We start from the raw sequence: 144,179 nt of genomic DNA, 5'->3' as shown, positions 1-144,179 counted from the left end.
AAATTCGGCAGATCCCACGTACCATGGGAGTTCATATTATGCGAAGCATGCGGCGGTAAGGTGACTGTGGCGTAATTTTTTTACTGAGCGACACGTTAGAAAATGAAGCTAAAGATATATATAAATTTTATACGCACACATATATGTTGAAGAGCCGCATGCGTGTTATATAACCAGTTTACGGTTGGGTAACGCTTCCAAAGACAACGTAGGTGTTACCAACACCAGAAGCGGTAAGCTGATGTGTAGTACTTATACTGGTTTCTTATGATGAAGAACGCACGCACGTTTCACGAACCCGTGCGCGTGTGTGGAAGAAGTTCTTGACAGTTCTTGAACGAGGTCATCATCACCGCGATCAGTGAGCACCAGTAGCTGGTCATGACTTGTTATATGATCCGGTCGTGATCGTGGTGACGAGGGGTCCATGTGTAGTGAAGTATGTTGTATAGTAGAGGTGTTGGAATTTGTGAATGCCTCGGCCATTTCGTCGACAAGTTATCTGTCGATATAGCCGGCGACATGTCGGAACCTGAAGCTACCCTTCGCGTTGTTGAGGTATGGGCCTGGATCAGTACCAACATCAGTAGATGACGCTTGTCGTATCCCTAGACTACCTGGGCGTATGTGGCCTACGTTGCTTAGTCTACAAAGCGGCTGTCTATCAATGAGGCATCATCCTCGGTCAGCATGAGGCCATCCCCTGCCTCGTAAGAAATGAAGAAAACACTGAGTCATTCTGGCGGACGAAGTGCATTTTACGGTGCGGTGATGTGGATATCATACGTAACTTTCGTTATTGTATTCCTCCGGGGTCGAGCAATGCTTCAATACAGCTTGCTGAATCATAGGAATACAAATGTAATGTTTATTAGGCTGCTATAAAAGCGGAGCCAACACTGGAACCACAGACGTTAATCTGATATGACGCCTGTATCGTAGTAGTACACCTCGTAGGAGTGTCATGTAGTGTTGATTGCTTTCTTGTCAGATTAGATAGCGAGCACTACAACCATAATTGACGTTGCACCGTATTACGCCTGCATAGCCTGTTTTTCCAAACCAGTATATAAACCTGGCGTGGCTCAGTGGTAGAATACCTGACTGCCACGAAGAATGCTTGGGTTCGATTCCTGTTGGGATCCTCATTTTTATTCTTCCCATTCGTCAAGTCAACATACCGATGTTGGTTTTTCTTAACGCTTTCGCATTTAAGTTACCAATGTCTGTTCTCGCCTTCCTGGGTAGATATAGACTGTCAATCACCTGTGGCGCATACCCGTACACCGCGGCCCGTGGTAAACGGGTATGAGCCACACATGTCTAGTGGAAAGGGTTTGACGACGTACACGACAGGATTTTCACGTTATTCATGTCATGACCCGACAATCAGATTCGTCAAATCCTCTTACCCTCCCATGCCAATTTTGGTCTACACCAAGTTAAGGAGGCGATGATGAGAGTACCCAGACGTAGGCGGCTAGATAGATAGATAGATAGATAGATAGATACGTAGATAGAAACGCTCAAAGTGCAAGAGGTTCGCTAAGAAATGCTTCGCATTTAAAACTCTGCAGTATCATAACATTGCAGTAAGAATATTATGTGTAGATATTCCAGAGGTAATCACGACAGATATTAGTGAGGCAGCTCACACCAGCAATGCGTCGTGGATATGTGAATGATTTGTATTCCATTTGAGTCACCACTAATAGTTGAAGTTTCAGAGGACACTGGGAGCGCAGCTGATTAAAATACCTTTGCATATTCATCAAGCAGGTCGGTTGACTTTCTACAAAAGTTGTCGTCCTTTCATAATCTATGCCATTCATTGCACCGAAGCTTCATGAAGCAAGATGAATTATACGTGCCGCAGTGTAACATTCAAAGCGCTGAAAGGCAGGCTCATATGACCACGTCGGCTGTTCTCAAGAGGTATACTTTCTGAGGAAAACGAGTAACAGCTTCGTGTTGTTCTCTCATTGGAACAAGTTTGCCTCAGCGTTAGAAACTTTAGCGAATATAATTTATTTCAAAACATACACGGAAGTGTACCATGCTAGTTTTTGTTTGTTCGGACTTGGAAAATCGCAAAAAGTAAACGAAGTGACGCGACAGGAAGATATGTATATATAGATGTGTATCTACCCTCAATTGGCAAGCGTAACGTGGAAGCACCTTTTCGCAGCTATGTTTTTCCCGCATGTAATTTGTTTAGAGAGGAAACATCGTTAAAATTACATTTTGCTCTGTAGTATGAGAATTTTAATCCACATTCGCAGCGCGACGAGTCAGTTTGAAATTGTATACACCGATCGTTGCAGCAAGAACTCACCTCTAGAAGTGGAATTACCAATGGAGAAGTCAGTGACCCTGTAGTGATCGCCATATGCATGTACGTCGGGACTGTGTGTTAAAAACTAAGACACCATGTTAAGGGCTGCCTTCTTAGTAAAATGTAGCATCAAAACGTAACCGCCGCACTAAACGTTGTTTCTTTGCATATGCTTTGGGTCTGTAGCTTTGCATTTTTTTCTGTGCTGAAAGATAAGCTTTTAAAATGTTTTGCGACGTTCTTAAATATTTAAATTCACAGGAAGTAATCCACACACTCAAATTCACGAGCGAATATGAATTTAGGTTAGGGCCCTTTCCGTAGCAGTGTAAGTTGGTGGCTGTTTAGATGATGCAAAGTCTAATTACATGATGCGTTTCACTTGTGTACGATAGAGCCGCGTTCTTGGTGTAGACGAAAACGATGCGGAATTTTGAAGAGGCGAAGCGATGAAAAGGACACTAATCGATTACCGCAGTTGCGTTTCACTGTAGAGCCTTGTACCAGTAGCGAGAAAAGTGGTCCTGATGAAAGACTCTCGGTTGCTCTGGGACTATCTATCACTTAGACCCCCTTTTTTGCAGCTCAATGCGGCATATTTTGTCTTCCCATCGCAGGGAGTTTGTCTTGCATTGAAAGAGATAAAAGCTGCCAACCAAAAAAGCTTATTGTGCGATGTGCACGTACAGGACAAATATACTCGGAAACGTCCCACGGGTGGGTTTTTTTCACATTTACTAGACGGAAGAAAATCTTTGCTTGGAGAGTCGTTGATGAAGCGCCTACTTCGATCGTAACTGTCCACAACCAACCATTGCAACTTGTTAGCATTTTTGTGGATTAATATAAAAATAGAGTCAAAGTTCTTTGGGTTTTGTGACTTTCTGGACTGAGTTTAGATGGGTCCATTGTTTAGGAATTGGGCGCAACTTTCTTTTTATTACCCCTCAAAGAATTACAATTCGAGCCTTCCTAACAGGTCTTTGTAAGCGTAATCCCGCTTTTACCGACAGATTATAAGTGTTCGCTTAAATAGAGCTAAGTCCTCGTGGCCGCTATTATTGAGAACAATTGCTGCATACATCACAACGGTGGCAACTGCCGTAGGGGGAGGTTTGGTGTTCTAAATGTGGGCGAGAAGGTGTCTTTAGGTAATTCACATAGCTAACTTGAGCTATAGGTAAACAGCAATGTTTGAGGGTGGCCTCAAATGAACAGAAACCAAGAATCTTTCAAGGGAGTCCCCTTATTATAGAACTTTCTTCTTGTCGCGCAACCATTTAATTTGATGAAGTGGTCATTTCCGTGACCAATACGGTGTAGTTTGCAATGTAATTTCGGAATTACTGCATGCATTTGCAGTGGAAGGTAAAAAAAACCCAGGCAGTCAAATGTAAGCCGGAGTCACCATCTACAGCGTGCTTCATAATCAATTTGTTCTTTTGACAAGAAAAATACCGGTATTATATAAATGATGTCTGATCTTGCGTGTACTTACGTATACAGCCAAGAACCTTAAGTACAGCTCCTTAGATGGACAAAACAAAATCACGGGATCCCTTGTACATTCACCTAAGAAGACTCGAAGGCGAAAGCCATCTTTTGCTTCTCATTCGATGTATTAGGGAGCCAGCATGAACGGCCAGTCATGCAGGCTCCCTAGATGTATTCATCCTGCCCCACCATCCTTCGAAAGCGTTGTGCACCTAGCTTGGTTTAGCACTGCCTCCAGGATTGGAGGTACCTCACCTGGTTTTGCAGTGCCTCCGTGATCAGCCTACCTTTGGCCAAGCTACGATGTCATGTAATGAAGGTGTAGGCTTATGCCACAGGAGCGAAGTAACGAGACTGCTGAACCAGAATCGACGCCAGCAGGGAACACGAGCCGTCGCTTCACATGCCTCTGCGAAGCGCCGTCTCTATTTTCTCCTCTTGAGGTCCCGTGCTCTCCGGTTTTGTTTGACGCCCAAAGGAGGGCTCTACAACGGCATTATGTGTCGTTACGTCACATTACGTCACGCCAGAATTTGTGACGTCGTGATGACGTCACAAATATTTGCTGTGTGTGACGTCATGATGACGTCATATGTCGACGTCATCACGCGATGATGATTTTTTGCACCACTCGTCCCCGACGCCGATTTCGCTTGTAGAGAGCATGTGGCGGATGGACTGAATGCCAGACGAGACGTCCGTGTGGTGTGGTTGTTTATTCTCCGTCTGCCAAGCTGCGGCCGCAAGCGAGCGAGGGCCGCCACCGCGAGAAGGGGAAGGAAAGAGAGGAGAGAGAAACCGTACACCAGCGATTGTTTTACGCATACACAAAAGCACAGTGTAAGAAATCATACACAAAATAAGGTTCACAGCAGAGAGTTTATGTTACGTGTTGGCGCGGAGGCCTGAGAAAGTAAACACAACTTGGGCTTGCGAGTTCCGACTCTCACCACACGCAAATAACTCCACGAATCGACCCAACCATCTCGTTAAAAACTGGTTCGCGTTAAGGACTTCCACCGAGAGTAATCTTCATAACGGTTCTGCAAAGTGTCAAGAGAAGTAACTTTCGTTAATGGCGCTAATTGACACCTCAGTGTGCCTCCGTGTTCTGCGGCTTTTCCTTCTCGTTTGTCGCGCGCAATGTTGTTTATCGTAATTTTTGCCTGTACCGCCTGAATCACTAAGCGCACCATTTCCTACGCGCGCCCTCTGCTAAATAATCAATACACATACGCGCTCAAGAAATTCTTGTACCGACTGAGGCGCGGTGTTGTTCGCACACGGTATGCCTTCTTAGTTTTACGTACGTTTTTTTTTTGTCTTTTCTTTACATGATATGCTTATATTGTACTCCTGTATGTTCATGGCAAGATGTATTGTTCAATTGTGTTGATGCACTACTACTACTTTGTCACTGCTGTAATCATCACCAATGAAGGGGTCTGCGCCCTCGTCAAACTACCTAAATGACATCTTTTTCGCCCGCCCATTTGTTGTATTGAGGGGGAAATAATCGTCGTGATCTCTCTCTCTCTCTCTCTATATATATATATATATATATATATATATATATATATATATATATATATATATAATAGGCCGGTTGTCGATCAGACGGGCCACGACACTGCACGTATTTTACGACATTACACAGCCACTTTCTCGACGCTCAAGGCATGCGCGTGCCAGGAGAAAAGTTGTGCATGATCCCTGCTCAGCATTACAGGCACACACACACACACACACACACACACACACACACAAACATATATATATATATATATATATATATATATATATATATATATATATATATATATATATATATATATATATATATATATATATATATATATATATATATATATATATATATATATATATACCGCAGACGACGTGGAGGGCGTAGCAACTGCTGGGGCGCGTAATTTGACTGTATCTTTCGTCAATATATATATATATATATATATATATATATATATATATATATATATATATATATATGTACCGCGTACAGGTTTCAAGACACCGAACAAACGTGCTTGGAAGGACATCATACACAGTTTACACAGTTTCCTTACTAAATTCACATAGAGCCCGTAGGTTTTCCATATAGTTGCCATATGTTTCCGTATAAATTTTACGGGCAATATTAAATTGATGATATACTGACCGTTTCAATAGGGACTGTGCTGCATTACTAAATGAGTGTCCACGAATGACTCCACCACTAGCGAACAGTTGACGCTGGGAGAAGAAAAACTGAATGTAATGTGTTACTGAGCGTCAGGTCGAGAATGTCGCGACACACATTTTTTTCCTTTTGTATCTCAAAAGGTAGTACAGTTGTAGGCGGAAGATTGCATTCCAACGTAAATTCCACGCACTGGATTGTTTAATCACACACCAGAAATATACGAATTCGTATGCTTTTACAGTACTGTACATTATTTTTCCTTCTGGACTATGATATGCTTCAGTGATCCTCTCTATGCAATTTCTCGTCTGCAAAACTGGATCTGTTAGAGCAAATGACAGCGACTACCAGCGAATATCCCTCCGTTAATGTGTTCACACTGACTGCTACCGCGTTATTCTTTCATATAAACATACAAGCATCCATTCACTGCACAGTAGTTCCCACAAGAGCACCGTAGGAATTTATTCAGTGGCTTTAGGGTTTTCGACGTCCTTGTGTATTTCATGCAAGAAAAAATAATGTCGCGACATATACGCTAGTTTAACATTAATGCAGTTATGGGCGCCTTCTCAGCAGACTGAATACAAAGCTGTATAAATCAAAGCGAAGCTGCACCTTTGCACTGTGAAAGGCGGAAAAATTTCTGTGGACCGTGTGGGAAATACGGAATATGTAGAAATATAGTGGTGCAGGCATTACAAACTTCGAGTACAAAAAGTTTCCCTCTCTAATTACACAGATTTCTCAATTTCGAAAACGGATCACTCGAAGAGGTTTCCAAATACAGGCTGACGACCTTCGAAAGCGTTAAGGCTAGCGTACATAGCAATCAAAGCCAGAAAAACGCTGATGAGCCATGTGTGCCCATAATGAATCGTAAATTGGAGGCAAGGTCCCATTAAGACCAGCTCGTTTGGAATTCCCGAACAATAAACAAGCTTAAAAGGGCGGAAAACGGTTCTTCAACAATAGCAGGTCATCTTTGCACGCATACCACTGGCATTGCATCGCTTGTCAGGATAAACAAAGGGGGGAGAAAAAAGAACGTCATAATCTTTTAACAGAAAATGTAAGCTGCTTCTTTTTTTTAAGGAAAGAAAAATATTATTTATGTCCAGTTGTGCTAGCTATCGTTCATGCAATAGAAAAAAATCACTGATTCGCCGCAAGGGCGAAGCAATAATGCGATAGCAACAAATTGCAATGTTTTACGAAAGAAGGCCCGCAGATAACTATTTTGGATTCGATCTCGCGTAACTCTACAGTTTATGCATGGCATCAGCTTACTTAACGTCGTGAAAGCCAATGTACAGCAGAGTTAAGGGAAAGTCTCAGCGATGAAATGCGAAGTGACGCAAAGCTATGCGAACATGGGCATGGTTTAGCACTAAAGGAACCTCCTCTCCGTTTGACCATTTGCATGTTTCCAACCCCGAATTCGCCTTCCCCCTCCAATGGCCTCCTCTATACAATGCTGTACTCTCCGTCCTCCTTTCCTTCCTCCAATACTATACCTATGCTATACAATACTATACGATACTATACCATACATGGCTATGCTATGTATCGTACAGTGCGTGTTTTCATGTTCGTACATGTCGTCTTCTTCGCGCAGTTTAAATTTGTCTGCAGAATCAGTCCCCTTCAGTCACGAATTAAAATGAAGTGCAGGAAAATTCTTCCGTATGCTTTTTCACAAAAGTATGTTCCATAAACAAGAATTATACAAAAAAAAATGTTTCACTTCTTAATAAATTCATGTACACATAAGTGTACATTGTGGCTCGGTCAGAGCAAATGATACAAGGTTGAATTTCGTGCTTCAGGCAAGGCATTTCTTTATTTCGCACAGAAATCGCCTTCTAAATCGAAAACTCAGAGCTTGCCTATTGTAAAATGAATGCCTACAAACAGTCATTTGTCGCAATAAGACAAAGGAACAGACTGAATTTCCAGCATCGGACTCGCGTTCTTGGATCGCAGCCTGCTAGCCAATGAGCCAGTTACACTCGTTGCTTCCGACAAACTTGAAATTTGTGTTGCAAAACTCTAGTACCTTCCTATGCATTCCCAGAATTTGGGGACATTTGTGCATGGCGCCAACTCTCGGCGATAGCAACGGCGTCCTGCCATAACTGAATAGTGAATGGGCGAAAAAAAAATCATATCTGTTGAAAAAAGCAAGCTATCAAAAACGACTCGGGGTTCTATACAGTAGAGACCTACTGCAACGTTTTGGTAGAATTGCAGTATCGCACTACAAAGCATGTGGCTTCCCAAGACCATTGAACACCGCCCATTAGAAACACATTGGGCCCCATTGTAAAATTTTAAACACTCTGGGAAGCCACGCGGTTTGTAGTGCGACACTGTAATTTTAGGAGAACGTTCAAATAGGTCTCTACTGTACAGAACCGGGAGTTCTTTTTGATAACTAACTTTTTTCGTCAGATATGATTTTTTTCACCTATTTCCCATTCAGTTACGGCAGGCTACCGCAGTCACCGACGAGAGATGGCGATACATTCATATGTCCCCATATCATGGCCATGCGTGCAAATTACGTCTTCGTCTTTAGCGCTGCATCAACCATACATGCATTCCAACTAGCCCAACTTTCCATTCTACTTCTTCCTCCTCGTCGTTAGAATGACCAATATCCGATACGTTCCCATTGCCGATTCACCGCAGCGGTGGCTACATGGTTGAGCGTCCGCTTCCAATGCAGGAGGTACCAGGTTCGATTCCCAGTGCCGACCGGAAACCTACCGGTTTTTTCTAAGGGGTAGAGGAGTACACCTACTTAGCGCTCGGTTGTTCATGGGTACTCATCGCGAAAGGCGGCCCCTTAAGGTTCTGTAAAGGCCCCCTGGGCGCACCTTAACTCACCACAGCCTTGGTGAACTAGTTGAGCATCAGCCGCTGCTGTGGGAGGCAGAGAGTTGCTGCCGCCGGTTACCTGCCGGTAAAATAGGTACAAGTGCACTTCCGGCCTGGTGCTCGGCAGAACGAAGTTCATAGTCGCTTGGGAGGGCACCCACCCTGTGGGAAATTGGCGGCATCGGACCGCCAGACCTAATTTTTTTTTTCATTATCAAGTCTTCTTTGATGTATCGCATGATACGTCAAGTCTGAAACGCGAAAACACCGACAGTTTTATGAGTAAAAGACAGAACTACCAGAGAGACCATCGTTCAGCTTGTGCCGATAGCGGCACGTTGTACAACTTGTGTACGCGCTCATTCGCGCCTAATTTTCTATCGCGGAATGGTAGCTATAATAGATTTCACGCCTTCTACATGTTCCTTATGTCTTTACGAGCATAGAAAAACCGTGCACTTGCATCTGAAAAATAATAACATTGCACAAAGATAAGCTTCAATTGAGCACTTCCCAGCGTTGTCGCAGAATGTGGCAGCGTCCATCTTGAAAGTGGCTGTCTATGGTTCCATTTTCAGATGACAACGACAGATGGTGCTAGTAGTCGTCTTCCCAAGGCCCACACAAAGGTACGCAACCATTGCCGAGCGGAAAATTTCGATTCCAAGGGAGGAAAAAAAGTGCCCAAATTCGATGCAAGAATGTCTGACAGGGCGTGTCGGTTCGGCATCGATGTAAGAATGGCAGACGGGCGCTCCATGTGTGTGCACTCTTCCTTTTGTCCACTGTCGTTGTCACGCATTACACTTTAAATATGCCCAAATTCACGAACGTAAATGTGCACGCTGTGACCGCAGAGGCTATGAACCAACTGGCCCGACAATATGCCATACTTCTGGACTTCTTGTCTGTGTTTTTATCTTCTCGCAAGTTGTCTTCTTCGCGCAGTTTAAACTTGTCTGCTGCACGATACTTCGCCCGTTTGAGCTCGGGTTTAGCAGCTCGGCTGCGAAACGCTGGTGTAAGGAAATACGGCCACTCCAGAGAGAGAAGCGGTTTTCGTGCCGTCTGTTGTCTGAACGCGAAGCGGAGACAGCACAGCTCGTAAGAGGGCATTCGAGCCGCGTGATGATGCCTGCCGAAATAGCACGCGCTCTAGCACTGGGACCGCGCCCCCGCTGCTCGAGTGACGCAGCCTCCCACCCTCCCCCGGCGTCCATGCTCCTTCGGCCGAGGAACGACGGGCGGGGCGTTACCTCTCTGCTTGAGAGTAATCGACGGCTGTCCTCTCATGCGGGGTGATATTATCGCAGACGCTCTCCGTGCGACGGAAATGGCCAGATCGTTTCATCTCTGTTTCAGCCGCGTTCGCCGCCCAAGCTCGCGCGCTATTGCCCGCGGGTAGAATGTGCGATGCACGGGGCGATGTTAGCAATTTGGACTGTATACGGAACATGACGGCGATGGCGGCGGTAAAAACCCGTCAAGGGGTCTATATAGCTGATATCGCAATAAATATGTATTTTATTTTACGTGTTGCTAATACCAAGGGATTGTTGTGATGTTAAATCATGATTCTGTAGGTGATAATGCGTTCGCTATATTTAGAGTGACGTCATATGGGAGCCTCAACACCAGGGCACGTTTCACGAACACGTCTGGCACTCGAATAATTCGCTGGATTGAATTCCAGCAAACCTTGTTATTTGACATATCTTTAGCCAACCCAGCTTGCCATTGAAAAAAATCTACTTACCAAAAGGAGCTTTGCGATGAGGCCTTAGCTCACTAAGACCCCGGACTTCTTGTTAACGCAGGCTATCTTTGACAGTCTTAACGAAACAGGCTATCCACATTACGGTGCATATTAAGCCAAGAACATGGAAAAATGTGCTGTAAATCACAATTCCTTAATTGCACGATATAGAACTTGCGATTATGATTTATTTCTTTAAAGTTTGCTTTTTTTTAAACCTGCAAACATATTGTCGGACTTCTTTGACACCTGTCACTTATTTTTCGTGTGTATAGCAGTGCGCTGAGTAGCGGACTTCATGATATATTTAAGATACACAGAATTCGCAGTTTCGCACGCATTTTTCTGCCTACAATTAAGCTAGTTCACTCTTAGAAAGAAGGTTATTGCTTAGTTATTCTATGACAGTACCTTCGGTTACAGCACATGTGGTACGTGACATTGAATTAATAGTGCCAGCACGCGGCCAGTGCCGTCTCATGGCACTGAAAAATGGGCGTATATAATTGCTGTTGACATGTGACTACGACATTTTGATAAGCAATTTTGACTGGCACAACGTCATGGCTCACGGTTGATCACAAATTTACCAACATTGTACTAGCGCCACTCTCAGATACCAAGTCTTGCATTTGGGTCGCTTTACATTTTTTTTTGGCTGTTGAGGTTCTCACACATGCATATGCCCATTCTGGGTAATCGGCGAAGGGCGTTCATATACCCGGGGTCAAATGCCCAGTTGCACACATCTGATGGCAGAGCTTGTCAATTTGAACACGCATCCTTAGGCACCGAAAACTTAAGTTAGCCAATACTAAAGATAGTAGAATAGCAACCATTCTTTTTCTCGACAAGAAAGCGACCAAGAACAAGCACGAAACTCGAAACGCCAGAAAAGAGGACACTGAAACTTTCTTTTCACAGTGGTTCTTGTGCTGTGAGAACAAGTAGCTGTCGCAATTTTAGTATAAGTTGTTGCATCACTGCGTGACTCCCAAATAAGGAAGAAAGGCAGACACGAACACTCCTGTAGGTATCGTAATCGGAGTGCTGTGTGTCGGCTAGTGTGATGCTATTTAGCAGGAAAGCAGCAGCATCCGAAAGAACAGCAGCAGAAGAGTCAAAGGAGGAGGCAATGAAAACAAAATCTTTGTCTTCATGGACAAAGCTGTATTGCTGTAAAGTTTAGATCTATCTCCTTTCTAGGAATCATTAATGAATATATACTCAATTTCTTGTTCACGCTATGTTGTATATGTTCAACAGCGCTTGCCGAATAAACTTCCTTTACCGAGGCCACGTGCACGTTTTTTTTTTTCGACAATGGCATCGGAATCTTTGAATAAGTACACAGCGAGCAAATTAGGCGCACTTAGGCCGCCCAAACATCTGTGTGTCTAAATTATGCAAGACTGCGACTGGATTTAATTACTCTAGTGTACGTATCTGTTATTCCTGTTTTTCCTTTTAACTTGTAAGGCTGTTTTACTGCTGGTTAGGGACGTATTTGGTGCTGCTGGTTGCGGCAGGATGTCGTTCCTCACAGGCATGGTAACATTAAGGCTGTCTTTCGCAAGGTACCATTCGGTTAGGTTTCCAATATTGCAAGGCTTCTGTACAGGTAGAGTTTCAGTTATAGTTCGAAAGAGTCATGTAATATATGACGCATATTAGCGATAATTGTTCACGCGTACATTTGAATCACATTATAGACAAATATAACGATGAGGGCAAAGTAGCAAAAGAAGACGTCATTATTTACGCTCATACATACATACATACATACATACATACATACATACATACATACATACATACATACATACACGGAGCAGATTGCCGTAGGGATGAAATCAACAGGACCTCGAAAAATCAGTTTTGTGAGCAGTCGTTTTAACAGAACCGAACTACAGGTTTCACGGATTTTCAGAAGATAACGTACTACTCTTCATAGTGTGCTCCTGCCTAAGCATTTGTGGAAGTGATTATTTGCTGACGCTGGAAGAAAACTGTAAGCGGCGGCAAATACTTTCACGCCATCTATCTCACTGTAGTCACCTATAGTCACCTATCTCAAATAGTTTCACGCCACCTATCTCACTGTAGTCACCTATAGTCACCTATCTCAAATAGTTTCACGTCACCTATCTCAATATAGCAGCATGTTCCTGTAGTAACAACATGACTTTGTCATACGTACCGTGCAACACCGTCTGTGCGCAATAAATCGGGTCTCAGAGTTGCAGTTTTTTTTTATTGCGATAGCAATTATATGGACAGTCTCGGCTGGATTTTGCCGTCGCCGTCGCCGTCATGCACCGTATATGTATAAGTATGTATATATATATAAAAGCCCCAAAGAAAAATAATTCAGAAAAATGCTTCCGAAGCCCGGAATCGAACCAGGGACCTCTTGTTCCGCAGCGAGTGGCGCTATCCACTACACCACGAAACGCAGATCCTCCACGTAGCTAACGGCGAGCGTTATATACATACCATTTACCGCTGGATGGACTCACAGACGGCAGGCGATAATAAGCTTTCTTCATTACCAGCGAGATGGCTCTAGCAGCGCGACGGGCGCGTTTAAAAGTCGTCGTCGAGCTCGCTCGCTTCTTATATTTGCGCAGCGAGAACATTGCCCTTCCGTTGTCTGCTCGCGCGGTTTTCTCGCGGTGAGGGGAAGAGGAATGTTTCACGCTTTCACCGTGATGTCCGCGCTCATGTTACCGAGCGTACGAAAGTCACTCGAGCTGAAGGGACGCCGCTAAACGAACAAACAGAAGATGAGCGTGAACTATCAAGTGTCACAGCTCGACAGTTGAAGCACGCTAGTTTCCTTCGCTGCTTCGGCCGCCTTTGCAACAGGAACGCTGTTCAAACTGAGAGTATCCATTGGCGAGCCTCACTTCGTATAATTCATTAATTTCTTGCTATCGCATTCATTGCTTCGCCCTTGCGACGAAACTGTGACTTTTTTTACTGCCGGTTAGGTGTACTATATCGTGCGCTGATACGAATGCACGCACGTGATCAGGTCAGAAATGGCTTCAACGAGGTAACACCCATCTCTCATAGTTCATCGTGCTGGCCATTTCCGTCAGCTGTTTGATATAATACTGACTGCCCAATACCAATTCATGTTGGAACTATTCAGGGCACTCTCTCTCTCTCTCTCTGTACATCTGAGTATATGTTTCAATAACTTGTGCTATGGAGTTAACATATATAAATATGCAAGAAAACTGGCGAAGCAGTAAACTTTCGTCAACTGAAGAATGGAACTGCAGCAGGGGAACGCTTCCAGCTCGTCGAACGTGCGAAAGCGAAAGAAGCCAAGCTATAAAGTGAAAGCGTTCATCGTAGGGCTCAAAGCCGACTGACGTGAGACAACACAGGACGCGTCTGCTGATCTAATCTTCGCGTAGAGAGGCGTCGCCACGAAAGGCGGCGAAATGCGGAGTGCTAGTTGAAAGTGAAGGGGAGGGCATTAAAAGGGTGGCAAATTAGAGCGAACAGTGCGGGCGCCCGCTTTCTAGCGGCAGCGCTTACTTTCAGAACGAGTTTTAATTGGGGACGTATGGGAGTAATCTCGATAATGGCTCCGACTACTCTGACGGCACGCAGCGTGCGAGTCTGGCGAGTTTCGACACTTTTCGCGCACACGGTTCGTGTTTGTGGAAGCCGGAACTTTCGCGAGCAGTTTCTCGCACTGATGGGTTCGATTTCAAAGAGGCTCCTTCAGCGCATACGCATCCATCTTGGATGGCTCTAACTCCTTACCTGGTGAACCGGGCCCTTTGATGCGTTTACGCATGATGTCCGTTGGCCGCAGGCGGTGGTTTCGAAACAAATCGCGCCTACCTTCGGTTCGGGGCTCATAATTGAAAGGCATGACTGGACTTGCCCTAACACGAGAAAATAGTGTTTCGCCTTGGCATGTACTTTAACATGGTTTTGTAGCGCGAACGTATCTCCGGAGAAATTTAATCAGTACGCCAACTATCTGATCTGCAACGCCTCGCTGTATCAAGAAAGCCTGGTGGGTGGGGATAAATGCATGTGGGGCCATCCAGATTTCTGATGCTATTGACACGACCACGTCGACAACTTCAAAGTGTCGTCACAGGTATAGCTATGCGAATGTCTGCCTCACTTTAGGATATCCAGAACCAACCACAGCGCATAACATGGCACTCACGCGTGACACCTGCACTGTGGATTGATAAAGATTGTCATAGTGGTGCCCTCTTCGCCTACCCACTTAAGAGAAAAGGCGTTATTTCGGCTCCCTTCATGACATAAAACTTCAGCACTCGCGATCTATCTCGCGCGCCTTTCCTTGCGTTACCGCCGCTTTCTGTAGTTCAGGGTACAGAACAGCTCACACGCTATCAGCGTGGCATGGCATCGTTGGTGCGAGTGTAGCTAAATCAAATATTTTGATAAACGAAGCACAAGCAAGCAGGCTATTGATGATAATTCTGTGGCAGAAACGCGCCCCAAATGCGCACCTTCTTTTTAAATTCTAGCTCCCTTATCACTAACAAAACGCGAAGAAAGACAATATACACCTGGACTTTCAATTTTTTTTAAGTGAGCTTCCCAGAGGATTCTAAGACTGAATGTATATTTTGAGTAAGAAGCTCTGGTAACTGCGTCGTACGTCTTGTTGGAATACAGAGGCTGTAGTATAAACGACTATAATTTGGAGTGAGCTGGCATGAAATACTAAGAAGTTCTCTGAAGCTTCGTAGTATCAGAAAATATCTCGCAATGTGCCCTCTTTTTTCTCCTTGAGGTAAGACAAAATATAGCCAAATTTCACCCAGCTCTGTCTTGGCAATACGTGTTTCTTCTGTCAAATTGCCGTGGTTAGTAGCAAGGTCCCCTCTAACGGTTTCGTGGAACCGGAGAAAAGACAGCTGTGTTCTGTCTCTTATTACGGGGACCTAAGAAATTGTGCAGTGAGGTTATGCCCTACTTATTCTTACCACTGCGCCTATCCCTTGGCTTTTTTTGAAACTGCTGATGTTCGTAGCAAACATGTGTCGCTCCTGGAACCAATGAATGGTCGCTGTCAGACGAACTGAAGCAATACGTATGCCTATCAATGCTTACCATAACGCTGAATATTTATACTTTTTTGTTTTATGCAGCAGCATTTGAATCGTGCCCAGAAACCCGTCTAAGCGGACCGTCCTTCATTCGAAAGTAAGCGAATTCGGATGCCTACCATTTATTGTCAAAAAAAGGAATGCAGTGAAGGAGGAACACATGGGGACATTCAAAATTGAAGACAACATTCGCGACGCGAAGCTTTTCCGAGGCCTGGTTAAAGTAAAGTGAGAACGTGAAATTTCGGGTTAGAACGCCCCGTTTGTTTGTACTGCGTCGGGGGCTGAATCAACAGCGTGGAAAAGTATATCCGAGAATGCACTCTCCATTCTTAACTACGCGAAAACTGTCTCAAAGAAAACAGCTGCTTTGAAACGAAAGCTGAGCTCGCTTGTTTATACGTTCGTCTCATTTTGAGTTTTCCACTGCAGCGGCTATAGACCCTGATAAATAAAAAGAACGCTGATCGAGAACTTTGTTATCGTCTCCAAGTTTCCGAGCCTCACCGGGTCTGTGTATGAGCAGGCGCCGCATCGAAGAAACAGTGGGCGCAAAGACCGAGAATCGGTCGTACACGGAAAACTATCCGCCGTGTTGTGTGTTCGCCAACGCCGCCTATTTTCTCCTTCCATTCGGCCACCTGCGCCTCGCAGAAGCCTTGGCGTGAAGACAGCTTTACGAGCGGAGGCTTTAGCTCGGCTAACGAAGCGTGTACGTGCCGGCACATCGGCGTGCACCGTGATGCGAGAGCATTTCTCGCCCTGACGTCGGTTTCGATCCGCGCGCCGTGCACTTTGCCGCGCCTAAACACTTAACCCGGCCGCCCTGCTTTTAGCGCGCTCGCTTATGAGCGGTCTGAAAGAACGCGAGAAACGGCTTAGGGCTCGAGAATTTATAGCCTGATATGTGAATGGTAACGCACGGCGAGGATAAAACTATAGGCAGCCTGGGAGTATGGTATATTTTCCCGCTGGCTTTAGGGCGGTAACGTTGTGCGGAGTTGATGGGTGATTGCTGAGGAAGTGGGAAGTTGGACCATTGGTGATGCATAAACTGGCGCGCGTATAGCGAGGTCATACGTACGACCGGCCTCATGCTGTCGTCGCTGTTTCATTATCGTCATTTCAATGGTATTACGTGTAGGTTTTGAGGTCCATGCTGAGCTCCAGTTGGCCTAGTAGAAGGGGTGTGCGCATAGTCGAGTTCAAATTCGAATCAAATAATTCGGTTCGAAATTTCGAATAGCTAGTATTCCCAGTTTCGAATAAGTCGGCAGGACGAATATGTAAAACGCGACAAAGGCCAATGGTGTAACTTGGTTAGTGTGAGGTGGCTAAAAGTAACGGTAACATCTTACAGTAGAACTCTCGTTAAAGCTTTTGCCGATATCCTGGTTCATAAGCGAGCGCATGTTTATTTAAAAGGAGATTATATCATCTCCAGTTTCGAAAATACTTCAATGAGGCACTGATACCAAAAAAAGGATGATCCGTCGATACACTGGAAAGAGCATGCACTTTAACCAGGTATCCACAACATTGCTTTGCGATACCTTCCCAGCCCTGCTACTGAGGTGCCCAGTGAGTGCATGTTTTCAACTGCAGGAAACACCGTAACATCACGGCGAGAGAGCCTGAAGCCAGGTCATTTGGAACAGCTTGTGTCTCTGCATGACAATTAGTAGTCTTTCGGTAGCAGTCACTCACTGCGTTAGGTACTCGAGGACATGAGCAGATTTCATTTCTTTGTTTTTTATTTCAATTAAAAAAAATGTTCGATATTTTTTGCCTCTTTTCGGCATTAGTCGATTTGAATTCGATTCGAGATGAAATTTTACTATTCGCACACCCCTGCTTAGTACCGTTCAGACTGAACGGGAGAGCACGTTATATACGACACATGGGTGCAGCCACCTTGAGCTGTTCAACTAATGTTTTGCTGTTTTTGTGCATGGCAACGTGCATTCATAAGGTCATGAAACGTCGAATATACCAACTCAACCAATTTACTTCGCATGCGTCTATCGTAGTAGTGTTCGTTTAGTTGTTAAAGACACAAAACCGCAAGCCTACAGCCCAATATGACGGCACCGCGATGCATCCGCAAAATAATCTGCAGCAAGTTACATATAAGAGTGGGATGGTATAATTTCTTATTCGCTCAAGTGCATATCTGTAACGGTGGTTTGTTGGGAGTCCATTATCATGTTGCAAACAAGGGTTGCCAGGTTTGGCTACCTTGCGCCAATTTTGTTACTTTTTTGGGCTGGTGGCCTCAGAAAAGAAGCCGTGGCTACTTGGCTACTTCTTGGCTACTTTCTTGTTTTCTCGATTTTAACCAAATTACCGCTATCTGGTGACCAAAGAAAAATCCAAAAATTCAGCTGAAGACGGAAGCTTGAAAAGGTGAAAAATTTGTGAACGCGGGGTGTCGTTTCCACAAATGGACTTTTCTCCTTCAAAGCTTCGAAGCAGTTGAAGAACTGAAGAAGGCAGGTCCGCATGTCAAAACGCCCGGCTCCAGCAAGTCCCCGCGTTCACAAATTTTTCCTCAATATCTGGTGCTGTCGTAGCCCCCGCCGTTCGAATATGCAGTGTTAAAAGGAACGCGACCAAGGCCTGTTTACAGCTCCCGAAATTGAATTTGCCACTTCCATTACACAAATGTAAATACTTTTAGATACCTGGCGGAGGCTCGGGAAAAAGTGTTGCATGGAGCCTCAATTTGCAGAGCACCTATATTTCTGAACGCGACATCAAACCTGTTTTCGGTGTGAACCGGATAATAGAAAGCGACCCGCATCCAGGGCGTTCTGCACTCACTGACATTAGAAATCGCATATCCGCCGAACTAACTGCTTGTGTCATTTCTTAATATTAGGCGCAGACTGTTCCTCGGGAATCTAAACTGCTCGCACTTCGGCATCACGCAAAAAAATGATTGCGGAAATAACTACAAAATGACTACAAACCCCGCAACTGTGATTTTGATCACACTCATGCCGTACTCGTTTGTACTGTAGCTCCATGGCTCTTACTTCTAGTCCATTTAAGAAAAGTCACGCACGACGCAAGTGTCCCTTTGAGAGTGACATTAGACAATTATACTTTAGCGTTAGGGTGATAGCGGGGGTTAAGGAATAGCGTTTTTTAGTCTGTCCAGTACACCGCTGTACGCAAGATGCTTTGCGTTTACCGAATACTGATTGTGAAATGGCGCAAGCGCGTGTCCAGGAAACATGTCCGCGCCGTCGAAAGTGGTTACCGTCTACCTCGAATCTATCAAGTGGCCGTCGTGCACTCTGCAGCTCCTTAGCTCCGAATTGATGGTCTTGTTTGCTTTAGAATCACGTCATTAAGCTTCGACAGCAAGGTGTTCGTGTCGATTCGGCACCGTTTTCGAGAGTTGTGCTGAAACAATCGATGATGTAGGCTTAGCGAGTGTCGATCGGCGCTCCCGGAGTCTTGGAGGACATAGATTGCGTGTTTGTTATTTGTTTTTTATCCTCCATAGCTGGCGCCAGCTGACTGGGCGACAGCTTTGGCACACGCTATCCGGTATTACGATACGTGCTTTACGGTGACGGAATACTTGACGGACTAAAAACCTCTAATAGCGCTACCGTGCCGCAAACACTCGTTGCGGACAGCGCGTTTTAGTTTAGTGGAATAGCGTTTAGGTACCCAAGCTGTGACGGTGGCGTCACCTAGCAGAGGGTGAATGAGTTAAAAAAAAAGGGAAGAAAACTAAGAATGCTCGCCTAAATCCGCACACGCAGTAATATTACAACTTTTCGTAGTAACAATAAAAGTAAATAGATATGAACTACTCGACTTCACTAATCCGGCAGTTGTTTAACGGCGCTCGTATTGTCAAGGCTTTCTGTGTCCTACGACTTTTACACTGTTTTGATATGAACGCAATCCAACTAGCCCAGCTCTCCCTTTTGCTGCAGATATGAACTACGCACCAAAAGCGAAACCATTTTGCGTTGCACAATGGTTTACACCGATATTGTAGTTAGGCCTAGGGACGTTCGATATGGGAAGTGATCTCAAAACTACGCTGAGTTATCCGTAATACTCCGACGTCGAAGCTACCTCAAGGCAAGCGGAGCGATTTTGCACAGTCGTTTGCTACGGAACAAGCGGATCCGTCCACATTAACGTTAAATTCAGTTCGAAGCGGGCGTCCAAAACCGCCGCCATGTTTTACGTACATTACGTTAACCACGCAAACACGGTAACGCTGAGTCTGAAAAATTACGTGCGTACGGTAAACGCTAAGGGTCGTTTAGCGAACTGCGCAGGCGCATTTTGACCCGCTATTCCGCTAAGCCCGCTAAACTATTACTGTTTATTTTTGCAACAGCGCAAAAAAGTTCGTCATCCTACAGGAAATGATAGCTGAAGTAAACAACTGAGGCTTGAATCTCCGCAATTCTATTGTGAAAGGCTCAGGCATTACTTATTTACATTTTCACCGAAGGGATTTTGCATTTATTCACTTCAATAAAACGTCGCAGTCGTTTTCACACACGCGTGGCTACTTTTGGCTACTTTTTGCTGCTGTTTGGTAATGTTGGCTCTTTTCTGGCTCGATTTTCTAAATTTTTACGTATTTTTTGTCGTTTTGACCTGGACACCTTGGAGTGCTTAACAAGCAAAACACGCGTACGGGAGATAGGAAGACGAAACTTGCCGCTGATACTAACAAGTGAACATTTCATAGGAATCTTCATTTGTTATATTGGAATGTTAACTTCAATATATATATATGTGTAGCTAGAATCTCATTACCTGCACCTGAATATTCTCTCGAAGCAACAGTTGCACGGCTTTCTCTTACGAGCAAAGCAAGCTTGACTTGTGATGGCATTCTGACCTGATGGCATCGCGATACTCAGTGGTGACTTCTTTTCTTCTATACTTTAAGCATTTAAATAATAGTTTATCTCGAAGTTTGCCGTAGCTCTTACTGACATTTTAAACCAAAAATTTCTTCGTACCACTGCTTGTGTACACTTTCAGTGAGTATGCCAATATATCTCAACATAGTGCTTTATATTGTTCCACACCAAGTTTTTCAAAAGGGTTGGAACAGTATTGTTGTCGTTCCCAAGTACAGCGCAGCGTATATAGATTTAGCTTTTCTCTTCATGACGTCGAGCTATGTTTGGTTTTCCTTTTTTCCCTCTCAGCAAAAGAATGTTTCGGAAAGCTGTTCCTGGCACATTGTCACAGTCTGCGGAACACCGCAAGGTGTCGGTAGTTTTAATTTTCTGTTTCGTAGCCCTTGCGGTATTACGCTGAACTCATTTGCGATATTCAGCGTCCATGCATGTGCTTCGATTCGTCGAATTATTAGCCATCGCACTGACAGTTCCTAGCATACCGTTTAGCTCACTTGGTAGAGCGTCCAATCGGGTTCCATCCGCCGACATGAACGAGTCTTTGTTAAACGAAGAAACATTATTTTTGAGAAATTCGTATGGATCTCTTTGTATCTCTGTGTCACAAACGGGTGTTTGTCATTTTTTTTAATTTTATTATCGCAGTTAATCGACACAGGTACGATTAACGCGATGTGTCACTTCACGGAACAATAACAAATTCACATTAAAGAGAGATAGAGAAGCGATGAGAGAGAAGTGAGAGGTTAACCGTACTCGCGTTAGCGTGTCCAACAGAAGACGTTGCGAACTTTCCGGCCATAACTAAAATAGTAATTAATTTTCCGGAGCGACACCCGTTTCCTAAACTTTCCCGTGAAGTCTGCTGCCAAGAAAATTCCTAAAATGAACAGTAAAGTTGCGTTTCTTGAGCAAAAGAAGCAAATGTGTCGAGTCACAGGGCTGAGTTTGGTGCACTTTTTTCACATTTATAATTTTTTAACTGTATTGTATTCACGCCGATCAGTGCGCGGTCACCACGTGGGAATATCCGGGTGGCGCGGCTCAACCTCAGCGTCTGCACTGGACTCTAATGAAGTAGATCTCTCTCTCTCTCTCATGTGATGCAGAAGGATATAGTTACCTTCAGATGATGCTAATTTGTTGCGAGTTTACTGTAAGCAATATATCAATTTCTCCGGTTTTACGTACCAAAACCACTATATGATTACGAGGTACGCCGAGGTGGACGGCTCGTGAAATTTCGACCATACGGTATTCTTTAGCATACACTGACGTCGCACAGTGCACAATCCTCTGGCACTTCGCCTCCATCGAAATGCGATCGCCGCGGCCGGGATCGAATCTACGTCCTTCGGGTCAGCAGCCAAACACCATTACCATTGTAAAACCGTTACGGACTCGCTCTTAGCAAGCAGATGAAAAAGAGGACAAAGTATGACCTTATGACATTTAAAAAACGTTCGTGCCTGCGTAGATATGGCGCAAGTTGTGTAGTCGTCAACGTTGCGTATAATCCAGTTACAGAGATGCAGTCACGCGGCTAAATAGGTTTCTGACAGGGTCGTTTACGCAGGCGACTTGGACATTGAAGGATGCGCAGTTTTATATTTCGTGGAGCGAATGGCAGATGGTTAAAAGATTTGCAGCGCGCACACTTTCAAAGGGTTCGATTAAATGAGTCCGAACTAAAAAAAAAAGGAATGGTCTAGAAAACGTTCGTTTAAAGAGTTGCTGGCGAAATAGGAGGCTTCAAAGTTCACTGAGGCGCTTGCATCAATACGAAAGTCCGAGCCTGTAAACGAGTAGCTCATAGAGAAGGGTTGTTGGAGCTGATCATGCTTGAGACTTCGTCTTGCGTTGACCTGAAACTTCACGATATCGAGGAACGAGCAATGCAGACTTCACCCAGTTGGCTGGCTTCGCCTAAACTCGAGAAAATCGTAGGGTGCCAGCGAGCGCGAAGTGAACACTGAAAAAGAAGTTTCCATTTCGACAGAGAGCTCATCCCTGTATACCGCATCACTCTCTGCACACGCGTCTAGGCAGGTACCTTGTTGTGACAGCATTGCAGAACGCTCTTTTCGAAGCCAGAGCGCGCGCGTGCGTGCACTCTGAATAACAATAAAAGAACTCTACCAAAAGCGTACATTATAAGAATAATAAAATTTTGGGACTCGAATGAAGTTCACTTTCTTGAAAAGTTCCACGCTGGTTTACGAACGGCGTTTAGCATGACGAAGTTGGCGAGAGGTAAAATTGCGATAAAAGTGTGTTTCTGACATGCCAACTTAAGATTAATATGTTTTTCTAGTTTCTTTGACGCACACAAGGAAATTTTTATATGAATTACCTGCCCTGTTTTGTTGGGACATAAAAGAGTGCGTGATCATGTCGCTGTAAAAAACTGCATCGTCTTTTTGCCTTCCGTAGTCTTGTTTCATTCTTCGTTTACGCTCCACTCGTGCATAAATCAGGTTTGAACGAACTTGTTGCAAGCATGGTTACAACCTGAAGAGTTTCAAACTTTTCAGGTCGCAGCCACAAGCTCCATTGGTGATGTGGGCACGGTTGGTGCGGTATCGCCTGCCGTTGACATGCTTGCAGTAGTGGCTTCGCGGCCGCTCCGGATCGTCGTCTTACGTTAGTACAACCTAGACATCTAACAGTATGTTAAATTCACCAATTTTGAATCACATATTAGTTCAGCCAAACAATATCCCTATGTTACTTGTTAAAAATAGGGGCTGCAATATTGTTGTGTGGTCAGTATGCCATCGTCCTTGAGCCGTTGTTTGAGTATGCTCGCCAGTGCTGTGAAGATGTTCTCATATGTTAGGGGCGAAGCACCTTAGGGTCTTTGCTTGTCAGCTGTGTCATGTCGTCATCACGGTCCATCATAAACGGGTATGCGCCACAAAAATGGGGTGAATCCCACTATTCGCCACCAGTGCACTAAAAGTAAAGAAGGCAGCAGTTAGCCCAACAAATGGCCGACGACGTATCAGCATTTAATTCGATTATTAACGAAAATGGTTAAATTGCGTCTCAAAATTACTTTCAAGGACCAAGTGTTCTCCTGTAAAGCATACTTCGTAGCCTGTTGCGGTGCGTAGAACGAAGACAACTTACGGCAATATCTCTGCTAATGGGCAATGAGAGACAGAAGACGAAGAAGAAGGAGGAGGAGAAGAAGAAGATGGAGCACTTTAGGGTAAGGTGCATTCCGACGCAGTTTTCGAACGACGTTAGGGGAGCTGAACACCCTTTCCTACATGCCTGGTTTCAGGCTTTGCACCAATTGTGCCTCATCAAAGAAATCTCTCAAAACTATGTGGTGAATTACCTCGACCAGGCCCTTCTTCTTCTTATACATGTTCTTCTTTCTCTCACTGCTTATTACCAGCAATTTTGCTATGGGAAACACCGGCGCACACTGCTCATTTCACCCCTCCCTAGGCTTCACGTTAGTGGAGCTGAAACACCCTGCCCTGCATGCTTCGCCCCTCCCCAGTTTTATTGTGATAGAAATTAAATGGACACTCTCGTCCTGTTTTTGCCGTCACCGCTGACGTTGCTGTCATGTCCCGTATATGTATATGTGCGCATGTATATACCGGCTGTCCCAAGTATCACACAGCACGATTTCAAAAAAAAAAGCCAGGCCTGTGCTGAAACCGCAGCACAGTCACAGCGAAAGCTGTAAAAGCGGCGTTTCTAGAGCCCGTTGTAAGCTCTCTTGGGGCTACTAATACAAGTACACTAGGAAGGTACCCACTACGCCATAAATCACAATTTTTGTGAAGTTGGGAAGCACCTACTAAGCCATTATTCGTCATTCTGCGGAGAAGCGAGGCACCAGCTACACGTCTGTAAGGCATTATGTGCACTTTGTTGACGCGACGACTGATGACGATGAATAATTATGGCGGAGCCCTTTGTAATGGGTTGGAAGCATTCAACAACCTACTCGTTGCGCAATTCGCATTGTGTGACGCCTGGTTACAGAATTCGCGTTGTGCGACGCTTGGTGCTTATTTTACTCTTCTACCACGCTATATTGCACATGTTAATGTGGTTCCTTCCCGACATGAAACCTGTATAGGGCCTTTTTGCAAAGCAGTTTCAAGCACCGGCATGGCTCGGAGGTTGAATACTGGGCTCCCACGCAGAGGGCCTAGGTTCGAGCCTCGTACTATCCTGGAATTTCTTTCTTATTTCGTTTTTTTTTCTTATTTCGAGCAATAGTCAGTACGGACACTGGCGGCGGCGGACAACTACGGCGCCAAAAACGGCCGCTGAAATGATGTCATAACAGCTTTCGCTGTAAAAATAGGAACGTTGTTACACAAAGGAAACATAGTTCATATTGTTCCTAGTACAGTGTAGCAGCCACCACTATTTTTTCGTTAATGATGTTTAATTAATTAGTCAAAGTTATATTGTAACAAGACATGTCTCTCCTAATTATAAAAATGTCAATGACGCATATGTACACTCTAAGAAAAAAAGAGCATGCGTGACTCTTTTCGGAGAGTTCTGACTTGCCACGTATAGGACTCTCTTTAAATAGTCACGGTGACTCTCTTGGTGGGTCAGGGTCGGCTCGCTCTAGGAGAGTCCCCGGACCCTCTAAGAAGAGTGGAAAGACTCTCATCCGAAGGATCACGTTACCACTTATAGGGAGTCGGACGACTCTTGCCGATAACACTCCTACGGGGGTCAAGCGACCCACACCGAAGCGTCAAGCGACTCCACGAGCATTTTAAGCCACACATTTGACCTTTGCCCTACTTTTGCGCGACTACTGTTGAAAATAGTGGAGTATTCATTAAGGCAAGTCCAATAATACTTGCCGTTCTGCCCAGCGACTGCAAAAAAATAATAGTTCGGTTTTAACAATATTTTAATAAAACTCGTCAAAACAACACATATTTTCCAGCAAAGTTATATAGAAAGCGTGAAAAGATGGTCTTTGATTTCCAATTAAGAGGTTTGGGTATTCCTCATTTTTTTTTATTGATATGATATATAAGGAGATGTTGGCGCACAATTATGGCGCCGGCTACTCATTAGACCTTGAGTGAAACTTGAACACATATCTTAAAGTAAAACATACAAGGCAGTTCATGTAAAATAGAACACTCGGGCACTCATATGCAAAAACACACTTATAGGCACATATCACAACAAAATGATAAAGAAATGTTCCAAAGACAGCTATACTCATAGAAGCATTTACATGCTTCTATGAGTATAGCCAACTAAAATGTGTGACTGGTGTGCATAGCGCCATATAGTGCAAAATAAACTGCAGAAATAGGCATCATGTTTCAATCTTTATTCCGTATGATTAAGAATAAATAAAAAATCACAGCATATCCACGGGGTGAATGATGATGAGTGGGGCGAAGCTACGGAGGGAATCATCTGTAAACCGTGAAACTCTTCCGTGAAATGCGCCCAGTACATAATATAAAGAGTGTGAAACATCGTGTATATATTAAACATCAAACTTTTATTGTACTGTTGGTTTACGTGGTCCCTTCATTATCACTTGTGATGGGTGAAATGCAAGGAAGAAGTCCGCTCCCGAGCGAAAGAGCGCCAAGAGCGACCGCATTCCCCGCTCGCCCTGTGCGAATTAAAGGCAAGGCTAGAGGGAAGACAGGACGCGCGTTCCACGACGCGAGGTCGGTAGCATGCCCAACGAAAGCCAACGGAACGCGATCGTGCAAGTGCTCCGGCTTCGCATCGCCTCATGGTTCCATTTAGCGTCCCAAATCCAAACATATCGCTCAAGGTGTGCCTTGCGTTTTTCGTAGAAATAATTTCTTTATCATGTACATTAAGACGAAAAGTTGAAAGCTCACTAGAGTGTATCGCCCGCAAAGTATGTCTTTTAGTGTGATTTAACTCTCGTACGGCAGGGTCCTCGCGCCGTTGCCGGTCCACCTCGCCCGTTGACGATCGGGCGAGGTGGCTAAATACAACTACTACTACTACACTTTAAGAAAAACATCTGGCGTTCTTTCGTTCTGCTTTTACAAAACATCTGGCGTCTTTCGTTGGTTTATTTCATCAATCAACGGCGTTTTGAACAAAATTTTTATTGTTTATTCACGCACAGGAGAAATCTCACCAGGCACTACCTTGGAGGTAAACAATGGCTGCTAATGGCAATGAGAGACAGAAGAAGTCGGCTTTTAGCTAACACTTACACTTCTACTTCTACTAACGTTTCCTACTGGAACATGCCAATGGCTGCTAATGGGGAATGAGAGACAGAAGAATTCGGCTTTTAGTTAACGCGCACGCTGCGAATTTTTATTGTTCAACAACGCACAGGAGAAATCTCCCACCGGCACCACCTTGGAGGTCAAAGCGTAAGACTTGTTACTCACTACTACGACCACGACGACTACGAGGGACGAACGGGTGCCGCCTTAAGGAGCTTCGCCCCTAAAACATCTGGCGTTCTTTCGTTCTGCTTTTACAAAACATCTGGCGTCTTTCGTTGGTTTATTTCATCAATCAACGGCGTTTTGAACAAAATTTTTATTGTTTAATCACGCACAGGAGAAATCTCACCAGGCACTACCTTGGAGGTAAACAATGGCTGCTAATGGCAATGAGAGACAGAAGAAGTCGGCTTTTAGCTAACACTTACACTTCTACTTCTACTAACGTTTCCTACTGGAACATGCCAATGGCTGCTAATGGGGAATGAGAGACAGAAGAATTCGGCTTTTAGTTAACGCGCACGCTGCGAATTTTTTATTGTTCAACAACGCACAGGAGAAATCTCCCACCGGCACCACCTTGGAGGTCAAAGCGTAAGACTTGTTACTCACTACTACGACCACGACGACTACGAGGGACGAACGGGTGCCGCCTTAAGGAGCTTCGCCCCTAAAAAATGGTGACACTTGTGGCTTGCTAGGTTGTCGCTCCTGTTCAGCGTGAGAACCATGAAAAACGGTATCTGAAAAGCAGAACGTGATATTATGGTGAGAAAATGAAATTGCAGTAAAGGTTTGCGAAACCTACAAAATAAGTGATTCACATAGACACAATGAAGGCTCACAACAAAACAACAAATGCAAATACGTATGGTAAGGAACCAAGTTTTTTGCCGTTATCGTGTAAAACACAACTTGCAAATAGTACCTTTTGTAACACGTCACTTGGCGACAAACTTGCAGCACAAGTTGTTGTGAGCCTCTTTTAAACAACAAACGAAATTGGTTTAGGCTCCTTTGCGTGGGTGCCACTCACCTCTTTTCCTACGTCGTCTTGTCCATCCAAAGGATATGTAGGACCGACTGCCTCGTTGACAGGGCGAACGCCGCTGTTTATTTTCCCATCACGTGCGGTGAGGCACCAGACCAGAGCGGCACCTTCGTTTCCCCGAGTGTGTCTGTCAACTGCTGTGAAGAGGCGGGAGAAGTGATCCGGGATTCTGGGAATAACCAAAACACACACATTATTTGTATTTAAAACCACCCTTTGTTCAACACACCGTTATTGTACACACATCTGCCACGAGTGTTTAGTTCAAATTTCGCAACGAAAACAAATTTTCACGTACAAGGCAGCGGGAACCTCGTCTCGCAATAGGCAATGGCTACACACGAATGAAAGCAATTCTTTTCTGAGAAATCGCTTCAACATTTGGTTTCAGAATAAACACGGTTTTGCGCCGGCTTACCCCGACACCCAAGCACATCCTCCGGCAGTCAGGGGCATGCCGTGAGCGGTTATTGACCGCATGTTTTACAAACGTAACCCATCCTTATGTACTCAGATAAACAGATGCGAGTACGAGGGCCCGAACGACACCCAGCGCGTGCGGACGCCGTCTACGTCGAGATCAGACACGTCATATGCTAGAATTAGCACACATAACTCCCACAATCACGTACACTCACTTGATTCTGTTATAGCGTCATCGCAGATGTTGGCAAACCATGAAAACAACAAACAGTAACGAAGGAAAAAAGTGCACGGCGGCGGCCGCAACAACGGGTGCCGTCGAAAGTCTCTAGCTTTTTCGCCTTACCGGCGAGGCGTGTCCAACTTGAATGACTACACCGTACGTTCTGGAAGCCACCGTACTATATCTGCACCTCAAACTATCGTCTTTAAGCCAACAAAAACCATTATATATAGTGCGTGTGAGCGTTCTGTACACAGGCTTTCTTTTTTTTTCACGTTCCCACGCGCGGAAGCACGCAGCACACTCAAGGTCGATGGAAATGTTATTATGAAGTAGACTAAAGTGCATCTCACAACGGCATCTTGTACCTTCAGTAGTGCAGACACAACGTGCGATCAGCAAGAAATGACTCTTGATGATTGTCTGCTTTGCTCACTTTATGGGAGCTTGTAGAGCAACGCGCATAACGGTGGCACCTCGTTAACTGACAGCTTTAGTTGGGCATCCGCAACAGCCCCGCCGATACAGGCTGCTGTTGGAAATGGCGGGCAGATAACTTCCGCAGAGCTGCTGCAGACGCCCAGCTAAAGCTGTATAATGAGTACCTACGAAAGCAGTACACTCACCGTTAACTGGCGCCCGTTGTCCGTATCCGCAGCTCCATGAATATTCCACCCTCCAAGCGTCACTTCGTGCATGGAAGCGGCGTCGAAACCACCGAAGACGCGCATGAACATGAAACTGACGAAACTTCCAAGACACGCAACCCGCGCTATCAACGCAACCACGCAACGCATTCCAATGGACGAGGAGACAGAGGCTGACTGAGACGACTGAGAGAGAAGCCAGAAGCGGCGCGTCACCCCGGCGCCAGTCCCGTCTCCGTCGGCGAGCAACGCGCCACAACGGCGCCAAAGGGCAAGCGCGCGATATGCATGGCGTATACGGCGGCTCTTTCATGACGGAAGCCAATCGAAGCGCGCTTCAGGAGCGTCCAGTGACTCCTTCGGAACTGCTAACTCTTTTTCTCTGCCTGTACCTTCCAAAACGGGTCACATGGACGCCCGAAGAGAGTCACGGTTCCATGACCCTCTTTTGACTCTTTTTTTTTCTTCGAGTGTAGGCATGTACAAGCGACATCTAACTGCACCATTTTCAAGAACGCAGTAATTGCGCGCTCATTTTGCGGGTTGATAAATAAAGCCCGCGAAATCTGAAAAAAATGACACGTGACTAGACTGTTGCGCTAATCAGGAAGCTGCACCCTCATACAGTCATCCTGTGCGGTATCCAGTATAAAGAAAAAAAATGTGGAAAGAAAAAATTATGGATCACCCTATCTGCTATTCCCCGGCCAAAGAAACGCGCCGCTTTCATCTTACAGAGTCAGGCCGGAAACAGAAAGGAGCTCTTGCCGCGTTATCAATGAGAACCAGGGGCGTAGCCAGGGGGGGGCTGGGGGGGTTCAAACCCCCCCCCCCGAAATTTTTCAGTTTTGCTTGCGCATATATACACGCGCACATACAAAAGCACGCACGAACATACATAAAGTATGGTTGAACCCCCCCCCCCCCCCCCCGAAAAAAATTTCTGGCTACGCCCCTGATGAGAACATTCTGTCGTAAGATCTGGATAATGGTAGTGCCGTGACAATCAAGTGGAATGAATTCCTGTAAGATTGCTACGCATGTTGGCACCTGACCTGTACCCTTGCCAAAGTGCGAAACCTTGTCTCTGGCAACGGACAACAAGCAAAGCGCTTGTGTTTGCTTCTTTGTATGAGTACGTATTTGTTGCCCTTTTGTGCGCTGCCTATTCAAAAAAAGCAAAGCGGTTGCTCCCAGCAACCTCATTCCAGGGCGCTGCCTTCTTTAGCGGGTGGGAGCGTAGTCACGTGTTATTTTTTTATATTTCGCCGGCTTCATCACCCGCAAAAATTGAGCACGCAATTATTATGTTGTTGAAATAGCGCAGTTAGATGTCATTTGAACATGCCTTAATATGACTCATTCGCAATCTGATAATTACGTGAGCACTTGTGGAGTTACCTATATAATTATTACTAATTAATTATACCTCATTAGCGAAACTGTTAGTGGTGGCTTTTCCAGTCTACTGGGAAGAACATGCAGTAGATTTGCTTTGCGTAACGCCGTTCTGCTTTTTTTTTTTTCAAATCATGCTGCGTGATAGTTGGGTCACCCTGTATAAAAGCCACAAAAAAAGAAATTCAGACACTTCTTTCTGAGGCGCCGATTGTAACGGGCGACCCTTCGCTCCGCAGCGCCCGGCGTTAGACGACTCGGCCACGGAGAGTACTTGCTTCAGCATAGTAACGGCGAGGTATTCATGTACATAATTTACCGCTGGCGGTACGCCGAGCTCGGAAGCGCTTGAGCGTGTTATATTGACCACAAGCGAGATGGCGCGAAAGGTGCGCTTTAAAGGTCGTCGCCCCGCTCATTGAGTTGCTCGCGCCTGCTACCTCTACCATTTGTACTCTGCCCTACATTATGTTTTTTTTTGTCGCCCGCGCGCGCTTATCTCGCGATGGGGGCGGTTTGTACGTCTTGTGCTTTCAACGCAAAGCTGAAGTTGGAGAGCGCACGAAGGCAACTTCGCTCGCTGCAGCGGCCGCGTTTGGGAATGGAGCGCGCTGCTCAAACACAAAGAAGTAACAACTGTGACGGTTCTTAGTTCGTGCTTGTTCTATGTATACCTGTGCGTTAGTTTCGTGTGTATTTCTTAGTGTTTCATCAGCGCGCTTTAAGTGTCAAGCTGTGACAGTTTTAGCGCTCGGCTTGTCTGTGTTATTTTCGTGCGTCCTTTGTGCTTAGGCAGCGCGCTGGAAGTTTCGAGCTTCTTGCCGTTCTGCAATATTGCTGAGTTCAGTATCACTAAGATCAATATCGCTAAGCTTCTCGGACGTCAAAAAAAAAACAAATGCTTCGCATCTTCACAGTCTGATAGTGCGCGCATACTTTTCGAAAGTTGCAGGGAGCAATGTCAACTGCCAACGTATGGAAAATTTGCGTCCTGTTGAGCGCCTATGCGTCTCAAACTTGTGAGGACTATAATTTCTATGATGTTCTTTTGCTTATTTTGTCAACTATTTTTATTTTTAGAGCGCAGCTCATAGGCGCCCATACCTGTGTTGAGCGGCGTCGCAGTTGGCGTTGGCGTAACCGATAGCGCGAACGAGGACGAAAGAGAGCGAACACGGAGTCTGTCGATATCACGAGCCACTGGCCTCTAACCTCTCTTTCTTTCTCCGTCACACGCGCTGGCCCGTTGGTCAGAGCTTATGCGCATGCAGGGCTGGCACGTACAATGCGGCTGGCTTCGTCGGCCGTAACGGGGCTATTGGCGTTTCGCTTGGTTCGCGACGCCTGAAGTGCACAGAGTATTGTGCGTAGTACTCGAACGCTAGCAGTTTCTGAGCCAATATGTAACAAGTTTTACATTGCTACAACTGCGCATAGCCAAAACTTCAAACACAGTTGGCGTTGCCCCAGCATGAAACATGGTCGGAGCTTGTGCGCATGCAAGGCTGGCACGTGCGTTACGGCTGGCTTCGCTTGTCGTAACGGCGTTGTCCCTTGGTTCGCGACGCTTGCAATGCACAGAGCTGTGTGCCTAAAACTCTAGCGCTGGCAGTTTCGGGGGCCATATGTAACGAATTTTACATTGCTACAACTGAGGAGAGCCAAAATTTTAAACACAGTTCGCAGTGCCCCATCATGAAGCTGCGCTCATAATTCGCATTAGGCAGTATCGTAATCGTCGGTGAAGTTTTTATCTCGGACTTCTTTTTACCAGAATCACCACTACAAGCAATAACTGGAGTCATTGTATCCCTGAATATTACCATTTATAAACAGCACCTCGCACTTCATAAGCGAGCTGATCGGGGCCTCCATCATTGCCTGAGCAAACGCGTATGAGGCAGGAAACAGGGTCACAAATGTACTGGCAGAATGCTAAGGCTAAAGTTAACAATAGGCGTGTAGCGGTGAAAGAGCGAGGCATTCACCAGTGGGATCATCTCTTGGTGCAAAGGCGCGAGCGCTGATCGCGAGCTGTGGTTGCGGATCCTGCTTGTTTTCTCGCTGAACCTGCGGTCTGCCTGCTACCAGACGTCGTCAATATACCCCCTTGCAAAGTGGTGGAGGTGCGGGGTAGTTAAATCTGGAACTTCGAAGCCGGAAGCTGCCCACTGCGCCGACAATCCCTGATCAGACCACCGAGCAAGGCACCGCCCAACAGGGCACGGCCCAGTCGCCGCTGGTCATCGTGCCTACCACCCTGCGCCAACGCGATCCTCCCTTCTTCAACGGCACCGAGGACCAAGATGTGGAAGATTGGCTGCTGTTATTTGAAAAGGTGAGCGCCGCCAACAAGTGGGACGACCCCTCGAAATTGGAGTATGTCCCATTCTACCTCAAAGACGTCGCCAGCCTGTGGTTCCACAATCACAATTCGGAATTTTCCACGTGGGTCGCTTTCGAGACCATCTTGGCAGCTGTGTTTGGTCGCCCCGCAGTACGCAAGCTCCGCGCCGAGCAGCGCCTACGCGGGCGTGCGCAAAAGCAGGGTGAGAACTTCACCAGCTACATCGAAGATGTCATCGATCTATGCAAGCGCCTGAACCCTGAGATGACTGAACAAGACAAGATCCGACATATATTGAAAGGCATCGACGATGATGCTTTTCAAATGTTGCTGGCGAAGGACCCACGTACCGTGTCCGAGCTTGTGACCTTGTGCCAGAGCTTCGAAGAACTTCGTAAGCAACGCGTCTCAGTTCGGAGGTCTATGACAGCAGACGACTCCCTCGCCGCCTTGACCGTCGGTGGTGATAACACCCTGTTGGCGCAGATAAAATAATATGTACGCGAAGAAGTGGCTCGACAGCTCTCGTGCCTGTCGTATTTGCCGACCACCGAAGTGCGCACGAACTGCCTATCGCCGACTATCAGACAGGCTATTCAAGAGCAAGTCTCCGAGGCGTTGCTGTTGCCGTCCGCCTCTCCACCGACATCTGTCGCCGCACCACTGACTTATGCAGCTGCCGCAGCAAGGCCGCCGCGTCGTCTGCCGGTATCGCCCCCACAACCTGTGCGACCGTCCACCATGCCATTTTCTGCTACACCGCAGCACTACGGAAATCCCTGGCGCACTGCTGACAACCGGCCCATCTGCTACGCTTGCGGGATTCCAGGTCACGTTGCACGCCTATGTCGTCGGCGCTTCGCGGTGAACCCGGAGGCACCAAGATATCACGACTACTCGTTTCGGCCGCCATACCGCGCGCCTCACACGCCACCTGACGTTTACGAACGCGACGCGCAAGCTGCTCCCGATACCCAAACCTTCGCTTCTCGACGGTCTGCTTCCCCTTCACCTCGTCGTCATTCTGTGTCACCTATGCGTCGACGACCCACCCCCACTGAGACGGAAAACTGACTGCCGCAGCTCCGGAGGCACGAGCTGCGTCATCGTCTAATCGTGTAAGTCCTCGCCTGTCCCCCGCCAATCTTATTGATGTAACTGTCGAAGGTGTACGAGCACTTGCGGTCATCGATACTGGTGCCGCAATATCCGTGATCAGTCAAAGACTCTGCCGCTCTATTCGTAAAGTAACGACGCTTTCTCCCGTGGTTTCCCTCAGCACTGCGAGCGCACAAAAAATTGAGCCCGTTGCGGCGTGTACAGCCAAAGTGGTAATTCGGGACGTGTTGTACACCATTGAATTTCTCGTGCTGGCTTCATGTTCCCACGATATCATTCTAGGATGGGATTCCCTATCACGCCATCATGTCGTTGTCGACTGCGCTCGGGCCGAAGTGGAACTATCTGCGTTTCGCGAAGCGCCTTCTGTCGATGTGACCGTATCTGCTGTGACCAACCTTGTTGTCGCGACGGACATTGACCTCCCTCCTTTCAGCGCCGTATTTGTTCATGCCTACTGCGCTTCCCTTTCTGACGTTACTGTTTTGTTCACGCCATCTGACATCTTCGGTAGCCGCCACCACACGTCGCTGCCATTCGCCGTTCTGGCGCTTCGTCAAGACACCACCGGGATATTTATTTCTAATACCAATTCATGTCCTCTCAATTTGCGCCGCAACGAGACGCTCGGCCACATTCAGCCTATCGATGAAGGCGTTATCGTGCCTCTTGATCTCTACGACACCAAGTTGAATCCGGAACTGAACGCGTTGGTTCCTCACCTTGCGTCGCACAGCGTGTCCTCAGATGCATTTCACCGTTCCATCGACAGCCATCTCGCTCCGGCTCAACGAGAGCAGCTTCTTGCCCTGCTGCATGAGTTCAGACGTTCGTTTGACTTCCCCCAAGCGGCGCTAGGTCGAACAAACACCGTTGTTCACACAATTGACACCGGGGACAATACTCCTTTGCGCCAGCGCCCCTATCGTGTGTCATCAGCGGAGCGTCGTGTCATTACAGAGCAAGTTGACGACATGCTACAGAGCGGAGCCATCAAGCCTTCTTGTAGTCCTTGGTGTTCCCCAGTTGTACTCGTCAAGAAGAAAGATGGTTCCATCCGATTCTGCGTGAACTACAGGCGCCTGAACAAAATTACGAGGAAAGATGTTTACCCTCTTCCCCGCATAGACGACGCCCTCGATTGTCTCCAAGGTGCCGAATTCTTTTCTTCGCTAGACCTGCGTTCGGGTTATTGGCAGGTCCCAATGGCCGAGTCTGATCGCCCGAAAACAGCGTTCGTCACACCGGATGGCCTCTACGAATTTACAGTAATGCCTTTCGGACTTTGTAATGCGCCCGCAACGTTCGAGCGAATGATGGACAGCATTTTACGCGGTCTTAAATGGAAGATATGCTTGTGCTATCTTGACGACGTTGTCGTTTTTTCACCCGATTTCACCTCGCATCTCACTCGTCTGCGCAAGATTCTCAGGTCTTACCAACGCAAACCTTCAGCTTAACCTGAAGAAATGCCACTTCGGGGCTCGGCAACTCACCATACTTGGTCATGTCGTTTCAAAAGACGGCATCCTCCCCGACGCTGACAAACTTCGCGCTGTTGCTGAATTTCCCAAGCCGACTACAGTTAAAGAACTACGAAACTTCGTGGGCCTGTGCTCATATTTTCGTCGCTTTGTCCGGAACTTCGCTTCCATCATCGCCCCGCTCACCAAACTCTTTGCTGGCCCGGCGGACCTTTCGAATTGGACACAAGTCTGTGACGAATCCTTCACTACTCTGCGCCAACTACTTCGCCACCCGTCCTGCGCCATTACGACCCAACTGCGCCAATCGAGGTACACACAGACGCCAGTGGCGTTGGCCTTGGTGCAGTACTCGCGCAACGCAAACCTGGTTTTACGGAGTATGTGGTCGCCTATGCCAGCCGTGCCCTCATTAAGCCGGAAGTCAACTACTCTGTAACCGAAAAGGAGTGCCTCGCGATTGTGTGGGCGTTAAACAAGTTTCGCTCCTATTTGTACGGCCAAACTTTCGACGTGGTGACTGACCATCACGCACTCTGTTGGTTGGCGTCCCTAAAAGATCCTTCTGGTCGGCTTGGACGTTGGGCACTTCGCTTACAAGAGTTCGACATTCGCGTCGTCTACTGATCGGGGCGAAATCATTCTGATGCAGATGCTCTCTCACGATCACCTGTGAAATCCGATGAAAAGGAGAGCTCAACCATTGACTTCCCCCTCGCCGCTGTTAGCGTCACCGACATGCCATCTGAACAGCGAAAGGACTCTTGGATTGTCTCTCTCTTGAATATGCTCTCCGACTCCTCAACTTCCGGATACCCGCGGGCTCTTCGCCGCCAGGCAACGCATTTCGCAATACGGGATGTCCTACTATACCGTCGCAATTATCAAGTGGCGGGTCGTAAATGGCTGCTCGTCATACCCAGCCATATGCGGTCTGATGTCTGCGCATATTTTCACGCTGAACCGCAACATGCACACGCTGGTGCGCTAAAAACGTATGAGCGGATCCGCCAACGTTACTACTGGGGCGGTATGTACACATTTGTGCGAAAATACATTCGCTCATGTTCCATGTGTCAACAGCGTAAGACATTTCCTCATTCACCCGGTCAAATGCAGCCTCTACCATGTCCTGCACGCCCATTTGACCGTGTTGGGATTGACCTATACGGCCCACTTCCGTGCTCTGTTGCTGGTAATCGATGGGTGATTGTAGCTGCCGACCATCTGACAAGATACGCCGAAACGGCAGCGCTACCTTCGGCTGGTGCTCGTGACGTTGCCCCCTTCATCTTGCATCGGTTCGTTCTTCGTCATGGGGCACCACGGGAGCTACCGAGTGACAGAGGTCGCGTGTTTTTGTCTGAAGTTCTACAACAGCTTCTTCACTCATGCCGTACAGTGCACCGCACATCAACGGCCTACCACCCTCAGACGAACGGCCTAACGGAACGTTTCAACCGCACACTGGGAGACATGATTACTATGTATATTGATTCGGACCACTCCAATTGGGATGTCATTCTCCCTTTCGTGACGTAAGCATACAATACTGCGACGCAATCCACAACAGGCTTTTCCCCATTCTTTCCAGTGAGATCTGCTTGAGGGCTGCAGATGACAGGCTTGCATTTGTCGTATGCTAACCGAATACATATTTACACAGACGGTTCGGTCTCGGGAAGTTCGACAGGTGCATTTGTGATACCATCTCGATCAATCACCGTCAAGTTCAAGACATCACACGTCACGACATCTACGGGCTCCGAGCTCGCCGCTCTTCGAGCCGCTATGGAGTTTGTTATGCAAGAATCCCCTAGTAGATGGGCCATAATCTGCGACTCCAAGGCAGCCCTTCAATGCGTGCGAAGTCTACGACGTGGAAACTACCACCAGTTGGTGTCTGATATCAATGCAATTTGTCATCGCGCCGCTAATCAAGGACACGACATTGTTTTACAATGGCTGCCGGGTCACTGTGGCATCAGTGGTAACCACCTCGCTGACGACGCTGCCCGATGTGCCCACGATGGAGCGCCCACACTGTTCATACCCTTGTCGAGAGTAGATGCAGCTAGAGAACTTCGTCGCATCGCGCATAATACCACGCTTGCGCACTGGAATTCTCCGCTTAACTCCAATCCTCGCCCTAAGAACCTTGAATCATTACTCCAGCTACAACTGCCATCCAAGATTTCTCGACGTGACGCTACAATGCTGTGCCGGTTGTGGATCGGTGTAGCGTTTACTAACTCATTCAGCCATCGCATTGGCATGGCCGATTCATCCATGTGCGAAAGCTGCAATTGTATAGAGACTACTGAACATCTCTTGTGCCACTGCGCCCAATTTGATGAAGATCGCCGGACTCTCCAGTGTGCCTTGGATAGACTGGATGACCGTCCCTTTAATGAAGCAAAGATCTTAGGAGCCTGGTCGCGCAGCATATCAGCCCAGAAAGCCACACGAGCCCTACTGCGGTACTTGAAAAGAACCCTATTGAGCGACCGCCTGTGAAACTCGGCACTGTGTGTGTGATGTGACATGTGTCTATCCTTCTCTCTCTCTCTTTTACTCCCCTATTCCCCCTCCCCATGTGTAGGGTAGCAAACTGGACGCATTGTCTAGTTAACCTCCCTGCCTTTCCTACATTCCTTCTCTCTCTCTCTCTCTCTCTCTCCCCATTCTTTCTTTTGTATGGCCGCGAGCCATGCAGCACCCTTGACACAATACTGCCGTACAATCCCGATGCCTCAGAATTCAGCCCAGTTTCCGAAATGGCCGAATATGCTGAAGAGTGTCGTCAGCTCGCACGCTCATTCATGGCGGATAATCAAGCCCTCCAAAAACATCGCCCATGACCGTGATGTGGCCCCGGACACTTTCCCCGTCGGCTCTCTCGTGTGGCTTCGACTGCCTTTTCACTCTCCTGGCCTGACTCCCAAGTTTGCACCGAAGTATACCGGCCCTTACCGCGTCATCCAGTGCCCCTCTCCTATCACCTATGTGATTGAGCCGGTCCAGCCGTCCACGGACAAGCGCCGTCTTAGTCGTGAGACGGTCCACGTCAGTCGCCTCAAGCCCTGTTACGACCCTCCTGTCCTCTCGTCACCTTGAGTCGCCAGGATGGCTCCTCTTCATCACCGGCGTATTGTAGCGGTGAAAGAGCGAGGCATTCACCAGTGGGATCATCTCTTGGTGCAAAGGCGCGAGCGCTGATCGCGAGCTGTGGTTGCGGATCCTGCTTGTTTTCTCGCTGGACCTGCGGTCTGCCTGCTACCAGACGTCGTCAATAAACCCCCTTGCAAGGCGTTTTATTTTTTTTAAATCATGCTCCTCCTCTGTTGTCGGACTGCACTTTAGCCACGCTCTTCAAAGTAACACATAAAAAGGCAGCGCTCGAACCCACAGCTTTCTCCTCCTCTTTTTAGGACCGATACGCTCCTTTTAGGAACGATATTTCTAAATCCGCCCAAAATTAACGAAGTGGAGCAGGCTGCGAAAGTGTCTGGAGCCCCAACATCTTTTCTCTGCTTGTAGTCTTTTCACGACACATAAGCCACCCAGGCTAATACTTGATAGTTGTTAGCTGGAAGGTACGCTGTACGCGCGGTTTCTTTCGTCTACGCTAATAAGCTGCGCAGTCCGGCCTTTGTCTACGACGCACGCGTGCGGTGTGTCTTTGCAAGACGACATGCAAGTGAGTGATGCAAGAAGCATTGAGAAAGTCGGACCATGCACTGAGATGTTAAACCTAGAAGAGTAGATATCCTCACAACGATATTGCTCCACACTAGTGAGACTTTGTCATCATACAAATACGTGTGAGAGCGATACTATAGGAAAGAAGGCATGCGTGTCATTGCCTTATTTTCTATAGCCTCCGGGCTGCTGTGCATACGTAGCTGCCTGCAAAGGCAGCTTCGCCATGCACAACGATTCTCGGTGGAAATAGGCCTTGGCTGCTTCATGTGTCCAGGATTGCGATGTTCCTGCAACTGACGCTAGACAACTTTTGTTGGAGCATTTGAACCTTGGATAGCTTGTCCTGAGAAATAACAGCTTTACGAGGACATAAAAGATAGAAAAGATCCAAATATAGCCTGTAAAGTTACATTGTTAACCTGCGCCACACAAGCACACGACTATTTCATAGACGAAGTGATAGCAGGTACACTTTATGGTTTGTTGATGTGTGCTCTGCAGACACTACTGCCCTCTCAATTCTCTCTACCTGATTCTCTGAATACAATGACTAGAGCGATAGAGTGAACGTCACTGCATCTCTCAGGCGAATTCGCATATATGTAAAAGCAAAGAGCACGCGTGAGTGCGAGCGAAAAGCTGGAATATATAGCTATCGGCGTGCACTTACTGAAAACAAAATTATCTGAAAACAAAACAGCAAGGTGGAGGAAGAACGCATAGACAAAGATGATCTTTATGGCTAGCCTTAATAGACGAGAACAAAAGAGCGTGCACTGACGCGCGATAATGACAGGATGATACTAGTTAGGCCGATAAAAGCGCATTGGCATCGTACTAGTATATGTCGAGAACTGTTCGTCTCTCATTTTTTAGGCAACGTAATGGTATTGCAAACTTCACTTTGTGTATTTATGCAGCTCGTCCTACGACGCATATAGCGCTTTGCTCCTCGTTCCACTCCGCTGGTAATTTCCTCATGGTCTTGCGTCCTCGAAAAATCACCTTTCTTAATTATAGTCTGTCACTATTCCCGTTAATGGGGACGGCAATCGCCGGGCGGATTCTAAGGGTTGGCGTCACGGCCCTCCGAAAACGCACCACGAAAGCGCGGACAATTTAGAGTTGGTCCTTTGGTGCGCCAGCGAACGCCGGTTGTGGTCCAAAGACCGAGTCAGAGCCGAGAGTCGATAACACAAACGAAAACGAAATATATTCTCAGTTAAGGCAATACCAATATCACAAACACATGCACACTCGGCTGGTACCAGTTACAACTTCACAATATTACTCAGATGGTGTTTACACAACGGGAGCTAAACAAACAGATCACACGCTACGAATGCAGTCGTATGCATTACAACTATTCAATGACCGTTAAAGTCCTGAATATACAATGGCGTATCCAGTCCGCAATACTTGGACGGTAATCGAATGCTTCTCTTCAAGGAAACACTCACGCCAGCTCCAGCGTTGATCGTCGTAGCTCAACCGTCGTCGTGACTTGTCACGGCTCACGCGGCCTCGTCATCGGATTCTTCCAGATCCACGACCGACTGACCGCACACCATCATAAACACGTCTTCTTTGGCTAACGGAGCCACACTTCGCATAACTTCACCATCACCGGGCCGACTGACTCGCTCACTCCTTCGCTAACTGTTTCCTCTACCGTCGATTGCACGCTTTTATCCCTTCTCCCCTGGGTTCTAGAAGCGTCGGGATGTTTCTTCTGCGTGCAGTACAGCTAAGCCTGGGGAAAGGGCGAGAGCTTTCTCGTAGGTTCGAATCGCGGCGGCATCGCTCGCGGATGCGTCCCCCCTTCCTTCTAGAAACATCCAGGATTTGCCGGGCGTTTGATCGCGTCGTCTGCGCCTGGCTCGATTGGGTGAGGAGGATGCGGCGCGCCGGCGTCTTTTGATGCTTGTTTTTTCGTCTTTTCGCGCTTCTTGGCGAGCGGTTCGCGCCGTTCTGTCTCGTAGCAGTTTGAAAGCGGCTGCGCGCGCGCTTTATAACCCGCTAATTCGTGACACTGCCCCCCACTTCAAGAATATTATCACATAATATTCAAACAACACAAATTAGCGCGCACATACACATCCAAAAATGTCCCACGTGCAGAGTCCATAACTCAGTCGACACAAAATGCGCGTCACATTCATAATAGAACTCTCAATACCATTCACAGGGCATTTCAATGTCACGACATATGAAGGATAAACACAAGTACATAAGTACAAAACACCAACATACATTTCATATAAACAATGCGAACGCACAAAACAAAGCTCTTCAATTATAATGCATATACAGTTATATCAATAGCATTGTACACATAAAATAACGCAAGTAGCTCTTCGGCTCACTAGCCATACACACTCGACACTGGGTATAATAATACTTCAAACACTTTCAAACTCAAAACACTTCAAACAAATTGAATTCCAACACCCTGTCCTGCTCAAATAGGCTCGCGCTTGCGCCCCTTCCTTCGGTGCTCGCTCGCTCTCTTTTTGTTTCTCTTCTTTTTCTTGCGAGCCGTTCCATTTGACGGTACCGGAGGGGGCGTCTCTACTGCCGTCGACACATTCGACACCGGCAAGACGTGGTCGCGTTCGTTAGAACGTTCGCGGTGCTTCGCCAACTTCTGCGCGTCGTGGTGTTTTGCCTGGACGACCACCGTCGTCATCATTCCACTCACGGGTGGTGGTGGCCGCTGGGTGGCAACATCACCTGCTCGGCGTGTCTTCACGGGCGGTACAGCGACCGTTGGTGCTCCATTGTTGCCATTCTCTGACGCCTCGGCTTCAGTATGAGCTCGGGTGACATCTTTCCTGAGATTCTCTTCCGCGGTTTCTTTTCGTCGCGGTTCCCGAGCGGGCGAGGGCTCCATCTTCGGGGCTTCTCCCAAACGTTCAGGATCGTATGGCCCTCGAGCTCCGTCGATGTTTCCCACGATTAGGTCGAACAGGGGGTTATTCATGCACAGGGCAGTAACACTCCCGCTGAAGTAAGGGGTCTCGACCTCAATCTTGGCTTCAGGAAGCATTCGAATGGAACTATCAAGCAGGCGAACCGGTTGGGTATCGCCTGTGAAATCACTCTCTCGGACCAATTTCTTTCGTACGATCACAGTAGTGCATCCACTATCTCTTAGTACTGTGACTTCCTTTCCACCAACTTTCCCCTTAAGTGTCGGCATTCCTTTCGTTGAGTCTGTTGTCACCGCCGCACCAATGAAATCTGTCTTCTTCCCGCTTTTCACATCGGCCAATTCATCTTTGATCGCTTCTGTTCCCTCCTTTGGCGGGGCATACGCACAAGCTGCTTGGTGGACTTTACTCGCATCGATTCGGCATGCGTCTGCTTTGTGCCCAGTCTGTCCACATTTAAAACACTTCATCACACTGGGGCGTGAGAAGTTAGTCCGACAACTGTTAGCGCGATGGCCCACCCGGTTACATAGAAAGCATCGCGGAACACTCTCCGGTGCACGCTTCTTTTCGTCAGGTGCCGATTTCTTCGACTCCTCGTGAACTTCCTTTTTTACTTTGGCCAGATTCGTGCCACCTTGCGCTTCCAAGAATTGATCGGCCAATTCAAGCATGTCTTCAAGCGATTTGGCTCGCCTCTCTTTCAGATACAGTGACAGGCTCGGGTGGCAACTGGTGAGAAATTGCTCTCTGATTAAAAGCTCTCTAAGCTCACCGTACTCCTGTGCCGTCTCTGAAAGTTCGATCCACCTGTCAAAATAATGGCTGAGCCGCGCGGCATACTGCGTTGCCGTCTCGCCATCAGCTGGCTTTCCCGTACGGAACCGATCACGGAAGCCTTCCACGGTGAATCGGAATCGCTTCAGCAAAGCAGCTTTCACTTTCGTGTAATTAGCTGCATCGGTAGGTGTCAGCCTACCGTACACACTGAGCGCTTCGCCACTCAAACAAGTGCTCAAAGCTGTTGCCCATTGCTGCTCCGGCCAATTTTGGCTTCTAGCTATTGTCTCAAACCTGTGCAGGTATGCATCAAGGTCATCTTTTCTCTCATCAAACGCCACAAGCAGTTTGCTTGGGTTCAAACGGAAGCTATGATCTTCCCTTTCGCTGCTCTCCACTCTAGCTTGCACGGGAGTCTCTATGCGCTGTTGCAAACGGAGCCGTTCGAGTTCCAATTCGTGCTGCCGTTGCCTTTCTCTCTCAGCCATCTGCGCCTCTCTTTCTTCTCTATCCCTCTCAGCTGCTAGCCTCTCTCTCTCCAGCTCCAGTTTCAATTGTTGTTCTCTTTCTTCCTTCAACTGTCGCTCCTTCGCCTCTCGTTCTTCTTTCTCCCTCTCAGCTGCCAGCCTCTCTCTTTCAAGCTCTGCTGCTTTTTCTTCCTTAACTCTTTCTCTTTCTTCTTTTTCCTTTTGGCTGACCCACTTTCGTAATTCGGCCCCAGACAAATCCATCTTCTCACCAAGGGCAACTAATTTCTCGAGATCCATGATGCCCGTCAACGATAACCTAGCCGCGTGCACAAAACCTCTGCTTAACTTCGAATACCAAAACACTGAATGCACACAGGTTAGCGAGAACGCGGTGCAGCACTCAAAAATCGTTCGCAAGCACTATCAACGTCTCAAGGCTCTTTCTCCCTACTTTGGACACACTGTGCACCAAAAGGGTCCTGTGTCGCGGACGCCAGAATAATTGTCACTATTCCCGTTAATGGGGACGGCAATCGCCGGGCGGATTCTAAGGGTTGGCGTCACGGCCCTCCGAAAACGCACCACGAAAGCGCGGACAATTTAGAGTTGGTCCTTTGGTGCGCCAGCGAACGCCGGTTGTGGTCCAAAGACCGAGTCAGAGCCGAGAGTCGATAACACAAACGAAAACGAAATATATTCTCAGTTAAGGCAATACCAATATCACAAACACATGCACACTCGGCTGGTACCAGTTACAACTTCACAATATTACTCAGATGGTGTTTACACAACGGGAGCTAAACAAACAGATCACACGCTACGAATGCAGTCGTATGCATTACAACTATTCAATGACCGTTAAAGTCCTGAATATACAATGGCGTATCCAGTCCGCAATACTTGGACGGTAATCGAATGCTTCTCTTCAAGGAAACACTCACGCCAGCTCCAGCGTTGATCGTCGTAGCTCAACCGTCGTCGTGACTTGTCACGGCTCACGCGGCCTCGTCATCGGATTCTTCCAGATCCACGACCGACTGACCGCACACCATCATAAACACGTCTTCTTTGGCTAACGGAGCCACACTTCGCATAACTTCACCATCACCGGGCCGACTGACTCGCTCACTCCTTCGCTAACTGTTTCCTCTACCGTCGATTGCACGCTTTTATCCCTTCTCCCCTGGGTTCTAGAAGCGTCGGGATGTTTCTTCTGCGTGCAGTACAGCTAAGCCTGGGGAAAGGGCGAGAGCTTTCTCGTAGGTTCGAATCGCGGCGGCATCGCTCGCGGATGCGTCCCCCCTTCCTTCCAGAAACATCCAGGATTTGCCGGGCGTTTGATCGCGTCGTCTGCGCCTGGCTCGATTGGGTGAGGAGGATGCGGCGCGCCGGCGTCTTTTGATGCTTGTTTTTTCGTCTTTTCGCGCTTCTTGGCGAGCGGTTCGCGCCGTTCTGTCTCGTAGCAGTTTGAAAGCGGCTGCGCGCGCGCTTTATAACCCGCTAATTTGTGACATAGTCTTTCTTTCATGACCGTCTCACTACAAGGGTCATTTATCACGCTTAAGTGGCTCGATATAGGTTTTGCACACTACAAGGAGGTAACTTATGCGGCAAGAAAAGTTCGTCGATAAGCTTTCTCATTAAGAAGGTTGCCCAATCCAGTCGCGCAACGCCCCTTTCGCCACTACCGCCTCATTAAGAAACCCTCGCATGGCCTAGGGCTAGAAGTACCTGAATTCGCCCTATTAACATTATTTGACGAAATACCTTGACGCTGTACACCAGAGCAGGATTTATGAATGCCGAGCATGTTGCCTAACCGCGAAATCCGGCAGCCAGTTTTGAACTCGATTGCTTTAGGACTTGATAGTTCTAACATTGAAACTTCTGGGAAAGTCGGCTATTTCGATGCTTTCAAACAACAAAATATCATGCACTAAGAGGTCTATAATCAATGAATGACAAACTTTCAGGTTGATTTATTACTGCTCGCCAAATTTTAGGCAGCTATGCCTCGAGGTACACGCAAACGAGCCACCCATACTTAACATGCCAAATTTAATGTAAACAATTGGCTTGATTTTCGTACACTCGTACTTGTAATAGTGCGCTTGTTCTGCTTTGCGTGTAATCTCAACATGCAAATATGCTCTATGTGAATATACATCGCTATGAACACCATTAGTGGTATACATAAACCATCAGTTAGAGAAGAAGACACAAGGGAAACAAGAGAGGCAGGGAAAGCAAGGAGCGGACTCTTTCGTTAACTGGTCTTTATGAACATTAATTTGGAACGTACTCGTGCGAGACTAAACGAACCATTTATGCGAAATTCCCATTTTTCTTTGCCGTCAAGGATTCATGAAAATTCAGCGTATAGTGAATTACTTGTGCATAAGGACCTTCCTAAAGCGATTAATGAATGGGAAATTAAACGTATATTAAACATATACGCGCTGATTTGATACTGCTTATCGATCAGGAAATAGCGCTACTTAATCGGGGGGAAACATGCGAATACACTCGATTGCGTTCAGTCCTTCGTCTATTGCTTAAGGGTTGCTTTCCTTCAGTTACACCTCCGTATTCTCGAAGAATAAACTCGGTGTGAAATTACGCATTACCAAATGCAAACTTTTAGATATGGCTAGCAGAGAGTGGCTGTATAGTTAAGAGCGTATAAGCATCCTAGCTATTTGCTTCATTTTACTATCAAGTGCGACGTCATAGCGAAAACACATGAAATATGAATTAGTAGTTTGTGAAACAGTCACGAGTTCATTGCGACGATATGAGAAAGATGATATACTCTTAGAAATTGTATTAAACAAAACGCAACGAGAAGGGTATTTCTATGACGCGCCGTGGGAGACCTTCAAGGTGAAGCGGGGTGTGGACATTAGTTGCACTTTTCGTTGTTCGTAGCTCGAAGCAAAAGGTGCCATTTGAACGAAAGTTTGTCGGAAGGCATATATTTTTTTTTTTCAATTCAGTTTACAGTAAAACCTCGATGATACGAATCTCGCGGGCTTACCAAAAATATTCGTATCAAATTCGTATCACCAGAAAACATGGAAAATTAGTATGCGACAAAAGAAAGTTGGCATACGCTTTGATTTAGTGTTTCTCAGGGCCACAGCGACGTCATCAACAGCTCTGAATGATTACCATTAAACTTTTTAGACGTCAATGACCATACTTGTCCTCGTAAATATACGGTGCATGAGCGCGTTTGTAATAAATGAACTAGATGCGTTGTGCCAGGTGACCGCTAGTAGCACCTTCCTAATCTTACTACGCTTTTCTGCAAGGCAGGAAAGTACTGCGGCAAAAGTGATTTAAGAAGCGCTTTGGCATACGATAGAGGCCACGCTCCTTCGCCAAAACCGTCGTCTTCGTCTCTTGGGATCTTCGTCCAACTTTTAATTGCCTTCATGACGGACCCGCAGCCCAAGTTTTAGTCTTGTTTCATAGAACGTCTGATTGCGAGGACATGGCTCGCATCGACGTGGCAGGCACGTGTTAACGCAGTACAAAGGCGCTGCTGCCTCGAGCACAGCAGCACGCGTGAACGCGTAGGAAAAAAAAAAGAAACATGACGTCAACGTCATCTGTAATCTAAACACGAAGGCGCATAACGGCCTCCAAGATTCGGGCGCACAATCTCGGAGGCAAGACGCACCGTTGATGGTCGCGCATGCCCGCGCCCGCGCGTGGCTGCCGCGTCTTCCGCGACAGCGCGGGCAGCACCTGTTCGTACGTGTGCGCTGGCGTACGTTCGTACCAAACATCGCGGGGTGAAAATCGGTTCCCAACAACCGCACTCCAATACATTGCAGGCTAATGGGCCTTGGCCGAGACCACAGAAAAATTCGTATCACCCCGAAATTCGTACGAGCCGTGATCGTATCACCGAGGTTTTACTGTATTACCTTAAAAACCCACTGTCTTAGGAAATTACACGAGGGGTATCTCGAGATAGCGCCACGTGCTGCGCAGAGGCGGGGCGCGTTGCCCACCTTAGCGGTTTAAAAGGGGCAGCCCGCGCGCTGCACGGGGGAGAGGTGCCTTGGCTGCCAAGAGGGACAGAAGATGCCACCCGCGCTGGTCGGTTGCTGCTGCCGGAGATGATGGTCGCCGCCTGGCTGTCGCGTGTCCCTGGGCCAACCAACCCTGCCGTATGTGCCACAGTTATAAATAAATTGTTTTTGTTGTGAGCTGAAGCCTCCATCGTTCTTGCTTTAGCTACGGACGAAATGCAGCAAGCCCAAGACCCAAACACTTTAAGTAAATTTGTTGTAATAAGTCGAATTTCTTTCAACCTATTGCCAGGCGTTTTGTGCAATAGGATTCGCTTTGCTAGTAAGCGAGGTAGAGGGCAGTATATTTATGGACTATGAATATAAGTACGACAGATAGTTTGATTGTGTGAATTGAGCAGTTGAAGTTGAAGACACTACGATTAAGAATAGCCTGTTTCGTGGCATGATTGAATGAATATTTCTAACCCAGGAGGCCGGTGCTTCACCCATTGGTATCTGACGCACACTCCAGCAGATTTGTTTGGACCTGCCAATTGTTTTTTCTGTTGTATTTCTCCGCTAATTCAGTGTAATTGTAATTCTGACATTACTCTTCGAACGTCGTCATTGTTAAAACATTCATAGAGACAAAAATTGGTGTTGCGTTATAGGGCGCAACCAGAAGAGAGGGTGTTGTCCTTTCCAATAAAAGTAGCACGCTAAAAACTAGCTATCTGCCTAATACCCTACCCATTTGAGAATCAATCTTCCAATTATGCACGCACGCCCAGCCGTTACTGTTAACGCACTCGATTAATTTCGATACTTAGAACCACAAATTTCTGGTTGCGTAAAACTGCGATAATTATAACGGAGAGGTTGCATGTGAGATTTCGCAAGCGGAGGATAAAACAAGCGAACTATACGACGCCTGTAGAGCACTCTTAAGCATACGCACGGAAAAAAGAAAAATCAGAAATTTGGCCCCAATCGAAAATGAAAATGTGATTGAGTCTAGCATATATATCTCCCTTTGAACGCACTCAATTTCTCCTGAAAACTTAAGCATCGCGAGTGAGAGTAAGAAATTTAAAGATATGCTTGCACAAGTCGAAATCTGTTTTTGTCGTTAGTTCGTTTGAGGTAATCAATGAGCTTGATATGGTGGGGTCATAATACTCCGGATGAGGAAATGTTGGGGGTTTCAAGAAACATAAATTCAAAAAGATATTTTACTATGTGGGTGTAATATAATTTTTTTTCTTTACATTTGCGCTAATTGCGAAAGGTGCGACGGCAAGCATTTAGTATTGTTTTTCATTCAACGTAATCATGCAATCGTTTTTATTATTATATGCTGTTTAGGAGAACAATGTAGTCTGGTTTTTCCAAAATTTACTCACGGCATAAGTTAGGCAATGTGAGGGCACATGAGTTTGATGAATTCGACATGCGTTTTTCGTTGATTTCTTTCATAAATTTTTTTTCTTCTCGGTCACACTTGCCGTCCGTTCATTTGGCATGAATTCGGGTCCTACACAGGACACTTTCACGCATTTGACATAATTGCAGCAATTTATTTTTATATATGCGTACCTTTCCAGGCACACACAAAGCCTTGTCACAGGTTCTCGCGAATGACAGCAACAGAAAACAGAAAACGTCAAGTGCACCATTACGTACAAAAGCAACCTCGCTGATGGCTGGGCAAGCTGGCATTGCGTGTTCAAACTTATTTGGCAAAGGTCAAAAGAAATGACAATGAGGCCAATAAGAAAGAGAGATGAGTGCGGACAGCATGCTGGTTTTAAAAATCAATTGAAATACAGTGCTCTTTTCCTTCTTTTCTCGGCTCCTTGGTTGCTTCTGGAAATTTTTTTTCATGCTATCAGTAGTTTGAACAATTTGCAGTGTGCTACACTTGGCCTTCGGCTCTGAGCTGGAAATCACAGGATCGATTCTCCATTACGATTGACATGGTGGGCACTAATGCTTGCGTAGCGTGCTTTGTGCTCATTTTCAAGCAATACGCATTCGAGAAATATCAATAATAAAAGAAACAAAGCAAAAACATATAGTACATATGTTTATTTGTTTATTTGCATTTTTCATTCTGCAAGGAATTTTGCTATTACGTCACTCGTGGTGCATTATGCGTACATACTTCTCAACAGTAATTTTAAGAATGTCAGCTTTCCAAGAAGTGACGTTACTGTGCATTAATATGCGGCAACTGATGAACTTTAGAGTACGTAGACACAGCCGCTTTTCATCACTTTACGTATGAATAAGCTCTACAATAAAGATTATGAAAATCATTTATTTACAGAGCACTTCTTCCAAATGCTTTCTCTTAAAGTGAAGTTCACGTACGAAGAGGCAAGATTATCTTTTTAATTGTGGTCGCAAGCAAAGGCGTAGCCCAAAATTTTTTCCGGGTAGGCGGGGGGGGGGAGGCGTTCCGCCATACTTTCTGTATGTTCGTGCGTGCGTTTGTATGTGTGCAGTACATCATACGCAAGCAAAATTGAAAATTTTCGAAGGGGTCTCAACCCCCCAACTACCCCCCCCCCCCCGGGCTACGCCCCTGGTCGCAATATGTCCGCACCGTTATATTCATTCCTGCAAACTTCCGCGCTTTAAGCGTTTAAACGTATGCAAAATTGCCGTTGCCCTAACTTACTACTGGGAATATTACTAATAACTACTTTTCAGGGGTCACGTCTGAAATTTGCACCCGACTTTTTGACTAACGTGGAGGTGTGGAAGCAATCCTTCGGCTAAGTTTGGTTACTTCCGTTGGGTTCTTGTAAAGAAACTAAGGTCTTACACCAACGACAAAATCGAAACTATCGTTTCATTGTTATCGGCACTAAATGTATTTTGTCACATTACGAGGAAACTATAAACCAAACATGTAACGTCGTCGCGTGGCTCCGTTATGTTTTATGTGGTAACTTAAACAGAAGAGGGGGCTGTCTTTAAAGCCAACACACTCAGTTCCCAACGTTGTAAACACACTCTAATTTGTAATTCCATCAAAATAACACAAGAACTTCAACAGTCCCACAGGCATCAAGAACGTATCCGTCAAATTTAATGGCGGCAAATCACGAGGATAAAGGCAAAATAGGCGAAAAAACCTCGCCACATGACATGCACATGCCGAAATTGTGGTCTTTCAGCCGTGGTGATGTCTAGAATGAGCGGGAAATCGGACCCTCCTTACTGATAAAAAGATTGCAGAACGGTGGGAGGAGGGAAGCACCGGCCTATGTGAATTGAGCTGTGTCGAGTGCGTTTAGGTGGGAAGCGAGCAAAAAGTACAGAGAGAGAGGCGCCGAATGGGGAACACGAAAGAGACGATTTAGGATGACCGCCGATTTCCTGGATGCCAGGCGACTCTAGGGTTGTTGGGAATGGAATAGGTGCGTGCGCAGCTTGAGCACTGAATCGCGCTCTGTGTCAGAGGTCGTTCAGACACCCCGGTCACGGACACAATAATGACTGGGTTCGACAGGCGGATGGTGATCGCGCCCGAAGGACATGCTTTTGCTCCCGTTTGGCTGATCAAAAAGGCAGCGACCTCGACCGTTCGAGAGATAGGTAGAGAAAGCAACTGCCGTGCACGAAAGGGTGTGTCGGCAACACTTGTCGTTCGTTGATCTACATATGCTTTGTTTCTCCTGTTCTTTCACGAGACACTGCATTTTTAGTGGTTTGTTTGTTTAGTTAATCATAGCCAATCTAACTATAGCTATTAAAACAACATACTGGCCTAAACCATTCTCAGCACAAAAGGCTTTGAAAGTAGGGGTGTTCGAATATTCCAGTTTTGAATTCGAATCGAAATATACCTAATCGAAGGTTTCATTCCAAATCAATGAACACAACGATGCTCCTCCAACAGCATCTGTGCAGTCCATGTCGCAATCACTGCGAAGAAACTGCAGTCGTGTCCTTGTGTTGTGAGCGCATTTCCCTTGAGAGTACGTAGGGACAGCTGAGTACAGTAACCATCCCTAATAAATTACGGAGTATTCTGAATCGTCTACCATTTGATCTAAACACAAAGTACACTGAATCGTTAACCGCTCTTTCTAAACACAAACAAACATTCTGTTGAGCAGCTGTTTGTAGTAGAGCACAAAGTGCTCAAAAATTATGTGCATCTTCTAAACACACTTGTACGTATACCGTACAGCTTCTCCGTATAGCTCTCCTAAAGCAGTGTGTATAAAACTACCCTCCCTTTTATAGCGAAGCTCTCCTTGCGGACCCTGTGCCGGTGTCGTCCGGGTTGGCTGAAACAGTCGCGTGACCACGGGAAAAGGGGGAGCCTCATGAAAGGAGTAAGGGAAGGAGGTCACGTGATCGACCGCGCAGAGGAGGTGTAACTGAAGCGGGTACTGAATAACAATTAAATAAAACGCAATAAATTTTCTTGGCGAGGCGGGGCTTCAACCTTTCGTTTCGCCGTTTCCGACATGATCTTACGAAGAGAGACGCTCAGCGCGAGCCAACTAGGCGGTATATAAAATACTTCGTGAAAATTTTGCCGATACTATGGGACGAATATATAATGCCTGATGAAAGGGGCGACCGCTTCGCTGTCTGACGGTTTTCATGATGTGGACATGGCTGCATTTTTCTAAACGCACAAACACACAGAAACCGTCTAGGAAATGATCTGATTTGTGTTGTGATAGCGCTACGGTGAGGCCTCATGTATGCACTGCTTAAATATGACTCCCGATGATTAGCGTTAATACGGAGGTACACTGTATTTCATTCTCTTGCTGTTTATAATTTCATGTAGTGCTTAGTAACATTGATCTGTGGGATCAGGCAACAACACAGCTTCGGTAGCCAATCAAGTTCAAAACGCCGATTCGAGCCAGCGTTTTTTTTCAGTTTCTCATACGTCACTGTAGAATAGCAGACAGAATGCTGTTAGGTCTAACCTCCTGTGCGAAAATATCCCTTTTATTGCAATAGAAATTATATGGACACTCTCGGCTGATTTTGCCGTCGCCGTCATGCTCCGGATATCTATATATATATGTATATATCTAAAAAAGGCACAAAGAAAAATGAAGTAGAAGAAAAAAAATCCGACAGTACCCACCGCAGGATTCGAACCAGCAGCCCCTCGCTCTCCCAGCGCGCTGCGTTAGACAACTCAATCATACGCCGTGTATGAGCCGGCGAAATATCGGCAAGCTATTTATATTCACCATTTACCGCTGGTGGTAAGCAAGTCTCGGAGGAGCGTGAGCGTGTTTTCTATCACGCAACGCTCCTAACTTTCTTTCAATTTGAAAACTACCCTTGATACGCACACGACAATGTGGCCCTTTTCTGTACACACACGTGATGTGGAAGGAAAAAAAAAACAAAGCACACCGGGCACACCTTGCATCAGACGCCCCCCTGTGGCAGGAGACGCAGGGGGTCACTCCACGCGCCGTGGTTTAAAAGAAAAAGAAACATCTAAGAGCGTCTGATTCTCCATTGTCGACAATTGCAGCGCGTTGCTACAGGCACATAGACGTAACAACTGTGACAGCTGTTAGTTCTCGCTTGCCCTTGTGCATGCCTGTGCGTTCTTTTATGGAGTCCTTCTTTGTGCTTCAGCGGCGCGCTGCAAGTATACAGCTGCTTCTGGTTCTTCGTGTGACATTTCAATTTCTTGCTATCGCATTGATGGCTTCGCCCTTGCGGCGAAACTGACTTTTTTTTTTCTTTTCATCTTGAACGCGACAACAGATGTGAACGCTCGTTGTAAGTTTCTGGGAGACTTACTGATAGTATTCTTCAATGAACGAGAATAACTGCGTGATCGTGTATCTAAAATATCGACATGATTTGCAAGATCACTAAAGCTTTAAGCACAAGAACATTGAAATATTTACACTGCAGCCCTGCTTGTTTTGTTTTATTTGGCTTGCCTACTATTAAAGAAGTCTCTTGTACGCAGTTCAGAGTTTCTCTCACATTGCCTCTCGTAACAATTACACTTTCATTCAAACACAATGGCAGCAGCGCATTAGGCCTAGTTCATATAGGTATATATCCGATAAGTCGTTTTGTCTGCCACTTCTTGAAATTAATATACTTCTTTCAGGCTGTGTACTGACCTGTTTAATGAACATGCGGTTTGGTTGTTCTTGTTTCTTTTACAATACAGGTGGACGTATTCTATCGCAATAACATTAACAATACCGCGTCTGAGGGAGTAGAAAAAGGTCTACCCCTTTTTCATACATTTCTGCATTACACTCTTAGAAAAAAAGTTAGTAAACAGTTAGTAAACGGATATATTTACTAGTTTCGAGCGTATTTTACTACCTTCGCGGCATCGCTTTACTAGCTAGCAGCTAGTAGAGGTCGTAACTTTTGCCGTTACTAACCAGGGAATCTTTCTTCGTGTTTTTAACTAACTACTAAGCCACCCACGCTGCTAGATCTTTCGTAGGTGCCACATATACATTGCCGTAATCATGACAGTCTTTAGCAAAATTTAAACAAACCCTAATTTTATTGATTATCTTGGAACAAAAGTTTCGTGCTACGTGATGGCACACATATAAGCAAATATAAGGGCACACAATAATGTGTAGAAAACATCAATTATTAAATGCGAAGCATTTCTTAGCGAACCTCTGGCACTTTGAGCGTTTCTATCTACGTATCTATCTATCTATCTATCTATCTAGCCGCCTACGTCTGGGTGCTCTCATAATCGCCTCCTTAACTTGGTGTAGACCAAAATTTGCATGGGAGGGTAAGAGGATTTGACGAATATGACTGCCGGGTCATGACATGAATAACGTTAAAATCCTGTCGCGTGCGTCGTCAAACCCTTTCCGCTAGTCACGTGTGGCACATACCCGTTTACCACGGGCCGCGGTGTACGGGTATGCACCACAGGTGATTGACAGTTTATATCTACCTAGGAACGGCGAGAACATTGGTAACTTACATGCTAGAGCGTTAAGGAAAACCAACATCGGCAGCGTTGACTCAACGAATGGAAAGAATGAAAATTAAGATCGCAGCAGGAATCGAACCCAAGCATTCTACGTGGCAATCAGGTATTCTACCACTGAGCCACACCAGGTCTATAAACTGGTTTGGTAAAACAGCCTACCCAGGCGTAATAGCGGTGACAGTCAATTGTGGTTGTGGTGCTGGCTATCTAATTTTACAAGAAAGCAATGAACACTACATGATACACCAACGATGGCTACTCCTACGATACAGGCGTCATATCAGATCAACGTCTGTAGTTCCAGTGTTGGCTCCGCTTTTATAGCAGTCTAATAAAGATTACGTTTGTATTCTATGATTCAGCAAGCTATATTGAAGCATTGCTCGAGCCCGGAGGAATACATTAGCGAAAGTTACATATGATATCCACATCACCGCACCGTAAAGTGCACTTCGTCCACCAGAACGACGCAGTGGCCTCTTTATTTCTAACGAGGCTGGGCGATGGCCTCATGCTGACCGAGGATGATGCCAGATTGATTGACAGCCGCTTTGTAGACTAGGCTACGTAGGACACATACGCTCAGGTAGTGTACGAATACGACAAACACCATCCATTGATGTTGGTCTACGTAGCACTATCCAGGCCTACCAGCCTCGACGGCCTATACCTCACCAACGCGAAGGGTGGCTTCAGGTTCCGACATGTCGCCGGCTCTGTCGACAGACAATTTGTCGATGAAATGACCGAGGCATCCACGAATTCCAACAGCTCTACTATACAACATACTTCACCACACATGGACCCCTCGTCACCACGATCACGACCGGATCCTATAACAAGTCATGACCAGCTGCTGGTGCTCACTGATCACGGTGATGACGCCCTTGTTCAAGAACTGTCAAGAACTTCTTGCACACATGCACACCGGTTCGTAAAACGTGCGTGAGTTCTCGGGACACGTATAAGCACTACATATCAGCTTACCGCTTCTGGTGTTGGTAATACCCACGTTGCCAGTGGCAGCGTTACCCAACCGTAAACAACTGGTTATATAACACATATGCGGCTCTTCAACATATATATGTGTGCGTATAAAATTTATACAAATCTTTAGCGTCATTTTGTAACGTGCCGCTCAGTAAAAAAGTTACGCCACAGTCACCTACCCGCCGCATGCTTCGCATAACATCGACTCCCACGGTACGTGGGATCTGCCGAATTTTTTCTTCTAAATTCTATGGCTGCTAACCAGTACACGGCGAGCTATCGCAAAGTAGGAGCATAAATAGCCTTCAAGCTGCTGCTAGAGTAGATATCGGCTACGTAGAATTGTTGATATTCTGTGTGTGCGTTTGTGTGTATGTTCTCGTTTGTGATCCATTCATGCCTTTATGATGTTGCAGTGATGCGTACTTATCATGGTAATTGCACGAAGTAATTAGCGGTCATTAGGTAATGTAGGAGGGCAATGCCACTTCGTTTTCTTATCCTATAGATAATTTTGTAATAGAATCATCTTGATATGGCATGCACACGCACATATAAACAAAATAGGCGTAAACCTCTAATTGGCTAAATGTAGTCCACTAGAGTTAATGCAGTTGCTAAGTTGCTAGCGCGGTTACTAACAGCTTAGTAATGGACTAGCCATTCGATTCAGCACTGTTCACTCTATAACTAGGTAGCAAATTTCACTAACCTACATTTTACTACCTTCACTTACTAAGAGGCTAGTGTATTTTGTTACAAGTAAACTGTTACTACTTAGTGAATACGCCGACCTTTTTTTTTTAAGAGTGTAGCTTGGCTTACCTTTAACGAGAGTTTATTGCCGTCATTTCAGGGAAGAGTTAGTGCGCGATACGGGACAAGAACGTACAGAACAACACACCGTCTCGCCTGCTATCTCGTCTTGTTTATGGCATAATTATTCTTTTCTTAGTCGTCAAGCATGGCGCCAAGGCTTTCCAGTTCAGACACTTCTGTAGCGGCAGCTCTTTATCAAGATGGACCAGATGCATTCCTCAGCAAATTCCCTGCGCGTCATCGGTGTGATTATTCACCCACTTAAGAATGCCACCGAGTACGAGTGCTGCTCTCACTGAAAGTGCTATCGCTCCTCCATAAATTATTCTTTATTAATTTGCTTTCGGCTTTTAACAGGCTTTTCCTACGCAGCGAGAAAGCGCGGCACCCCTTTGCGCACCTTGATTCGATTACTGCCGACTGAGCCAATCTCGAGCACGTTTACTCAGAGGCACGTTTACATACCTTGAAGCCTGACCGCACCCCCCGAAACTAACCACTTCTTCGAAGACAAGGACACGCCGCGTACACTGAAACAGGAAAGTATTTTGGAACGCCGTTTTTATTCGGCCCTTCGAGGGCGTACCGCCGCTTCACTTCAGAATGCAACGTGCTGATATATATTTTCTGTACCCTTACGTTTAGTCAAGTGTTACTCTCGCTAGTATAAGCTGGCGCTCTCTGCCTGCGTATGATGCGCTTTGTTTTCATGACGAACGAGTGAGCGCGATTGCTTAGATTGGTGCGGATACGCACGCATACCAGACAGGGCTTGTATCCAGGTTAACGTGCAGGCATTTTGATTAACCCAGAGTGTTCCTGCGTTCTAATGATTTCCGAAAATAAACGTACTTCTGAAGTTGCTCTCGTATGGAAAGTCTACTGGCCGTACAGTTACCCGGGTTTTTTTTTTGTTTGTTACGAAGACGAGAAGACGAGATATATATGGTCACTGTAATCGTAGCAGCGAGCTCAGCGTTGTTGCTAAATTGCACGCCTGTGCCAGCGTCTACGAGTGCTTCTCGCTATCCTTCAGACGCCTACCAGCACTTTTACTTTATTTAATGTTATCCAAACCATACTTATCTAGCGCAAGCCAGACACATATGGTTTGGATAACATAAAAAAATTCACGCCATATCCACGAAGTGAATGATGATTCAGGAGCTGGCTCGGAGTAATTGGGTGAACCGTGAATGCTCCGTACAATTCCTCTACTGTCATATAAAGACGTGACATGTAGTTATAGAAGCGATTGTGGTCAGGTTGTCGAACCACAAACGGTCGCAGACCTTGCAGCTATGGCCGAAAGTGTGGTCGAGGAAATCGCACTTGAAGCGCGCGTTGGCGCCACCAACTTCAGGTAGCGACCGCTTTCGGCGCTTGACCGCTGCATCCCGCGCCCGTACCTCTTCGAGGTTCTCTTGCCGCAGCTTCCGCGCTGCTTCGGCTTCGCGGGCTTGTATCTCGGAGTCCACACGACGCTGACGTGTCTGTGCGGCCTCACGAGCTCTCACCGCAGGGTCCTGGCGGCGAGCCCTCCGCTCTACCGCCTTGTCTTCTTATTTTTTAATTTGTGTCACAGCGCAAAGTAAGACACGAGACAGAGAGCAACGAAGACGAGAGCTGTTCTTCGTTCATGTTATTAGTATCGAAGCGCACTGAATGACGACTGTCGAAAGAGATAGGAAGCGCGCAGTTGTGGCCCTCTAGCGGTCTCCTATCAAACTAGACCACGCGCCGGCGTGGAGCGAGCACCGCATGCTACAGTTTGCTATGCTATATGTGGCTTGGAATAACAGAGAGATGAGCCAATTCGTAACTATTCGTTTGCGGTGTCCCGATTTTTTTCTTGTGTCTGTTTTGCATGCCCTATCTTTTTAGATAGAAAGCTATATGTGGTTTTCCCTGCATTATTATCATCATCAAGGCGCTCGAAGAACAAGAGGATGAAAACTTCTCTTTCGCGCGAGCGTGCGCATGCTACAGTTGGCTATGCTATATGTGGTTTTTCCTGCGTTAATATCATCATCAAGGCGCTCGAAGAACAAGAGGAAGAAGACTTCTCTTTCGCGCGAGCTGCGCCTGTAGCGGTCGCCTCTGGAACTAAGGTCACGCGTACGGCGCGGGACTTCGCCCCAGCTTAAGAACCTGGGGAGCCAGCTCTTAAAAAAGTAAAATGGAAGCAGTTTCTTCGGAGCAGTTTTCCTCTAACAAATTCAAAGTTCTTGCTTTCTTTGAATTTCCTTCTATTTACCTTTCCTAAGGCGACGACTGCGCTCTCAAGCATACGAATATGCGAACTGTACGAACGTGCACAATTGGAACGCAATCGCTACAGCACAGACTGCATGGATGAGGGGGTGCACGCAGTGGAAAACGGACGAAGAGCGTTTGTACATGCAATGAATCCAAATGGACAAATAAAATAGCTAGACATGAAAAAATATATATACCGACTTCAGATTTCTTGTCAACCGACCAGAAGACGAAGAGGGCGAACTGAAAGATCCGACTGCGAGATCAGGATGAGATCAGCCTCGTTCGGTTTCCGCATTCTTCGTCCTGCGCTGAAAAATTAAGCGAGAAATCCAGCGAAATCATTTGCGCGAAAAAGAAGGGAAAAAATCGCTCGAAGACAGGGGAGGTCGGCAATGGTATGCGAGATAGCGGTGTGGACGTTGTAAAAGAACAGTTTCGAGGAAATGGCATTAGGTTCGAATATTTGCCACGAGGTCCCGAAATAGCATTAATTTGCATTCTAGGAAAGCTGCAATCTCACCGCGAGCGCGTGTATGTTCTGCTTCAGTTTTCCTTCTTTTGAAAAATAATTTTCTCACGTGTATAATTCTTATTTGTCTTGCCTAGTAATTGGTGATGCATAGCAACATCGCTTCACAAATATATACGTAAAAAAGACGGAGATTTAGTTCGCTTCATTACTAAGTATGTATTCTTCAAAACGAAGTAAATTTGATCCATTCACATTGACTGAGCGTTGCCACTTTTTTCTAACCTGCATATGAAACGTCCGCTTTTTTTAAAGCACTAACAAGAAAGTTGGTTAAGTACTGAAATGTTATTCCATCGATTACGTTACAACATGAAGCTGTCATACGAAACTTAAGGCACATAAGCAATATATGTTTGGTACGTTTTGCCATTATGAAGGAAAGATTACCGTCCCTCATCATCACCGCGTTCTATTGAAACTATCATGAGGGCTTTTACGCCGCGGGAAGGTGCGCGCTAAATGCAACGTTCTCAAAGACGACGAGAAACCCCGGCTGCACGGTCCCCCTTTCCTTTCTATTCTTTTCCACCATTAAAAACAAACTTTATCTACGTTCAGTGAAGCCGTAGCGCAGAAAAGACAGGGACAAGGAAGAGGACAGAACGTGCGCCACTGACTGTTGACCTCTTCCTGGTCAGTCTTTTCTGCGCTATCGCTTCATTGAGCGTAACAAACCAGCTAGCCCAAAAGTCTGTTCTCTTGGACACTGTATCAATTTTGAGTGTGCGTGCGTGCGTGCTTGTGTGTGTGTGTGCGTGCTTGTGTGTGTGTGTGTGCGTGCGTGTGTGCGTGCGTGCGTGTGCGTGCGCGCGTGCGTGCGTGCGTGCGTGCGCGCGCGCGTGTGTGTGTGTGTGTGTGTGTGTGTGTGTGTGTGTGTGTGTGTGTGTGTGTGTGTGTGTGTGTGTGTGTGTGTGTGAGAGACACACACACATTGTATGTGTGTATCAAATGATGCAAACGCGCAAATAGGCCGATGAGTCTGAGAAAACAGCTAGTCATATATTATGTCGCTTATCTGTCACACCGCTAGGTCACGCAGCCTTAAAAATGCGCGCAGCGGCGCTTTCGCGCCAGCCTGTGGCGCCCTCATTTCCGACACCGCTAAAGTTAAAGCCGTGGGCGAGCATGTGATGGATAGCGGCTCGAAAAACAGTCTTTTCGTAAGAGAACCACGCTAAACACCAGGGCTGGAGGTCCCTGCGGAAGTTTCTTTCTGGAGTTCATCTCTCAGGGACAACCTCTTCGCCATCGTCCTCCACTCGTCCTTTCTGTAAGCTATGGATGAGCACGAGGAAGAGTTGAAGAGAGAGAGAGAAACCCGCGGTCGCGTGCTCTGTCTGGAATTTCTCGGCCCTTAATTGCTTCCTGTGGTTGGTGCCCATATGCAAGCTACGCTAAGTCCTTTGACGCGGTGTGGTTGCTCGAACTGCGGTGTTTGCCTTGTTTCTCTTCCTCAGCGCGACTACTTTGCAATTTGTTGCTTTTCTTTATCAGCACTGACGCCGGCATTGCCTCTATGAGTAATTGTTTCCAGACCAGAGAACCAGAAAGGGAGTTAGCACGCTTGTTGTGAGGCGAGAGCTCGATCGTACTAAAGTGTATGAACTGTGATTACATCCACTTCACTGCATGATAATCAACACTAATTATAGTAATGAAGAGTTATTTCCCGCACGACGCAATACGTAAGTATGACAATGGATAAGTGACGTTTGATGAACGTTTTGCAATCATTATCTCTAAAAGAAAAGGTGCGCCCGCACCTTTTAGTGTGTCGTTGTTTCAGAAGCGTTGTTCCTAGTGCCTCCATTAAAAATACAATATGCACCACCAGGGGCATGCAGTAACGAGTTGGTTAATTTACATAATTTTTACTCAGCATATGCTAATGTGAGAAAAAGATTACGGAGGGGCACAATATAAGTAGGGCTCCGTGTTTTCGGTTTTATCCGAAAAAATCCGTTAAACATTTGCCTGTAAAATTTTTGACAATTCGGATTAATTCGATAAACTACAATTTCAAGGGAAAATATGACCTGGACCGACACCAACTCGCCCAACTTTTAATATACTGGCTCCGTTCTTTATCGAAAGGGCAAGTTCTAAGCGCTCATGGATACATCTTCTGGTTTGAGCGATTTAAAGTTTACCGCGCGTATAGCTGTATTAGGCGATGTCGCTGTATTGTGCTCCGACTCAGCTTCCTACATGCAGAAGCTTCAAAAGGACTTCCAACTCTCCAACCCCGAATTCAAGCCGCTTCACTTCAAAGATCCGTGCCACCTACTCAACAATGCTCTGGAGGATGGAATCAGGACGAGCTCGTTTAACGTAGTTCACGATTTTGTTGTGCACTTTCCTGCCCTGTTGAAGTCGTCGCGGGAGCTGCGCCGTTATAAGTTTGGTCTTGTGTGCTTGGCCATGGGCATGTCCATCAAGTCGCTGAAAACAGTATGTCCGTCGAGGTAGTTATCTTTTTATGAAGTTCTAGAAGATATTTTGGACTACTGGCGCGCCATTCTGTCTGTCTTGAGAAGCGACGAAGCAAAGGGAACGAAGTGTGAGAAGCTCAAGAGTCTTATTTCATCGCCTGAAGCTGTGCACGACTTGCTCGTTAAGATGAAGTTTCTGAAGACCAATTCTTGCGCCGTACTCTCAATCATTAAGGAACTTGAGGCAGAGAGTAACCTGGTACACCAAGTTTATGCCATACTGGGAGTTCGTTTGCACGCACTCATCAGTCAATGGCGTGATCCAACCGAGGTCTTCACATCAGATGTCACAAGTCTGTTGGACCTCCTTGACGAGAATGACCGCTTAACGACTGTCGCAGACATTCACGGATACTACGCTGCTGTCGCGGAAGAGTGGAGACAGACATCCGAGAGGAACCTGTGCGATCAACTCCAGCACACCAAAGAATCGTTTTGGTACTGCGTTCAAATTGTGAATCCAAATGTGAAGCATGAGCTGCTCTGCGCGGTCAAAACCTATGCGCCCATTTTACAATTAGTGCTTCTTGAAACTGACGACTTGAGCCAGATCCTGAGTGTGAACTATCAGTGCTATGAAATATGTAACATTCTTGAACCCCAGTCGTTTTGGCGACTTCACAATGTCCAGTGGTCAATGCTTTCTCGCTGCGCGCTGCGTCTTCCGGCGCTTCCTGTACCTAGCGCTAACATTGAAAGAGCATTTTCAAAGCTGAGAGTCATCAGTCAAAAGGAGCGCACTTCGATCACTGACAGCAACCTCGCAAAGTATGCTTGCGTGTTTTACCGTAAGCTTTAAGCTAACTTTGTTATACGCACAGATACAGGTGTTTTATGTTCAAGTATTTCGCTAGTGCATATATGTCTTTTGCGACTTCAAACTTTCTAGAAAAAAATGAAATGTGCTTCGTGTGTTTTGATGTTTTAGTATGCAGATATGAATTGAGCTAAAATTTTGGGAGTCTGAGAATAATGCAAAACTCCGAATTTCGGAGAATTGGGGATTTACGAGAAATAAATTACGATAAAGGCCGAATTTCCGCCAAAAATATAAACTCCGATAAACGCCCGCCGATTTTCAAGAAATATAAACTCCGAAAACACGGAGCGCTAATTATAAGCCATGTGTACTATTGAAAATGGCCTTTCACACAAAAACCAAAAGCCATGGCGGCGCTATTTGCTCAGTTTGCCGAGGCATCTAAGGCTTTCACCTTAAAGATATTATTCAGAAAGGAGTTGCGCCGTAGTTGCAGTCAGTTCTTTACTCTGTAAAGCGTGCTCTTTCTGTAAGGAACTGTGGTTGGCGAGGAAGCCAGACTCGAGAAAGCCGGACTAAAAGCCAGAATAGTTATACTAACCAAGCTCGCTGTGTGCACGTGTCATACTTCAAAAGAAATAAGACTGTGACTCCGTCATGCAAAAGCAAGAGGCATTTCTATAGATGTGTCTTATCTGCCGACACAGGTGCCTGGGCAACAGGATAGAATTACCGTAAAAAATCGACGCTCCCGTTACCTTTCAAGTAGTTGTTTTGGCATTTATCTGTGGTAATGCTGGTCACATTTTAAACTCCCAATAACGAGATTTATATATGTCACGTGCGTACATCGCAGTGTTTCTGTCTTTCTTCACGAGTCCGCAATCCGCGCGAAATCACTGGTGGTTTCCACAACTAATGAATATTTTTAAGTTTTTCGTGGTTGCCATCGTTACTGAAGCCGGATAACACTACCTCTCCTCCTAATAATTCGTTGAGGGCGAATATTTTAAGCAGAATGCGACAAAAAAGACCTCATAAAGCAGTGACAACAGACGAATGTTACCACCGCAAGAGATAACATAAAATTTGCTGAGTTTTATCAAAGCTGATCTACAAACGCAAACTCGCAGTCACAAGGAATGGTAACGTCACAAAGGTAGCAACAGCAGTAAACAAAAGAAAGCAGCATGTAATCAGCTAAAGAGAAACGCTGTATATCAAGGGCCAAAGTGGACGCGTTAAAACATAAGCAGAGCAACGCTATCAGCGATTCTGAATGACTGCAATTTCCATCGCTGTTCTTGTACGAAGACTCGTAATATTTTTATTTTTTGATGCCATGTTATCCAGCGTTATAAACGTTTGACAACGTTTACGCGATGTCGTCAAACTCCTTCTGTGGTTAATTTTGTTACTGAAAATGTGCGCGAGTTTCAAGAGTATTCGTGAATTATCACCGCACCAGGGGTGTTCCCTCACGCACAGAATCCACAGCAGTAATACTTGCAAAAAAGAAGCGTGGCGAAGATAAAGAAATATGTATTGGAGAGACAATATTTTGCGCAGTAAAAAGGCACATCAATATTTTTAAATAAAAATCTTCTCCGGCGCCCTAAGACAAAGATAAATACAAATGTACGCACGTTTATCTTATGACCCACGAGCTTTCTAAAGATAAAGAGTTCTGCGACCTGTTTGCCATTTTAAGAGCACCTTGTAGCGCTGTAAACACGGAAGTAACCATCAGACATTTTCCAGGTATTTGACGTTCAATGTGAAACGACGCTGGTCCAAGCAATCGAGATGATCCGGACACCGGCGCTCACTTATTGTTTAACGCTTTCTTCACTTTCCTATGTTTCGAGGATATAAAGGAATGCTGGAACTAAAAAGAAAAAGAAGAAGAGGGCAAGCGAGCTTTTCCGGCGCTTTTGCTTGTTTGAACATTTGAACCTTTTGTCGCTTTATTTTTTTTTCCCTCCTAAACCATTCCGACGATGCCATCGGGTTTCTGAGATCATTCTCTAAAAGAAATACACACGGGAATGCGGGGGCACAGAATCGCGAGAAGTAAATGTATAACATACATTCCGGAAAACGTGGTTTAGATGACCGTATATTTCGAAAAATGCTTTCTCGGAGCGAGCGTTTGTTAAGCGCTCTGGGGATCGGGAAGGATACCTGCTTTACATTCCGCTTCGCTGTTCTTCGTTAAGATTTTTTTCTCCACACAATTCGATCGGATACCCTCCTCCGGTTCCTTTGTCTGCAGCGAAAATAAAATGCTGCTAAGGTGACCCCAACTAAGGTATGTGCAAATCATAGACAAAGAGATCACAAATTTCCTGCAAGGGTCGCCATGTAGAAAGCTAAATTTCGCCGTCTTTGTACATGGTAGAAGTCGGCAGTTTCCTGCTGCGAGCCTTTCAGAGCTTCTTTCCGCATGCAAATTAGCATTTGATTCGATTTCGTTCAACTGCGCAGTATGTTTTTGCTTCAGCGTTTTTCATTGGCACATCATTCTGCGCGACCTGCGCTGTACTCTATTTCGTGTCCTTGCTCGGCCCGAATTCGCATGCATTTCGTTTTCACATGAATAAAAGTTTGTCTGATATCCGCACAGAGCTTGTACTATCGGCGTCAAATGAAACGCAAACAGCGGCAACCAGTCGCAATGCTATAGTGCGCGCCGCCCTGTCATAAATACGGACAGACGCGCATACGCGCAGTGCTGTCAATTTTGACGTGCGCGGCTGTCCATAGTGATGTCTGGACGGCGCGCACTATACGACTGCGAATGCTTGCCGCTGTTCACGTTTCATTTGACGTCGAAAGTACATAAAGGGTCGCTCTGAGTGGCCTTCCTGCTAGATGGTAGCTGGTGTCAACGGGTCGTTATGGTACTTCCTTCGTTGCCTTTATAAATAAATGAATAAATAAGTAAATAAATAAGAGGAGTGGTTTCATGTTTCACCCAGGACACCACCAGTAGGTCATATAAAGCAAAGCTTCGAAAACATAGTAACGACCGCAGTACAAATGTCGGTCACTTGAGAAAAAAAAGAAAGACAGCCCTTGCTCTATCGGGACAATGCGGGCACCCGAAGCTTCGTGTTTGCGTTCCTGACGTACTACTTTTCTTTCTTTCTTTCTTTCTTTCTTTCTTTCTTTCTTTCTTTCTTTCTTTCTTTCTTTCTTTCTTTCTTTCTTTCTTTCTTTCTTTCTTTCTTTCTTTCTTTCTTTCTTTCTTTCTTTCTTTCTTTCTTTCTTTCTTTCGAATTCAACATTGCTCCCTCCTAACTTTTTCATTAGTCCAGGCTAATAATATATTTAATAACGGAACCTACATCCTTTGTTGTCATAGAACACGTGACACAATGCTTCGTGTAAATAAATATCACCAATATTCACTATTTACCTCATAGAATGCCAGCACTTCCACAGCTAAACCGGCATTTATTTATTTATTTATTTATTTATTTATTTATTTATTTATTTATTTATTTATTTATTTATTTATTTATCAGTATACCCCCGGACCCTGAGGGTGTTTACATGTCTTAATTTGAGCAGAAGGTTTGACTCGTTACAAAACTAACGAAAACATCACGGCACAGCGAGTGTGTTTTTAGCAAGTGCGATAGCAATATACAAAGTAGAGATAATACCCTAAGGTGAAGTAAAGGGGCGATGAAATGAAATGCAAACAGCGGGGCGCGTGAGTGCTGCACTGTTAGCATTTGCTTTAAACGCGCCCTTGCCTTGGTGGCAATAAAAAGAGGCTGGAGTCGTCCTCAAATGCATCATCGATGACTCTAGTGCCTTTTTATTACCGGCTAGTTTAGGACCGCTTGAAAAGAAATGCGAAGAGAGGAGCGCGTAGATGATGCACTGTTAGAATTTCTTTTTATTGCGATAGTAAGTTTGGCAATAGGGTGTTTGTTTGCAATTCTTTGAAAGTCAGCGGTTCCGCAAATAAAGAAAAACAGCTATGGAAGCTGAAGTGTTAACGGGTACAATATCCTATAATTGTATGCAATTTCTTATCTGATTCAGTGTAACGTATACATATAGCTTGTACCTCTTTACGCAGGTAAAAAATATAAAAAAAATATTAGTCGTAGGGCCAGAGCGTAATATCAGAGTTAGCCACTGAATGTCAAAGTATTCAGTCAAAGAATTTTGCGTGCGCACCCATTGTTCTCGCTCTACGAAGCTGCCTTCGTTGGCGGAACTATTCCTATGTAAATTGTCAATATACCGTTCGGAAAACGGCGACAGCTTAGAATAGCCTATGTAGCATGCGCTCATGTGCGAGGGAAATTGGTTTCAAGGCGCCGGCGTTGCACTCGCAGCTGCTGCAGACATTTCGATTTCACGTCCTTTCGTTGTTTCACGGAGACATGGAGCACGTTGTAATAGCCAACACGTGCGTAGGTAAAATCAAAATATTTTTGGATGCGGAAACGTTCTTTTACAGGCGCTTTAAAATGTGTTGAAAAGCCTCCTTGCTCTGTAGGCATAAAAATGGGGATATCGGGCAAAAGAAACACTGCTCTACTGCATGACCTTTTAAAATCGCCATCATATAAAAAAATTTTTCTCATATCACTGCATGGCAAGCTTCCGACGTCGACTACGTTGGGACGACGCTAACCACGCTTCAGCCATCTTAACAATGGGCGTATAGCCCCTGTTAGTCTAACCGTAAAATTGAAGCTCCTAGTGCAGGCAAAAAAGAGGGCATTGAAAGTGTTCGCTGGCATTGTAGAATAGCGCGTAAAGCACAAGGACACTGGCTAGACAGACGAAACAAGCGCGAAACAAGGGCTCAATGCTGAGGCTATATCGCTATGACAAGATGACATGGTAATAATCGAAATTGCCGCAAAAAAAATTGAGAATGCTTACTGAACCTCTCCAACTTGAAGATTTAGTTAGCGTCTTTTGTTTCTTTTGTTTTCCAAAAGAATGTATGGAAAATAAGCTGGTGTTTCGGAAGCAGCATAATACCACGCACGCTTATTTTGCTATTTCTATGTAACTAGTTCGTTGAACACGCAGCTGCTGCCTTACGCAAGCCGCGCCCTAATGTCTGAGAACATTCGAGATTATTTTAGGATCATCTGTTAGGCTTCAGCACGCAAACGCGAACAGCTTAGTTTGTTCTCGAAGTAATGCGGCCACCAGAGATAAGGCTCGAATGTTCGATGCTGCATGTGTAATTGCCGACACGCCTTACCGCAGATCAGATTATCGACGGCCGACGTTCTGTTCGCCGATATCACTGTAACGCGCGCATTTTTTGCTGTAGGGTGATTCCACGTAAGATCGAACAATCGATGGCTGGTCGACCTCTCAAATTTATTTCAAAATTTTATATATTATTGCCTGATGAGTGGAAAGAAGAGATCCGCAATTCGTTTTGCCGCCAAAAATTTTTTCGAAGCACAGGAAATCAATAATGACGAAGAGGTGGAGGGGAGCGCTCATCCGCTCTGCTGTTTTGGCCAACTTTCGTTTTGAATTGCACAAAATATATTAAAGTTAGGTAGCTGAAATTTCTTTAACTAAATATATGCATGTTTTTGCTTCTGCTCGGGTATTTTTAGTTTTGATGTGTAGCGTAGAAGTTTTTATAAAAAACCTGAAAATTGGCCCAGGAAACGTTATTTTCTTTACTTTGAAGGTCTTTATCTCGTAAAATCCTTGTAGCAGAGCAACAGAAATTGCGCATTACGTTCTTCGCATGCTTATCTACCACACTGCCGAATCTTATATTTATATTAATTTTCAATAAAGAGATATGATCGGGCTAAGTTAAAGAAAACACCGGACAATGAAAACGTGATGACAATTAAAAAAACCCCATTTTTTATATTTCTTAAACTTTGTCCATTTATTCGCCTCCACATCAGCTTTCATAATCATTGAAAACATGTTGCATAATGTCGTTGCACTAATAGTTACGACCCCTCCAATGAGACCCTTAGGCAAGGATTGGCAATTCCGACTTCTTGCCCAGCAAGTGTATAAAATGCAGGAAGGATGGAATTGCTTTTTATTAAAAGGCCAGCAGGTACCGAAAAAGGTGTCGCCGGCACTGAAGACGTTAATTTTGAAATTATTTCGTCACTGCAGCGGCCACGAGCGCGGGGCTACCGAGCAGACGCGCGCACCCGAGATGCTCGTTGTAAGAGACGGCGCAGTGAGAGCTCGTTTTCGCGTCCTCAGACCGATTGAGTTCGAAACAGCAACCCCTCTGGGGTGACTTGAACGCACGTACAACCGTAGTCGCAGTGATCTGGTTAATGACATCGATTTATTTTTCAGGGGGCATAAGAATGTCATCGTTAAACTGTGCGTTCCGTGAAGACCTTTCATTGCAGTGGCAGCAAAAGCACGCGTAGCACAAGTAGTGCGTCTCACTGGCAGTCACTGATCTTTCGGGCGTTAAACGTTTCTTCAAAGCGTATATGCCTAGGTCGGTAACTCTGCGAAATTTTGGCTTCTTTGCAATAATTAAAGGAGTACTGACACGATTTTGAGACATCGCAAAAGGGACATTTTTTGCTTCGTTGGTGTGCAGTGTCAACGCTGTCCACACACTGTAGTCGGAGAACACGTATAAATATTTTAATTTGGCTTTGAAGTTTTCGTCGCTGAGCATCTGCAAGCCAGCTCCACTGCAAGGCGAGTATCCCGACGAGTCAAGACAGTTCCCCCGAGTATGCGAGTTCTGCGTCGCATGCAGCCTAAATCGTAGAAATCACTGTCAGGGTCAGAGGACGACAATTCACTCATCGTTGTTTATGTGCACCACGAGCAGATGACGAATTTGCTGCGAGTACGTCGCGAGTTTCTGTATCTCCGTGACGTCACACTGCTATGAAACGACACTGAGAAGCCACCCCCTCGATATCTAAACGGAAAGTGCCTTTTTAAGGTGGCGCCAATTAAGGAGGAGGAGAAGGAGAGAAAGGAAAGGCAGGGATGTTAACCAGTCTAGAAGGACCGGTATGCTACCCTACACTGGGGGAAGGGATGGGGGAGATATAAAGATAGAGAGAGAGAAGGAGAGCACGCACGCACAAAAAGTCACACACATTTCACGGTCATCATAACGACGTTAGTCTATAAGCGACGGTGCAGGTCTGATGCCTTCAAGAAGTTTAGCACTGCCTTCGTCGCCTTCACCCGCGATGACCTATCAGGACGACATTCCAGAATGGTTCCTGCCGTCATCGGTCAGGGATCTATGCGAGCAAGAGCGACGGCGAGGGATTTCCTCTGCGCATTGTAGCGAGGACAGTCACAGAAGATGTGCTGTAGTGTCTCCTCGCTACCACAGTTGTCACAAAACGGGTTGTCAGCCATTTGGATTCGAAAGGAGAATGACTTTGTGAAAGCCACTCTTAGCCATAAACGGCAAAGCAGAGTGGCATCATTTCGGCGATGCATTCCCAGGCCACAATAGTCCCACTATAGTCGTTTTAGGTTTCTCGACACCAGTATTTTTATTTAGAGCAACAATCCGAAATTTTTAAAAATTCGTGTCAGTACTCATTTAAGCTTCTTGTGCTTCAAAAGGTAGTCTCCACAATACACTGATTCCGAGCTATACTTTCTCGCCATGAGACGCACTGGAGGAGTAGAGTAAGAGCAAAGCACAAGAACCATCCGCGCCGAATGAATTGTGAACAGCGCTCTGAACGCGCGGTTAGTTCAGGCCGTCTGCTGCCGACATCTAAGATAGGCAAGCGCATCCGGTTACCGATAGTTTTGCTTTTCTTTCCTTTCACATTCCGTATTTTGCTTTGCCACTGGAGCGCCACGTTAATGCTTTCCACTGATCGCAACTGGCGCAGCGCAGTTTCTCTGGCAGCAGCGTGCGTGAAGCGAGCGCTCATAGCTCCCTTATAAAGTTCTCATCCTGCTTCCATCTCCGCCTTGTTATCAGCGCCTAGCTGCGATGCGAACAGAGGGCGGATAGAATAGCGAAGCTCCAGTGCACGTACGTTCAAGCCACTGGAGAGGCGTTGCTGTTTCGAACTCAATCGGTCTGAGGACACGAAAACGAGCTCTCACAGCGCCGTCTCTTACAACGAGCATCTCGGGTGCGCGCGCCTTCTCGGTAGCCCCGCGCTCGTTGCCGCTGCAGTTACGAAATAATTTCAAATTTAACGTCTTCAGTGCCGGCGACACCTTTTTCGGTACCTGTTGGCCTTTTAATAAAAAGCAATTCAATCCTGCCTGCATTTTATGCACTTGCTGGGCAAGAAGTCGGAATTGCCAATCCTTGCCTGAGGGTCTCATTGGAGGGGTCGTAACTATTAGTGCAACGACATTATGCAACATGTTTTCAATGATTATGAAAGCTGATGTGAAGGCGAATAAGTGGACAAAGTTTAAGAAATATAAAAAATGTGGTTTTATTTATTTGTCGTCAGAAGTTTTCAATGTCCGGTGTTTTCTTTAACTTAGCCCGATCATATCTCTTTATTGAAAATTTATATAAATATAAGATTCGGAAGTGTGGTAGATAAGCATGCGAAGAACGTAATGCACAATTTTTGTCGCTCTGCTACAAGGATTTTTCGAGATAAAGACCTTGAAAGTAAAGAAAATAACGTTTCCTGGTCCAATTTTGAGGTTTCTTATTAAAACACCCACACTACACATCAAAACTAAAAATACCTGAGCAGAATCAAAAACATGCGTATATTTAGTTAAAGAAATTTGAGCTACCTAACTTTAATATATTTTGTGCAATTCATAACGAAAGTTGGCCAAAACTGCAGAGCGGATGAGCGCTCCACTCCACCTCTTCGTCATTATTGATTTCCTGTCCTTCGAAAAAATTGTTGGCGGCAAAACAAATTGCGGATCTCTTCTTTCCACTCATCAGGCAATAATATATAAAATTTTGAAATAAATTTGAGAGGTCGACCAGCCATCGATTGTTCGATCTTACGTGGAAATCATCCTGTAGTTTGAGTTTCTGTTTCCCGGCCACAAGTTTGGGCAAATAAAGAGTTTCATCTTGGATTCGCCGACAGCTGTCTTCGTCAACGTGACGACCCCGTGACAGTATATATAACACGCAGCTGGATACATAACCAGTGTCTTAAGCAGTTTGCAGCACGCTGTTACCCGTGATAAAAGGCACTGCGATAGGGTAGGATGGCAGTCCGAGAAAAGTAGCCATGCTTCATCATGTCTACGGATAATCCGATGGGTCAAAGCATGTAGCGGCGAAATTAGACGTCACGACTGTGCTTACAGCCAGCTTTCAAGGATGTGTCCGCGTATTCGGGCAAAAGCGGAATATTTCGATAAAATGCTCACTCCCAACATTTTGATCAAGTGCCAGATAAAAAGTCACAAAAGAAGTTACAGGTCATGCAGAACCAGCGTACACATTGCTTACAGCTGTCTGCAGCAGGTTCTCATCAACGGTGACGCTACTTACTTCCTCTGTTCAGTGGCTAAGCAGCTTACGTGCGGCTAATCGGTGAATGCCGGTAAGCAACTTTCAGGAAAGCAGAATATCATTCATACTCCCTCAGAAACGAGATTCTTAACGCTGGCTTAGACATTACAAAAAATAACAAAACAAGTCAAATGCATGGATTGCATATGGGTGTTCATGCGAGAAAGAGTTCTGTCTATGTTCACCATAAAAACTGTTTCGGCTTCATGAGAATCTACACGCCCATTTTCTGGAATAGTTGTGAATGGCTCTGGCCTCAGTGACTGATTGTACCCCTCTGTATCTTTGCACTTGCAGTGCTAGTCTTCGCTATCTCTTTCTCTTTCTGTTCCCCCTTTCCTGATCCCAAGTGCAGGGTAGTAAACCAGACCCTCGTCTGGTTAACCTCCCTGCGTTTCCTCTTCGTTCTTTCTCTCTCTGTAATTCTATGCACCAATGATTTCTGTCAGGAACGCCACCTGACTGTCACATATTCTACATGAATATTCACAGATCGCATTACAGTGCAGCGCACCGGAAACAACGCGTTACGCGTGTGGAATTTTCCGCGAAGTGCAAAGCGAGCAATATGGCCGCAGAACATGTTGTCATTGTATTGAGTATGTAATAGAAGAAAAAAAAGATGGTTGATCCCTCCTTCATAGGAATCAGAATAACACGAAAGTAAAACGTGCCCTTACAGAAGTAACTGAATGTTTACAGAAGTAACTGAATTGATATAGGAGAGTTTGCACAATGTGTATTAATGTCTGGCAGCTATAGCACCGTTTACCGTGTACTTAGTTTTAGGTGCACGTTAAAGAACCCGAGGCGGTCGAAATTTCCGGAGCCCTCCACTGCGGCGTCCCTCATAATTACATCGTGGTTTTGGGACGTTAAACCGCACATAATAATAATAATAATAATAATAATAATAATAATAATAATAATAATAATAATAATAATAATAATAATAATAATAATAATAATAATTTTTGGACTCTTTTGGAGCTATGACAACATCGAATATATCTGTAGCTCAACGGCCACAACGGCCAAAGGCCATTTTTGTTACGAAGCTGAGCCCGGACACCACTGTTGGTGACATCAAAAAACATTGCTTCATTCGATCTGTCTTCCATCTCCTGCCGGCGACTTCAAACCAAATTTCAGTCATATTCTTCGTTCTACATCGAAGTCGACAAGGAAACACTACAACGCCTGAAGTGACCCTTCGATGTGGCCCCTCGGATGCCTCTTCAAGCCATTTCGTGGGGAGCTGCGCGATGACATGCTTCATCCCTCTGAGCAAGTGACTGGAATCGAAAGTGCCGTGTAACGTAGACATATTCTACCAAAATGCTCGTGGTCTACGTACCAAGACACGAGAGTTTTTCTCTAATGTTCTTTCGTCTTCTTTTCCTATTATTGCTATTTCTGAAACCTGGCTAGGCACTGAAATTCCCTCATCTGACTTTTTTCCCCCGACCTACACCACCTTCCGCAGTGACCGAGATTTCAGTGAAACCAAACAGAAAGGCGGTGGCGTGCTGATTGCCATTGACAATTCACTGAAATCCGTTAGACGGAGGACCTAGAAACTATCAAAGAATCCATTTGGCTGGAAACCAACCTTGAGCGCAGTGAAAAATTGTTGATTGGATGTTTCTATTTACCGCCCAGCATGTCCCCTGCCTCGTTTCATGATGTCATGTCTTCCATTGAACTTGTGGTATCTTCTTATAGTGGGCACAGAATTATTGTTCTTGGGGATTTCAATGCACCTGGAATTGACTGGAGCACGCTTACCTTTTCTCATTACAATCATTTCATAGAGAAAAAGTGCAGCCTGCTCTTGGACTTTCTGGCGTTTAATTCCCTACTGCAACATAACTCAGTCGTCAATTCCAGTGGCAACGTCTTAGACCTGTGTGTGTCAAACGATCAATCCCTTGAAGTTTCCCGCTCCGACATCTCTCTTGTACGTCGGGACAAATTCCACCCACCACTTAACGTAAGATTATCCGCATCAGCCGAAACAACGAGCTTCAGCAGTTACGTAAACAAATCTCCGACATTTGCCTTCAAGCGAGGCGATTACACGGGCCTCTATCATCACTTGTCTACCGTTGAGTGGTCACAGGTTACTGACAAACCAAATGTTGATGAGCAGGTTGATCGGTTTACGGAGCTTGTACTGAGCAGCATGCGTAATTTTATTCCCCAATATACACCTAAACAACGTAAATATCCCCACTGGTTCTCATCTAAACTTATCAGTGCACTGAAGCATAAAGATCACGCACACAGGAAATCTAAATGTTCTCCATCCAGCGAGTGGAAGGAAGAGTTCAGCTTCTTTCGAACTCTCTCTAAACGCCTATATAAACGGGATCATAGTTCGTATATTGAATTCTTAGAAAAAAGCGCCTCTGACAGGCCGGCTGAGTTTTGGAAGTATGTACGTAAACGGTCCAGCAAAAGCGGAGAGTCCTTCAGACTACTGGACTCAAATGGGGTAGAAGTGCATGCCGTCGCTGACTGTTTTGCCACGCATTTCTCATCCGTTTATAAGGCCTCAGACTCTAGCACTGATATCAGACAACAGCCCAAGGCGGTTAGCTCATCCAGTGCTTTGTCGCTGGATGAAAATCTTATCTGCGAATGCATTAAGCGCTTAAAACCATCCTTATCATGTGGGCCAGATGGCATCCCCTCCGCCATACTAAAAGCTTATGGTAGTATATTTGTCCCAGTACTAACTACGATATTTAATAACTGCCTGGACACTTCCACATTTCCTAACATGTGGAAAACTGCTCGTGTTTTTCCAGTATTTAAGTCGGGCTCTAAAACAGATGCTTCTAATTATCGCCCGATTTCTCTACTATGTGCCACATCAAAGATCTTCGAGCTGGCTCTTCACAACATATTGTCTTTTAGTGTGAAAAACTCATTGATTCCTAATCAACATGGTTTTCTCACTGGCCGCTCAACTACCACAAATCTTGCTAGTTTCATGACGCAGATCTCCACACCTATTTCTCAGAGAGGACAGGTTGACGTAATTTACTGTGACCTGAGCAAGGCTTTTGACGTAGTCAGCCACACACTGATTATGGTTAAACTTGCGCACTTTGATGTTGACTTGTCAGTTGTGAATCTCCTGCAGAGCTATCTGCTCAATAGATATTGTTATGTAGCCGTAAATCGCCAAACCTCTTCTTTGTATAAAGTGACTAGTGGGGTCCCTCAAGGGTCGGTATTAGGCCCACTCCTATTTTTAATTTACGTTAATGATGTTTCTTTTGCCATTCTTCTTCTTCTTTCCTCTTGTATGCCGATGACATCAAGATTTTAAAGGAAATTCATTCAGTTAACGACTGTCGCTTGCTGCAGTCAGACTTGCGCTCTTTTTCCGAATGGTGCAACGGTAATAACCTTTCTCTGAATACCTCGAAGACAAAATTCATGTCTATCACTCGCAAAACATCTAGCGTGTCATTTCAATACTCTGTCAATTCTGTGCCGTTATGCAAGGTTTATGAAATCAGTGATCTTGGTGTTGTTGTTGACAGCGCGTTAAACTTTTCTTCTCACGTTAAGCGTGCTGCTATGCGGGGCCTTCGTTCTCTCGGATGTGTTTGTAGAATATCTCGAGAATTCAGGTCTCCCATGGCCCTACACAAATTGTACACGGCAATATGTCTTCCGCAACTTGAGTATGCGTCCGTGATATGGAATGGCATTGCTCAATCCAGCGGTAACACCATTGAACGAGTCCAGAAAAAATTCCTCAGCATATATAACCATCGTTTTGCTAAAAATGACTCTGGATCTCGTTAAAATACTGCTGAATTATTATCACTGCCATCACTTCACTGCCGACGAAATCGCTCTGATCTCTTATTTCTTTACAAGCTAGTCCACGGTGTCATATACTGCCCTGTACTTCTCAATTGTGTAAATTTTCGAATTCCGCGTAAGTTAACCAGAGAGAACAGACCGTTTCATGTACCCGCCTGCTTCTTCCAACACTCTACCGTCCACAGAATACAAAGTCTCTATAATGTTAATTTTCTTGATCTTGACGTTTTTCATAGCCCACAATCATTGTTTTTATCCCAGCTTTGCACTGTTTTGACATAGTGTGGCACAATGTACAAAGTTTTCCCTTCTCAGTCTTTCCGCATAGTTGTATATATGCAATCTAATTTTTATTCCCCGTCAATATTTCTCGTGTTGTCTCATTTTACTCCTCCCCTTTTGTGTTCATTTCTCTTTGTCTACGTGTTTTTGCTCTTTTTATTTCTGAAAACTGTCTGTATTGTATTGTTTATTTTTATTGTTTTTTTTTGCGTGTGCCAGCACAAAAACCTTACGGTTGTTCCTGGGCACGTTAAATAAATGATTGATTGATTGATTGATTGATTGATTGATTGATTATAGCACCGTTTAACGTCGATCCACCCACTTTGATGATTGGTGGCATATCTCCATACCGACGACTAACGTACATGTTAAATTATTAAACAAACTATTGTGGTAGCTGTAGTAAATGGTGAAAGCGTAATCAGAGAACGAGGTATGATAGCCAGACGAGCGTCGCATATTGGACGCAAAACTTCGTCGCCATCCCGCGGCATGTTAAAATGTGATTGAACACCACGGCTGGACTAGAGGGAAAAGCAAAGCGCGTCGTGCCGCCCCGGTAGCCCGGCCACGATTTTAGGGACGAAGCTCCTTAAAGCGGCACCCGTTCGTCCCTCGTAGTGAGTAACCAGTCGTAACGCTAGTACCAGATCTTGACCTCCAAGGTGGTGCCGGTGGGAGATTTCTCCTGTGCGTTGTTGAACAATAAAAAATTCGCAGCGTACGCGTTAACTAAAAGCCGAATTCTTCTGTCTCTCATTCCCCATTAGCAGCCATTGGCATGTTGCATGTTCCAGTAGGAAACGTTAGTAGAAGTAGAAGTGTAAGTGTTAGCTAAAAGCCGGCTTCTTCTGTCTCTCATTCCCATTAGCAGCCATTGTTTACCTCCAAGGTAGTGCCTGATGAGATTTCTCCTGTGCGTGATTAAACAATAAAAATTTTGTACAAAACGCCGTTGATTGATGAAATAAACCAACGAAAGACGCCAGATGTTTTCTAAAAGAAAACGAAAAGACGCCAGATGTTTCTAAAGCAAAGCGAAAAGACGCCAGCTGCTTAACGAAAGACGCCAGATGTTTTCTAAAGTAATGGTTTTCTAAACAATGAAAATTCACAACGTACATGTAAAATTAAAGTGAGCTGCAAGTCGTCATAACTCTCATCGAACCTTTAGTATAAACGCGCCCGATCTCACGTCGGTGATGATGTACTGGGCAGAATTTACGGAAGATTCGCGGTTTACCGATGAACCTCCGCAGCTTCGCCCACTCATCATCATTCACTCCGTGGATATGCTGTGATTTTTTTTTATCGGGGCGAGGACTTCAGCAGTGGACGCGGTGTTCCAGCCAGGTGAGGCAGGCGCACGTCGCAGACCTATTTTTGGTTTCGACTAGCGTGATGTTGTGAGGGACGCCGTCGCATTTACGACGCTTGGTCTAAGATCGCCACCTCGTGGTGTGTTAAGGCATCGACAAAATTTAACTTCTACTGAAAACGCGCCGAATGGGACAGACGTGTAACGCGTTGCAGGTGCTAATCGCGGAGGCCGCAGTTATGACGAAATACTTTACTTTACCGCTCCCAGAGGGCAACACCACCCCGCCGAACGGGAGTGTGGTAGATATAAGAGGACCTTAAAGATAGAACTACCTCTTAATCCGCACGGAATTCGCTTTTTGCCCTTTGAATACTCTGTTCCGCATTTGGATGTTATCTTTTTACTGTGTCTCCATTCGGTTTGGCGCACCATGTTAGCGTATAGACACTGTGATGTTAAAGTTCCATCTGTTCATGAGTGTTTCGTGGAAATTGTTGTCAAAGTTCGTGAGGTGTATAAGACGACTGACTGTGATGATGTGATAGCTCTGTTTGATGCATTAACGCACATGAAACGGATGTGTGCTTGTTAGACGATCTTAACCTGTAGTCAAGAAGGCAATAAAGAAGAAAAAAGTGACCGTGGCGCAGTGGATAGCGTGCCCGACATCTGTTGTTGTGGACCGAGCGGTCGTGGGTTCGAGGCCCGTTGACGGAACTTTTCTTTGCCATCTGATCGTGTAATATTTTTCAACTCATTTCCGTGACGGAAATACGTCACTGAAGTCTTGGTGGACCACGGCATAAAACACTTTCGTGTTAAAAAAAGGAAGCAATGCTTTTGACGTAAAAGTGACGTAGATTCCGCAATGCGATATGGGAGAAGACGGGAGAGAATTGTGTAAAGTTAAACCAATTGAGGGAATAGGGGCGAGCTTGTTTTGCAGACACGGCGCCTTCACTTTGTCAACGTTCTTGAAAATACGTTGACGTTGTACGTTGTTGAAAATAGCACAACGAGATGCCATTTGAACATGCATACATATGCCTCCTTGACGTTTTGATTACGTGAGTACTTGTTGAGTTATGCTTGGTCCTCACCTCGAATTTGTTGAGTTATAAATATAATTAGGACTAATCATAAAAAAGAGGAACGCCGTCTCTCTTTTTTAAAATCGTGCTGTGTTATATGGACCCTGTATAGTAAGTGCCAGCTTAGTTTCCGCATCGTATATATTTCATTGCGTACTTATACACAAGTTATGTAAGAATTGACTGAAATAAACGCGCATTTTGCAGAACAGGTAATCATCGTGACTAGAACAGGAATGCAGAGATCGTAAATCCGCAGAGAAACGTGTCAGGTGCTCTGCGTTAAAATGAGCGTAGGCTGCTCTAGTGAGAAGCTCCAATAATAACACTGCAAGCTTACGTCGTCCCCTTCAGTGGCATACCGCAAAAATGTACGCTGGAGTGTCTGGAACCCTTTTCCAACACTTTCATTTCTTCGGTAACTGCAACTCATGCAGCGCTAGTTCGAGATATTTGTGCGCGAGTGTGTGCCCCAGCGTTCTAATAACTTAAAATTCTGTTTGTCGCATCGCTTTCACAGTCTTCAGCGGCATGGATTTAGTGCATGAGGCGTTTCAAATGCGATTTGCCGAAGCTTTCTGCACGTAATCGAGGAGGACAATCTCTCTGCGTGTGGGATTCTCGGATTGATTGCAGTTCATGCGGAGTGACCTTAGTGGACTTCTTTAATATTTTTTTGCGATCACATAACGCTTTCAAATCTGATCTACGTTAACTAAGAGGTGGTTTTATAATTGCTGCGTATTACTTGGTTCATAATCTGAGCAATCTTATTTTAGAGAAGTACTCGGAGACGAGGGACCGATTCCTTGTGCTATCAAAAAGGACCTAAGCAAACAAACCTTAATACTACGCGGGAATTTAAGACTTCAATTAGGACACCACGTGGTCGATAGTGAGATTCAGACAGGCTGTCAGAAAAGTTTACATATGCGGCAAATGAAACTGATTCACAGATACACTGTATCTTACAAACAACACAATGAAATTGTTTTCAAGAGCTTTGCTTGGAATCTTTAGTGACACGTCAAAGAGCCCCGCCACGGTGGCCTTGTGGTAATGGTGCTCGACTGCTGACCCGAAGGTCGCGGGATTGAATCTCGGCCGCGGCGGCTGCATTTTCGATGGAGACTTAAATGTTTGAGACCCGTGTCTCTAGATTTAGGTGCAGGTTAAAGAATCCCAGCTCCTCGAAATTTCCGGAGCCCTCCACTACGGCGTCCCTCATAATCATATCGTGGTTTTGGGACGTTAAGCCCCAGATAATATTAGTGACACGTCAAAGTCATCGTATAGACAAGAAGCGTTGCATGTTTTTATCTGAATCGCATCTTGCTGAGTAAGCGCTGAGAGGGAGAAATGGCTGGCCCTAATTCTGCTATGTTGCTTTGCATATACCTTTCTGTGCATTACATGATTACAGCGAACACCGACGCAGACGTAGCCCTCGATATTTGAAAGATGCTCAGCTGCGTGTATTGTTAGTAAATTGAAGATACATAGCACTCTAGACCACGTCTTTACGTTAAGATGTTTCGTCAACGATAATCTAAATACGCCAACTCTACAGACAAGGACACGTCGCTGAAATCTTGATTTTGCATTGAATCTCACGCACAAAACATATTGACGAAAAGTCTAGGTTGTAGCCTATACGTAAAAAAAAAGTCACAGTTTCGCCGCAAGGGCGAAGCAATGAATGCCATAGCCAGAAAAGCGGCCCGTGATGGACTTGCTGCTACGCTGCGAAAACATAGGCCCCCCGGCAGCAAATACCGCGCGAGCCGAGAGCGGAAGCGCAAGGTTCTCCCTGCGCAAAATATTAGAAGAAGCGAGCGAGCTGACCGACGACCAGACGGACGTGTTTATATGAACGCAGATAAGCACTCTACACTCTCATTCTACTCGCCGTCGAAATCAAGCAACCATAGTGGCTGGCAAAACCATCCGCAAAACGAGCACTTCCACAGATGAGCCGCACATTAGGCCCTTAGGGCTCGACATTAGAGTCGGTGGCTGATTCAGCGGTATAGCATAGCAGAGGCAGACTGCTGGAGGACCCGACATGGTATGTGTAGAAATTATAAACCAAAGAAAAGACGTGAGCTGCTGTGGATGGGATGGTCAGGCGCCTACACGTGAAGGCACTTCCCAAAGAACGAAAACGGAGTGCGATCCTACTAAGACGCAGCCTGCTGGAGATAAGCAGGTAGAAACGAAACTCTGCGAACACCTGCTGGCGCGAAGATGACAGCCCCGCGAATAAACACCTGCTTCCTTTTGAGTGGTGCGCCCGACCGAGTGAAACCTGTGGTGCGCAGCGCCGCTATGGGTGGGTGTCTCCTCATCTGCATTGCAGAACAGCGAGGGAAGCGTCGCGGCCACGAGCCCGTTTTTATTCGGTGCGCTTTGTCTTTGATCGTTGAGCACACAATCTTCCAGGCTAAAGCAATCACGCCTACGGCTTCGATTTGAGCCGCCTACGTCTCGCTTACTTGTGGCATACAGCTAAACGCGTCTTGGTTGGTAGGATGATTGGGATTCATAATAAACACAGCGCAACGGTACTGGAAGGGAACAAAGAAAATATGACGCGCACAGAGCGCTACGTATACGTACACTCTGCACACGTAGCGTGAATATACAAACATATGGAAGATGACACACACATTGGTATTGAAAAACGGCGCACGCAAATAAGCACGTCACCGGCGCACCTTCGAGGACCGCATTCGTTGCGGCGCCGGGTTTTATCGCGTACTACAACGCCGCCACCAAAGTCTGTAACTCAGAACAAGCTTAGCTTGAAGAGAATGTTGGGCACTCTTAGTTAAGCTGTTTTTTTCTATTGCAATAGCAATTATATGGACAGTCTCGGCTGGTTTTTGCCGCCGCCGTCATGCACCGTATATGTATAAGTATGTATATATATATGAAAGTCCCAAAGAAAAATAATTCAGAAAAATGCTTCCGAAGCGTGGAATCGAACCAGCGACCTCTCTCTCCGCAGCGCGTGGCGCTAACCACTACGCCACAAAGCGCAGATACTTCATGCAGCTAATGGCGAGCGTTATATGCACACCCTTTACCGCTGGAAGGACTCAGAGACGGCAGGTGCTTATAAGCGTTTGTTCATTACCAGCGAGATGGCGCGAGGAGCACAACGGGCGCATTTAGATGGCATGCGGTGCTATATAATGCGAATACGTGAACTTCATGCTGGTGACGGGTATATGAATGTTTTGCATCACAAAAACGGTAAGTTAAAGGAAATAATAAATATGTTTACTCGCGAAAGTTTTTTAGCGCTGCACCAGCCTTTCGTCACGGTTGTTTTTCAAATACTGGTTATTTTGACTCAGGCAAAATAGTTCGTTAGCTGTTTCTCCCCATGAGACGGGCCTCATTAAAACCAGATTTCCAGTGCAGAAAGTGGTGCCGCCCCTTTAAGTTATCCACGACCGGGAAAGACATGCCCGTAGCAGTTGGCTGCTACGGGCATGTAAGGCCTTAGTTATCTTGATTTGTCACCACAAGCACCGTAGTTTGAAAGGCCTAATCTCACGAAAGTGTGACACGTAATCATAACGTGATAGATATGGTTCAAGTATTACTTTATTATAACAAGCTGTAACAAGCTGTATTATTTGGTTTGTTGTAGAGATAAGATACTAAGAATCTACAGTGTTTTAGTACTTAATTTGTCACGAAATCGATTTATTGATGTTTGATATGTTGATCTTGTAATAGTACAACACGAACATGAAATGCATGCAACAAAGTGTGCAATGCATTGAATGCGAACAGTAAAATATGGGCTTTTTAAATTCCTGTAGCAATATTCTTCTACTAAACAGTCTTCACTGCGGCGCATTCTTGGTTTCACACAATTAGGTACGCATTCCCTGCATTGTTCTCGAACATCTGGGACACATTCATACGCAAATTCAGACTTGAAAAGTTCCTGTTTCTGCGCATTTCGTCCACTCTCTTCTTACGCTAGGAATGGGCTGGCGGGTTTTGTGCGGCGACATGGTCAAGAGCGAGGTGGCATCACGGCTCAACGCTTTCACAGCGAAAGCTGTTATGAGATCATTTCACCGGCCGTTTTTGGCGCCGTAGTTGTCCGCCGCCGCCGCCAGTGTCCGTAACCAGTATCGCTCGAAATAAGAAAAAAAAAAACGAAATAACAAAAAAAATTCAGGATGGAACAGGTTCGAACCTGGGCCCTCTGCGTGGGAGCCCAGTATTCAAACCCTGAGCCATGCCGGTGCTTGAAACTGCTTTGCAAAAAGGTCCTATACAGGCTTCATGTCGGGAAGGAACCACATCAGCATGTGCAATATAGCGTGGTAGAAGAGTAAAATAAGCACCAAGCGTCGCACAACGCGAATTCTGTAACCAGGCGACACACAATGCGAATTGCGCAACGAGTAGGTTGTTGAATGCTTCCAACCCATTACAAAGGGCTCTGCCATAATTCTTCATCGTCATCAGGCATAGCATCAACAAAGTGCGCATAATGCCTTACATGCGTTTAGCAGGTACCAACGCTCTCCGTAGAATGACGAAAAATGGCACAGTGCCTGCTGCCCTACTTCTCAAAAATTACAATTATTTATAGCGTAGTGGGTTCCTTGCAAGTGCACTTGTATTGGTTGCCAAGGAAGCCCATAAGCGCATGATCCACTTCCTCGGGGTCTCAGTAAAATTACATTGATTTATAGCGTAGTGGGTTCCTCGCAAGTGCACTTGTATTGGTTGCCAAGGAAGCCCATAAGCGCATGATCCACTCCCTCGGGGTCTCAGTAAAATGACAATGATTTATAGCGTAGTGGGTTCCTCGCAAGTGCACTTGTATTGGTTGCCAAGGAAGCCCATAAGCGCATGATCCACTCCCTCGGGGTCTCAGTAAAATGACAATGATTTATAGCGTAGTGGGTTCTCGCAAGTGCACTTGTATTGGTTGCCAAGGAAGCCCATAAGCTCATGATCCATTTCCTCAGGGTCTTAGTAAAGTTCTTCGCCCCCCCCCGTCTCTCTCCCACGTCAACGTATGTTATACAGCATGAAGGGAGAGGGCGTCATTCAATGCAAATTACATAACTGGTGGGCCGTTTAAAGATTCTAACCCATTACAAAGGGCTGAGCCATAATTCTTCATCGTCATCAGTCGTCGCGTCAACAAAGTGCACATAATTCCTTACAGACGTGTAGCTGGTACCTCGCTTCTCCGCAGAATGACGAATAATGGCTTATGTTAAGGGTCTCTCGACCGCCGCCGTCAGCAGGTTGTGCTCGTAACTTGCATCAGGACCGACGAGAAGGGAAGTACAGGCGCGACGGCGCAGAGCAGCAAAGCAATAGAGTTTAATACTACATCGTTATACAAAAGTGGACATATAAGTTTGCAAACTGACAAAGGTAAGAAGCCGAGGAGCAGAGTTCCGTCAGAGTCTCAGTCAAGTCTGCCCCACCCAGTCTCTCTCAGCGCGTTTTAAAGGGTTCCAGACACTTGTGTGATGTCAGGCGCCTCCAGACATGACCAAATATTGATCACCTTGTGTTCGCATCACTGATCACGCCACCGATCGCGCCATGGATCACGCCACCGGCATTTCCACACTCAAAAGCCAGGCGCGGATGAGCCGTGAGCTCACCGCGTTCTCGCTCACAGCACAAGGCCAAGGGTGCACAAGTGCTCCGCCTTCGATGCAGCAGCGTCTCCGGTTTCTCGGGCGTCTGGGCATCCACTTCTGCGCCTCTATCCCCGGAACGTCTACAGGCCCGGGAATGTTCGCACGCTGTCCGTGTTCTTGCATTTGGGCCCAAATGGGTTCACGTAATCGAAGCTTAACACTTAGTAGGTGCTTCCCAACTTCACAAAAATTGTGATTTATGGCGTAGTGGGTACCTTTCTAGTGTACTTGTATTGTAGCCCTAAGAGAGCTTAATGGGCTCTAGAAACGCCGCTCTTCCAACTTTCGCTGTGACTGTGCTGCGGTTTCAGCGCAGGCCTGGCGTTTTTTTTTTTAGGTGTAACCTTTAACTCAACAACGCAAATGGATCATAAATAGACGAATTGTTAAAGAGCGGCAACTAGAGCAGTTTCATGGCCCTGAAGCTAATAACCACCAGCAGGCACGACCAGGCACCAGGAGACCAGCCACCAAGTAGCGTAACGATGTCTGCATCCTTTCCACTTCAAGCCTGATTTTCTTTCATCCGTTCATCTAAATTGCGATTGACGTCAACTGCCATGAACAATCCACGTTTTTCCTATACCGCCGGGATCAGCCCACGCGCTGCTCGTGTTGCCGCTGCACCGTTTATGCGAACGCCCCGCACATGCAGGCTCCTTGATTTTGTTAGGTGAGTTTTCTGCGTTGAGCGGCGTCGTTCCTGTGTTGAGCAGCGTCGTTCCTGCGTTGAGCGGCGTCGCCGACGTTGGCGCTGTCGGCGGCGTAACCGCGCGAACGAGTACGTGCCACAGGAATTGGGCAAGCCCCACTACCGTGTACAGCAGGTGCGAGTGTCAAACGAAAATGAACGCGTGAAAATGAGAGAAAGAGAGAGAGAGAGAGATATGCTAAATAGAGAAACAGAGTGATAGTAAAAAAGCAATAGGAAAAAAGGAGAGAGAAAGAAGCAGACAGAGGGAGAGTGATAGAAAGTGACAGAGAAAGACATAGAAAGAGAAATAAAGATATAGAAAGAAACAGAAAACAGTGGGGTGTGCATAGCACTTCAGCGCTGTCGGCATTTCGCTTCGTTCGCGACGCGTGCAATGCACAGATTGGTGTGCGTGGCACTTGAGCGCTGGCAGTTTCTGTGGCAATATGTAACGAATGTTGTCTGCTACACTGTAAAAAATAGTTGTAAATTTACAGATAAAATACATGAAATTTCTGTACCGCGAAAGAAACTTTCAGTAAATGTGCCATGAAGGAAATCTGTTAAAAAGAGAAAGCGAAATTTCCTGTTATTCGTGACCTTCAGCAAAACAATACGACTCAAATTGAAACCTCCACAGATTTAAATACTTCAAAGATTACAAATGTCCATGAAATAACATTTCAGTTTTTCTGGTTTCTCCCACAATGCTATTTTGATTTATTAATATTCAGAACCTTTTCTGCGGTTCTACGTTCGTGCCTCGCGGGCCCCTACATTTACAAGATGGCTGCTGTGGATACCGCTCCGTCGAAGCGCGGCTACGCATGACTGCAGCGTAAAGCGCGGCTACGGCACCCTCCCTGCTCCTGCTTTTTGTGCGTGTGTCATTGAAAGGCGGGTGGTTTTCTTCTCACTAGAACTTCCTTACAACAAGAACTCGTTGATATGCTGCCTGCTTTCGAAATTCGCTCTCGCGTAGTTTCTAATTCTGCTTGCGTCGGCAGCTCGTGCGACCACAACGTTGTGCGAGAGCCGGAATTCCTTCCATGCTTTGGTAGAAATACTGAAGAGGCCTTGTAAGTGGGTGCTTAAGGGAACGCCTGCTGTTGTACCACATTTAATTCTTTGGCTGGTAGCGGCAGGCGTACGACAAGGTATTCTCATTTGTACTTGGACGGTTGCAGAGCGCATACTACAGCGTTCGCAGCGCACTTCATGTGCGTTTTTCTGCGGGCAGCCATTAACGACGTGTCGCTGTACAGAATAATGAGAGATATTTGTTCACCTTACCCGCTTTGTTTCTTTATTACATCAAACCTGTGTATTCTGTGTTTCTGCACCTATTTTTTTCTTGATGCTTGGCCCAACTTTCTCTAAAAACGAATGAAGTGCGTATAACTCAACTCAGCTAACCGAGCGACGTTACAGAGCATATAATTCTTTCTTTTTTTAATGAAAGTGCAAACGTTTCATTTTTTTGTGTGTGTGTTTACGTGTAAAAGGTAGCTTTCTCCTGCGTAGTGAACATGGTCCTGAGCAATGATGTTGTGGCTTGGTGTACGGCGTTTAGTGTTTTGTAGTGGTCATTGCATGATAAGTTCTGCTTGGTTGTATAATGCTGTGTATCTTGAACATTGCTGGCGGGAATGTGCGAACGCATAACTTCTTGGCGTAGTATCATTGGATGACCTTCCTTACGAAGCTTTAAGTTCCTGGCGAAAGATAGATAACCTAGGTAAACCTAGTTTACCGAATGGACGTGTGGGCACATCCACTCGGTAAACTGATACCTCGATTGACTAGCCAATGGGGCACGGGCTTGACGTGTACACGCGCTACCTTGCGTCATCGCACTCCGCCTGCGTTGAGGTGGAGCACGTCTTCTCCTCGGTAGGAGAAACGGCGCGTTTCGGATTGGCGTGTTCCCTGCTGAAGCTTATGTTAGATACGCGGTTGTTATCCGTGGTTTACACACAACGGCGTGAAGCCGTGAACACCTCTGGAAAGTGGGTTCAAGTGCGCTTGCAGTACAGGCGGTGAATCGTGGCACATGTCACATGTGACCCCTCAGTGAGCACCAACGCCGACGCCGCTGTTCTAGCAGTGCGTGAAGGCTTATTGTGGACATCGGTCAAGACTACCTTCAAAGAATCCCGGTTTCCGGAGAGGCGGACTTTGTTTTTAGTGGCGTATTGAAGGGCGGATGAATCTTTCGTTGGCTCTCGCCCGTTTTGTTCACCAGTGCTTGGCGGCAGTAGTTATTAGACTTCCATCGTCGAACAAAAGTACCGACACAAATTTTGAATGACGCAAGCAAGTGTGTTCGAGATATGTGTACGAGATGTGTTCGTCGCTGAACGCAAACTTGTTTAGCTCTTTGAGGCGCACGTTTTGTCGCGCGTGAGGTTTAGGGCGTCTGAAGAAAAAAAAAACACATGCGCACGTTTTGGTCGACAGCTTTAGAAGGACATCCGTTCTATACATCCGCCCTATCGACATGTAGGCCACAAAAAGAGCAGCTTGGCAGATAACAGCGGCTTCCGAACTGATCAGACGACTGGCATATGACGGAATGGTCTGTGTGTTTTGCCAGCATGCTACCGCGACAGATGGCCTTTGTTATTTGACGGTGCTGTTTCCTGCCAAATGACGCCATGCGAAACAAACTGTAATTACGCTAATATTACCACTGAAAACATAGCATCTACTCCTTTAAGCGCATCACTCCTTGAATGAAGCGAATTGCTCATTAGAAATGTTCTGCGATTTGTAAACATTCACAATATTCTATAGATTTTGAACATATATATTGTGTTGCTCTTTTACGGAAAAGCAAATTTCATGCTATGTATAGTTTACAGCACGTAATAGGCAGGAAGTGGCGTACCAGGGTGGGGGTTCAACCCCCCCCCCCCCCAATTAATTGTTAGATTTTGCATGTCTACATATGCACGCACGAACATACATAAAGAGCGGTTGAACCCCTCCCCGAAAAGGCAGGTGCAGCTCGTCTTCTGGCCCAATGGCTTAGCCCAACTCGAAGGAGTTTTTCAGTAAAAATAAAAACCAATTGACCCTCTCCTTTTCATAAAACGAAGGACATTTGCTCCATCTCAGGTGGCAAGTTTTCCCAGATTGATACAGATCATTGGACAAGTTTCCCCACTACGTGCCCTTTATAAATGGATTCCTGGTAACGAAAAAGTGTGACGGAAATCGCAACTTGGTGGCTCGCTAGCCTAAATAATGAAATAGTCGACGCGAAGCAACCGTCATTGCGAACGTCATTGCGCATGCATTGATGACTCCTTGCGTAAACACTTTATGCAATAGAGGTTCACTGAGCGCGCCCACGTGCTCTGGTGTTATTCGTCTGCATGCTTAGCCTCGCGTCCGTGCAAATGCGCATGCTTTTAAAGGCTTTTTGAAAGCATTAGGAATCTTGCGAGGACCTTCAGCCGCCATGCGGTCAACCGCCTACCAACGAGAGCGTAGTTCGCATCGTGCGCCGAGAAATCGAGGCGGCGTCGTCACCATCTTTCCTGACGCGGCCATCTGATGATCCTCGACCAACGATCTCGTTGATCCAGCAGGTTGTGCGGGAAGAGCTTGCAAATGTCGGACTGCAGCCGGTGTGTTCTTTGACGGAACCTCGTGTCAGTTCCATAACGCCTCCTCGTGCACCGGAAATGTTTCGCCGCTATCGTGACCCTGCCCAGTGGAGAACGCAGGACGACAAGCCGATCTGCTTTCGTTGCCACGGTGTAGGACATATTTCTCGCTACTGTCGTTCTCGCACCTTTCCATCTCGCTCGTTTTCTGGCTATCGACGTGACGACAACCACCGGCCCCTGCAGTTTCCCGCTCGTGACGGTGGACCATACGCTGAGGCTCCTGCGACATCGGTCCGACGCTCCAGCCGTTCGCCGTCCCCAAGCGATCGTCGCTCCCGGTCACCTCAGCCCCGTCGCCGTTTGTCGCCCCGCCCTACTGGACGCCCATACTCGGAAAACTGAGCAATGCAGCTCCCGGAGGTGACGCTGCATTCGACCCCCGACCCGAAAACCTCTGCTGACCCTCACTACGGACCAGAACCTGCTTGTTGTGGAAGTGGATGGCCTACCTGTTACTGCCCTCATTGATACCGGCGCACATATTTCTATTATGAGCTCTGATCTCCGTGCACGATTAAATAAGGTCCTTACGCCGCCCGAGTCCCTATTTGTACGTGTCGCTAGTGGAGGAACTCCGGCTGTACTCGGAATGTGCACGGCACGTGTGAGGTTCTCCGACCGCCAGACGTCCGTTCTGTTTCATGTTCTCGCTCATTGTCCACATGATGTCATCCTCGGACTCGATTTCTTGTCTGACCACTCTGCTGTCATTGACTGCTCGGCCGGTGTTGTACAACTTGACTTGCCTGCGTCCGCCGACGTGTCGGAGGTGGTTCAGACCAAACTTTCGTGTGCTGAGGCTATTCGTCTGCCACCACAAGCCCTAACTTGCGTCGCTGTTGAACCCTATCCCAGTGTACCGGATGGTGATTACGTGGTTTCTCCTTCTCCCAGTGTTCTACTGGCCCGCAGCGTCTCCTCTCCGTACACAGTTGTAACTGTTACAGCGAACAAGACGTGCCTTCCTCTTCTGAACTTCGGATTCAGCCCTCAAGTCCTACCACAAGGCATTGCTCTTGCTACTCTGTCACCGTCGCACGAGTGCCAGATCTCATCGGTGTCACCTGAACTGACCGTTGTCGTCTCTCCGAACCCGCATAGAGTCGACGCAGTCACCTCTTCTACACTGCACAACAACATCACCAAGATGATTGCCTCAGAACTTTTGCCCTCTCAAGTTAAAGACCTCAGTGATCTCCTTATGATCTACTCTGACATATTTGACTTCGACAGTAGGCCCTTAGGTCAAACCTCGCAAGTCAAGCACCGCATAGATACCGGTGATGCAGCTCCAATTCACAGGCGTCCTTACCGAGTTTCACCATCAGGGCGCCAAGTTATTCAACAGGAGGACGACAAGATGCTCACAAAAGGCATTATTGAGCCTTCTTCGAGTCCGTGGGCTTCCCCTGTAGTCTTAGTTAAAAAGAAAGACAACACCTGGCGTTTCTGCGTGGATTATCGGCATTTAAACAAGATCACCAAAAGGATGTCTACCCGCTTCCTCGTATCGATGATGCCCTGGACTGCCTTCATGGTGCTACCTATTTTTCTTCGATAGACCTACGCTCTGGTTACTGGCAAATCGCCGTAGACGACCTCGACCGTGAGAAGACTGCCTTTGTAACGCCTGACGGTCTCTACCAATTCAGAGTCATGCCGTTCGGCTTGTGCAATGCGCCGGCCACGTTCAAGCGGATGATGGACACGCTTTTGCGCAGCTTTAAATGGTCTATCTGCCTGTGTTACCTGGACGACGTCATTGTATTTGCCCCCACCTTTGAGTCTCACCTCGACCGACTTTCGTCCATTCTTTCAGTGTTTCGTGCGGCTGGGCTACAACTTAATTCATCGAAATGCCACTTTGGTCATCGCCAAGTTGCTATTCTCGGGCATCTCGTTGACTCATCTGGCATCCGACCCGATCCCGACAAAGTTCGCGCTGTCCTCGATTTTCCCGTACCAACTTGTGCCAAAGACGTTCGAAGTTTTGTGGGCCTATGCTCATATTTCCGACGGTTCGTCAGAAACTTCGCAGATATTGCCCGCCCCCTCACTGATCTTCTCAAGAAAGATGTGCCATTTTGGTGGGGTCCTGACCAAGCCAGTGCTTTTTCCCGCCTCATTACGCTGCTCACCACACCGCCGATCCTCGCCCATTTCGACCCGTCTGCTCAAACCGAGGTCCGCACAGACGCTTGTGGTTACGGCATTGGCGCTGTGTTAGCCCAGCGTCAATCCGGTCATGATAGAGTTCTTGCGTATGCCAGCCGGCTCCTCTCCCCTGCCGAACGCAATTACTCTATTACTGAGCGCGAGTGCCTGGCGCTTGTATGGGCAGTTGGTAAATTCCGCCCCTATTTATATGGTCGACCTTTCACCGTTACCACAGACCACCACGCTCTATGCTGGCTTTCAGCACTCAAAGATCCAACAGGGCGCCTAGCTCGTTGGGCTCTGCGCCTCCAGGAATTCACGTACACAGTGGTCTACAAGTCCGGCCGTCTACATCAAGACGCCGACTGCCTTTCTCGGTACCCCGTTGACGATCCAGACCACGTAACGGATGACACGTCCATCTGTATCTCCTCGCTCTCTGCTTTCGGCAACATCGGTGACGAGCAACAGCGTGACGCGTCCCTACGAGATCTAATCACCCGCCTGAATACTGACTCGACGGACAGTTCGCTTCGCATGTTCGTCATCATAGACGGTATCTTATACCGCCGGAACATGCGCCCAGTGGGACAGGAACTACTAGTTGTAGTACCCACTCACCTCCGCTCGACCGTACTTCAGCAACTACGTGATGTACCAACGGCCGGCCACCTTGGTGTTGCCAGAACGTACGACCGTGTCCGCCGACGCTTTTTCTGGCCCGGCCTCTACCGTTCCGTACATCGTTATGTCGCTTCTTGCGAGTCGTGCCAACGCCGGAAAAGGCCAGCTGTACACCCCGCCGGGCTCCTTCAACCCATAGACATACCTGCTGAGCCTTTTTTTCGTGTCGGCCTCGACCTTCTTGGACCTTTCCCACTTTCTCACAACGGTAACAGATGGGTCGCCGTCGCTACGGATTATTCTACCCGTTTTGCCATTACGAGACCTCTCCCGAGCAGCTGCGCTACAGACGTCGCCGACTTTTTGATACAAGACGTCATCTTACATCACGGCGCTCCTCGTCAACTCATCACAGACCGAGGCCGCTACTTTTTATCCAAGGTAATCGACGACCTACTTCGCTCTTGTGCCACCAAGCACAAGCTTACAACGAACGGCCTATCATCCCCAAACGAACGGACTCACAGAACGTTTGAATCGCACGATCACTGACATGCTCGCCATGTATGTCTCGACTGATCATCGCGACTGGGACATTGCTCTACCCTTTGTCACTTTCGCTTACAACAGCTCGCGCCACGACACTGCTGGATGTTCTCCCTTTTACCTTTTGTACGGAAGAGAACCGACCTTGCCGTTCGACACGCTCGTACCCATCTCTGACCACATCTCCACCGAATATGCTCGCCACGCTATCAGCACAGCCGAAAAGGCCCGTCAGATCGCCCATCGACGCCTTTCGGACTCGCAACTCAGCCAGAAACATAGATACGACAGTTGCCACCGGAACGTTCGCTTCAATCCGGGTGACCTCGTTCTCCTGTGGTCTCCCTCTCGGCATGTTGGCCTGGCCGAAAAACTTCTGCCCAAATACTCCGGCCCCTACCGTGTGCTACGCCAAGTGACTGAGGTTACCTATGACATCGCCCCTCTGGACCCTACGGCGCCCTCTACGTCTTCAAACGTCGTCCACGTCGCTCGCCTGAAGCCGTACCTTTCGCCCACCACCTGCTAACAGGCGCCGAGTCGGCGCTTTCGCCGCCGGAGGTCGATGTAGCGGGGTTGCAGCTATGACTATGGTGAGGTGTGCGAAGAAGAGGCAGACGACGTGTCGGTGTGCTGGAAGTAACAACCGCCATCTTGACTGCTGGACCATCCTACACTGTAAATAAGTTATAAATATATTCGCAACAATATGTTTCAATTAGGTATAGCATTTAATGTTAAAGATTCATTCTCTCTGAATTAGCAAAACTGTTTGTTACAGTCAGGCATTAGCCTCCTTTCCTTTCTCTTTAGAGCTTTACAGAAGTGCCTACCGTTATAACAGACTTTTCTATTTCTTTCGGTAATTGCAGTTTTTTATTTATTTCAGCGATGTATGTCAGCAGTCTCTGTGGTACCACCAAGACGTCTGTGCCACGTTTCATGAAGTATGCCGCACTGCACAAAAACATGAATGCATTCTGCATGAAGTGCCCATTGGAACAGCACAGAAAAGTGTTCCGAGAGTTCCTTCTCGGAGCTAGTGGTACGAGATACCGAGGACGAAAATAGCACTGTAAAGAAAACGAAGAGTCCAAAAGGATTTATATCGTTGTGTGTCATGGAAGCCCAAATTGCCTGCACTAAGACACAACATAATGGATCACACTAAGTTGGCACTGATGCTATAGTGCCCTAAGGTGGTGCTGCATCTCCAGCTATCAGAAGGTAAGAGTGGCCTGCTCCTCAAATTGTTGGCTGCTTTAATTTACCTTCTATTATCGAGAGAATTTATTTATTTTTATTTTATATCACGTCTACAGTGTCTTTAGTTCAATAAAAAATATTGTCTAACTTTTTAATTGTCTTCGTATGCTTGTTTGAACTCCAGGGTACAGGAGTTTTCATGGCTACTTATCGCATAATTAACTTCATAACTTTTATTATTGCAGGCAAGTACAATTGAAGATAACGTCGCAGACGTGCCGTGCTCCCCTTTCATCATTGCAAAAGGTATTGTTATGGATACTTGCAATATATTTCTGAATATTTCTAAACAGGAAATATTTTGTTCCAGGAGAGAACTTTCTTACTGCCGGGGCATTTACCATCTGTATTGATACCCATGCTGTGATCGAATCCACCATACGGTGCCAGGCATTCAAGTTGATGTTCTTTACACACTTCGCCTTTACTATTGAATACCGCAAGGAGGTCAGCCTAACCGTGGTGTTCACACAAAGGTAAAACTTAATGTGATTTTTCTGACTTTTTCAACAAGATTCATGCAACTAACTTAGATAAAGCCACATTAGATAGTACAAAAGAAGACAAGTACTGGGGAATTTCCAATATCTGATACTACACTCCCATTTGGCTAAGTCAATGAGGGTTCTGATGGAGGGTATGACTAAATGGAAATATTCAGCTTAAGTGTGAAACTGTCTACGGGAATCCTGAGCGGTCATGAAAGATTTTAAGTAATAACGTTAGTATATGGAACGGTTGACGTTTGAAGTATTTTTAATCATTGTTTAATGAAGATTTCGAAGGGGCATCAAGTAACATGAAAATTTTCATTAATTTAAATAAGAGATAGCGCTTTTTTATGCAGTTCTGCTGCCGGAGCAAGGTGTGTGTCCGGGCTAGTTGGTATACCATAATTGTGAGCACAACGCAGAAAGAGAAAGAGACGCAATAAACAAAGGACCGACGTTGATTGGTGCAATCAAGCGAGAATTCCCTGTAAGCAATGGGCACAGATTGAATCAGCGACACGTCTATAAGTTTATTTGGCATCTACAGCTACACACGACTTTTTCATATCTCCTATTTTTTGCAATGGAGAACATGTGCAGGCATGCGCTTTAGGATGAGTATGTTCTTTCCCTGATCGTTTGGGGCAATGCCATAAAATCTGTGGTAAAAATTGTGCCCGTAGTGTCCCATCATCCACTTTGTCCGGGTCTATCGCGCTACCATGGTTTCTGTGTAATTTTTAGCAGATCTAAATTGTGAAACCCATAGTGCCTACCATGCAATCATGCGTGTGCACTTAAAAAATCAGATAGTTCGGCGGTGTTCTAAGCACACGCATTGTTTAATAACACCTTTGTTTTGTTTAATAGCATGGTAGCTTTGTTTTGACTTTGGGCTATGCGTGCACAATGTCACAAAGCTCATACATGGTGGAAGCTGTTGAAGGTGAGGACCTTCAGCGGCACTCCGCAAGTTCACATAAAACTCGCTGGTTACATTCCGATGGACAAACGATCAGTTGCCGGCCAATTTTTCGGCGACAAAATGATCATCACGTGGGCGTGGTGGTGTTGCTCGCGGAGGTACGTAATAAGAGATGGGTTGAGAAAACGTTTCGGTCTTCGGCCGCGGTCTCATTGTGAACGATGAACCTAATGACAGGAATTGTGGCTTTTACTCCTATGCAAAATAGGTACTGGATTTGCGCATTCATCAAGAAAAAGAAAATGCATTGATATAATAGTCATGTTTTTTTTATACTCTCGATAATTGGGCATTCGGTTAATTCAGACGTTTTTTCCGGACCCGTGAAATCCGAATTAACGAGCTTTTCTTGTATTTGGGTGAATGTTTAAAAGCACATGAACCTCAGAAGAATTGATGCCTGGGCAAGTTGGAATTGGTTATGCATGTTCGAAACGAGCGGCGCAAAAACAAGGGACAAAGGAAAGACTTCATTTGTCCCTTGTTTTTGCTCCGCCCGTTTCGAACATGCGCATGAACCTTGCTCTGTGAGGAGCATTATTTCCTTTAAAGTCCTTACACTGCAATAAATGACATTGTATGAACCATAATGCAATTTTATAGAAATCAATCTCCATCTGGATCGTGAGGTTATTTTTTTACTGATTCCACACACACCTTAAATAGGCAATGCGAGGGTTTCTTGAGCGCTCTACCAACATAATCAGTGTTGTTCAAAGTGTGGTCCATTATGTTCAGCATAGTCATGAACAGCCTGCTGCATCTAAAAATATCATTATTCGTTTTTAGGGCAGCCGCAGCAGTCAGCCCTGAAAGAGGGAGCAAGGTCGAGAAGTCAAGGAAGCCACAAATGACCAACTTACACCACAAATGACCAACTTAATCAAAGCTCTGCGAGACTATGAATGCTAAGTGTTACAACGAAAAATTTGCATTGTCATTATGAATATACCGTATTTATTCGAATCTAAGCCGGTGTTTTTTTTTTCGAAAAAACGATGTGCGAAAGTGGGGGGGGGGGGGTCGGCTTAGATTCGAGTACATGCAATGATTAAGTTTTTTTTTCTGGCCTTGCGAATTTCGAGGGTCGGCTTATAATCAGGGCCGGCCTAGATTCGAGTAAATACGGCATATCTACACATTTTCCAAACCAGTTTGAATCTGCGGTGACAACATGTACGCAGTTTTCATTATTTTGAAGCTGTTTACACGCAGCATTTCCTGTGCTTAAATAAAGATTCGTTTCTTTTATCGTGAAAGGAGAATCTACTGAAACGTGCCTGTTTTTATTGCGTTATTTACTAGAGTGCTGGAAGCAACACCTCGCGGGTGTAGCTCCAAGAAGTTCACAATGTCCGCTGCGGTAGTACAGTGGTTCCGGTGCTCGGCTGCTTACCCGAAAGTCGCGGGTCCGACCCCGGCCGCGGCGGTCGCAATTCGACAGAGGCGAAATGGTAGAGGCCCATGTACTGTGCGATGTCAGTGCGCGTTAGAAACACCAGATTGTCGAAATTTCCGAAGCTGTCCACTACGATGCGCCTCATAATCATATCGTGGTTTTGGCTTGTAAAACCTCAGATATTAATTAAAAAAATGGAATATATTTGGATTATGCAAACGCAATATATTGGTATTTTTGCCATTGCATTTGGCTAAACAAAATATTTTTGCGTATCGCTTGTACAAGTGACATAACTACTTTTTAGTACTGAGAAATGTTTTTCTAAAAAAATATATATAAGTTGATCTTTATGCATAAAAAATATGTTCCCGAATTAAAATGCAGTAATGAAATAGCAGGAGGGCAGTAACAGAAAACACAGCCTTTGTGACTCGATATCCGAACTTGTACTTATAGATAACGTTTCTGTAAACGATAATAGACACTATTTGCGAAATAACAGATAAGTGTGAACAGAAAACAGTTTTTTTCAGTGTCTGAAAACTGAAACGTATTTTTAAACATAAAATTTCTGTACTGCAAAAGAGAAAATAACAGTGAAATAACAGAAAGAAGACAAACAGAAAACCAAGTTTTTTTCTGTAACACAAAACTGAACATTGTGTTTATGCAGAAAACTTCTGTAAAGTAAAACGGAAAAAATCTGTTAAATCACAGAGAGCTTCAAAATAGAAAACATAGCTTTACAGAAATTTTGTGGCAAGAGAGCTGCCAGACAATTTCTGTTTTTTTTCACAAAATATTTTTTACAGTGTACAACTGAGGATAGCCAAAACTTCGAACACAGTTGGCGCTGCCCAAGCTTGAAGCTACGCTCAGAATTTGCATTGGAAATACCGTAATCGCCGGTGAATTTTTTGGCTCTACTTCTTAGGAGGTGTTTTTATTATTTCTTGCCTTTAAAACTGTGTTATGGCAGACGAGATAACCTTGAATTTACTGCGAAATCCAGGAGCAACTAAAGAATGAGAACGACAGCTTTTGTAGCCGTTAGAGAGAGAGGTGCTGCACGTGCCATTCGTCACGCTTAATTCATTGGTGCCGAAATGTTGCTACACTACTCGAAGCGTTCGAGTGACGTCGCTATACGACGTACAGATAAAGGCACTTTAGCTATTGCCATAAAACCGTATTGTATTACATCTGTTACACAATGTAGTACTTCTTTTGTCGTCTGTCTACGGAAACAGTGATTGCTTTCTTTTTTTGTTTTAACCTCTAATGCCATCACTGTACGGGCCTGGAAGGTGCAAGAACGGCCTTTCTAGAGTCCGTTATAAACTTTCTTGGGGCTACTAATACAAGTACACTAGCAAGGTACCGACTACGTCCCAAATCATAGTTTTTGGCAAGTTGAGAAGCACCCAATAGGCCATTATTTTGTCATTCTGCGGAGAAGCGACGTACCAGCTACACGTATGTAAGGCATTATATGCACATTGTTGATACGAGGGCTGATGACGATGAAGAATTATGGCTGTATTCTTTCTAATGGGTTGGAAGCTTTAAGCGACCCACTCGTTACGTAATTCGCATTCTTTGACGCCCGGTCGTTATTTTACTCTCCCACCACGCTATTTAACATACGTTAGCGTTAGAAAGAAAGAGACTGAGAGAGAGGGAAAGACCTTTGAGACCCGGAGGAAATGGATCATGGGAGCCTGGTGGGCTTCCTTCGCAAGCAATATAGTGCACTTGCGAGGAATCCACTATCCAAAAAATCCAAATTTTTTTGTTAAGTAGGGAAGCAGCCACTATGCCATCTTTCGTCATTCTGCGAAGAACCGTGGTACCGGCTAAACACCCGTAAGGCATTATGTGCACTTTGTTGACGCTGTGACTAGCAGTGTGCGCCGCCGCGCCGCCGCCTGTTTTAAAGACGATAGTCTTTCTTGGGATACTTCAACGGAGAAATTTTGGTCTGTCTGTCTTTGTGTTTGTCGGCACGTCCCTCGATTCAGCCACTCGGCCAAAATTGAACCACTTGTCCAAGGGCCAGCCATCTTGAACTGGTACGGCTGTTCATACTTGTGAACGTTGTCGATCAAAAAGTAAATATCACGCATATCTGAGGAGCAACATCACCAGTTAAGTATTAGGTTGTGTGTTCCTTTAGTAGAAAATGCATACATACGTAATTCTAAAGACGCTAGATTCTTAAGCTGCGCTGAAAATGCGACTGCGCTGAAACTTGTCTTCCTCTGTGCCCTTTGCACGAGCTCATTGTTGTGCTTCGGTTTCGGTTCTGTATTGCACTGTACGAATGCCATGGGGCGCCGTTCTGCAATCCTGCTTTACCCAGGCGACGTGTAAATAAAAGAGTGTGTGGAGAGTACTCGTTGAGTTCGGACGTTTCTTCTGCTTCAGCGCTTCACGCCAAACCGCGTGTTCGGGCTGGCTGGCGTCCCCGCCGGTCGCGTTGGTCACCGCCGGTCTTCGCCTGCTGCTGCGCCGGCACTACAAGCCCGCAACACAGCACTCATGTTTCCCGACGAATTGCCAGATGGCGTCCATATCTCACGCAGCGCCTCTTCTATCGTCTTTAGACGACATTTGCAGCGAAGCACGCAGATACGCGGCCAATTTTTTGGTCACGCCGCCTGTTTTTGGTCACGCCGCTCGCGCCGCCGCCGAAGTCCCAAGAGAGATCACGCCGCCGCCGCCGCCGCTCAATAATATGCGGCGCGCCGCCGTTAGTCCTTTCTTTTATTTCGAATGGGGAAACTGAAAATAAAATACAACACTTCGCCGGAGGAGCTCTTCCCGATGTGTCCATGTAACGAACAGTCCATTTCAGCGGCCGCTGAATAGCGGGAGCTCAGCGAGAGATCGTGCCCCGTTTGCAGTTCTTGTTCAGCAGCGCCATCATGACATCACGAAGCTCTGAGATCCGATTTTCGGTGCACATATCTTTTGATCGTGTTAGCCATCGACTTAGGTTTAATGCGGCCGCTCGTGTAACGCAGCTGTAAGGTCGGTACGCATTCCCTGCATTGTTCTCAAACATCTGGGACACATTCATACGCAAATTCAGACTTGAAAAGTTCCTGTTCCTGTGCATTTCGTCCACTCTCTTCTTACGCAAGGAATGGGCTGGCGGGTTTTGTGCGGCGACATGTTCAAGAGCGAGGTGACATCACGGCTCAACGCTTTTACAGCGAAAGCTGTTATGAGATCATTTCACCGGCCGTTTTTGGCGCTGTAGTTGTCCGCCGCCGCCGCTGCCGGTGTCCGTAACCAGTATCGCTCGAAATAAGAAAAAAAAAACGAAGTAAGAAAGAAATTCCAGGGTGGAACGAGGTTCGAACCTGGGCCCTCTGCGTGGGAGCCCAGTATTCAACCTCTGAGCCATTGCGGTGCTTGAAACTGCTTTGCGAAAAGGTCCTATACAGGCTTCATGTCGGGAAGGAACCACATCAGCATATGCAATATAGTGTGGTAGAAGAGTAAAATAAGCACCAAGCGTCGCACAACGCGAATTCTGTAACCAGGCGTCACAACAATGCGAATTGCGCAACGAGTAGGTTGTTGAATGCTTCCAACCCATTACAAAGGGCTCTGCCATAATTCTTCATCGTCATCAGGCACAGCATCAACAAAGTGCGCATAATGCCTTACATGCGTTTAGCAGGTACCAACGCTCTCCGTAGAATGACGAAAAATGGCACAGTGCCGGCTGCCCTACTTCTCAAAAATTACAATTATTTATTTCGTAGTGGGTTCCTCGCAAGTGCACTTGTATTGGTTGCCAAGGAAGCCCATAAGCGCATGATCCACTTCCTCGGGGTCTCAGTAAAATTACAATGATTCATAGCGTAGTGGGTTCCTCGCAAGTGCACGTGTATTGGTTGCCAAGGAAGCCCATAAGCGCATGATCCACTTCCTCGGGGTCTCAGTAAAATTACAATGATTCATAGCGTAGTGGGTTCCTCGCAAGTGCACTTGTATTGGTTGCCAAGGAAGCCCATAAGCGCATGATCCATTTCCTCAGGGTCTCAGTAAAGTTCTTCGCCCCCCCCCCCCCCGTCTCTCTCCCACGTCAACGTATGTTATACAGCATGAAGGGAGAGGGAAATAGCGACCGGGCGTCACCCAATGCAAATTACAGAACTGGTCGGCCGTTTAAAGATTCTGACCCGTTACAAAGGGCTGAGCCATAATTCTTCATCGTCATCAGTCGTCGCGTCAACAAAGTGCACATAATTCCTTACAGACATGTAGCTGGTGCCTCGCTTCTCCGCAGAATGACGAATAATGGCTTAGTAGGTGCTTCCCAACTTCACAGAAATTGTGATTTATGGCGTAGTGGGTACCATTACAGGGTACTTGTATTGTAGCCCCAAGAGAGCCTAACGGCCTCTAGAAACGCCGCTCTTCCAGCTTTCGCTGTGACTGTGCTGCGGTTTCAGCGCAGGCCTGGCGTTTTTTTCTTCGAATCACTGAATGCGCTCTGCGGAATTAGACTGTGGACATCTTTGGATGAACGCATCGAGAATAGCTCCCCAGAAGTTGTAGTATGTTTTTCTTCACCAGAAATATCACGAGTATCGCCTGACCTTAACGCTGCCGCGTCCTTCAGCCTTAAAGGGCGACGACCCAACTCGCTAGATAGCATCTTCTTGGAGTATTAGACCTAGTACACTGTGCATAAATAAAAAAGATAGATAGGTAATATATATATCTCGGTGCGTTAGTACACTTTTTCCTTTCATTCTTGCTCGAGTAAATTGTTAAATAAATATAGAAGTAATGAGAAGGGCAAACTTAGAATATAGCTGAGCTAGTTTGTAGGTATTCATGTTAAGAAGACATGACGTGGAAACACGGACATAAGAGAAAAATCGACAGAGTGAACAGCTATCTCTCACGTAGACTACAACTCGCACTTGATTGATAGGTATGACCTCTTACGTGAATGCGCAGATAAATATTTGTGTCTACCTTCGGTTCCGCTGCTGTGCGATTTTTCATTTGTTAGCGGCGTTGCTGGTGTCTTTACTACTTTCCTGTGTTCGTGTTTGCACGCCCTGTTTGTATAAAGGGCCCCCTAACAGTCTCTGAAAATACAACAAAAAACAAAAACAACGAGCGCGTTATTCTCTCTTGGCGTTACTTGTCTTTTGGTGCAGTTCGTGATGCCAGAACAGTGATTCACGTGACATCATCAGGGTACATACTCTCGACTGGTCCATATACGAAAAATAACAGTTCTGAATTGTCTCCCATACTGCTTTGATACGCAGCCGCCCACCCGCTCCTGCTTCTCTCGTACGACTATCGTGCGCGATTAACAGATTTCGCTCCATTTTGTGCGTTTGCGACCGCGCATGCAGAGATAACAGATTGTAGCCGACAAGCGCAAAATCATGGTAGGTTCATCGCTTAGTGCTGATTGTACGCGTGCTTTATGAAGAAATACGTGGCGAGGAGATGTCCCCTGTAAGAAAGGTGTTGGAGGCGAGAACGAAACCAATGGAAAACGCGGTGGATTATATGATTCTTCGAACGGACGCACTCTTTACAGCGGATACGATGCAGCTTTCCAAGAAAAAGGCGAGCGCACGACGGTTTTTTGTATATTTTTTATTGCGTTAGCAATTGTATGGACACTCAGGACAGGTTTTCACTGTCGCCGTCATGTTCCGTATATACTCTAAATCTATAACATCGCTCCGCGCTTTGTATGTTCTACCCGCGAGTAAAAGCTCGCGAGCGTTGGTAAGGAACATGGCTAAAGTAGAGATGAAACAAGCTGGCCATCTCCGTCACACGGAATAACATCAACCCGCGTGCGAGGCCTGCCGTTGATTGCTTCTCGAGCAGAAGGAAATGTCCCGCCCGTCATTTGCTGGGCGAAGGATGTCTGAGCAGAGGGACTGCGTAACTCGAGCAGCAATTGTGAACTTTGACTATAAGGGCGCGGTCGAGAGCGCTGGCATGCGAGCTCTTTCGGTAGACATCCCCCAGCGAACGGCTCGTATACCTTCTACGCGCTGTGAGCTCACTGGTTCGCGCTCGGACCACTGATACGACAAATTGACCGAAAACCACTTCTCTCCCGGGAGCGGCCGTATTGCCATACGCCAGGGTTTTCTAGAGTTAAGTGAGATCGGAGCAAAAAAAGTTAGCTGCTAGCCCTCGTTCATGTAAGATTACGACGTGTACTTGTCGCATTCACTGCTTCGACCTCCCCGCCCCCCCTCCCGCGCCGCGCCGCCGCCGGTCCGATGAACCCCGCGCCGTTCACGCGCCGCCGCCAAAGGTGGAAACACCGGCGCGCCGCCGCCGGTGATTTTGGGTCCGGCGCACATGTCTAGCTGTGACTGGTGACGATTAATAACTATGGCAGAGCCCTTTGTAATGGTGTGGAAGCATTCAACAACGCACGCGCTGCGCACTTCGCATGTTGTGACGCCTGGTTACAGAATTCACGTTGTGTGACGCCTGGTTGTTATTTTACTCTTCTGCCACGCTATAATACATATGTTAATGTGGTTCCTTCCAGACATGAAGCCCGTATAGGATCATTTTGCAAAGGAGCTTGAAGCACCAGCATAGCTCTGTGGTATAGTATATTGGGCTCCCACGCAGAGGGCCCAGATGCGAACCCCGTTCCATCTGGGATATCTCGTTTTTGGGGGGGCGTAGCTCCTCTTAGTTAACCTTGTCACGCGTCAGGCGTAACCGGCGGCGTTGTCTCATAGAAGTACATACAAACTGCAGCTGAGTGATGATATTCTAGATGGCGCTGCACACAATCTGTGTCGTCATCACCATTTCTCGTCTCATTTCCTAGATTGCGTTACTCCAATAGAAGTGTGTGCAATAGTGCGCTTGTGTGAATCGCCACTAGATGGCGGTGGAAGTGCCGCTACTCTCCCATTGGCTGCTGCGCGGGCTGTGCCTGGGTGCGCGGGGAACGAGTGCCTCTCTGTCTCCAGGATCGTCGCCGTACATGTCGGATCGTTGGTGGGCGAAGCGAGCGCGGTGCCTGGCGGATCTCCGAGACGGTGCGCGCCAATGACGCCGCGGCGCAACGTGCACTCCGAGCAGCGGACCCCGAAAGGCGAGCCCGAGAAGCGGCGGCGAAGCGAGCGCGGCGCCTGGCAGACCTTGATGGTGCTCGTGCTTGCGGGAAGCGGCGACCAAGCGGTGCCAGCGGTCTCACATTCAAGGAGCCGACGCGTGGTTCGAGCGGGAATTTCTCTCTCATTCGTTTGGCCACAGTTGCGAAGTGTGTGATCGACGTTGGTTCGATAATAACCTCACCGCGGTTTCTGGCATCAGGAACGAGATTTTCACCGTACCTTACGTGTTTTCATGATGATTTTATCGGGCGAACTTCTCGGAGGATTAACGGTATCACCCAAAACCTCCGGAGCTTCGCCCACCTCACCAACATTCACCTCGTGGATAAGCTGTGATTTTTTATTGTTTCGTGTCATGGTGGTTATGGACCCTGGCGGCGACGGCGGCGACGGCGGCGAACAACTACGGCGCTAGAAACGGCCGTTGTTGTAATCTCATAACAGCTTTCGCTGTAAAAATGCAATATCGAGCCCTTTGCTAAGACTAGAAGTGAGGCACCACAGCATTGTCATCTACCATCCAGATTTTTCCGTTTCATGTATTTGTTCCTTCGAAATACAGCTCTTTCTCGTGTGTGAACTTTGTTGTTGACGTATGAGCACTGTTGACGTGTGAATATTGTCCGTCACCGAAAAATGGAGGAAGATGCAAATAAAATACATAATAAAAATTTTAGGGTTCGAGTGAGAATTGAACCCTGGCCGTCTGCGTGGCAAGCAGCTCTTCTACCACAGAACGACGCTCTTTCTTGAAACTTCTCGGGAAAAAAAGTACTGTACGAATGTTATGTAGTAACGCATGCAGTATTGCGTGGCAGAAGCGTAGAATCGCGCCAGGCGTCAAAACATGTGAATTGCGCAACGAATGGGTGTTTTAAAGGCCCACCCATTACAAAGCGCTCAGACATATTCATTCATCAGCAGCAGCAGAAGTAACAACAAAGTGAACAGCTTCGTAGGTTCGCGTGTTGCCTAACGGACGTGTAGTGGGCCCTTCGCTGATTCGCAAAAGCAATAATTATGGCGTAGTGGGCCCTCGACAACTCTACTTGCAGTAGTCATTCTAGGATACTTTGAAACGGCCATAGTTACGCTCACATTCATTCGTTTCCTTACGGCACGGTTGAGGCATGCACCGAGCATCGAAGCCAGGCTAGCAGTTGAGAAGGCGATGCGCACGTGGCCCGAGAAGGTGATGCGCACGTGGCGCGAGAAGCCACTTTGAACTTTGAATCTAAGGGCGCGGTCTAGATAGCTAGCGCGCGCGCTATCTCGAAAGCCATCACAGCGGGCGGCTCGTATACCCTTCTACGTGCTGCGCTGTCAACGCGAAGTGACTATGCGGAGAGCATCGCTCCCTGGAGCGGCCGTATTCTCTTAACCAGCGTTTTGTAGTTACGCGAGATCGGATACAAAACAGTTAGCTGCCAGCTTCACTTCGTGTAACACTACAATTTTTCGCTATCGCATTCATTGCTTCGCCCTTGAGGTGAAACTGTGACTTTTTTCACTGTGTTCTCAAACTGAATGAAGCTGTTGTGAGTATTGACCAAATAAAATAGCAGGTGAGTTGTTTACTAGCGCCAGTCATTAATTGATAGCAATGTTTCTTACAACGCTGCCCCTCAAGTGATGCAGTTTCGCGTCTGTTCATATCTACGCCTACGTTTCTCGAATCCGTTGTATTCTTTAAAGTCGAGCTGGAGTGGTGTGTTGCACCAATAATTAGTCTAGGCATCTTACAGATTAATATCGCTTGCCCATGAAGTAATGGTAGACCCTACCAGGCGCTGGCAGTCCAGAACGCTCACTGCCTTCCTATTTGGCCCTTTAATGTGAAGCTGATAATGAGCACTTCCAGTGAAGAACAAGCATGCCTGAACATCAAGCCATCTTGGTACATGCTGAAGCAGCTGTTAACTGTGCTTGCTAGATATAGGCAGTATATAAGATTCCCGAGCAAGTGCGTTTGCATGTAAGCATGCAAGGAGGGAAGGGCCAACGCCGAAAACGCTATTCTCCTAACTCTAATGGGAGTTTAGCTGTGAGCTTTAGACGGGATAATTATGCCCGCAATAATGTTAACTATACATGTGTGCTGCGTATTGCTACAGAAGAATTGACATTTGGACAAGTTGGAATTAGTTATGAATTTTTGAAATTGGCAGCGCGTGGTGCAAGAGCACGTGGTACATGGTCATGGTTTGAATAGTGAGTGTTCTTTCTAATAAAGTTTGTTGTGAGAAGGCGCTGTGTGGTGTGTTGTACATCTTCTCATATTCCTACACTTAGATACTAGATACACATGAGCGGTGAACTACCTACGTTCACTCAGGGTGAAGCAACCTGTCCGGTTATATAGTTTCGAATCGCACCTAGCATTATTCAATTAATTTTAGTTAATTTTTCTGACAGTTAATGGACCCTTGTCTGTTAAAAACTTATGTTCATATATCATACATCTCATATATATTCTTTACCTCTCTTTTTATGTTGTTTTATTTTAGAATTTATGGACAACCGCACTTCGTGGTGAATCTAGGATGCTCCGCAAGGAACTTAATGCCGTTAGGCGCTAGCGCCATAAAAAGTGTTCATGATGTACAGTGCTATACAAGAGCAGGAATATTTTAACGCGGTAGCGTTAGAGAGCTCGTGTCGCAGAAATTCCGCTGTCGGCGTCGGCACCGTTGGTTGTGAGCGAAAAATCATCCGTGAGCGAAAAATCGAGAAAGTAGCAAATAGAATAAACGATAAAATCTTCGGTCCCAATGAGGATCGAACCCGGGCCGTTCGCGTGGCAAGCAGGTGTCTTACCACAAAGCCACGATGTTGCTTACAGCTGCTTCGGACAAAAACACTACATAAATGTCATGTAGTGAAAGGAGTCTCGACGCATTTTGTTCGGCAGGTGTCACGACGAAAACGAGCCCATACGGCAGGCGCATTCGCGAGGCCATCAAACTACGTCGAAAAACGCCGGGATAGTGCAGCCATCGCCGCTAAATACACACACGAACTTTCAAAGAGCTCTAAAAATGGACAACTATGTCCATCTAGAGGAAAACATATCAAGCCAACGCATCAAACGCTAGATAATGTGTTGCCATCTTTGAGGCATTGTGAGAAATATATCTCGACTTTTCATGGCATCCGAGAGGGCCGGCGCGCGGCGTATATCTTGGAGGCCATGCGACTCTTGCTTTAGATCGAAAGCCTGTAAAATTCGCGCGTGTGTGTGCGTGTGTGTGTGTAACAATACACATTAATAAGTATGCACTTAGTGGTTGAAGTGCGCACTAGGGGCCGGATTTCGCTATCGCGTTCAACTCTTAAAGGCGAAACTTAAGGGTCCCCCAATTTTTTTTAATCCTTCGACTGCGCTCCTCCATATAAAAACAGCCGAGTAGGAAGAGGAGGGGTTGAGTAGAGGAAAAGACGGCGTTTCTGCAAACCTAGTTGCGAGCACATCTCAACGTCAAATACACAGGCCATTTAAGAATGGTCGGAAAAACCCGGTGCGCACGACCGCCTATAGAGCCAAGTTTCACAGGAACTGCAACGATTTGTTAAAGTGAAAGGCCTGCGTGCAGGTTCTGGTTAGATTGCTGGTTTTGCCGCTACGCCTTAAATATATTTGGTCTAAACTTGAGATGAACAACTAAGGAGAATGTACTTAAAGCACGCTTTACATCCTTTAAACCATCATCTCTCATCTTAAGATAATATACCGAATGTTCTTGTGGAGGCTACCAAAATATCGATGTCACGACACGGAGAGACACGTTGACGTGAAGTATATACAAGATTGCACGGGATTGTATGTAGAAAGCCTGGGGCAGGGGGCGCTGAGCCTTTGTGAATAATAGCATAGTCCCTCAATATTGAGGGACTATGATAATAGTGAATAAGGTCCCTTGATGTTGGAAAGTAGCGGCGCTCCTTTATCCACGCCGCGTTACCCTCGCCGCGCAGTCAACCTCCTCTTTCTTCACCCTCTCTTCGCGGAGCCGGCGCATCCGCAACGCTGAATGGCTGCGAGGCGCGATACCTTCCAGTCAGGTGACCCAGACGTCACGAGAAGCGAGCGCAAGCATTCACGAGCTTTCAGTTGCTCACGCACGCCATGAACCCTCCAGGCGTCAACCCTCCAGGCGTACGTGCACGGGTGTGTGCAGGTGTATGCGTGTTTGTATGCGTGCATATGTGCGCCTGCGTTTGTATGTGCGTGCGCGCACGTGTTAACGTGTGAGTGCATGAGCGTGCGTTTGTGTATGTCTTCATGCGTACTTGTGCGTGTACGCACGTATGTGTGTGTGTATGTGTGTGCGCCTGCGCGTGCGTGTATGTATGTGCATGCGTGCCTGCATCGCGTGTGTGTGTATGTGTGTGTGTGCATGTATCGCATGTGCATGCGCATGTGCATGTATGTCCGTGCGTGTCTGTTCACTTGTGCATGCGCGTGCGTGTCTATATCGCTGGGTATGTGCACGTGTGTCTGTATCGCGTGTGTTTGTATGTGCCTGCGTGTCCGTATCGCGTGTGTATTCATGTGCGTGCGTGTATCGCGTGTATATGCGCGTGTGTATGTATGTGCGTGCATGTCTGCAGCGCGTGTGTATGTATGTGCATGCGTGTCTGTATTGCGCCTGCATGGATGTGCGTGCGCCTCTGTATCGCTTCTGTATGCGCGTGTACCTATATGTATGTATCTGCGTGCGTGTCTATATCGAGTGTGTATGCGCATGTGTAAGTGCGTGCGTCTCTGTTCGCATGCGCACGCACGTGTGTACGCGTGCGCGTATGTATGTGTGTATCTATATCGCGTGTGTATCTAAGTGCGTGCGTGTCTTTATCGCGTGTGTATCTATGTGCGTTTGTGTATGTATGTGCGTGTCTTTATCACGTGTGTATGAGCGTGTGTGTCTGCCTACGTGCCTGTGTCGTGTGCGTGCGTGCCTGTCTGACAGCGGCATTGACACAAAAAGGCTTCGGGTCCACTCATTTGGCCCAATTCAATTTAAGTAAACCACCACATCTCTTCTTGGCTGCCTTCTTTCAGCTCATTAAGACCACAATTATGAAAAAAATTCTCGCCTATACTTTATGCTAGTTACATTATATGCGCTTAATACACCTCCGCGTTACGGACAGCCGAGGCGGCGACGGAGAGGTAAACCGCCAGTTGGTATGCTCATTTTTTTTCGAAGCGCTTATTTGTATTTATCGAAGCGTCTTAAAAAAATCATATCATCTCCCGCTAAAGGGGACCATGACGCGATGCGAAGCAGTGTTTCGGCATGTAGAGCCCGCGTTTCAGAGGGGGAGCGGAGAGGGGAGGGGAAAGAGGCAAAGGGGACAGGAGAAGTGGAGAAGAGGGGAGAGGGGGAAGAGAGAGGGAAAGAGAAGAGGAAAATGGGAGAGGGAGAGGGGAAGGGAAATGGGAAGTGGAGAGGGCTTGCGCATGCGCAGTAATTAAGGGTGGTCACGCCGCACACCACCACCACCACCACCGGATTGAACACCGCTATAAGATGCTTCACATCTAAAATACTTGTCACGATGTTATCGGAAGCCCACTTTAGTCACCACTGTTTTTGATGGGACAGATTCGCATTTAATGCTTCAAGGGGCGCCGAATAAACAAGCGCGCGGAGTGATTCTAATACGGCTGCGGCGATCCAGTGGAGGGTTCAGCGTGCCGTGCGCAGCGCGCCGGCCAGGGGAGGGGAGGAATCCGAGGAGATTTGAGGAGGAAAACGCGCGCTCAGAGGAGAGTGTCGTCACTTTCTAGACCAAGGGTAGAGTGTAACTTTACCAAGGGGCTTCATTTGTGAAAAGTGCCCCCTTCTAAATGCGAAGCAGCTTATGGCGGAGTTCAATTCGGTATCCGACGTGACCACCCTTACTGCGCATGCGCATCCCTCTCCCCCTCCTCTCCTACGCTCCCCTGTCTCGCGCGCCTCATTCTCTCCTTGGCAACGCCTCGATGACCGCCCTCCTACGCTCCCTCCTCTCGCATGCCTCATTCCTTCCTACGCAACGCCGCGATGAGCGCCAGCGCATGCGCCCCCCTGCCCCTCTCTCCTCTCTACGCCCCCCCCCCCTCTCTCGCGCGCCTGTCGACCGCGTTCCCCGCTCGCCTGCCGTACGGGAATGATCTTGTTATGCGACCGCATCTTGTTATGCCGTACCACTCGATCTGCCGTACGAGAATGATCAAAATATTGCGGGCAAAATAAAAGACGATTTGAATCTGCGTACAGCTTGGCGCATGTTTTGCCTCTGAATTTCCCTTGTTTATGCAGTTTCACAGTTTAATTATTGTTGTAGCGTTTAGGTGTAGTTTAGTGGTTCTGTTGGTGCATCGTCTGGGTTGAACAGCTCTTCGATGGCGCCCGGTTTTTGAGCTCTCGAGCTACCGCATTAGCGCGTTCATTGCCATGGAGAGAGGCGTGTCCAGGTGTTTAGACGATACGCACTCTGTGTAACAAAGTGGGGTGTATAGTTGAATAGCTCAAGAAATACACAGGGGAAGAGGCAAGAGAGACGACACAGGCGCTGTGCAGCTATTCAGGGCATTGAAGATTTCGGGGATGCCACCTCAGTAGGCGAGCAGCAGCGCCTGTGTCGTCTCTCTTGCCTGTGTCCCTGTGTGTTTCTTGCGCTATTCCAGCTATCCATTCGTACCAGCTAGCTCGGCTTTCCTTATTAAAGTGGTGTGTATTTGTGTCAGGATACGGTGTGTGCAGGGTGTGACCATTCCTTTCGCTATGTTCCAGCAGGCAGTTTGTGAATCAGTAACCACGACGATTGGCTCGTCCGGTGCTGGTATTTGTGAAGCGCGTATGATAGCAAGGGTGATAGCAGCCTCCTCTGCCGTACCGCTGTCTAGGGTGTTGAGCGTAGCCAATACCGTTACAAAATCCGAATTGTGGACTACGACCAGACACATGGCACGTTTCTGTGGATATCGGGACACATCAGTGCAAAGGACTGGTGCGTTAGATGTGCCGTCACCTACGACTCGCATTAGAGTTTGAACTCTTGCCCGTTTCCGGCCTTTATGTAGATCTAGCTGCATATTGCGGGGTATGGGGGCTACTTGAATTTTCCTCCTAATGTCAAACGAAAGATATATTTCGGTTCTTGTTGTGGTTTCTTTGGCACGCTGTATCCCAACCGAGAGAGAATGAGAATTTGTCCGCTGGAAACGTTCAGTTTGGCTGTTAGAATATCCTTCAATTATTCACGTATGGTGTTGTGAACCCCACGTCGTAGAAGGAGATGCGTTGACGCGTAATGGGGCAGTCCTAGAGCAGCCTTTAGTGCCGTGCCGAGAAGGGTCTCTATGCGGTTTGTCTCGGTTTGAGTAAGGTTGTTGTAATGGAGGTGGTAGGTCAATCTGCTTATGATGAGGACTTGCACCAATCGGCGAGTATCTTTTTCGAGAAGTCAACGTCGGTGGTTGGTAATGCGCTTAATCTTACGAGTCACTTGGGCTATTTGTTTGCGCAGTTGTTGGAGGGTATATGTGGCCTTGGCGCGAGCCAATGGGGTCCTGAACTAAGGGCTCCACCGAACGAGGACGATCCTTTAGGCCTGCATAAATAAAAGATTTCTCTCTATCTGTCTTAATTCAGTGCTTATATTCTTCTAAAAGCTGACGCGGCATGCGCGGCATACGAACAGTATGTACCGACTTGTGCAATGACTTGGCTTTCTTTGCAACTTGGGTACGCAATTACCGGCAGCACGGGCTCCGCCGAAAACGCGAGCGCGGCAGCACGCCGTCACTTCCGCAGGCGAGACGACGACCTTCGACGTTTTCAACTTTAAGCAGCCTCGTCCACAGTCCGTTACAACCTAAAAATAAATTCCAGCTCCGCCCACAGTCGTCCCTGTCCCGCCCAGAGATAATTCGCATAAATGCCCTATCCAGTAGTACTTGCTCATTTACCTGGCGTCATGCACCTTTTGTGAATTTCAGGTGGGTGGCTTTCCTATACAGACACATGTTCGCGTCGCTCGTTTTCGGTCCAAAAATTAGGCTTTCTGGCAAAATTCGGCAGAGATTCTCGCGCCGCTCCTCAGCTCAACGTAATATTTTGACTAGGGACGACGAAGTTTTAACTCTTAATAGGCGTGGTATTTACATTAGCAGCGAAAAAGTACTCATGGTTAAAACAGAAACCACCTAGCACGGCTCTGTTGCCCATAAGAATGGCAGGTGCGCCGCAATTCAGGGGGCGGAGCTTCTATTTAATAATAGGTTGCGACCGACTATACAACGATTATACTGTCGCCTTCTTAGGGCGCCTCGATGCCCGCGCTTCTGCGCAACGCCGTGGCGCGACGACTGCGGGCGCTGTATGAAGTCCTCCCATAGCGTTAAGCGGCCGTTTTGTGGTCAGTAGAAAAGTATTGATAGGTCCTGGTAGTAATGTAAGGTTGTTACTTCATAACTTCTAAAGCGAGATAACGAAAATGCTACCGTGGGACTATCGCATAGAGGTAGAGTAGTTTTCATGTACGACGATATGTCAGGCCTCTGGCTCGCTTACCACGCACCCCAGCGGACATTCTGAAAAAAAAATTATTTGCGTTGCCTTCATTCAACAAGCCAATTAGAAATCGCAGGTGATAAGGAATTTTCTGAAGCATGCACCACGGTGTCGTACACCTTATACACTATGGTGTGGACAACCTTGGATGATACCGAAATCACTGAAGGATTATTTGTATCGCTTCTCACCGTTACTCTTCATTGAGCAATGTCCATTGGTTGCTTTCAAGCTGCCAACGTATTATATCTTGTATCGCGTAATAATATAGCCATTTCACTGCTTCCAAATCATAACAGTGTTTTCCGGAATCGTATTTAAAAAGACAACCTAATTACTGGTTCACATTATTTATTATTTACTGAGGCATGCTTGCGGCAACAATTTTCTTGAAGGTGTCCTGCTAAACTATTTGGCGAAACGTTTCCTGACCGTAGTTTCTTGGAGAGCTTAGAGGAGGCGGGTAAAAGCAAGGAGGTTAAAAAAGATCCGTGGGTAAACGTGCCGTAAAGTGTCTTGCTATCTCACAATTCAGTAACAAAGAGGCTAAAGGTAATATGATTGATATTACTTTTGGTGCTAAACCGCAAATCCGAGGCCAATCTAGCGATTTAAGAAGAATAATAGCAAGAATGATGAATCGTGCCAACGACCGCCATGACAAGAGAACGGGAACCAACTGCTTAGTCTCTTCTCCTTCTCTAAATATTTGTCGTCCTGTGTGGCATGACCCACAGCTTTGGATTCGACGCAATTGTTAAAATTCATTTCTTCGTGCACACGCAGGTGCCAGTCAATTATTGCCACTAACTCCATCTAGTATAGTGGTTCTGGTCAGAATTGGTTGCTTAAAACTTCACCGGAATCAGCAGATGCGCACCCCTGTTCACGCACATAGATTTGCCTGCTCGGCGCTACGAAGATAGCAGGAATTTATATTGCAGGCTGGCTTCTCCAAAGAATGTTTTTTCAATAGATACATAGACAGCTTGCATAGATTTCTAGAAAATTCAGTGACCATTCCTGGAACATCGTTCATGAAATCTCACCGGTTTCTCAATGCTACTTAGGCTTTATCACAATCAACAAATTCTATCTATTTTTTGTTTTGTTTTTCATGCGAAATACCTAAGCTTCTCTACTCAAGTACCATGCCCGTGCATATTGCGAAAACCTCGAAATAGCGCGACAATGTAACTGCATCTTTCGCTGTCAGTTTGCCTTCTGGGCAATTCGCAGCGAAAATATTACCGTAGTAAGGTAATCAGTGAACCATTTCGACCTTTCGCTATTGCCGGATAAATTTACCTGAATGGAGATTAGGTGAGCAGCTGCAGCCCACCTCAGAGCCTCTTTTTGAACGAGCTGCCTGTCATGACACTGCGCAAATATTGCGCCACTCTTGCGCGTTAGACGACGCTGAAAAATTTCTCCGACCGACACGGCTCTCGCTCACCGTAAACCACTCATTAGCTGGTGACGTCATGCTCAAGTATTCCTATACCTGTTCTTGACTTGAAGAATAAAGAAAGAAAACAACGAAGCACAAAAGGCCACCCACGCAGGCTTAAAACTAGAACATGAAAGATTAAGGCACAATCCTTCCGCGAAATCCTGCAAGATCTGGAGAGCAGTGAAGCCATCTAAGCGTTCATGCAAAGCGCTGCTCTTTACAGTTTACTTGTGCGCCTTTTTATTTTGCGGACCAATTTCTTCAGCAGCTTCTTCAGACAGCAAGCCGGCTACTGAGAGGAAAGCATGGCTCATTCCCTAATGAAACGTCGCTGCAGTGACATTAGCTGTGAGATTGATGGTGATTCCTGGTTGCGTATAGCTTGGTAATGGGTCTTGTGAAATAATGTGATCGAGGAGTTCCGATGCTGGTATCTCGAGCTTTGCCCGACGTAAATAAACAGGATAAAAAAAAGCGGGGGGGTTCCCAGTTGCCACACAGGTAAAAGTGCGCTAAGTTTTTTTTCTTTCAATGTAGTAAGGCTCAAGAGTTCCAACAGAACATATCTGCGTTATAGGATTATGAATAATGCATTTGCTTTTGTTTTTTTCAGAATCCTAACGCCAGCATGTGAGGGAGTCTTTTCGCTGAAGTTTATGCTGCGGTAGGCTGTGCATTATTTGTCCTTCTTCGGGCACTCGAACAACGTATTTTACGTTGAACTGCCATTACTATGAGAAATATTTTTTAGACAATAAATTTCCTCCACAACATGCAGGACGATGCTTTAAGATATTAACAATTACGATTCTAAAACATAAATAACACGGTGAATATAGCACCATTCGTTTGAGAGAGTGAGCCCGAGAATTACAATGAAATATATTCATTAGCTGATAATCCTCGCGATTTCACCGGTTTTACCAGCAAATTTTAGCAATTGAAATTACAATTGCTTGAACGCAAAAACTTCCGGATATTGGCTCTTAACTGATGCAGTCATTTTACAACATATTTGACGTAGCTATCACTGTTCCTGATTGAAACTGTTGTTCATAATCTTCGATCATACAAACCTGTGAGTTGTTTCTTGATATTCGTTTTACCAATCATACATCTTCAACCATTGCATTCTAACACGACATCAGAAGTATCTTGTTCTTTGTTAAGACGTTATAATGTCGGTTAGTAAGCTATTTTATTCTTGCAGAATTTTGTAGTACGTTATATTCATCGCGCTGATTTATGTTGTGTGCAGTTGCAGTTGTGAGTGCTAAAGGCTTTTCATGCGACGTCGTTGCTAAACGATTCACGTATTTATTTAACAGTTTTTAACCGTGAAATCTTCTATTTTAATATCGGAGAAACACAGATATTAGGCCGATTGAACTCTTATTTAATAAAATATATCGTAAAATAATGCATTTTGTAATAATTTGGCCCGCCTTAATTTGTTGCGAGCGATTATTTTGAATGCCGCAAGGTTAGTGAACATTACAGCAGGCCGGCGTCTTTGATAATAATACATAATTGCTGAGGTCTAAGGTGCCAAAACCAGAATATGATTATGAGGTACGATGGTATTTTCAAGGCCTACATAGATAATACGCACGCATTAGCAACAAAACGTTTATATAAAAAAAAAAACCTAGACTATATGCTTGTGCTTAGAGGAATTAAGTTAGATGACAGGCCTTTCACAAAAAAATGAGTAGCTGGAACCTTTTTTCTGAAAACGACGTCTAAAGCCACAAAAGCGCCGTTAGATTTCTCGAGATATGCTAGCTCCCTTTTTTTCTTTTATTTCTGGGATGGGGGCATAGGGGAGGCAGGATATATCATTAATTGAACAATTACATCAACAATTATTGCTAGTTCACACCTGCGTCGAGAACTTCTGTACAACTGTTTTAAAAAGGCAGACTTTACGCAGTGGCGTATTCTCCTTTCCTTTTTTCCCCTTTTCTCGCCCTTCTTTTTTTTTGTAACATCTCTTTTCCATCAACTGTTATCCTCCTTACCCCTATTCCTAGCACAGGGTATCCTGCTGGTCTAAGAAGTGGCAGACCTCCCTGTCTTTCAGCTTGTTTCTTCTTTCCTTCGTTCCTTCTGTTCGCCTTCAGCTCTTTAAATCCCTTTCTTGATTCTTCACTACGGGTTCAGTCGACGTGGCTCTACTTGGTACATGGGATCTGTATATACCTGAAGTATGAGTGTTATTCATTTGTTTTCTATTGAGCTATTTGTACTGGGCATCCTAGCATTCGAGTATTCGCACACAACTTACGAATATTCCCGTTTGATAGGCTTTAGATCCTTAGTTCGTGGAATTCATTACGTAAGAATGCAGTTTTCCGGAATGAATTATGTGAATTGATATACACGTAAAAGAATACTTAACGAAAGGGAACCGAGAGAAATCATGCCATTTAAGCTTGCTTCGTGCTTGCAGGCAAGGGACAAGAAAAGCGAGTCAGTGACCGAGGCCTGTCGGATTACCATCATTTGGGCTTCTCTGTTTACCGGTTACTGGAAGCAAGGTGATACTGAACAAGTGTTTACATGAGCCGAATAATGCGAGTTTGGCAGCCCTAGCTTTGGAGATTATCCGGTAATCCTCCCTGGGTCCAGCTTTCCCACTTCAGTCTCTTGAGTACACACTCCGAAGAAGGACACTCCTGGTTTGTTTTTGTGTTCTGCCACGCTACCGTAGCTTATCAAAAATACGTTTAGTGTAAGCCGGATTTCTTATAGAGTTTCCGGCATCAACGAAGCTTTTTTCCAGCTAGCGGTACTCAATAGCTTTTTTTTTTTTTTGGCGTGGGCCGACAACTCCTCCTGCGCCAACGTGCTCTTGAAGAAACAAGCAATTTAGATGAAGAGGACATAGACCCCAGACATGCCATCGTACAAGGAATGAAGTTAATGGGAGCCCGCTGCGTGATGATTACAGAAATATACGTGTATGTTCCTAGATAACTCAAAAGTGCTATGCATGTAGTCACAAGGGAATAGCACAGACATTACCACACATCATCACAAAACCGCGGAAGAGGTAATATGGTAATATTGGCTGAGTAACCCTGCTGAAAATAAGCTAGCACATACTTGTTGGCCGCCTATTCCTTTCGTTTTTCCAGGTAGAACAGTGTAATTTCTAGTTTTGAATTCTTATCGACAAATGATTAGCGAAAATTACGTTGTGGTATATAATTCGTTGTTTTGTTCGGCACAAATTGCCTAGGAAGCAAACAGAAAGGCATGAGGCCAAGAGGTTAACCAGAAACGCGTCTGGTTGGCTGCCCTACGTTGGAGGAACACATGTGCACCGCCGCGCCGCACCACGCCGCATGTTTTGCTCTTGCTGTTCTCAGTGTACTCTGTGTAAGAGTGATCATGGCGTCCCTGCGGCCGCCGCCGTTAGTCTTCTCTTTTAATCCGAACGGGGAATCTGAACATAATATACATCATTTCACCGTAAGTTCTCGTATCTTTCTGTACACCGGAAACCTCGCGAGTATTGCATGACGCTGCGACATCCTCTAGCATTAAAGGGCTACGCCCCCATGGGTTGGCATAATATATACTTGGAGTATTACTACACTATGCATAGATAGATAATATAGATAAATAAATACAGAGATGCGGTTGTACAACTTATTCCTTTCGTTTTTACTAGTGTAAGTATATAAATAAATTACAAGCAAAGACAATGATAAGGGCCGGGTTATTTGATTCTTCCAACGGACGAACTGTTCACAGCGGAGACGGCGTAGCTCTCCAGAAGAAAGGAGAGCCCGCCTCCACGGTTTTTGATAATTTTTTGGAAATTCAAGGGACTACTTTCTCTCTCCCCCCCCACATCTCTTAACTACCCTCTCCCTCCTCCCTCCTTTTCATGCCACGCCGCCGCTGATTCGCTGAACCCCGTGCCGCTCACGCGCCGCCTCCGGTGGTTTCTGACCGGCGCACAGGTCTAGTTAGGGGACTGGCAAGAAGGACAAGAAAGACGATGGAAAGAGAGAGGATGAAAGGAAAGAAAGAAATTAGCGGTGAATTCTATTACGCCTATGGGATTGCACTGCTAGTCAACGACGTTTTCAGGAGCCCGTTGTCCTCAAGAAGAATGAAAGTGCTTTCACTGCTTTGTAGACCGATGAGTGATGGGGACGGTGTTCTAGCAGCGCCTGGAGGGAAAACAGGCGATGGTTTGGTCGTCGCAGCGCGTTTGAAAGTGTTTGTTTTTCTGATGCGACTCGAGGACAAGGTTACACGTTTTGGATGTTTTCATGGGCGCCGCAGAGATCTAATGCGCAGCTTTTACCCGCACGTTTCCTGAAACTCGGCTCTTCGAGATGGGCTAGCTTCACGAAGTTCTTTCCTATATATGTCAACAAGAAAGTTACTGTACATCTAGCTATGTAAATAGTGTATGTAAATAGTCACTGGACTAACAATGATTCCATGACCATCAACGCCGTTGATGGTGATGGAAGCATGAAAACATCGCGCCATATCCACGAAGTGAATGATGATTGAGGAGGTGGCTCGAAGATAATCGGGTAAACCGTGAATGCTCCGTACAATCCCTCTACTGTCATTTAAAGACGTCACACGTTGTTATAGTAGTCATTGTGGTCAGGTAACTGTCAAACCACAAGCGGTCGCAAAGCTTGCAGCTGTGGCCGAACGTGTGGTCGAGGAAATCGCGCTTGAAGCGCGCGTCGGCGCCACCAACTTCAGGTAGCGACCGCTAACGGCGCATGGCCGCTGCATCCCGCGCCTTTACCTCTTCGAGGTTCTCTTGCCGCCGCTTCCGCGCTGCTTCGGCTTCGCGGGCTTGTATCTCGGGGTCCGCAAGACGCTCACGTCTCTCTGCGGCCTCGCGAGCTCTCGACCGCAGGGTCTAGGCGGCGTGCCCGCTTGCTGCTGCCTTGCGAGCCCTCCACTCCGCCGCCTTGTCTTCTTCGTTCATGTTAGTAGTATCGAAGCGCACTACCGGAGTGGAGCGAGCGCCGCATGCTACAGTTGGCTTTGCTATATGTGGTTTTGCCTGCGTTATTATCATCATCAAGGCTCTCGAAGAACAAGAGGAAGAAGACTTCTCTTTCGCGCGAGCGTGCGCATGCTACAGTTGGATATGATATATGTGGTTTTGCCTGTTTCAGAACCTTGCGAGCCAGCTCCTAAAAATGAAAGTCTGGAAGGATCTTAGGATAATTCTTGTTGTTTTTTTATTGCAGTTTCGCTGTCAGAGAGCCTTCCAATGTAAAGTGTTTGTTCACCTTACTCTGAAAAAAACTTGCTTACTGAAGATTTATTGCCTCGCCTAGATGGATTATTTTTGGGACGCCTCCTGGTTACTCATTTGGTTCGGTAACCTTATATCATTTATGAAGATCGCAATTAACGTGGCTTTAAATATTGGTCACAATACTGCACGAAAGGCTCGTTAACTACATTTGTCGTAGAATCCGGACACATAATAGCACCCACAACACCATATTGCCACAACTAAGACTACGAAGATAAGGAAGAACAATGCAATTAGGAACACTTGAGCAATCGCTGGTGACGTCTAAGGTTCAATATTCTTTAAAACATTGGCATATCTATAGAAATAATTTAGAAAATTCGAAACCTAACGCTGCAACTAAACATCTGAATGTATTCGGTAACGAAGACGTGTATATTGTTTCGCGCTACGAAGCATTAACCGTTCTGAAGTTCATGTACGTAATTCCAGAAGCTTTCAAATATCGAGCATTATGTCCTGCGAGCGCCACCTTACCTATATATTTTCGTTTCTGATTCTACCCTATGCATTTGTACGTGTAGAAGAGGCCGTTTCTATCCAATACAACCAAAGCCAATTAATGTCTGTCTCAGATACTTTGGAACCTCGCTAATGGTTTCTAAAGACAGAGAGATACAAGCATTCCACAAGGCAGAGAGATGCAGTGCCCGACTACGCAGATTCACCTTTACCCAGCTCAGTGAGTATAAAGCCTCCCGTTTCCACGGCATCGACGCTAAATTCGAGTCACACAGTGCAGCAACGCTTGAGATTTGATGTTCGACAGCTCGGGATCGCGAAATCTGACGTTAACGAAAGCTACGCGAGAAATCCTCTAGAAGATTCTACGGAAGCACCCTGAGAAAAAAAACAGTTGTCAGTGCCTTTCACACTTCGCTGCCAACCTCAACAAAGGCGTCCGCAGAAGCACTTCGTTCTGAAAAAAAAAAAAGAAAGCATGTCAAAAATGGAAATAGAAACGCCTCGCCAAACTGTACCTCGGTTACGGCCGGGGAATTTCAATCAATGTAGCTCTCTGAAGAACGGACAACTTGTTCACGGATGTCAGCGGTGAGCGCAATCTCTGTTTCTGACCGTCGCCAAGTTATTTTTTTTTTTGATGGCTTGTTTACTGCGTTATTTGTTACGCGTGTCTTCGTAAAAAAAATTGTGTCGCCTGCTTCGCTGATTCTTATTTGTTGTTGTACATCTTGAGACAAAACCGGAAGCTAGGATGAAAGGTCCCGGTGACGTTTGTGTGTATTCTGACCGGGAGGGAGATGGAAAGACGTATCTCTTTTCTCGGAGCACATGCTCGGTGGTCTTTCAGACCGCAAGCACTCGACGCCGCAGCCATAAGTCTCTTACATTGGACTTTTGTCAAGAAGCGAGACAGTTCAGCGAGCGAGAGGCAAAATAGAACGGAGACCGCTTTTCTTTTTACGCTTCGCAGAGAGTTTCTTCGAGAGCGGCTTCTTTCTTGACATGCTCTGTGGTTGCGTTGAATTGAATAGATAAATAGGAGGCCTCGCTCCGGAGCCACTTTCTCAGTGGGAGCACGTGCTTCGCTGGCCAGATTTAGGCAGCGCACGTATGATAGCATTTAGTGTGGACATCTTCCTCTACGACTGTCGCGAGTATGCTCGCATGTTTGATAATGCAATGGAAGCTGAAATGTTATTGTTATTTCGTTTGTTTGCTACATTTTTCAAGTCTACTAGCGTGGGCAATTGAAGGTGACGTTCTCGATATCATCAAAAGGCTTTGGCGAAAGTGTACTTATGGACGTTATATAGTGAGGATGGATAAAAGGACGTGCGCTGTAGTGAGCTACCGTTCGAGATGTCGTGTCGGCTATACCTACTCGATCTGTTACAGTATCAATCGAACATACACAGATTGGCGAATTGCCAAAAGGAAAAGAACCAGGATAGGCTCAGCTACGACAGATTTATATATATATATATATATATATATATATATATATATATATATATATATATATATACCGATGTACAAATTATGCGATAGAAAACAGGCCCTTCATTCTTAAAAAAAACAATTGTGCAGTGTAAATTATGTAACAAGATTGTGTTCAGTTTTCCTGTAGTTTTGCTTAATCCCTATCGGACGCCTACATACGTAGCTTGTATACCACCGGGTTAGGCGTCCCAGCGGAAATATTTCCCTTACGGGCAGCAAATGCTGCCCGTGTATTTTCTAATCATTTTTTTAAAGTTCACCTGAAAAAGAGTGCTTAAGAGCGCATACGAGAGGAGGGGATAGAAGAGAGGAGACAGAGCACTGTCTCCTCTCTTTCGGCGTCTGTACTTCGTCATTGATTGCTTGGTCCTGTCTTTGCAGGCGTCCATAAAGCCTTGTCCCACAAAGGAAGACATATCGAGTAAAACTACTCTCTCCCCAGCAATCGAGCGAGAATGCTTCCATGAAATTTCATCGCAAAAAAAAAGAAAAAGAAAAATGAACACTCGTCGCGATGAAACCCCACTGAAAAGCCGTGTTGTACGGTTAAAAGGAATCTTGTTAACTAGAATTAAAAGGAATCGTGTTAACATGTGTAATATAGCGTGACAGAAGAGTACAATAACGACCTGGCATCACACAATGCGAATTACGCATCACGTCGGTCGCTGAATGCTTCTAACCCATTACAAACGGCTCAGCCATAATTCTTCATCGTCGTTAGTCACAGCACTAGGTGCACATAATGCCTTAAGGCTGAGACAGACGGTACGATTTTCCATGCGATGCGACGTCCGACGCGGCGGTGGGGACACCGGAATGGTGACCTTTCATAGCATCGCACAGCCACCATTCCGGCTGCCGCACCTCCCCGTCGGCCGTCGCATCGCATGGAAAATCGTACCGTCTGTCTCGGCCTTTACAGGTGTGCAGCGGGTACCACGATTCTCCGAAGAATGACGAAAAATTACATAGTTGCATTGATAGTACTGTGTAACCATATTGTTTTCTTAAGATATTGTGTCATTACTATCGGTTAGCGCACTTTGTCCACACGTAGCCTTAGCGCCATTTACCATCGGAATAATATTTTTACACAGATAAGCATATATTAAAAAATTACGGGCTTGAGCTGATGTCGATCTCACAAGTCAAAAGCAGCAGCGTTCATGTACGTGTTGCTATAATCTTCTACTCCACAGCACTTTGCTGGGACAAATAAAAACCTTAACTGCGGTACTCTACGGAGAAATTTGTTCCATTTTCTTGCCGGTGTATTTCATAAAGAAAGAGTATTGCCCAACCTATTTTTTGCAGAAGCCAGTCCGCAACATATTGCGTAACGGTTTTTGAGCTGAGCCAGAACATTGCTGCATACCTGCTTGTCACTTGCAAAAGTAAAAAAAAAACTCAATTTAGAACCAAGTAGAAATATAGCTTCCATGTGTATCCACTCTAAAACGTATCTCCGAGTTTGCAAATCGATCGGAAAGTGATTTTCCATGGTGGTACCTCGAAGACATTTGCGTGGGTTGCCAGTCCCTTAGTCCCTTTGAGGGCCTCATTAAAGAAGCGAAGGTCTTACGAAGAAGAAGTGTCATTGGATGATAATATTTTCTGGAAATGTAAGTGTGTTGAAAATGACGGAGCTCATGCTGAAAGCCGAAGGAGCACGTGGCCAAGCCAAGGAGCAGTGAGCATCTGGGGAAATAGGGAAAGATGCAATTACGTTAATGGCCTCAAGGTTGAATGGAATTCGCTCGACTCAACAGCGTCGTTAGAGACAGGCGTATTTGTGGTGCCAGAACATAAAAACTTCGAATAAAAGCAAAAACCACCCACGTTAAAGTTACGGCGCAGGCTCAATTTGTACTGTGACAGCGCGGTATCACGAATCCTACACACTCAAGTCATATTTAGCCTGATTCACCCTTAGCGAACATCGCCTTCAACGACGCACAGCCAGGGGAACAGAGCGTAACGCTCGGGCCCCCACTCATGAACAGCGGTAACTACATGCTGAATAGTCCAACTCGCAATTTCAATTGCGGCAGGCGTCGCAAAATTTCCCAGACGAAAAGACAGAGCGAAGACACAGCCCGCTATATGAACCTTCCTTTAAAAAAATAAAACAAAACCTCGTTAGCATAACCACTTCACCACCTTTCCAAGAATCAAGCCGCAAAACAGGCAAATGGCAACGCTAGCAAATGTGAGTGCTTGGTTGACAACCCAGTTATTATTAAAGAACACAAAAGATGCTTTACATATGACCTACGAGGGTCTGCCGTACCGCCATACTTTTAACACGAAAGTGTTTTATGCCGGGGTCCGCCAACTACTTCCGTTGCAGATATGACGTTGAGGCAATGGACGCCGACAGTTGAGAAAGAAAAACCAAGGAAAAGATCCGCCGCTGGGAATCGAATCCACGACTTTGCGGCCGCGATGGTAACCACTCGACGCTCAACCGACTAAGCTAGCTTTGCTGGACACTTCACCAACGCGCCTTATATCTTTCACACATTCACTCTAGCAATGAATTCACTCTCGTGGCGGTGTAGGTAGGCGGGGCGGAGCGGGCCGGTGCTGCCGTCTGTGAGAGGTGAAAATAAGCAATTCGTCACGATGGATGCTTACTAGAGCTTACTCCGACATTGCGCGCGATATCGGAGGTGATAGTTAAAGCGTCTCGATACCAGCGAGGGACACTGGCCGCGATGGCGTCGATCGCGGCGTCGCCGAGGCACCCTAGACGCAGTCACGTTCTTTGCCTTTCGCCTCGTGTTAGCATGCGCCGGCGCATAGGAATAGTGCAGCTTCCACATGCAACAACAGGATTTCTCCGCCGCCGGCTGCTTCGATTGCAAGGGCACCGACTAACAAAACTGCTGCAAGACGCGTTGCAGAAAGCACACGATTTCGCGGGGCGAATGTCGTGCCTTGGCGGAGCGAGACAGAAGCCCGCGGGACGCACGCGTTTGCGGCTCAAGCTTCGAACCTCTGCATCCCGTGTTGCTGAAGCGCAGTGTGGTAGAGTATGCGTGAGCGCAGGCAGGGACGTAGCCTGAAATTTTTTCCGGGGGGGGGGGGGGGTCATCCATAATTTATGTATATTAGTGCATGCGTTTGTATGTGTGCGTGTATATCTACGCAAGCAAAACTCAAAAATTTCGAGGGAGGGGGGTTGAACATCCGCAAACCCCTCTTTGGCTACGCTCCTGATCACATGCGTCGGCTACTCATTACTAGAGAGCGCACACCATGCCGTTTATCTCCTTAATTTACGACTTTTGGAAGAAGTGTATATCGGGTACCAGTGTTGATTATGAGCTTGCTGATGTCATCGTTACGCGCGATTCACGATTCGCTGTGTCCAAATACACGTTCAGAACATCAGCTACCACAACGGTTTAATGATGATCATGGGCCAACAGAATGCGTTGGCGGGCTAGTTGGTGAGAATCCATATTGCTTTTTTAGCGCGAAAAACGACACCACAAGAAAGCGCTGTGTTCCGTCTTCTTTCTGGTGGTGTCGTTTTTTGCGCTAAAAAAGCAATATGGATGATCATGGGCGTTAGTCGTCGCGATGGAGACATGCCACTAGGCGTCAACATCGGTGCATCCACTTCAAACGGTGCCATAGCTGCCAAACACGAATAGACATTGTAGAAGCTCTCATATATCACTACAAAATAATCACTACTTCTGTGAAGACACGTTTCATTTTTGTGTTATACCGATTTGTATAATGGAAGGATGTTTTTTTTTTTGCCAGTATGTAACAAACACCTACCATTGCGACAGAGTGAACAAAAAAAGCGCATCGTTTCTCTCATAGTTCGGCGTGATAATTACTTTTTGAAGTCGTGCAACCAAACAGTACAAAGGTCCTTGTGAGTCCTTTAAACAACCTGTCCCTTTCGCACCGTTTTAAACGCTCGAATCCTACTATCATCGGCTCTCTAAGTCTGTGGCACCACAATGGGCGCTTCTATCCGCAAAAAAAAAAACGTTCGTTTTCTAAGCGACCCCTGTGAACAATGCTTATTTTACTACATCTTTCTTTAGCAAGTTGGTTATGATCCGCAGAAAGCGTTCGAAGCAAAAAATCACAGCATATCCACGGAGTGAATGATGATGAGTGGGCGAAGCTGCGGAGGTTCATCGGTAAACCGTGAATCTTCCGTGAATTCTGCCCAGTACATCATCACCGACGTGAGATCGGGCGCGTTTATACTAAAGGTTCGATGAGTTATGACGACTTGCAGCTCACTTTAATTTTACATGTACGCTGTGAATTTTCATTGTTTAGAAAACAATTGCTTTAGAAAACATCTGGCGTCTTTCGTTAAGCAGCTGGCGTCTTTTCGTTTTGCTTTAGAAACATCTGGCGTTCTTTCGTTTTGCTTTTACAAAACATCTGGCGTCTTTCGTTGGTTTATTTCATCAATCAACGGCGTTTTGAACAAAATTTTTATTGTTTAATCATGCACAGGAGAAATCTCACCAGGCACTACCTTGGAGGTAAACAATGGCTGCTAATGGGAATGAGAGACAGAAGAAGTCGGCTTTTAGCTAACACTTACACTTCTACTAACGTTTCCTACTGGAACATGCCAATGGCTGCTAATGGGGAATGAGAGACAGAAGAATTCGGCTTTTAGTTAACGCGCACGCTGCGAATTTTTTATTGTTCAACAACGCACAGGAAAAAATCACAGCATATCCACGGGGTGAATGATGATGAGTGGGGCGAAGCTACGGAGGGAATCATCTGTAAACCGTGAAACTCTTCCGTGAAATGCGCCCAGTACATAATATAAAGAGTGTGAAACATCGTGTATATATTAAACATCAGACTTTTATTGTACTGTTGGTTTACGTGGTCCCTTCATTATCACTTGTGATCGGTGAAATGCAAGGAAGAAGTCCGCTCCCGAGCGAAAGAGCGCCAAGAGCGACCGCATTCCCCGCTCGCCCTGTGCGAATTAAAGGCAAGGCTAGAGGGAAGACAGGACGCGCGTTCCACGACGCGAGGTCGGTAGCATGCCCAACGAAAGCCAACGGAACGCGATCGTGCAAGTGCTCCGGCTTCGCATCGCCTCATGGTTCCATTTAGCGTCCCAAAACCAAATATATTGCTCAAGGTGTGCCTTGCGTTTTTCGTAGAAGTAATTTCTTTATCATGTACATTAAGACGGAAAGTTGAAAGCTCACTAGAGTGTATCGCCCGCAAAGTATGTCTTTTAGTGTGATTTAACTCTCGTACGGCAGGGTCCTCGCGCCGTTGCCGGTCCACCTCGCCCGTTGACGATCGGGCGAGGTGGCTACATACAACTACTACTACTACACTTTAAGAAAAACATCTGGCGTTCTTTCGTTCTGCTTTTACAAAACATCTGGCGTCTTTTGTTGGTTTATTTCATCAATCAATGGCGTTTTGAACAAAATTTTATTGTTTAATCACGCACAGGAGAAATCTCACCAGGCACTACCTTGGAGGTAAACAATGGCTGCTAATGGGAATGAGAGACAGAAGAAGTCGGCTTTTAGCTAACACTTACACTTCTACTTCTACTAACGTTTCCTACTGGAACATGCCAATGGCTGCTAATGGGGAATGAGAGACAGAAGAATTCGGCTTTTAGTTAACGCGCACGCTGCGAATTTTTTATTGTTCAACAACGCACAGGAGAAATCTCCCACCGGCACCACCTTGGAGGTCAAAACGTAAGACTTGTTACGGACTACTACGATGACTACGAGAGACGAACGGGTGCCGCCTTAAGGAGCTTCGCCCCTAAAATCTCCCACCGGCACCACCTTGGAGTTCAAAGCGTAAGACTAGTTACGGACTACGACTACTACGACTACGACTACGACTACGAGGGACGAACGGGTGCCGCCTTAAGGAGCTTCGCCCCTAAAAGAGCTAGGAGAAACGATAACAACGGCCTCGCAAACAAAATACACCACCATGCACACAGAAACACTTTATATTGATGATGTAGCCGTCGCATGATTGCAGGTTTGATGTATACATAGTATAACGTTGTTTCCTAAGTAATTCAGCTGATGTCAGCTAGCACCCTTCCTGTGCACTTCCTTTTTCTCATTCCTAGGACTTTCTTTCCTAGTCACTAAAATATCTTGTGCGTAACGCTGTTCTTGCAGATAAATTTGTTGTTCCGCTCGCTTAATCATTTTGTCTCTAACCTCAGTCACCTACCGTGTTGTAACGGTGTTGTCATACATGGTTCTGCAATATGCTATATGCGGATGATATCTTGGGTTCTGAGTAATTTTAAAACGAAGCTGTTAGAGTGACTAAAACGTCAGTGGAGGTATGGCTACGTTTGTCCTATGTCCTCGGTGTACTAAATGATGCACCATAGCTGACGTTCGATGATATGAAAAGCGCATGATGTGAGGAACATTGTGGCAGCGGGCGTACGAGTTTTTTTCCGATTCGACGGTGCAGGTTAGCGGCCATAGTGGACAGCGGCGATGCAGTATATTTATTTTTATTTATTTAACATACCTTACAGGCTCTCGTTAGAGCATAGGGTAAGGGGGGCTTACAGAAAAAAAGAAAGAAAAATGAGAACGTATACAGTTCAAATATACAAATAAATGCAACATAACAGCGACACTAATAACAGTAATAGAACATTGATTACAAGGAAAATACAGTCACCAAGTATATGCACATCCATACAAATGTCTATGAAATGATTCTAGGTGTAGTGAGAGAGTAGTTTCTCGCGGAACGCGTTGTTGTTAGTGACTGAAACTATCACGTCGGGAAGATCATTCCACAGTGAGATTGCCTGTGGCAAAGCAGATAAGTTGAACGCGCGTGTTCTGCCAAAAATACGCCTAAAGCTGCGCTGATTTCGCATGCGTGCAGACATGCGATCCGGTGTGTGTAGAGGGAAAGCGCATGGATTTCTGCTATTAATGTACTTGTGAAACAACACAAGGAGGGCTATCTTGCGGCGGACATCCAATGGTTGTAAACCGATCTCGCGTTTATTTGTGATACACTGCTGTGACATTGGTAGTTCTGAGTGATGAAGCGGGCTGCTCTGTTTTGAATGGCTTCGATCATCTGTATTAAATAGTGTTGATAAGGTGACCAAACTGGTGAGGCATATTCTAACTGTGGACGTACGAATGTTAAATAGGATATTTTGCGGACGCTCGATGTGGAGTAATGGAGATTTCGACGTAAATAACCTAGTGTTTTGGATGCCTTGGAACAAATGGAAGTTATGTGGGAAGACCATGAAAGTTTAGAGTCAATAATAACCCCTAGATATTTGTATGATGTGGTTCGAGATACTTCGCTATTTTTAATTTTGTATGAAAAAGTGGAAATCGAGGTTTTTCGGGAAACCGACATTATTTTACATTTTGAAGTGTTCAAGCTCATTAACCACTTATTACACCAACTGCAACGAGGTCTAGGTCACCTTGAAGGGCCTCATGATCAGAGGAAGATGTTATGGTTCGATAAATGACACAGTCGTCTGCGAACAGGCGTATACGGGATGAAATGTTAGTCGGCAGATCGTTGGTGAAGATTAAGAAGAGTAGAGGGCCAAGGACGCTACCCTGCGGCACTCCTGAAGTGACTTCTGCGATATCTGAATGAGAATCATTTGCAAATGTGAGCTGTTCACGAAATGAAAGAAAATTTCGGAGCCATGATAGCGTTAAGGAGTCCAATTTAAGAGAAGACAGTTTGGAAATCAGACGACAATGGGCGACACGGTCAAAGGCCTTCGAAAAATCGAGGAAAGCGCAATCTGTCTGTGTGTTCATGTCCAAGTTAGTCTGTAGATCTGTCGTGAATTCAAGTAATGCTATCATTTGATTTCAACTATTTCTGGGTTTGAAGGGTACATCAGTGGAAGATTCGTGCACAAAGAGAAAAACACTGAACTATTTATTGAAGCTGAGACTAACTTGGGTCTAAATGAAGAATTTTTTAGTCTGGTCTCCCTCTTTTAGGCGTTCTGTAAAGGTCCACGATGTTGTATCCTTATCTTGGGAGAAACAATCTTGCGTGAGACATGTTAAACGCAACATTATTTTAATGGCTCGAGCACTGAGTGGCACTGTTTTATTCATTTATTCATAATACCTCAAAGGTCCCACATGGGACATTACATGAGGGGTGGGCGAACGAAAAAAACTGGCGGGTCAGGTTAGGTTTCATGACTTGAAAGATGGTCTTCGATGGCAGCTTTGAATCGAGCAATGTCGGTGATGAGGGCGATATCGGATGGAAGGGCATTCCATTCTCCGGCAGTATGCAGGAAAAATGAACGTTGATAGGTGGTCGTATGTGCACGTGGTAGATACACAGCATTTCGGTGCGAGTGGGGAGAGGAACGATGTGCAGGAATGATGATTTGGTTTCCTGGAGGCAGCGAATGGAAAAACCTAAAAAATAAAATTAGACGAGCAGTCTTGCGGCGAGACGAAAGTGAGGGGAGGGAGAGCTGGGATTTCAGTTTCTCTAAAAGAACAGTTTTAGAGAAACTGTTGTTTCTCTGCCAAGCATATTCGGTGGAGCACCTTCTTGGGTTTTATGAGTATTCGTAAAGAGTTTCGTCAAAATTAGAATTCGATAGTTCTGGTTGAAGTCAAGAGACATATTGGATATATATAATATCGGAGCATACCTTACTTAAAATAAAAGCCAATTAACTGTCAAAATCATAAAAATTATTTGATTGAGCTCATGGAAAGACTGTGAGCAGCTCGGATCGTCGTGACATCTGGCGGAGGAGATCCCAACCACGCGCTTCTTTATACGTTGCCTCAGAGATCCACTTTGTCAGCGGGCGGAACATAGTTAACCCGAGAAATACACCAGGGCACACAAATGCTGACGTTTGAATGGTGCTACCAAGCACCTAAGTCAAGGACTGGGGTCGGCTTTAGAATTTTTATAGCCAATTGAGATCTTCGAACACGTTTTATGAACCACGTCGACGTTTTTTTTTCGTTTTTTTTTGTTCTTTGGAATGAACTCATTGTAGGGCAGTGTGTACACAAAGCGGCCTATTATCGGCCACATTTTAATGTTTATAATTTAAATATGAGTTCGGCCGACTATCGTATCTACAACTTTCTCGTGCGTCCTCTGCTGTGTGTTTGGTTCCAGCCAACTGCTGGGTACTGTTGAGCGGGTGGTAAGACATGATATTATGCGTTGTTGAATTTTACGTTATGAATTGTACGTTATTGCTGTTCCACACCTGCCGGAAGCTGACACGCGCGCACACAACGGACTTAAACTGCGCATTCTTGACGCAGTGCTAAAAGACAGAGACTGAGAAGGAACATTCACACAGGACGAAAGCTGTTGCTCTAATACTGGATAGAGCCCTGTGTACAAGAAACATATTGCAACAGGATAGCAAGTTGGGCTAGTTGGTACAAATGCATTCTTGATGCAGCGCTAAAAGACAGAGACAGAACAAACAGCGTTCGTCCTGTGTGAATGTTCCTTCTTTGTCTCTGTCTTTTAGCGCTGCATCAAGAATGCATTTGTACCAACTAGCCCAACTTTCTATCCTGTTTAAACTGCGCAACCTAGCCCTGTATCGGGAACAGAGTCAGTAGGGCACCGCGGGTTGACCCGGAACTGTCCATCCCAAAGCTTGCTTTACCTACGCTGTGGGTCGACCCGGTATTTTAATATATATCCGGTGCCGGCCCACGTATTGTTCCGACGAACGAGGACGACTCCGCAAGTTCGGAACAGTGTACCACTAGCAGCTCCCCAGTAAACCAATAAAACGAGTCTTGGCACCGACATCATCGCGGTGTTTGAAGACAGCTGCGTTTTTGAATGGCAGAGACCCTCCATTGTTATTCATTTGGCTTAATAAAATATGAAGAGGTCGAGGCTCACGTGTTTTATCTCAGCTTTCCTGGGGGGCGCTTACGCAAGCGCTTAGTTCAAGCGTGGCTTTTTGTTCTCGCATTGTCCCAATTTTCGACGGCGATTAGGGGCATCTATTCTGTCCCCTCGCCATGAACATGCCATACTTGAAGAGAACGTTGCCGACTATGCATGTAACCAGCTTCTCTCGCCAGTTTGTTTCTAGAACCCTTCGTATATTATTTCATTTCTACTGGGCGTTTTGTTTCTTGTGAAAGCCACTTGCGTTCCTTATAGTTTTCTTTCTCGGTCACGACAAAGAGAGGAAGTTAAACGTATTATGGTACCGAGAAGATGATAAGGACGAGGAAGTTGTGGTCCGGTTAACATAATGCAGCTATTCTTGTGCTGAAACGTTCCCCTCGTTTAGATTTTAGCTTAATACATTAAAAGCCAGTTCTTAAGGTACTTTGAGTTTCATTTCCCGTGCGAAGTTGCTCTTTACGTAAAAGAGGGCAAAACCTTGCGTTGAAGAATATAAAGAGATTCTAGCTCCATAGTTCTTTACACGTTATAGGTATCTCCCTGTTTGTCTCATTCGTCGTATCAAACCTGAAAGTTATTAAGCAGTAGTGTGGTATACGGCGCCACGAACACATTTTAAACAGCTTTCTTTTCCCCCAAGGCGCCGTATTTACAATTAAATTCGTGGTTCAGCGCTAAAAATTTAACAGCCCTTTTTTTATTGAATGTGCTTAAGGACAGGTTGGTGCCTAGACATGGCTCCGACAACTCCTCCTCTCTAATTTGCCTCACGAAGTTAGCAATATAAATAACGTAACGCAAAATTCACGACGAAAATGTCCATTCGCAAAAGCAATGTTCACACGTCATAAACAATGTTCACGCATCAACAACAATGTTCAAGCGCAAAAAACACCAGAAATTTTCGCGCTTTAAAGAAGAGTTCATCCTACAGTTCTTTGCAGAAGGCGATCACACAAGAGTCACTGGGCATTTGCCAGAACTTTAAACACAGGTGTCATGAAACGCGAGAAACAACGCGAAACATCTGATCAGAAGTATCTGGCAATAATAATGATGCCAGGAATAATTTTTTATGGGAATCAGTATTTTTGTATTCCTGGCTCTTCTAAAGACTGTACTTGTGCGCGCGCGGCGATGTTTTGAAAAGTTTCTGATGACCATGGCCGCAAAACGTTTGCTATTGATAGCGGCTGTCTATCCAATCTATTTAGTACTTCTAAACATTTTTACAGGGAACAGCACAACTTGTACAATGTAGAAGAAGGTGCCCTATGTCTTCTTCGGCCTCTTCCCATGTGCATGTAGCACAGTTAGTTTTTCTTATCCTATACGGGAAGCTCTTAGTGAAGGCAGGGCGTATACGAGGTCTATCAATTCGACTGTTGTGATGGCGGAAGCCAGTGAAGCCAGCGACTGTGGCTACATAGTCCGCGGCAGCAAAATTTACGTCGTTTTCCCGCCCATTCGCGCTTTTGTGCGCATTTGCGCTCCTTCAATCCCCGCTCTTCTTCCTCCGATTGATCGGATGAAGAAGAGCGGGGAATTCCTACACACGTCCGTCTCCGAGGGAATCGAAAGGACAACCGCTAGCGCGATCTCTGTGTCACGAGATGAAGGGGCACAGCTACTGGGGGGAGGTTCCTCCGCCGAGTATCGCGACACTTGTGAAAGAGGCATCGGTGGTGTTGAGGAGACGAGGGGCACCGAATATTGGGGCGTCGTTTTGTCCACGGAGACGATCTGCCAGAACCTAACTGCATAGAACTTCGCTGTAAAGCACGTAGTCGCTGATACCTGCTGGTCTTTACGAGCTGCAATGTATATAGGTTCTTGTTTGACCAGGTGTGTACAAAAATACTGGCAGAAAATGAAAGAAACTACTGCGATTTATTGCCACACGCCTGTTGACGTGTCACTAGGCGCTGTCACTCTCCTTGTGTAGCGCTGCTTGGTCAGGATATACTGAATTTTTTTGTTTCGGAGTCACACATTGAGGCTCACTGACACTGCAGGAAAACGCTGCTGAAGCGCTTGTTCAGCGGTGTTAGGCATAGTCTTGATAATAACGAGTAGCTTGAGTGAACGTCAAGCAGACTAGCAAGTTGGCCTGAGTGGTTGTTGAGCTGTGTTATTTCATACCTGCCTCTTAGTACTTCCCTCTTGTTTTCATTGAAAGCTGAAGATATACCTTTCGGTTTGAGCTTTCAAGCGAATGGCCAGCTATGTAAATCTTTTCTTAAGTGGGTGCGCTCTAACATGTTGGAACTCATCGAGTTGTTCGTGTCCCACTGGGTCAAAACTGTTCTGTGACAGCTTCCCAGCACCTTACACTGCTTCAAATACATATCTTTTTTTTTTTTTTTGCTATAATGAAGGCGGTGAAATTCCCAATATAGCATATATTTTAGGCATGATCGACAAAAACAATTTTTTAGTTTCGATCCACGGCTTTGGCGAAACTGATTTTTGTTGAACATGAGATTATAATGACTGGCAAGAAATACGTTTATTGATAATGTCGAATCAGCCAGTGTTAGCACTTGACTTCATTTTTCGTAAAACTTGAAAATAAAAAAAATTGTACTCCGGAGATTTTTCAATAGTTCCCTGTTGGAAATCGCTGCCGCTGAAGTAATCACATGCGTGTAACGTATCCGCTTCAAAAGGCAAGCAAATAAGTTTAAAAAAATGAGCTCGGGGTGGACGAAAGAGTAGCAAGTCGCCTCACATAGCAACCAACTTGCAGAAAAAAATCGCGCGAAAATTTGAAAAAAAAGGAACTCGCAAAAAGAAAGGATTCCTCAAGCACAGCTTTCGAAACATTTTATGGAACCGTGTATTGAATTTCAATCTTGTCCCCGCAGAAGAAATAAAAAATAAGTAGTTGGAAAGTAAAGGAAGGAGAAAATGTAATGAAAATGCGATTGCTTCGTATAGAGGAGTTTGTTGTACACAAAGTTCGTAGCGCTGGGCTGCGAACGGAGACAAGGTGACAGTGGATGAAGCAACAGAGCACAACGAGTTGTGCTGGATTGAATTCAACTTTGCCCTCTCAGCGGAGATTTTTTTATTTCGTTTTTCTTTCTTGCTGCGCCCTGAGCGCACTTGAAAGCCTTATCGGATCTTTGTACGCTGAGTGCGAAAGCCCACACCACGGCGGTCGACCCCCATTGAAATGTTTTGCATTGTTTCTCTAATGATGTCGCCGGAGTAAAAAGGGCTCGAATTTCTCGAAGAAAGGGTGATTTATGATAATGGAGCATTTTTTTTTCTTAGGTTGACTTAAAAATGAACATATAGTTGTCCGGGTGTTGTGCGTACTAAGAACGAATACATCGATTTATTGATTTATTTCGTGTCGTGCTTACGTACCGCTTTTGGCAGTTTTCCATTTTAACTCCAGCGAAAAAAAAAAGCCTGCCTAAATAACTGTGCAAGCTCGCCTAAATTTCGTGATTTGAATAATTATTGCGAGAAATGTTGTTCTTAGCTTTTTTTATTCTGCTTTTATTAGGGAAAAAAGCGAGCGCACGTTTTCGAGTTATTTTACGTCCGAGGGTATCTTTTTCTACAAAGAATAACACAAGTGTAAAAGATAATGTGAACAGTTTAACGTGATTAATGGTTCGTGATTTTGTTGACAATACGCAGTACTTTTATTGCAAGCCGAAACTAATACGCACTTGATTTAAATTACTCGTAGCGTTGATGCAACAGCTTTGACACTGATCGACTACAGTGCATTTAGACGTAACGTTTCGTCATCATCTTCGCTCTCCATTCCTACGGCGCCATCATCTCTGTTCATGTCCCTCGCCTCGCTAGGCGCATGTAAACGGTCCACATCCGCAAGCTTTTGTTTGATCCCACAACCTACCCCGCGCCTGGCGCAATAGGAATTTAATAAACTTTAACTTTACACATTTCCTTTCGATAAACAGATACCGCATGTAACACTTTGAGAGACCGCGACTCTTCCTCTTGACGTCATCGAGACTGGGGCAATTTCGCTGAGATCTACAATAGAACACTGAAGCGCTTACATGGAACACTGAAAAGCCTACATAGGAGCGCAACTGATATATATTATATATATATATATATATATATATATATATCTATATATATATATATATTATATATATATATATATATATATATATTTATATTATATATATATATATATATATATATATATATTGAATAAAATTTAATGTGCTGCATAAATGAGTTAAATAATCACGCAGGGGACAGTAAGCACACCCAGAGCAGAGTAAAAGCAGAAAAACTGCCTGAAATTTGCATGCAAGAAGGCTGATATGGTGCCTTCATATGATTCAGTTGGCAAAAAGGTGCGCGCTCTTTTATGCATTCGCCTTAGACGACGCGAAAGGAAAATTATTCTTTTCTTCTCGGTTAATTGCATTGACGGCCCCCCACCCCTATCCACCCGACAGCTTTCGTCACTTCGCGTGTTTTTGCACTGCCTCCAGCATCCGCCGACCTGTGACAGTGCGACGATGTCGTGTAATAACGTCATCATGTGACGTCTGCTATGGTATCTTTTTTTTCATTATATGCAGCGAACTGTGCCCGATTTCGTCGAATTCCGCGCCAGTTAAACGTACTCATTTTATGGCTCACCAGTCGGCATTCTTCAATGTTGTAGCTTTCAAGAGCGGCGGCTGCGTATGATTATGGGATCACTCTTAATAATGCAACGACAGACATAGGCATAATTCGCATACTGAGAAGCAAGAGAGCCAGTCTTCTTTATCGCAGGCAGCACGTCTGGCACCTAATCGCTCGATTTCTCATTTGGCAACTTTATAGGTTACCTACGGCCCATCCTCGATAACAAAGATATTTATCGATCCCATAGTTTAAGGAAGGTTAGTAAATTAGGCGAAGATTCTTTACTATTATGTTATGACAACGTAATAAGACCAAGAAAGCAAAAGCTTCCCACATCCGCAGCTTCGGTGCCCTGCCTGTCCAATAATTTTAATGATGTGAGAGTATCTGAGAAGTTGCTCGAGCAGGAATCTCGAAGCACTCCATGGTAGCGGTCAAGTTGTGCAATGTGACTCTACAACGGATCCATCATAAGCGCAAGAAATAGGTTTTTTGTTTTTCTCACGCAAATTCGCTGAAACTCTAAAAGTGTCCACGGTTCGCCCCTGTATACTTTCCTGTCACTCCTTATCTTATTTCCATTTTTTACGCGAAAGCCAATGGCTTCTGGCGAAAAGGTGCTGACATTTCTTCAGTAAAAAAAATAAGAATCTAGCGAAAAAAAAGGACGAGACGCGCAGACCTCGTTTGCGGCAGCTTTAAAGGTTCTCCTTGTTAGGGCTGCGCCGGACACTTTATGGTCCGCAACCCGATGACAGGCCGCCATGCACTTTAAAGTCACCCACGTGAGTGGTCTCACTCGTGCCTCTACTATAAAGTTTCCTGCTTATGTGCTTCTCCGGAAGGGACGTGCTCGTTCTCACCACTCCGCTTTCAAACTACCACGTTTCCCCGAATCAAAATCAGATTTTGCGCATACAAGATAAACAAGTTCAAGGAACAACTCGGACAAGTCAGATTTTCGATGAACGCTTTGTTACCTCACATTTTTTTTTATTTTGCACGTTTCGCTTCCCGAGCACTTCTTTTTTAAGCTCGTTCGCGTGGTTGTCCTCCCCCCTGAAAAGCAGCACCAATCCGGGTCACGTTCTTCGCCGCATTTCCTGCAGGCGTTTGCTTGTTGTTTTGTTTGCCTCAAACGGGCATGGGTGACAAGAAAAAAAAATGGTAACGAGCGTACGCTGAGCGGTTTCGAAGAGGGCGCATGTTACCACTCCTCGAAGTTTTCCCGTATTCCGATTCCAGTGACCTTTGCTTTCGAGTGTATACGGCTCGGCTCGATTTACAGAAGCAACAAAGGAATGACGTTCTTGAAAGAGAGCGAGAACACATTTTAAGGAGCTGCCACCGTAACCGAAGCGGACACGAAGTTTCACGTTTTCCTGGAGGGTTGCTAAGATGTGCTTTGAAAAAAAATCGCTTAGCGTCTTTGAGTGGAAGTTTTCGTATCGTAGCTGTCATTTAGGTACACTGGAACAGAAAAATTGTTCATCTCAGTCAACGACAATTGACTATAATGACAATTTGTCTCAGCTTCTAACTTAAATTTGATAGTTTTAAATATTCATGGCGCGTTTCTTCTGTCAGAGCCGTCAAAACATGCTCCCAAATTTTGCGCGATTCAAGAAGCTGAACAAAACTTGGAATGTAAGGTTCACACTAACTGATTCGTTAAAAACTCCTTCATAATATATACAGCCGCGCCCAGGTCTGCGTCTAGCGCGCGAGCAGCCAGCCTTGCTGTGCGGGGCGACACCTTGCGGCAGTTGCGGGCGCTGACGTGATGTGCCTAGGATCATGCGCGGCCTTATATGCGTGCAGACCTGCTCTGCACGAGTGACAATGTTTAAAAGTGTACTTGTTTAACCGAAGATGCACGCTCCCTCAGGGTGCTTGCGGCACCTCGATTCCAAAAGATGACGCGTTGCGACTAATAACACGCGGTTGGATAAAACGTTTTGACTGAGTCAGGCCTAATATGTCCGGTAATATGTCAGGCCTAATTTGGCCTAATATGTCCTGTCTACCTGTATTAAAATTGTCTTTCTATATAAACGAATTGACAGTCCAACGTTCTGCGCTTTGCCGCACATTAGCCTTAGTTTTCTTGTTTCAGCGACATTCAAGCGGATATTAGCGCCACCTGGGAGCAGTGAACCCGGGGACTGTGAGCAGTACTTCGCTGCAGTAGTCCCTGTCACCGCGGCAAAAATTAGGCCAAGCTTATAAGAAAGGTCGAAAAACTTTTTTTTTCCTTTATTTTTAACGCAGCTGCCATATCATATATGTATGTAGGTGAGCCTTCGGTACAGCTGCACCCCACTAATATTTGCCATCTTGATCAAAGATTGGGATGGGAAACATGGCACACGCAGTTCTCAGGATGTTCCCTTTATGTGTGCATGTTATTTTGAGGGTGGCATTGGGTTCTCCGTCTGATATCGGTCGATTTTCGTAAGATATTTTCGGAAAGAGGTTTGAGAGGCAATAAACACTTATCAGCGAGTTTTTAACATCATCGAGTTCTTATGTAACACCATGTAGGGTGTTGAAATACCTTAGGCTTTTGACCCTTTTAATAAAATCATCTAATATATTGGACTATTTCGCCAGGAACTCCGTTTTATCGATAGACACCAAAGTACAAACGCTGCATTAAGAGGACGAAATATCTCATCCAGACATAATAAAAAAATTTTACGTTTCATCAATGTTGTTTCCACAAGTGAGCGTTGTTGAAGTTTTCTCGGAATTCGTTGAGTTTCCCATTTGACATTTCATTACGAAGAACCGGCACGTGCTCACTAATAGTACTTCGAAGGTCCCTATTCCGCACTATGTTAGCTGGTTTTCTGTAGCTGACACTTATCGCAGTGCGAACAATGTCCAGTTTAGTGGAAAGACCGATCCTGCGATGCTTGCAGACAGATGACTTCTTGCCGTGGTCGCGTAAGCAATTCGTGATTTTTAGCTCCTTTCGCGCGTGGAGCACTATGGCCTCGGTTTGAGAAGGAATCTCGCAAAAAGACCGCGCACGTGCACTATCTGACAGAAAGCAAGAGCGCGCGTGTTCGAGCAGTCATGGGTTCTTGATCTTCGTGATCCGTTCGCACCGTCTGTCGCCTGACAAAGATTTCGCGACCGAATGATTGCCGTCTCAGGGACGAAACTTTTGAATTGGCGACATTGTTCAGCTGTATCCCCATGTCCATTGTTTCCCACAAATGATCGAAAGTTTTTTTCTTTTTTTATCTTCTACAAAGAGGGCTCATTAACGCAATCCGTTTAGCTACATCCTTTGTAAGCATCTGCAAACGTAGTGAGGATTAATGGGCACGTGGCAAACGAATGACATTTTCTAATAAGCAGTTGCATAAACCTTTACGAGGTTTTCGTGATATTGTGCGTTCTGTCTAACGAGGTAGAAAAGGAAAATGCAGGAGGTAGCTATTCTGCAACGCTCCAGTGTTTCAAGCGAACATTAGCCACGGGCGCAGCGTGTGAGAAATTCCTCCGGTCGCAAGCCCCGGGCCCCTTAAGTGCTCCGTACTTAGAACAGCACATTTGTCATACACAAACGGACTCGCAATGCATATAACTTAAGCGCTTGCAATACGGCTACCCACCATCACATGCACACAGATATTGGAAACATGTTGCGGATGCTGCGAGGAGCTGAAGAAATTGGGAATATAATCCGTCTGGACTGGGTACCGAGCTCTGTTCGTATCTCAGGTAAGGAGAGGGCAGATAAACTAGCAATAATAACGCCACATAACAGATTAGTAAATAAATATAAAAGCACCTGTCAGAGGTTGTTTCCGCAGATGTCAGACAGCGTTCAAGTCAAAGTGGCAGGAAGGAAGATAATCAAGGCTACACGATAAACTACACATTATTAAACCTACTTTACGTGAATGTAAGTCGATTGGCCATCAGGAACGTTTTATTCAAGTGGTCTTTCGTCGCATTCCTTCCATGTGTTTGAGTACTGGAAGTGTTGAGATGTGAGAGTTGTTAGCTAGCGTTCGTCCTGTGTTTGTTCCTTTCGTGCGTCCTTTGTGCTTGACCAGCGCGCTGCATGTTTCGAGCTGCTTGTCGTTCTTCGTGTGGCTTTCCAATTTGTTGCTGTCGCATTCATTGCTTCGCCCTTGCACCGAAACTGTGTCCTTTTCGTGAAATATACAAAACACTAACAACTCTGCTTTTACATTTACTATTATAACAACATGCCGCACTCTCCCTTGACGTTTTTTAAAGTTGGTTTTTAGAAAGCACGCGTTTCTTGAACGTACTGTAAAAGGAGGCATTGTTCATATCATTTCTTTCAATTCACGTCTTCACTGACCCGGTCCCTTCAGTATGTGCAGAAGGAGATGTGGGGATGGTGTCAATGACCGTAACCTCTCGGACTTACATCGCAGTCATTAGGCCTAGGATATTAACTAGTCGCTCGGCGAAAGCCGGAAATACCGAGCAATGTACTCTAGCGACCCGTGCACCAGGGATTATCCAGTAATCCTTTCTGGGGTTCTCGTCACCTTTCACCCACTGGACGTGCGTCCACGCAGCAGGCGGGTATGGACGTACATGTCAGATATTGCCAGGCCCGGCTGTTCTTGTTGACTGCAAAAGGGATCATTCTTGCTGGCTTCATATGATTTGGTCAGCTTGAGCAATTGGAACAAAGACTAGTGTTTCATCCCTTTCTTAAAGCTTTGTGTGTACACAGTTTGAAAGGCTGTGTTTACGGGAAGCCGTATTATTGATCCCTTCAGCAGGCTGGCCTAATTAGCCTTTGCGCCAAGCAGCTCTACTTCACTTGTTCATTATAAGTTGCTGACAAACACGGCGTATGCGTTTCGCCGACGGCCCTTATATGCGTGTTGTTCTCAATTATTAGTGTTAATCTGTTTAGGCGTAACAAAGAAAGCCAAATAATTAAATAGTTCCAGAAAGCTTTTATCCGCCCCAAGACGTGCAAATAGACGTTGTGCATTATTTAAAATCTAACTCTTTTTATTTGTTTCACTTCTAGTCCCGAAGATACTACATGCCGGAGTGTTTTTCAGCTAACAGCGAACACACGTGAGTTACCCTTTTCTCAGTGATATTTAAAGCTTTCTAAGTGTTTGTTGTGTCTGGGGTGCAGCCAAAACAATATTTTGCAGTAAAAATATGAGTCAACTTTTTCATGCAATACTGAGAGAGGTGTAGAATCTAACTGACGGACAATAGGGGAGCCAAGAGCTGATAATGGTAATTCTCAACTTCATATACAGTGAAATCACTATAGTTCATGTAAATTGGCGTGTAAAGTTAATCACTTTTGGTGCCGCAAATTATATTTAAAAAATTCAAACAGTTCCGGGTGTAAAAAACTCCAATGAACGGGCTAGTCAGGCTGCAAACATGCAGATTTTGACCTGAAATCCTCACGATACGAAAAGTACATTAAGTCTTGTAATATACTACTGTAATAATGTAAACAAAATCTCGCCATTTCAAAATGAACGTCGTATATAATAATTACGTCACAGGGTGAGTTCAGAAGACGTCCCTGTGTAGCACAAAGTCTCTCGTTGCTAAGCATAGGTAATTGTTTACCGTTCGTAAATGGTTTCGTCGTTTAGTGGGCGTGTTATAAAGGGCGGCGACGTGCCCTAGCTGTGATACAAAGTATTGCACAAGCGAAATCAGCAAGGTGTTCTTTGAGGAAATATTCTGGAAAGCGGCGGGAGGCTACCTCGTCTTCTCTCAACACGTTAATAGCGCGACAGTTAGGCAGAAAAAAAGCAGAGAGTCAAAGAGACAGAGATAGTGCGAAGCCTGCCTACGCCTATAGTCGCATTTATGTTAGCGTGGTTGTAAGGAAAGATTATGGACGGACATTGCAGAAGCGTGGGTGAAGGGAAAAAAAAGAAACCAAGATATTCACAATACTTTAAGGCACCTCATTGTTAATTTCCCTCGCTAGAACACGTCGCATAAACAACCTTGTTAAACAACGCTCCGGGGGACAGTGCAGCGTTGAGTGTAATTGATTGGCTGTCCACAGCATCGGTCCTCTGCCGACGTGGGATGCATTTATTATGCTCGCTTTATACTTAGCGTAGCAGCAGCAACAGCCTACCTACGCGTGCAGCAGTGCGGTGGCCTCCGGGTCGACGCGAACGTTACCTAGTTGCCACGCTAAAACGTCGTCACATAGGTGCGCGCGCATCTCTAAAAACTGTGCCGAGACGCTTTTGAATAAGCAAACAAAAAGTCAGTGAAGCGACGCTGACAGCGTACTGATGAGACCCCATTCATTACATGTTACTCGCATCGCCCCCAACCGAAAAACGCCTATTTCTTTGTTTGATATATTTGAGTTACTTCACGAGCGCAGCGGTAATATTACTCCATGACCGAGCCGTCAACTGGTTCAGGCACGCTGTCATGCTTAACTAATGCCGGCCATATTTTGTGCAAGGTTCCGTAATCAATATGCCTCTGGGGAATATTCTTGATTTATTTAAGTACAAGCATGGGTGTGTGTACAGAGGTGGGGCAGGGGGGAGGTAGAGTATCGTAACCGCTACCCTGACTCTTCTATCTCCTTGTATGTTGCACTGTCTGCAGTTCAAGATTGGTTTACTTATTATTGCCTACATCATTCACAGAAAAGGAAATCGGCAGATCCCACGCCTAGCGGAAATCGGTTTCATGCGAAGCAGTCAGCGAGTAGTTCTATGCTGGATTTTTTTTGTTTTAGGGGCGAAGCTCCTCAGGGTGTGAGCCTGTCCCTCCTTTGTAGTACGTAGTATGTAGCCACGCCTAGTGGGATGTGTCCACTCCATGTGATAAAGATGACGATGACCACTGATGACCATGAAGAATAAGCGCGTTCCAGTACAGTGGAATCTACCCACTACACGTGATAACGATGACGATGACGCTGATGACCATGAAGTATAAGCGCGTTCCATGACGATGACGACTGATGACCATGAAGAATAAGCGCGTTCCAGTATAGTGGAATGTACCCACTACACGTGATAACGAGGACGCTGATGACCATTAAGTATAAGCATGTTGCAGACCACACATTCTCTTTCTGCCATGGATGAAAACAATCGTAAAGGCGCTCTCGCCCTCGAAAGGCAAAACTGCAAGGCCGACAATAAACGTTCCCCTGAGCTTAACGTCATATATGAGGAACCCCGCGTTTGTGTGTCAGGTCTTTGTATGATGATCGAGTGGGCAAAATTTACGGGGATTGGCAGTTTACCAGATTACCTCCGGAGCTTCGCCCACTCATCATCATTAACTTCTTGGATATGGCGTGATTTTTTTTTTCGGCTTTGAGCCAAGCGTTGCGAGCTGGATCCACGTGTTTTTGTAAGTGTAATAGTTGTGTGCACAACGTGGGCTTACCACGCATATCGCGAACGCTGGCGTTTAAAGGGTAACTTATAGTCTCACGTAATGTCAGCACCCACGCTAGAGCCCATAGGTCTGTATTATCGAAACGACCTGCACTTTACGGTACGATGATGTGAATGTCATACGTAACTTACGTTGGCGTATTCCTCAGTGGTCGAGTAACGCTTGAATATAGCTTGCTGAATCATAGGAATATATATGTGATGTTTACTAGAATGCTGTAAAAGCGGAACAAACACTGGAACACGTCAACCTAACATGACGCCTGTATCGTAGTAGTACATATGTAGTGTATATTGATTTGTTATAATATTAGATAGCCAGCTACACAACCGCAATTGACGTAGCACCGACATTATGCCTGCACAGGGTGTTTTTCCAAGCAGTTTCGAGACCTTACATGGCTCTGTGGTAGGATACCTGACTGACACGCAGAATGCTTGGGTTCGATTGCTGCTTGGATCTTACTTTTTATTCTTTGCATTCGTCTGGTCAACGCTGCCGATGTCAGTTTTTCTTAACGCTCTCGCATTTAAATTGCAATGTGTGTTCTCGCCATTTCTGGGTAGATATAAACTGTGAATCACCTGAGGCGCATACCCGTACACCACTGCCGCTGGTAAACGGGCATGTGCCACACGTGTCTGGAGGAAATCTTTTAACGACGTACCAAGTTAAATAGGCGATCACGGGAGTACCTAGACGTAGGCGGCTAGATAGATAGATAGATAGATAGATAGATAGATAGATAGATTCAAACTGCCTTGGGTTCGCTAAGAAATCCTCCGCATTGAAAAACAATTTATATGTAGCTTCATTTCATTTTGCCGACGTGACAATCTGTGAAAGATGGATTTGAGGCTTGTAAGTGGGCCGTATTAACAGCTCTTTTCAATCCTGGAATCTCTGGCCACCGAAATATGCTATGATGGAGTAGAATAGGCTGGTTATGTCACGCAGTTTTAAGAAAAGTTTGCGTCACGCAGTTATGGCAGCCATCATCAAATACCACTGACTGCCTTCACTCAGAAACATTGAATGCCTGTCCATACAAAAATGGGAAGAGTATATTTTAAATGTACATTTCTCGACCAGGAAACAGAAATTGCGTTAGCCTACCAATCATAATGATCGCATTTTTCATACAGTTCATCTTTCGTCATAAAACGGATTTGCGCCAGAAAAATTGAGTAAAACCCATTATTCGCCACCGGTCCACTAAAAATGAAGAAGGCAACATTTGGCCGAACGAATTGCCGACGACGTTAGTGGAGTTGAAACAACCCTTCCTACATGCCATGGGGGACTGAAACCGGGCATGTAGGGAACAAGAAGAAGAATGATAAGAAGAAAAAGTCACAGTTTCGCCGCAAGGGCGAAGCAATGGATGTGATAGCAAGACACAGTGGTGCTATACGAAGTGAGTCTCGCGAAGGAAACTAGCGTGCTTCAAGTGTCGAGCTGTGGCACTTGATAGTTCACGCTCATCTTCTGCTTGTTCGTTTAGCGGCGTCCCTTGAGCTCGAGTGACTTTCGTACGCTCCGTAACAACAGCGCGGACATTAAGGTGAAAGCTTGAAGCATCCTTTCTCCAGAAGAATTGATGCCTGGGCAAGTTGGAATTGGTTATGCATGTTCGAAACGGGCGGCGCTTTGTCCTCGTTTCGAACATGCATATCCGCCCGTTTCGAACCGCCCGTTTCGAACATGCATATCCTTTCTCCCCTCACCACGAGGTAAGCGC

This window comes from Rhipicephalus sanguineus, chromosome 5 (assembly GCF_013339695.2).
Source record: "Rhipicephalus sanguineus isolate Rsan-2018 chromosome 5, BIME_Rsan_1.4, whole genome shotgun sequence".
Lineage (NCBI taxonomy): Eukaryota > Metazoa > Arthropoda > Arachnida > Ixodida > Ixodidae > Rhipicephalus > Rhipicephalus sanguineus.
The sequence above is the reverse complement of the archived record's forward strand: the minus strand, read 5'-3'. Positions refer to the sequence as shown.